The 120288-nt window shown below is 37.9% G+C and overlaps 2 protein-coding genes across 2 annotated transcripts; both read left to right on the plus strand.

Annotated features, from left to right (window-relative positions):
• Positions 1-15650: 15650 nt before the first annotated feature.
• tlcd3a (TLC domain containing 3A) lies at positions 15651-64557 on the plus strand. The gene is made up of 5 exons (XM_061962790.2): positions 15651-16007; positions 33249-33335; positions 48228-48447; positions 59341-59436; positions 62044-64557. Exons 1-5 carry the CDS (start codon positions 15886-15888, stop codon positions 62320-62322), a joined length of 804 nt encoding a protein of 267 aa, XP_061818774.1. The 5' UTR covers positions 15651-15885; the 3' UTR covers positions 62323-64557.
• Positions 64558-67677: 3120 nt separating this feature from the next.
• On the plus strand, positions 67678-118650 carry smtnl (smoothelin, like). Its single transcript, XM_061962786.2, has 12 exons — positions 67678-71394; positions 96101-96143; positions 96201-96353; positions 107840-107968; positions 108054-108197; positions 108272-108403; positions 108486-108548; positions 112833-112881; positions 112953-113075; positions 113153-113267; positions 115311-115462; positions 118359-118650. The coding sequence occupies exons 1-12, from the start codon at positions 70960-70962 to the stop codon at positions 118483-118485; spliced, it is 1665 nt and encodes a 554-aa protein (XP_061818770.2). The 5' UTR covers positions 67678-70959; the 3' UTR covers positions 118486-118650.
• The last annotated feature ends 1638 nt before the right edge of the window (positions 118651-120288 follow it).

Here is a 120288-nt window from a genome sequence, read left to right on the forward strand (position 1 = left end):
TGATTCCCGGGCGTGGCACCTCTGCTGCTCACTGCTCCCCTCACCTCCCAGGGGGTGAACAAGGGGATGGGTCAAATGCAGAGGACAAATTTCACCACACCTAGTGTGTGTGTGACAATCATTGGTACTTTAACTTAACTTGTTTTTCTTACGTTGGGGGCGCCAATGACTTAATTCCAGATGTGTCTCGTTAACACTTATTTTTTTACGATACCGATATTGGCTGATACCAATTTCATCCAATACGATACGATATCGACTTGTCCAGGGTGTACCCCGCCTTCCGTCCGAATGCAGCTGAGATAGACTCCAGCACCCCTCGCGACCCCAAAAGGGACAAGCGGTAGAAAATGGATGGACGGACGATACGATATCAGCGCGAGTCGTAGTACATACTTTTATCATTTAGTGTGGAAGGTCAAGAAAAGGTTTGATCAAGTGAAGTGACTCAAAAAAACAAAGGTAGGTATGAAAAACACTAACTTTACGACAGAGTTGTGATTTTGAAGTGTAGCGTTTATTTGTTTTCTGGCGACACCGGTAATTCATTAAGTTTAGCTCATGACGCTTAAAGTTGAATGATGCGGACACTTTTGTTACTGAATGCTTTCTGATACGCTTCTGTCTTGGAGACTTTTAACATGTAAGTCATTTGCAACTATACATATTGACAAATGTGCTGTTTTGAACTGCAATATAGGACACTTCTTACGTATGTTTAGCTTGTGTGGTATTGTGTGCTCAACTGTTGTGTAGCCGCTAGCTCCTAGTAGCCTAAAATACAAGAAAAGACCAATCATGTGTGTTTATTAGAGCACACGTTAAGTAAAAATCTGAGTTTATATCGTAGATATCATCCAATACTTGTTTTTTTTGCTGATATCAGACCAATATCCGATATCAGTATTGGTTCAAGACACCCCTATGCAATATGTTGTGATCAAATTGTTCAGTGATTACCTTAACATGTTTGTATTTATGGCCATTTATCTAAAAAAAAAAAAAAGCTAAAATATATTCTGGGGTGCTGCAAGTTTCCATTCTTGAACTCCTTCTGTTTTTAATTTTTTATAAATGATTTTGCTTTAATATCTGAGTCCTTTCTCACTTTTTTTTTTTTTGCTGATGCAGACATTGTCATGTCTCACTCTAACCTTGGAAATGTCAATACCACACATGAATGTGCCTCAAGATGGTTAAAGATTAAACAAAATGTCTCTCTCGGCTTCTGTCTGCTCCAACGTCTTACTCTTCCTTCGTGCTGGCTTGTACAGTATAAGCAGCAGTTTATCCTCAGTATATTCAGCTTCAAAAATATAAGGGAATCCTCATATCCATCAATCAAAGCTGACTTATATAGCTGAAAAAACCACAACGAAATCCTCGGCTCAGATCCCACATCAGGACAAGACAAAACTGAACCCAATGGGTACAACGAGAATCCCTGGGAGGGACCTCGGATGTGGGGACCCCCCCACCCCCCTCGCCCCCTTTGGGTGACCGGTGCAATTGATGCCGAGTGGGTATGGTTAATAATGTGAGAGCCCAGTCCATAGTGGGGCTAGCAGGTGATACTCTTGAATGTAGACACGTTAGGGCCCCGAAACGTCACCGACTATGTCACGGCCTGAGCGCAATCCAGTGCGCATACATGTGTGCACTGCGCTGGGCGCACCTCCAAGAGCGCGCCAGCGCGCCACACTCCGGCTGCAGCAAGCGGCTGCATTCAATCACCAATCAATCAGACTCTACACACCTGTCGCTGATTAGCTCTCCTGTCTTCTTAAGCCAGCGCAACCTGCTATCCCGTGCCAGAACGTAGCGACCTGTCCTGTACAGTAAGCCGAACCTATCTATGCACTCTTTCTCCCCCTCCAAGTTCATTTCTCTCTTATTCCTCCTTGTCGCCTTCCAGCAGCCTACCTTCGTTCCCACGTCACGAGCTGTTTGTCTCGTCTCCCCGTGTTCCCTCTGGTTCCCTGGCTGCATCTTGGAACTCGACCTCCCGCCTGGACATGGACTTTGACGCCTCGCTATTGCCCCCGACTTCCTGCCTGTCTCACGGACTTTCGAGCTTGTCTTACCCCCCCTTGGACTTCCGCACCTCGCTCAACACTTCCGGGTAACACTCTTTGGTTAATCTCCACACATAGTCACACATTCGGATTAGTTTCACACTCCATACTTTTGTAAATATATATATAAATAATAAATAGAGCTAAAACGACGTCCCTCCTGTCTGTGCCGTCTTCTTTCCCTGTACACACGTAACAGACTGATGCATAAGGAGTGGTCACCCCGGGTCCCGCTTTCATGTGAGAGTCCAGTCCATTGGGAGACCAGCAGGGGATCATCTTGAATGAAGACAAGTCAGCAGCCCAGAGGAGTGGTCCACTCCGGGTCCCGACTTGGAACAGCTTGTACCTCCTCCGTGGAGGCTGTTTGTGGCCATCTGATAACCTCTCTACGCAGGAGAGGGGAGCAGAGCAGAAAAGAGAGACGGCAGATCAACTGGTCTAAAATGGGTCTATTTAGAGGCTAAAGTACACAAATGAGTTTTAGGATTGCTTCTACTGAGGTAGCATCTCTAACTGTTACTGGTAGGGCATTCCAGAGTACTGGAGCCTGAATAGAAAACGCTCTAAAGCCGGCAAAAAAATGTTTTTGGGCTTTGGGAATCACTAATGGATTGTTCGGTTCATTGTGGCTTGTAGGCCGAGTCGAGTTCTTGCTGTTTTTCGCAGCAATAGGCGAAGAGTAGCAGCAGCGTGAGGTCGATTCTGCCATGATTAAAAAACACACAAATTTGTTGCCAGAAGTCGGAAGTGCTATGGAAATGGTAATCAATGTGCTGAAGAAATCGATCAAAAACGATCAAAATACGCTAAAAATTGAACATATTGCATATTGTCATAGACGTGTCTGTTACTACATTATGTATAGACTTGCAGTGTCTATATAAAATGTTGATGGAGGGTTTTGAGGTTGTTTTAGAGCAGTGGTTCTTAACCTTGTTGGAAGTACCGAACCCTACCAGTTTCATATGCGCATTCACCGAACCCTTCTTTAGTGAAAAATAAAATGTTTTTTTTTTTTCAAATTCAAGACAAAGTTATATGTTTTTGGTAACACTTTAGTATGGGGAACATAGTCTAAGTAACAAATACTTAATTTAGAGTTATTTGGTTAGGGTTAGGGTTAGGGTTAGGGTTAGAGCAGTGGTTCTTAACCTTGTTGGAGGTACCGAACCCCACCAGTTTCATATGCGCATTCACCGAACCCTTCTTTAGTGAAAAACAAAATGTTTTTTTTTTTCAAATTCAAGACAAAGTAATATGTTTTTGGTAACACTTTAGTATGGGGAACATAGTCTAAGTAACAAACACTTAATTTAGAGTTATTTGGTTAGGGTTAGGGTTTGAGCAGTGGTTCTTAACCTTGTTGGAGGTACCGAACCCCACCAGTTTCATATGCGCATTCACCAAACCCTTCTTTAGTGAAAAATAAAATGTTTTTTTTATTTCAAATTCAAGAAAAAGTTACGGTATATGTTTTTTTAGTGGTGCACAAAATGAACCGTGCATGAACAGCACCTTGTTCAAAGAACAAAACCAACACAGTGCATGAACTCGCAACAAATTACACACCTTACACACATTACCATGAATTGATTAACGTGGACCCCGACTTAAACAAGTTGAAAAACTTATTCGGGTGTTACCATTTAGTGGTCAATTGTACGGAATGTGTACTGTACTGTGTAAACTGTACTGTTTCATATAATGTATTCTCTTCCTTTGCAATCTGCTAGTAAAAGTTTCAATTGATCAATCAAACAACCTGCAAATCCGATGGAAAATTAGAGGGAACATTGTTTGGGGGTATCCATAATACGCCGATAGGGAGAAGTTTTTATTTACACGATAAGTCGGATGTGTTTTTACCTCCGTGGCGGAGGCTCTGCCGAACCCCTGAGGCCAACTCTCCGAATCGAACCCCAGGTTAAGAACCACTGGGTTAGAGGGTTAGTGTTATAATAAGGCCATGCCGAATAAGGCATTAATAAGTACTTAATAATGACTAGTTAAGAGCCAATATGTTACTAATTTGCATGTTAATAAGCAACTAATTAATGGTGAACATGTTCCCCATACAAAAGTGTTACCATGTTTTTTTACTGGTGCACAAAATGAACCGTGCATGAACATCACCTTGTTCAAAGAACAAAACCAACACAGTGCATAAACTCACAACAAATGACACACCTGCAAATCAGTGTGACTTCTGCTGTTGCCGTATCCGTAAAAGTTTTTATTCACACGATGAGTCGGGTGTGTCTTGACCTCCGCCGAACCCCTGAGCCTGACTCACCGAACCCCTAGGGTTCGATCGAACCCAGGTTAAGAACCACTGCTTTAGAGGCTTTGAAGACGAAAACGGTGACTCAGCCACATCTTTCAAGCGTTTTGTTTTTATCATTAAAATCCTAAAAAAATCAGTCAGTCAATCAGAGTTTATTTATATATCCCTGAATCACAAGTGTCTCAAAGGGCTGCACAAGCCACAACGACATCCTGGGCTCAGATCCCACATCAGGGCAGAGAAAAAACTCAACCGAATTGGAGGGGACCACAGATGTGGGGACCCCCCCGTGGGCGACCGATGCAATGGATTTTGAGTGGATCTAGTTAATAGTGTGAGAGTCCAGTCCATAGTGGGGCCAGAAGGGGATCATCTTGAGTGGAGACAAGTCAGCAGCGCAGAGACGTCCCCAACTGATGCACAGATGAGTGGTCCACCCCGGGTCCCGACTTTGAACAGCTAGCGAATCATCTGTGGTCACTTAATAACCGGGGGGCAGAGCAGAAAAGAGACGGCAGATCAACTGGTCTATTTAAATGCTAGCGTATACAAATGAGTTTTAAGATGGGACTTAAATGCTTCTACTGAATAAAAGACATATGAGTTCCTCATAATGATTGTGAACGATAGGCAAAATAAAAATAAAAAAATGCAGTTCCCTTATAAGCAGAAAATAGTCTTGAGAATGATTTCAAACACCACTAATTAAAGTGGCTCTTTTAATATACTTCAACCATGTTTATGTTTAAGTGCATACATAATCAACCAGAGATTCCGGGCACTTTTCAAAAGTAATTTCAGTTATCATCAGATAGCTACTCCTATCATTGTGCATTTAAATAAATATATCACCTAATAACTACATGGTGTAAGGCAGCAATGGAAAGATATTTTGTTTTCTGGGGCGCCAAAGACCTACCTCACGGTCACTGATATTAATATTTTTCAAATCGTAAGCTGATAAGAGAGTATATTTGCTGCCAAATTGAAAATTTAGGCCAGGAGGAGAAGAATGCAGATTTACCTCACACACAAACGGAGGCTTATGGAGTATTTTATTGAGAAAGATGTAAAATAAAATAAAATAAAATAAATGTAATATAGTGCCCCAATGAGATCCAATAGGATTTTAAGGAAGCCCTCAAATGAGCAGCAAATGGCTCCTTTTAGGGCAGGCAGGTCAGATCATAAAGATGTTGTAAAAAAAAAACACATTTACGATGAAATGAAAGAGGACACTTCTTCAGATACGTAGCGCTCCGGCAATGATGGCAATAAGGAAACTTTTTGAATATGATTCAGGTATCAAACTCCACCCGCAATAGAGTAGATAGCAGAGGTGGGACCAAGTCATTGTTTTGCAAGTCACAAGTAAGTCTCAAGTCTTTGCCCTCAAGTCCGAGTCAAGTCCCGAGTCAAGACAGGCAAGCCCCGAGTCAAGTCCAAAGTCAAGACTGGAAAGTCTCAAGTCAAGTCCTAAGTCCTGCATTTTGAGTTTCGAGTCCTTTCAAGTCCTTTTAACCACAGACTAATATATTAACACAGATTGTGTATGCTTTTCAAACGCTGTATTTATTTATTAAAACAAGTGCATTTTAAATTGCAGGAAAGAAAATTGTGCTGACATTGCACTTCATAATAGCACTATTAACCAGTCATTTTAAACATTAACTCATTCCTTTACAGAACAAACACATTGAAAAATAAAGTGCAAATGTACTTATTTGTACAAAAGTGTTAACATTGAAAAAACATGACATATACGTGAACATAACAAAAAAGTTGTACTTTTTATATGTCAGGGCCCTATGCTGCATTGCATCTGCAAAAGACCAAATTAGCCAAGAGTCTGTCAGTCATTTGTGCACGATGGGGGCGTAGTATGATGCCACCATGGCTGAAAACTCGCTCCACTGGAGCACTGGAGGCAGGCACTGCCAAGACTCTCATGGCCACTCGGAACAGTGAAGGAAGAGTCTTCATGTTCAATGCCCAGAACAAAAGGGGGAGAGAGTTGTTTTGTGTTGGTGCACTACTTGTAAGTGTATCTTGTGTTTTTTATGTTGATTTAATTAAAAAAAGAAAAAAAAAAATTATTTCTTGTGCGGCCCGATACCAATCGATCCACGGACCAGTACCGGGCCGCGGCCCGGTGGTTGGGGACCACTGAGGTAAACAACCAACAGTATGTCAGAAAGCTAGCTAAAACGGTACACATATTCATAATATAGTATACATTTTAACTGACCTTTATTTGACTATTTTTGTCTTTTTTTAGGTGGCTAAAATACGCGGTGCTGCTGACCGCCGTCTAACGTTACGTGTGATATATTGACTAACGTAACCCTGCTTAAAAAAAAATCACTGAACAAAAAGTATGAATAAGGTAGTGAACTGCAACAGATTCCCGTGTTTGCAATAACGTTATAACGTTAGCAGTGAGTTTACAGCCTCACTGATTTAACTACACAGCAAATAAAAGTCACGTTACTTAGCCAATAAACGTTATCTTACATTCAAAACTTACCGTTCTTTGTGCAACTTCAAATGCCGGACGAAGTTGGAAGTTGTTGCCTCTCCATCAGTAATTTTCGAACCGCATGTGTTGCATACTGCAAACCGTTTTGTGTTGACCACCTCGTAATTTTTATACCCAAACGAACTTATTTTAGGTATCATTTTTTGTTCACTGGCGTGTGGTTTGGACATGTCTTCTTCGTTGGTTGTCCTGCAATTTGATTGGATGAATGCTTTGTGATGAAAACAAAGTAGATCTAATTTGATTGGCTGTTGTACTGAGACCACACCAGCTGACACACGCAACGCTGATAGACAAGTACACAATGAAAAATACGGAGCGCTCCCGAATAACTTTTTCATCTTTGGGTTTTGGGGAAAGTAGCAAGTCATGTCAAGTCATGTCAATTCAAAAGGCTCAAGTCCAAGTGAAGTCACAAGTCATTGATGTTAAAGTCTAAGTCGAGTTGCAAGTCTTTTTACATTTTGTCAAGTCGAGTCTAAAGTCATCAAATTCATGACTCGAGTCTGACTCGAGTCCAAGTCATGTGACTCGAGTCCACACCTCTGGTAGATAGCGATCATCTTTTAATATGTAGGTGGAGAAATATGGAAGTTTTTTCATTGGACTGACGATAGTTAGTTTAGTTAGTTTGTTTCAGTGTTTTTCAAACATGCATACAGGTAATGCATCACATATTTCCAGTTGTTTCATTACAGCACAATGACATTTCAGATGCGCCATTTTACATACAACAACAAAGGTAAAACACAATGGAAAAAAACAAAAATGAACAACAAATAATACATATTGTGCACATATATTGCACGATGTATAGACCAGTGGTTCTTAACCTGGGTTCGATGGAACCCTAGGGGTTCGGTGAGTCGGGCTCAGGGGTTAGGTGGAGGTCAAGACACACCCGACTCATCGTGTAAATAAAAACGTCTCCCCTATCGGCGTATTACGGATACGGCAACAGCAGAAGTCACACTGATTTGCAGGTGTGTCATTTGTTGTGAGTGTTGCTTTTGTTCTTTGATCAAGGTGATGTTCATGCACGGTTCATTTTGCGCACCAGTATAAAAACATGGTAACACTTTAGTATGGGGAACATATTCACCATGAATTAGTTGCTTATTAACATGCAAATTAGTAACATATTGGCTCTTAACTAGTCATTATTAAGTACTTATTAATGCCTTATTCTGCATGGTCTTATTATAACCCTAACCCTGGCCCTAACCCTCTAACCCTAACCAAATAACTCTAAATTAAGTCTTTGTTACTTAGAATATGTTCCCCATACTAAAGTGTTACCAAAAACATATAACTTTGTCTTGAATTTGAAGAAAAACAACATTTTATTTTTCACTAAAGAAGGGTTCGGTGAATGCGCGTATGAAACTGGTGGGGTTCGGTACCTCCAACAAGGTTAAGAACCACTGGTATAGACAAACAAAAAAAACATTTCAACACCCACATACACTGCGCTGGCCTCTACAGAGTGCACGCCATCGTCTGCTGGGGTGGAGGGCAGTACTGGAACAGACCCAACAAAGCAACCAAGAGAGCCGATGTCGTCCCAGGCTGCCCACTAGCTCTCGGCCAATGTCCAATCAATGTTGATAATCGATTATAATCCGTCCAGGAAGACCTGGACCTGGATTATAATAGATAACATATTCATAATAATAATAATACTGTAATAAACAATACATATGCACAATCTGTTACCCAAGAATATACAACAACTCTTCTCAACAAAAGAGGAAAAATATAATCGTAGAGAAAAATGTAATTTAAAACATTTGTACGCACGTACAACACTTAAGACCTTCAGTATATCAGTATGTGGAATTAAATTATGGAATGGATTAAGCAAATAAATCAAACAATGCACTAATATGATCCACTTCAAGAAACTCTCCAAACTTAAAGTGTTTACAAAGTACAAAGAAGAAGAACCATGATAAACATTCTGAATTTACCTCATCCATCCATTCATTTTCTAGATAATCTTACTCATCTTGTCAGGTTTGTCACTGACAGTTTAGTTCTGTTTTGAGTTTTTCCTCTGTTTGTCTTTATTTCCTGTCGGCGCTCTTATTTTGGTTATTTCCTACTTGTCTCCCTGAGTGCTGTGTCCCCTCAGCTGTGGCTGATTGGCACCTGGCCACACCTGGTGTCAATCAGCCAGCTGCTATTTAAACCCGCCTTCTCCTCCAGTCAGTGCTGGATTATTGTCATTCCTACTTGTCGATGCCAGTGTAGCTGTAAGCGCTAGCGGTAAGCTATTTATTGTAGATGTTTGTAGCTTGCTGTCTTTTTGTTCCTCGTCTTCCAGTTCCTGTTTTCCTGGCATCCTGTTTCCTGTTCCTAGTTCCTGGTTTGTGTTTTTTCCTTTATTTTATGAACATTAAATCATGTTTTCCCGCACAATGCCTTCCGCCTTTTCTGCATCTTGGGGTTCGTATTCAACAAACTCTGACACATCTCACCATATGAAATATAACTTACTTCACTAATTATTATTAATTTATTTGTATTGTGATTACTTATGGAGTATATTGTGAATAAATTGAGAACAGGAAGTGAACAAAGGTTTTAGCAACTGCTACGTAAAAAAGAAAAGGGGTAGGATTAAATAAGCTCTGCTTCTTCCTACTCCTTTTCGAACATGTTAAATAGAGAAACTGGAAATTGTGACATATCATGTTGTATGCATGCATGTTCCAAATAAGCACAAACGCAACTCAACATATATGCAAAACAATAACTAAAACAATAAAACAACAGAAAACTAATTTGTATACTCTAGCCTTTAAATAGATCCCCCCCTTTTAGACCAGTTGATCTGCCGTCTCTTTTCTGCTCTGCCCCGCTCTCCTTCGTGGAGAGAGGGGGGAGGGGGCACAGATTAGGTGACCACAGATGAAGCGCTAGCTGTTCAAAGTCGGGACCCGGGGTGGACCACTCATTTGTACATCAGTTGGGGACGTCTCTGCGCTGCTGACTTGTCTCCACTCAAGATGATCTCCTGCTGGCCCCACTATGAACTGGACTCTCACACTATTAACTAGATCCACTCGACGTCCATTGCACCGGTCGCCCACGTGGGGGTCCCCACATCTGCGGTCCCCTCCGAGGTTTCTCATTGTAGCCCATTGGGTTGAGTTTTTCCTTGCCCTGATGTGGGATCTGAGCCCAGGATGTCGTTGTGGCTTGTGCAGCCCTTTGAGACACTCGTGATTTAGGGCTATATAAATAAACTTTGGATTGATTGATAGAACAATCATTTTGATAAGAAAGAAATATGGAAAATGTCATAAAAATATGTGGTGATTATAAAATCCCTCAGGCCTTGTACACGATGTGTCCTGGGCATGACGTTTAAGTGCATCCGGCAGTGGAGGCTCCTCTATGGGGTCCTGGGGCAATAGGAGGTTAACCCCTTTACTACTGTTACCCCAGGTGACCCTTGGCAAAGACCTAGTACCTGACTGCCCCCTAGCCAGGGATACGGTGAAGACCTCAACGGCGGAGCAGGCGGAAGACGGTAGATGTAAGAACTACCACAACGGCTGCGATGGCGGAAGAAGGCACCCCCACATCCATGTGGGCCCAGTTATGGGGAAATAACAACCCAAGACCTCAACGGTGGAACAGGCGGAGGATGATTGCTAACCCTATGGAGCGTCACAACGGCTGGGATGCAGATGAAGGCTGCAGCAGAAAAGGGTCCCGAGTCGTCTTGGACTCCATACCACTGGACCCTGACCCGGATCTGTCAAGGATCGTGTGGTGACTGTCTGTGCACCAGTCTCCCCACGTTAAACAAAGTCAAGTGCACGCATCCTCCATAAAGGGATACCCCCCTACCAGGAGGATTGTCATACTCGCTTCGAGTGACCGCCGATGATGACACGCTGCAGTTGGGAAATATACAATAAATACAATAGTTGGGCATTTTGTGAAGTATGCGGATGACACGACAGTAGTGGTCCTCATCCGTGACAACAACGACATGGACTACAGGGAGGAGGTGAAACATCTGGTTGACTGATGCAGAACCAACAACCTGGTCCTGAATGTCAACAAGGAGATCATCGTTGACTTCAGGAAGCACCAGTCCAGCCACGCTCCACTCTACATCAATGGCACAGCAGTGGAGATAGTAAGCAGCACCAAGTTCCTGGGGTTGCAGATAACTGACAATATAACCTGGTCCCTATACACACCGGCAGCGCATGCACTTTTTGCGTCGGATGAAAAGAACACAGCTCCCTCCCCCCATTCTCACCACTATAGAGAGCCTGCTGACCAACTGCATCTCTGTCTGGACTGGAGCCTGCAATGCCTCAGACTGGAAGTCTCTCCAGAGAGTGGTGAGGACGGCGGAAAAGATCATCAGGACTCCTCTTCCTCCTATCCAGGAGATCGCAAAGGGCCGCTGCCTGACCAGGGCTCGGAAAATCTGCAAAGACTCCTCCCACCTCCACCAAGGACTGTTTTCACTGCTGGACTCTAGAAAGAGGTTCCGCAGCCTCCGAAGCAGAACCTCCAGGTTCTGTAACAGTTTCTTCCCTCAGGCCGTAAGACTCTTGAACGCATCATAATTAAATTATCCCCTCTACTCCTTCCCAAAATGGATTAACTCGCTGGAATAAAAAAGACAATATAACATACATCCATAAAGGTGGACGCATGTGGACAAGTGCAATATGTTTATCTGTACAGTAACCTAGGGGCGCCGCTAGGGATTTTGGGCCCCATGAAAAGAATCTTTACAGGGCCCCCAACACAGAGTCATTATTTTTTCTGTATTATAATTTCATCATCATTAGGGGCCTCTCTGGGCCCCCCTCCATCATGGGCCCCTAGAATCCGTCTCCTTTACCCCCCTTTTCGGCGCCCCTGCAGTAACCTATTTATTTATTTATATATGCACCTTATTGCTTTTTTTTATCCTGCACTACCATGAGCTTATGAAACGAAATGTCGTTCTTATCTGTGCTGTAACGTTCAAATTTGAATGACAATAAAAAGGAAGTCTAAGTCTAATTTTAGTAAATGTATGTACTACAAGTGCCCTCTAGTGGATGTCAATAAGAATGCCTATTCAGACACAAATTGTCCATCCATCCATCCATTTTCTACCGCTTATTCCCTTTGGGGTCGCGGGGGGCGCTGGAGCCTATCTCAGCTACAATCGGGCGGAAGGCGGGGTACACCCTGGACAAGTCGCCACCTCATCGCAGGGCCAACACAGATAGACAGACATCATTCACACTCACATTCACACACTAGGGCCAATTTAGTGTTGCCAATCAACCTATCCCCAGGTGCATGTCTTTGGAGGTGGGAGGAAGCCGGAGTACCCGGAGGGAACCCACGCAGTCACGGGGAGAACATGCAAACTCCACACAGAAAGATCCCGAGCCCGGGATTGAACCCAAGACTACTCAGGCCCTTCGTATTGTGAGGCAGATGCACTAACCCCTCTGCCACCGTGAAGCCCCCTGCAGTAACCTATTTATTTATTTATATATGCACCTTATTGCTTTTTTATCCTGCACTACCATGAGCTTATGAAACGAAATTTCGTTCTTATCTGTGCTGTAACGTTCAAATTTGAATGACAATAAAAAGGAAGTTTTAGTCTAAGTCTAAGTCTAATTTTAGTAAATGTATGTACTACAAGTGCCCTCTAGTGGATGTCAATAAGAATGCCTATTCAGACACAAATTGTAATTTATGTCCATCCATCCATCCATCCATCTTCCTCCGCTTATCCGAGGTCGGGTCGCGGGGGCAGCAGCTTAAGCAGGGAAGCCCAGACTTCCCTCTCCCCAGCCACTTCGTCCAGCTCTTCCTGTGGGACCCCGAGGCGTTCCCAGGCCAGCCGGGAGACATAGTCTTCCCAACGTGTCCTGGGTCTTCCCCGCGGCCTCCTACCGGTGGGACGTGCCCTAAACACCTCCCTAGGGAGGCGTTCGGGTGGCATCCTGACCAGATGCCCGAACCACCTCATCTGGCTCCTCTCGATGTGGAGGAGCAGCGGCTTTACTTTGAGCTCCTCCCGGATGGCAGAGCTTCTCACCCTATCTCTAAGGGAGAGCCCCGCAAACATGGTGTTTGTTATTGACAATCTGTGACGAGCACAAAAGTCCAATAACAAAACACCACTCGGATTCAGATCCGGGCGGCCATTCTTCCCAATCACGCCTCTCCAGGTTTCACTGTCGCTGCCAACATGAGCATTGAAGTCTCCCAGTAGAACGAGGGAATCACCCGGGGGCGCACTCTCAAGTACTCCCTCGAGTGAATCCAAAAAGGGTGGGTACTCTGAACTGCGGTTTGGCGCATAAGCGCAAACCACAGTCAGGACCCGTCCCCCCACCCGAAGGCGGAGGGAAGCTACCCTCTCGTCCACCGGGTGGAACTCCAATGTGCAGGCTCTGAGCCGGGGGGAAACAAGAATTGCCACCCCAGCCCGTCGCCTCTCACTGCCGGCAACGCCAGAGTGGAAGAGAGTCCAGCCCCTCTCGAGAGAACTGGTTCCAGAGCCCTTGCTGTGCGTCGAAGTGAGTCCGACTATATCTAGCCGGAACTTCTCCACCTCGCGCACTAGCTCAGGCTCCTTCCCCCCCAGCGAGGTGACGTTCCACGTCCCAAGAGCTAGCTTCTGTAGCTGAGGATCGGACCGCCAAGTGCCCTGCCTTCGGCTGCCGCCCAGCTCACATCGCACCCGACCTCTATGACCCCTGCTATGGGTGGTGAGCCCATTGGAGGGGGGACCCACGTTGCCTCTTCGGGCTGTGCCCGGCCGGGCCCCATGGGGGCAGGCCCGGCCACCAGGCGCTCGCCATCGTGCCCCACCTCCGGGCCTGGCTCCAGAGGGGGGCCCCGGTGACCCGCGTCCGGGCGAGGGAAATCTGGGTTCCTTGTCAGTGTTCCTCATAGAGATCTTCGAGCTGCTCTTTGTCTGATCCCTCACCTAGGACCAGTTTGCCTTGGGAGACCCTACCAGGGGGCATAAAGCCCCCGGACAACATAGCTCCTAGGATCATTGGGACACGCAAACTCCTCTACCACGTTAAGGTGGCAGCTCAGAGAGGAGGTAATTTATGTCAAACCAAAAAAAATGCACTTACCGTATTTTCCGCACTATAAGGCGCACCTAAAAACCACACATTTTCTCAAAAGCTGACAGTGCGCCTTATAACCCGGTGCGCTTTATTACGATTCATTTTCATAAAGTTTCGATCTCGCAACTTCGGTAAACAGCCGCCATCTTTTTTCCCGGTAGAACAGGAAGCGCTTCTTCTTCTACGCAAGCAACCGCCAAGGAAAGCACCCGCCCCCATAGAACAGGAAGCGCTTCTTCTTCTACTGTAAGCAACCACCCGCCCCCGGAAGAAGAAGAAAAAACGCGCGGATATCACCGTACGTTTCATTTCCTGTTTACATCTGTAAAGACCACAAAATGGCTCCTACTAAGCGACAAGGATCCGGTTCATAAAAAGACGCAATCTCTCCATCCGCACACGGATTACTACCGTATTTCACAGCAACTGATATTCCTGTGAACCGCACTGTGGAACGGGAGCACGTACGGTGAATATTCGCACCACAGGGAATGAGAAGTCATCCTTCACTGTGGTTCTAGCTTGCCATGCTAACTTCCACCCATGGTGATATTCAAAAGGAAGACCTTGCCAAAAGAGACCTTTCCAGCCGGCGTCATCATAAAAGCTAACTCGAAGGGATGGATGGATGAAGAAAAGATGAGCGAGTGGTTAGGAAGTTTACGCGAAGAGGCCGGGTGGCTTTTTTCACACAGCTCCGAAGGCGAACACACCTTCACTAAGACGGGCAGACAGCGCCGGACGACATATGCCAACATTTGCCAGTGGATCGTAAATGCCTGGGCAGATATTTCGGTCACAACTGTGGTCCGAGCTTTCCGGAAGGCAGGATTCACAGAACAACAGCGACACTGACTCCGATGACTTCGACGAGACGGAACCGGCCATTTTGGATACCACGCTTGCGCAACTTTTCAATTCGGACACCGAAGACGAAGAATTCGAAGGATTTACGAATGAAGAATAACTTCAGAAGGTGAGCGCTATGTTTATTTTGTGTGTTGTGACATTAACGTTCGAGCAACATTATGTTGCTATTGCTCTACACCATTTTGAATTTTACTATGTTTGTGATTGCACATTTGCGTACATTTTGGGACAGAGTTGTTAGAACGCTGGTTTTCAATATATTATTAAAGTTTGACTGAACTATCTGACTGTTTTTTTGACATTCCCTTTAGCGCAGCGTAGGCGCGGCTTATAATCCGGGGCGGCTTATTGGTGGACAAAGTTATGAAATATGTAATTCATTGAAGGTGCGGCTAATAATCCGGTGCGCCTTATAGTGCGGAAAATACGGTATGTATTTTAATATTAAATTTGCAAAAATGTATATATTTGTATTTATTTATTTATATTTGTATTAATTATTTTCCAAAAATAACATCAGCCAAAACACACAAGACAAAGCAAATGAAACCAAACAAAACCAAACAATCCCCTCCCCACTCATACACACATTCACGCATCCATTGAGAAAAGCTTACATGAAAAATTTATATTTTTAAGAACATTAAAAAAATAATAACAGGAAATTGTTACTTTTATTTTGAAACCAAACTTTTATTCTGACAGCCTTAACCGGAAGCCTGATGCGTTTCCGTCAGTCGGCTTGTCACTGGTGCTGCTGCTGCTGCTGCTGCTGCTACCTCTGCCGCCGATAGCTCGCTCCTCCTGATGGTGCACCGATCCCGGCCAGAACTCCACCTCCCCGGCCCCGCGCGAGATATGCCCCTGCGGCGTGTGTGAACCGGCGAAGCTCGCGTCGAGGAAGCGGAGCGGAGCGGCGAGGCGAGGCGAGGCGAGTCTCCGGGCAAAACGGCTTTGACTAGCGGCCAGACGAAAGCGGTCAGGATGTTGCAAGTGTTAGCTTGTGGCGCCGTAGTTTTCCCCGGTTTGTTCTTCGCCTTCAAGAAGATCCTGCCCAGAGTGTTCACACGTTGGAGCGATGCCGACGTGGTGCTGGTTAGCGAAAGGTAAAAAACCAACCGTTCATTGTCGACAAAAACGTCCATTTTTTTTTCTACCCCCCGGCTTTCTTGTGTTATTAACCGCCATTCATTGTGATGCTTACGAACGACTCTTTTTCTGTGCGGAGTCGCTTTATTACGTCACATAAGCCTTCTTCGCGGTTACAATTAAATACCGTTAGAATGCGGACTACCTGGAAACATAACCATTTCCACGTAAACGCCAGGCTTCTTTCTTTCTTTAGTTTATTTCGAACATGAACACACTTACAGCACAATACATCACACAATTTTAATATCATTTCTCTACACATCATGTCCGAAAAGGAGTAGGAAGAAGCAAAGCTTATTTAATCCTACCTCTTTCCCACTTCAGAGTGTTTACAAATATATACACTACCGTTCAAAAGTTTGGGGTCACATTGAAATGTCCTTATTTTAGAAGGAAAAGCACTGTACTTTTCAATGAAGATAACTTTAAACTAGTCTTAACTTTAAAGAAATACACTCTATACATTGCTAATGTGGTAAATGACTATTCTAGCTGCAAATGTCTGGTTTTTGGTGCAATATCTACATAGGTGTATAGAGGCCCATTTCCAGCAACTATCACTCCAATGTTCTAATGGTACAATGTGTTTGCTCATGGGCTCAGAAGGCTAATTGATGATTAGAAAACCCTTGTGCAATCATGTTCACACATCTGAAAACAGTTTAGTTTGTTACAGAAGCTACAAAACTGACCTTCCTTTGAGCAGATTGAGTTTCTGGAGCATTACATTTGTGGGGTCAATTAAACGCTCAAAATGGCCAGAAAAAGAGAACTTTCATCTGAAACTCGACAGTCTATTCTTGTTCTTGGAAATGAAGGCTATTCCATGCGAGAAATTGCTAAGAAATTGAAGATTTCCTACAACGGTGTGACGCTCAAAATGGCCAGAAAAAGAGAACTTTCATCTGAAACTCGACAGTCTATTCTTGTTCTTGGAAATGAAGGCTATTCCATGCGAGAAATTGCTAAGAAATTGAAGATTTCCTACAACGGTGTGTACTACTCCCTTCAGAGGACAGCACAAACAGGCTCTAACCAGAGTAGAAAAAGAAGTGGGAGGCGGCGTTGCACAACTGAGCAAGAAGATAAGTACATTAGAGTCTCTAGTTTGAGAAACAAACGCCTCACAGGTGCCCAACTGGCATCTTCATTAAATAGTACCCGCAAAACACCAGTGTCAACATCTACAGTGAAGAGGCGGCTGTGGGATTCTGGGCTTCATGGCAGAGTGGCAAAGAAAAAGCCATATCTGAGACTGGCCAATGAAAGAAAAAGATTAAGATGGGCAAAAGAACACAGACATTGGACAGAGGAAGACTGGAAATAAGTGTTGTGGACGGATGAATCTAAGTTTGAGGTGTTTGGATCACAAAGAAGAACGTTTGTGAGACGCAGAACAACTGAAAAGATGCTGGAAGAACGCCTGACGCCATCTGTTAAGCAAGGTGGAGGTCATGTGATGGTCTGGGGTTGCTTTGGTGCTGGTAAGGTGGGAGGTAAAAGGGATTCTGAATAAGGAAGGCTATCACTCCATTTTGCAACGCCATGCCATACCCAGTGGACAGCGCTTGATTGGAGCCAATTTCATCCTACAACAGGACAATGACCCAAAACACACCTCCAAATTGTGCAAGAACTATTTAGAGAAGAAACAGGCAGCTGGTATTCTATCGGTAATGGAGTGGCCAGCGCAGTCACCAGATCTGAACCCCATTGAGCTGTTGTGGGAGCAGCTTGACCGTATGGTACGCAAGAAGTGCCCATCCAACCAATCCAACTTGTGGGAGCTGCTTCTAGAAGCGTGGGGTGCAATTTCTCCAGATTATCTCAACAAATTAACAGCTAGAATGCCAAAGGTCTGCATTGCTGTAATTGCTGCAAATGGAGGATTCTTTGACGAAAGCAAAGTTTGATGTAAAAAAAATCTTATTTCAAATACAAATCATTATTTCTAACCTTGTCAATGTCTTGACTCTATTTTCTATTCATTTCACACGGTATGGTGGTGAATAAGTGTGACTTTTCATGAAAAACACAAAATTCTTTGGGTGACCCCAAACTTTTGAACGGTAGTGTACATTAATTTACTGACTTCTTTTTCTAACACAGACATCCGTGAATGATTAATACAGCAGTTTTTGTAATAGATAATTAAGTCAGTCATGGTAAACATACTGAATATCTTATTTTTAATAAGGTCGAAAGTGTTTCTCATAATTATTCTTCTTTGTACTTTGTAATTTGAGCAACCTCTTTATCACTGGATCATATCAGTACCGTATTTTTCGGAGTATAAGTCGCACCGGCCGAAAATGCATAATAAAGAAGGGGAAAAAACATATATAAGTCGCATTTTGGGGGGAAATTTATTTGATTAAACCCAACACCAAGAATAGACATTTGAAAGGCAATTTAAAATAAATCAAGAATAGTGAACAACAGGCTGAATAAGTGTACGTTATATGAGGCATAAATAACCAACTGAGAAGGTGCCTGGTATGTTAACGTAACATATTATGGTAAGAGTCATTCAAATAACTATAACATATAGAACATGCTATACGTTTACCAAACAATCTGTCACTCCATCCATCCATCCATCCATCTTCTTCCGCTTATCCGAGGTCGGGTCGCGGGGGCAGCAGCTTAAGCAGGGAAGCCCAGACTTCCCTCTCCCCAGCCACTTCGTCCAGCTCCTCCCGGGGGATCCCATGACCCAAAGCTCATGACCATAGGTGAGGATGGGAACGTAGATCGACCGGTAAATCGAGAGCTTTGCCTTCCGGCTCAGCTCCTTCTTCACCACAACGGATCGATACAGCGTCCGCATTACTGAAGACGCCGCACCGATCCGCCTGTCGATCTCACGATCCACTCTTCCCTCACTCGTGAACAAGACTCCGAGGTACTTGAACTCCTCCACTTGGGGCAAGATCTCCTCCCCAACCCGGAGATGGCACTCCACCCTTTTCCGGGAGAGAACCATGGACTCGGACTTGGAGGTGCTGATTCCCATCCCAGTCGCTTCACACTCGGCTATCTGTCACTCCTCATCGCTAAATCCCATGAAATCTTATACGTCTAGTCTCTTACGTGAATGAGCTAAATAATAACGTGGACGCATGTGAAAAAGTGCAATATATTTATCTGTACAGTAATGTATTTATTTATTTATATATATTTATTTACTTTATATATATATTATTTATATATATTTATTTATTTATATATGCACCGTATTGCTTTTTTATCCTGCACTACCATGAGCTTATGTAACGAAATGTCGTTCTTATCTGTGCTGTAAAGTTCAAATTTGAATGACAATAAAAAAGAAGTCAAGTCTAGTCTAATATTATTTGATATTTTACGGTAATGTGTTAATAATTTCACACATAAGTCGCTCCTGAGTATAAGTCGCACCAAACTATGAAAAAATCTGCGACTTATAGTCCGAAAAATACGGTACATTGTTTAACTACTTTACTTAATTCATTCCATAATTTGATTCCACATATACTGATATGCTAAAGGTTCAAAGTGTCAAATCAACGTCGCAACCTGACGGTGAATAAACGCAGTCAAAGCATGTTGGTTTCAAGATTGTTTTTGTGTCGTATAATATTTGAATTTGAGTGTGAATGTTGTCTGTCTATCCGTGTTGGCCCTGCGATGAGGTGGCGACTTGTCCGGGGTGTACCCCGCCTTCCGCCCGATTGTAGCTGAGATAGGCTCCAGCGACCCCGAAGGGAATATTCGATAGAAAATGGATAGATGTTAATTTACTGACTTCTTTTTCTAGCACAATGACATCCATGAATGATTAATACAGCAATTTTTGTAATATATAATTAAGTCAGTCATGACAAACATACTGAATGTCTTATTTTCAATAAGGTTGAAAGTGTTTCTCATAATTATTCTTCTTTGTACTTTGTAAGCACTATTAATTTGAGCAACCTCTTAAAGTAGATCAGTGGTTCTTAACCTTGTTGGAGGTACCGAACTCCACCAGTTTCATATGCGCATTCACCGAACCCTTCTTTAGTGAAACATTTGTTTTTTTTGTTTTTTTCAAATTCAAGACAAAGATATATGTTTTTGGTAACACTTTAGTATGGGGAAAAAATTCTAAGTAACAAAGACTTAATTTAGAGTTATTTGGTTGGGGTTAGAGGGTTAGGGTTATAATAAGGCCATGCCGAATAAGGCATTAATAAGTACTTAATAATGACTAGTTAAGAGCCAATATGTTACTAATTTGCATGTTAATAAGCAACTAATTAATGGTGAATATGTTCCCCATACTAAAGTGTTACCATGTTTTTTTTACTGGTGCACAAAATGAACCGTGCATTTTGTTCAAAGAACAAAACCAACACAGTGCATAAACTCACAACAAATTACACACCTGCAAATCAGTCTGATTTCTGCTGTTTTGATTGATTGATTGATTGAAATTTGTATTAGTAGATTGCACAGTACAGTACATATTCCGTACAATTGACCACTAAATGGTAACACCCGAATACGTTTTTCAACTTGTTTAAGTCGGGGTCCACGATGTTGCCGTATCCGTAAGACGCCGATAGGGAGAACTTTTTATTTACACGATGAGTCGGGTGTGTCTTGACCTCCGCCGAACCCCTGAGCCTGACTCACCGAACCCAGGTTAAGAACCACTGAACTAGATCATATCAGTACATTGTTTAACTTCTTTACTTAACTCATTCCATAATTGGATTCCACATATACTGATATGCTAAAGGTTCTAAGTGTCAAATCAACGTCGCAACCTGACGGTGAATAAACGCCGTCAAAGCATGTGGTTTCAAGATTGTATTTGTGTCGTATAATATTGGAATGTGAGTGTGAATGTTGTCTGTCTATCTGTGTTGGCCCTGCGATGAGGTGGCGACTTGTCCAGGGTGTACCCCGCCTTCCGCCCGATTGTAACTGAGATAGGCTCCAGCGACCCCCGCCACCCCGAAGGGAATAAGCGGTAGAAAATGAATGGATGGATAGATGGATGGATGTTAGTTTACTGACTTCTTTTTCTAGCACAATGACATCCGTGAATGATTAATACAGCAATTTCTGTAATATATAATTAAGTCAGTCATGACAAACATACTGAATGTCTTATTTTCAATAAGGTTGAAAGTGTTTCTCATAATTATTCTTCTTTGTACTTTGTAAGCACTATTAATTTGAGCAACCTCTTAAACTAGATCAGTGGTTCTTAACCTTGTTGGAGGTATCGAACTCCACCAGTTTCATATGCGCATTCACCGAACCCTTCTTTAGTGAAAAATAAAATGTAGGTTTTTTTCAAATTCAAGACAAAGTTATATGTTTTTGGTAACACTTTAGTATGGGGAACATATTCTAAGTAACAAAGACTTAATTTAGAGTTATTTGGACACTAGGGGAACATATTCTAAGTAATAAAGACTTAATTTAGAGTTATTTGAGTCAGGGTTAGAGGGTTAGTGTTATAATAAGGCCATGCCAAATAAGGCATTGATCAGTACTTAATAATGACTAGTTACTAATTTGCATGTTAATAAGCAACTAATTAATGGTGAACATGTTCCCCATACTAAAGTGTTACCGTGTTTTTTTACTGGTGCATAAAATGAACCGCGCATGAACATCACCTTGTTCAAAGAACAAAACCAACACAGTGCATAAACTCACAACAAATTACACACCTGCAAACCAGTCGGCTGTTGCCGTATCTGTAATACGCCGGTAGGGAGAAGTTTTTATTTACACGAAGAGTCGGGTGTGTATTGACCTCCGCCGAACCCCTGAGTCCGACTCACAGAACCCCTAGGGTTCGATCGAACCCAGGTTAAGAACCACTGTGATAAACGTACTGAATATCTTATTTTAATAAGGTTGAAGGTGTTTCTCATAATTCTTCTTTGTACTTTGTAAGCACTATTAGCTTGAACAACCTCTTAAACTGGATCATATCTGTACATTGTTTAACTTCTTAACTCATTCCATAATTTTAATTCCACATACTGATATGCTAAAGGTTCTAAGTGTCAAATCAAAGTTCGCAACCTGATGGTGAATAAACGCCGTCAAAGCATGTGGTTTCAAGATTGTATTTGTGTCGTATACTATTGGTTGGGAAATGACCAAAATGCAATGGGCAAAACAAAGTCAGTTTAGTTTGTTTATTTCGAACATGCATGTGATAGAATGTAATGCATCACATATTTCCAGTAGTTTCATTACAGCACGTCCGAAAAGGAGTAGGAAGAAGCAGAGCTTATTTAATCCTACCCCTTTTCATACCATAGCAATTTTATACCATTTACTTGTTTTGTGTAACAGGACAGTGAATAAATAAATAATAAATGAATAATATACCATAGTAAGTAAACAAATATTAAATACATAACTAATCTTTATCTCAAAAGAATAAGAAAAAAGGGTTCAAGATGTTCATCATAATTATTGTTCTGTGTACTTTGTGAACACTTGTATTTTGAACAGTCTGTTAAACTGAATCATATTGGTGCTTTGTTTGATTTCTTTGGTTAATCTGTTCCGTAATTTAATTCCACATACTGATATGCTAAAGGTTCTAAGTGTTGTACGAGCATACAAATGTGTTAAATTTGATTTTCCTCTAAGGTTATATTTCTCCTCTTTTGTTGAGAATAATTGTTGTACATTCATGGGTAGCAGGTTATAGTTTGCTTTCTACATCATTTTAGCTGTTTGCAAATTCACCAAATCGTTGAATGTCAGTATTTTTGATTCAATAAATAAAGGGTTTGTTTGTATGTTCTCTATATCCAACATTATGTATTATTCTAATTGATCTTTTTTGTAACACCGTTAATGAATGAAGAGCACATTTGTAATTGTTTCCCCATATTTCTGCGCAATAACTCAGATATGGTAACACTAGCGAGGCGAGCAGTAGAGAATATGAAGTGATTTTTGCTCTAGAACACGGGTGTCAAATTTGGCCCGCCGTGTAATTTCACTTGGCCCTTGATGCGATATCAAATTAACACTAGGGCTGGCCCACCGATTACATTCGTCACTTCCGCTTTTCATCCAGTCCAACAAGTGCTGGCCCACTCATATAATTTGTGCGGCTGTGGCACGCACACACAAGCGAATGCAACGCATACTTGATCTTGGCGGTGCCAGTATAAAAAACTTTAATACTGTTAGAAATATACGCCACGATGTGAATCCACACCAAACAAAAATGACAAACACATTTTGGGAGAACATCCGCACAGTAACACAACATAAACACAATAAAACAAATACCCAGAACCCTTTGCAGCACTAACTCTTCCGGGACGCTACAAGGTGTGTGTGTGTGTGTGTGTGTGTGTGTGTGGGGGGGGGGGGGGTATTTTGTAGCGTCACGGAAGAGTTAGTGCTGCAAAGGGTTCTGGGTATTTGTTCTGTTGTGTTTATAATAATAATAACTGGGATTTATATAGCGCTTTTCTAAGTACCCAAAGTCGCTTTACATGTAGAACCCATTTATGTTGTGTTAAGGTGCGGATGTTCTCCCAAAATGTGTTTGTCATTCTTGTTTGGTGTGGATTCACAGTGTGGCGTATATTTCTAACAATGTTAAAGTACAGAAGCCGCTCATATCTTGTGACTGGGCGGGCACGTTGTTAGAAGGGATGAAAAGCGGACGTGACGTCAGCTCGTAGAGGACGTTAAAGCAGTGCCTGTAAGGCACGCGCGTCCTCAAGACTGTGGAATACGAGATATAATGACTGAGGAACACCTTCGTTCGATATTGAATGTTGCCTCAGCTCAAAGCCTGAGCCCCGACATTAATGAACTATCATCCAAGAAAAGATGTCAGGTATCTGGCTTGGGCACATCAGAATAGATCAGTGTGTTGCAAACGGAGCAGTTTAAAGTCCTGAATGGTTGGTTTATTCATTGTTATTTTATTTCCAAATGTATTAGCCTGTGGAAAAAGTTAATGTTGATATTTACCTCAGAAAGCTGCAAATAGAAATGAGGCATTCAATGTTTTATTTAAATTGTATTTGATATGCCATTTATATTTTTTAATTATTATTATTATTATTAACTCGATTTTGCATGTCACTATGAAGTTATATAAGCCTTGCTTGTTCAATATTTAATGCAAAACTTGTTTGTGTCCCTATCAAAAAGGTTAATTTGTTCAACCTTGGCCCGCGGCTTTGTTCAGTTTTAAATTTTGGCCCACACTGTATTTGAGTTTGACACCCCTGCTCTAGAACATGTTTTGCTTTATTCATCATTGACTTATGTTGTATATTTTTTACCTGAGATTTCCAGTTCATTTTATTATCTATTGTCAGAACCCAACATTGATTAAATGTCGTCCAAAAGCATGCTTGTTCAAAGGTTAAGTTTGAGTTACTCAATGTCAGGACCCGTTTCGACAAGTTCTTAAAGTTGTTTTAATGTCTTGTGCCTGCTGGGGAAAACTAACTGCCAAAAAAAGACTTGTTTTTTTCCCCACTTTTTTACATATAAAAATCGGCTTGTTCTAAGTGGCTAGCAATGCAGCTAATGGGAGCAATCAATCCTACCTCTAAATCCCTTTGAAAATGCATTCAAAAACCATCAACAATAGTTAATTTACCTTCCGTAACTTGTATAATAACCAAACTTTAGCAACATTGATGTAGTAAGAGCGAACACTGAGGAACTATTTTTCTATCGTAGTGAGTAGAGGTGGGAATCTTTGGGCACCTCACAATTTCGATTACGATTCAGGAGCTACGATTTGATTAAAAATTGATTATTGATACATCTATAATTTGTGTTTATTGACGCAGTTTTACATTTCTTTTCACTAAATAAGCGTTTATCACTTGGAACTTTAAAAAAACGATTCATTTGGAATAAGAAACAGTTAAATTACTTCCCACATTTATTAAATTAATACAAATGTGTGCAAAACTGGAATATAAGTGCCCTGAAATAAAAGAGCTGGTCAGATCTCTCGGTGAAGTGGCGAAATTTCAGAACTGTCTGCATTACTTAATTTACAATAAATAAATCGATTATTGACGTTTACTAATTGATTCTATAATCGTCCATGTCCGAATTGCGATGCATCTGAAAATCGATGATTTCCCCCAACTCTATTAATGACACATCGGCGTGCTTCGGTATTAGCCCTAAAAGCTAACTACGGCAAGAGATAATCTAGCTTCTACGTCAACACGAAACACGTTTGAATTTGTAATGCACATCACTGTGATATGACACCAATTTTTACTGACTGAAAAACATGAACAATCATATTACAGTATCTGTAAAGTATTAGCCCACATTTCATGTTTTGTTTGTACACAACACACAGACAGCGTATGTACTGTAGTTGTAATAACACGCATGGCGCACTGCGTGTATCAGATATTAAAGTGACTCACTCGATGGACAGTTGTTCGTCTGGTCCAGCTGGCGGGGGATGTTTCCTGTTGATTTTGGGTAAGCAATCCATTTATGTCGAAATAGCTTGTCTCCAAGTTCCATATTTATAGGGTCAAAATTGCCTTCATCTCCTTCTCCCGGCTTCCGTCTGCTTCACTGCTTACTCTTCTTTCGTGCTTGCTTCTATAATCAGTAGTATATTTAGCTTCAAAAGTCTCTAATAATGATTGTGAACAATAGGCAAAATAAAAAAATAGTGCAGTTCCCCTATAAAGGTTATTTAAATCACAAGTTTTTACCCCAGTATCCTATGGTTGCTATGAAGATTAAAATGCCAGTGCAATGATCTGCTAATGTTTTTACATAGGTCCAAATTCCTCTATACAACAGCAGCACTGTGGTGTTTTAGGAACTTGCTGCAAAAATGTTGTCTCTGAAGTTTTGACCTGAACTAGCAGGCCACCAGTTGAATAGCCCAAAATGATGAAAAACTGAAGACGTAAAATGGAACCTTGAGGAACACCACTAGTATAACTAAATAAGTTAAACAAATGGTGGCTGACTGCATCTGAAGAAGCTACAGCAACACCTTAGTTACAAAAATCCCATTACAAAAAATAACTGACAAATAAGAGGGTACTTAAAGTGTTCTATGGTTGGTAGGTTAAAATGTCAATGCAAGGATCTGCCAATGTGTTCACAGTAGTCCAAGATCCTCTATACAACAGCAGCACTCTGTTGTGTTTTTAGAATTTTTTTGCAAAAAAATGTTGTCTCCCAAATTTTGAACTGAAATAGGGGGCCAGATTTTTTAAACTGACAATCAAGACTTGATGGGATGACAGGTTGCGATCAAAACTTGTTGTACTTAATGGGAATTTCTGAAGAAATAATCCTGTTCCAACATGCTCCCCTGTTCAATGATCACTGGTATACTGTCACAGTGCTTAATCCTCTTCAGAGCTGTGGGGCCAGCCTGACTTGCTGTGTTAGCGATGCCCTCCTGAATAATGCCTCTACATTTCCACTTAATGCTCATCTGATGGGAATCTCAGATCTCACCGAGCGTCCACGCCGCGGGCTGTGTCACGCCGGATTGGAAGAAACACGCATTTTAACCCTCCCAACCCTGCAGCCTTTGCTAATCAGAGTAGTTACAGTAGTCAGGAAGACAAGAGAGACACACCAAGGACTAAAAGGCCTTATCTGGCAGCCGAGTATAAACCAAATCCTGCACATCTATGCCCCTTTCTCTCAGATATAACAATTTAATCCAGATCCACACCAGAATTTAACGGATTCCTACTCAAACCCCGTCCACCAAGTTTTGTAGCAATCAACCAAGTAGTTTTTCCTCACTGTCCTCCTAACAAACATACACATTGGTGTTAAAAACACACATTGACACAGGTGACAAACACAACCTTGAGACAGTCAGCACATTGTAGCTTTTTTTGTATCTGTTTACTTATCTGCTCTTGTTGAAATTACTTTTTATAGGTCCAAGGTCTCTGTCTCAGGGCTGCGACGGACTGTGTAATTTGGTGTTTATAAGGCAATAAGACTGAATGAAACACCCAAATTATGTTGATGAAATAACTCTCATACTTTTATATATTCACCAAATTTTTCTCAGCAAACTTAAGGATAGATCTAATAATGCTGTTTGTTTGGTCAAATGCAAGTGCTATCATCTAAGTCATAGGTGTCAAAGTCAAGGCCCTCGGGCCAGATCCGGCCCACGGATGAATTATCTATGGCTATGATATTTGAGTAGTTTTAGAACCATCCCGCAGGCCACAGCAGCCTGCTGCTCTTTTGCACACACCAATACTCCATTCCCCACAATGCAACGGTAGCCCGCAAACTCACTACAGCGCCACAAGTGGGCTTGAAAACCCCCTCCCCAGTAATGGCTAAACGGAAGGTGGACGGTGAGAACAGGGGGTTTCAAGCCAAGTGGGAGGCAGAGTACATGTTCATGGTGGTAAAAGGCAAACCTGTGTGGAGAAAGTGTGGCTGTAATGAAAGAATATAATCTAAGAAGGCACTATGAAACATCTAAGAAACACAAAGATTAGAATATAGATGCGGAACAAAGGCTACAGAAGGTGGAAGAACTAAAACGAGGTCTTAAGTCCCGGCAGGCTCTGTTCACTAAAGCTATGTCACAAAGCTATGGTGGTGTTTTGATAACTGACACCATCTTTAATTATAATTGTAATATTTGAATGATGATAAATGAATGTGTTGTGGCAGTATGCAGATTTCACCAATGCGGCGATTTGTAGAAACAATCGGTTGCTTTTCCAAACATTTTTAATAAACTGCCAGCGTTAGAACGCTAAACAGGAAGTGCTTAAAGTTCAATGTTTTTGTAAAAACACAGAGACAAAGTCTTAAGGTCATTGTGTTCTTCATGGTGTTTTTGAAACTGCACCATTTTTTTCCTCAAGAGTTTTCAACTTACGTCAAGTGTGTTGCCTAGAAGAATATTTGTAGTCTGTACATTTTCAAAATGTACTTGTTCTATTTTTGCCCAAAGTAAGACAAGGAAAATAATCTGAAGTTGTCTTTATTTTTAAGTTATTATGCCATGATTTTACCAGTCCGGCCCGCGTGGGAATAGATTTTCCTTCATGCGGCCCTTGAGCTAAAATGAGTTTGACACCCCTCATCTAAATCATGGTGCGCACTGGACAAAAGGACCAAGACCCCTATAGAGGTGGCACATTTCCTCCTTGTTCAGGTTTAACTGCGCTCACTATGGAACTGCTCGGAGCCGTAAACCGGAGCTACAAATAGCATGACATCATCGAAACAAAGTATTGCAAAGGAGGCAAGCTTTGTTTTAAGAAAATGTGCTCTGTCGTGCAGAATGGATAAGCTACTTTGGTTCCCTTAGACATTTTCCTACCAAATTAAAGCCACCTAAAAGCTTTGTCTAGCTATGGGAGTTTGCATGTCTTCATATCACACATTTGTTTCTTGTTCATTCCGCATTAAAGTGGCGCCTTTCAAACATCGGACTAAAAGTTGGCCAGTAAAAACGACCGATAGGATTAAAGGCAGAGCCCAATTTAATGTTAGTACTGCACTGCCCACAAAAGCTCAAACTTTCACAACAAAACACTATCTGCTGAGTTATATACACATACACTACCGGTATATTGCCAAAAGTATTTGGCCACCTTCCTTGACTCACATATGAACTTGAAGTGCCATCCCATTCCTAACCCATAGGGTTCAATATGATGTCGGCCCAGTTTTTGCAGCTATTACAACTCTTCTCGGAAGGCTGTCCACAAGGTTGCGGAGTGTGTTTATAGGAATTTTCGACCATTCCTCCAAAAGCGCATTGGTGAGGTCACACACTGATGCTGGTCGAGAAGGCCTGGCTCTCAGTCTCCTTTCTAATTCATCCCAAAGGTGTTCTTTCGGGTTCCGGTCAGGAATCTGTGCATGTCAAGTTAAGTTCATCCACACCAGACTCTGTCATCCATGTCTTTATGGACCTTGCTTTGTGCACTGGTGCACAGTCATGTTGGAAGAGGAAGGGGCCTGCTCCAAACTGTTCCCACAAGGTTGGGAGCATGGAATTGTCCAAAATCTTTTGGCATCCTGGAGCATTCAAAGTTCCTTTCACTGGAACTAAGGGGCCAAGCCCAACTCCTGGAAAAACAACCCCACACCATAATTCCTCCTCCACCAAATTTCACACTCGGCACAATGCAGTCCGAAATGTACCGTTCTCCTAGCAACCTCTAAACCTATACTCGTCCATCAAATTGCCAGATGGAAAAGCGTGATTCATCACTCCAGAGAACGCGTCTCCACTGCTCTAGAGTCCAGTGGTGACGTGCTTTACACCACTGCATCCGACGCTTTGCATTGGACTTGGTCGTGTATGGCTTAGATGCAGCTGCTCGGCCATGGAAACCCATTCCATGAAGCTCTCTGCGTACTGTACGTGGGCTAATTGGAAGCTCACATGAAGATTGGAGTTCTGTAGCAACTGACTGTGCAGAAAGTCTTTGCACTATGCGCTTCAGCATCCGCTGACATCTCTCTGTCAGTTTACTTGGCCTACCACTTCGTGGCTGAGTTGCTGTTGTTCCCAAACTCTTCACTTTTCTTATAATAAAGCCGACAGTTGACTTTAGAAGATTTAGGAGCGAGGAAATTTCACAACTGGATTTGTTGCACAGGTGACATCCTATGACAGTTCCATGCTTGAAATCACTGGGGGGGCGGTATAGCGCGGTTAATAGAGGGGCCGTGCCAGCAACTTGAGGGTTCCAGGTTCGATCCCCGTTTCCACCATCCTAGTCACTGCCGTTGTGTCCTTAGGCAAAACACTTTACCCACCTGCTCCCAGTGCCACCCACACTTGTTTAAATATAATTTAGATATTGGGTTTCACTATGTAAAAGCGCTTTGAGTCACTAGAGAAAAGCGCTATATAAATATAATTCACTTCACTTCACTTCACTGGGTTCCTGAGAGCGGCCCATTCTTTCACAAATGTTTGTAGAAACAGTCTCCATGCTTAAGTGCTTAATTTTATACACCTGTGGCATCATTTGGATGAGTGGCCAAATACCTTTGGCAATATAGTGTATTTTTCTGGTTTGTCTTTGTTTTTTGCCCCACAACAATTTGCTCACTTGATTTTGCTCTGCTGCATCTCCAGACGCAAACGGCGGTGACGTAGTTCGCGACTGTCACACGCGGTGAGTGTGACAGCACGTGAAAGAGCGAGCAAGCGGCCCGTCATGCGTAACGAAAGTAGGGCCGCGAGTCAACGGCGAGGTTGTACCACCAAAAGCCACCGCAGCAGGAAAGCGCAGACCAGGCAGCGAGGAATTCTTTCCCCCTTTTCCTGCTCCCCTCCACACTCTCTCTCTCTCGTTCTCGGCACGCCGGCAGCCTTTCAGTCAGCGAGAGGGAGAGGGGGTGGCGGGGGGTTATTGGCGGACACACAATGAACGGGCTGTGTAAAAATTTGGGTCTTGTGACAACCCAGGAAACGAATGTGGCTTTTTAGGGTTGGAGGTTAAAGGTATAGAAATGTGTGTTAGGTTAAGGTGAGTTACTTTGTGAAGAGCAAAGTTACTTGTCTGCCTCCTTTGGATCAGACATGAGTATTCCGTCGGCTTCAAGTCCCTGATCAATGGCTTCGATCCAATGCAGATTGGCGTGAGCCGTGAGGTGACGGGAGGTTCAAGCGCAGACAAATGTACCCCCTGTTTTGCAGTCTTTCCTTTTTTGTGTCAAGCTGTAAATTGCTTGGTATTACAGTAGACTAGTCTAAATGCGGGACGGCTCGGTTGGTAGAGCGGCCGGGCCAGCAACTTGAGGGTTCCTGGTTCAATCCCCAGCTTCTCGGGCAGTGGTTCTTAACCTGGGCTTGATCGAACCCTAGGGGTTCGGTGAGTCGGCCTCGGGGGTTTTGCAGAGCCTCCGCCGCGGATGTCAAGACACACCCGACTCATCGTGTAAATACCTTATTTTTAGGACTATAAGTCGCAGTTTTTTTCATAGTTTGGCCGGGGGTGCGACTTATACTCAGAAGCGACTTATGTGTGCAATTATTAACACATTACCGTAAAATATCAAATAATATTATTTAGCTCATTCACGTAAGAGACTAGACATATAAGATTTCATGGGATTTAGCGATTAGGAGTGACAGATTGTTTGGTAAACGTATAGCATGTTCTATATGTTATAGTTATTTGAATGACTCTTACCATAATATGTTACGTTAACATACCAGGCACGTTCTCAGTTGGTTATGTATGTGTCATATAACGTACACTTATTCAGCCTGTTGTTCACTATTCTTTATTTATTTTAAATTGCCTTTCAAATGTCTATTCTTGGTGTTGGGTTTTATCAAATAAATTTCCCCCAAAAATGCGACTTATACTCCAGTGCGACTTATATATGTTTTTTCCCTTCTTTATTATGCATTTTCGGCCGGTGCGCCTTATACTCCGGAGCGACTTATACTCCGAAAAATACGGTAAAAACTTCTCCCTATCGGCATATTATGGATACCCCCAAACAATGTTCCTTCTGATTTTCCATCCGATTTGCAGGTGTGTCATTTGTTGTGAGTTTATGCACTGTGTTGGTTTTGTTATTTGAACAAGGTGATGTTCATGCACGGTTCATTTTGTGCACCAGTAAAAAAAACATATAACTTTGTCTTGAATTTGAAAAAAATATATATATATATTTTTCACTAAACAAGGGTTTGGTTATTGCGCATATGAAACTGGTGGGATTCGGTACCTCCAACAAGGTTAAGAACCACTGTTCTTGGGCCTTACACATCAGTCTGTGAATGTGTAGGTGAATGGGCGAATGTGGAAATAGTGTCAAAGCGCGTTGAGTACTTTGAAGTAGGGCTGGGCGATATGGACGATAAAGTATATCTCGATATATTTTTACTTAAACTCGATATTCGATATATATCGATATATTTTCCGGTGAAAGTATACATATAAAGATATTAATTTTTGAGCGAGATTCACTGAAATTGAAGTGACTGACAACTCTACTGTAAACAGTCAGTGGCACTTTTATTAACCCAGTTAGTCAAGATGGGTATTAACAGCACAGAAAATAAACTGTTTAAGTAGCACAGAATTACATCACATAAATAAAATGGAAAAATATTCTTTCTACGTAAAATAAATATCATAGCTGTGCAAATAATACAAAATGTATAAAATTCAGATAAAAATACATTTGCAGGCAGGCACTTTTTAATTAACAGTCAACGATGTAATGGACTGTCGTCACACACATACGGTTATGGTCAGCGCCAAGTAAGTGACTTGACTTAATTGTGCTGCTATGATCTTCCTCACTTCGGCATACATTTTTGGCAGCATTTCTCGTGCGAAATATGCCCGGCTTGGCAACTGGAGAACAGTTTTGATTTGTGCTTACACGGTAAACAACTCAAATTAATGTTTTATCCAGACACAAATGTGGCCAAGTAAATGCATTGTGGGTTTCCTGGGCATCGTCTACATCGCTAAAAGTAAAATCTAAAGAAGAGAAAATCCCTCTGCCATCTTTCACTAGTTTTTTTAATATATAAATCGCCCTCTTGAATATTCCCTCTTCTCTTCTACGACTCTCTCCTCGTCATTTGAGATGTCTGTTGTGATTTCCCTTCCTGGTTCCATGACCCGCCTTATCTTGCCTCTGATTGGCCTGTCTGTAATGTTTTGCTCTAATCTCAACCAATCGTGACCCATCATAGTAAACAACCAACCAATCATGGATGTTCTTATACGTGCAAGCAAGTCTTGGAAGGAGGAAGGGGAGGGGTTTAGTAGCCCATGGAGTGTTTTTGAGGGAGTTGGAAGCAGGGTAGAACAAGAAACAACAAATAAGTGGCGTTTGGTCATTTTAACGTGAAATAAGTAATATATCGATACAACGATATTTTCTTGATTCATATCTTGTTTAAAAATATATGTCGATATATCTTACAAACTCGATATATCGCCCAGCCCTACTTTGAAGGTAGAAAAGTGCTTTACAAGTATAACCCATTTACCATTTAAATGTTAATAAATCCAAACTTTGGGGTCTGTAGTTGAGATGGGAAGAACGTTTAAAATGATCAGTCACAAATGTAATTTCATGTCAATCAAAGTGTTTACGCATCTTGGTATCACTGCTAAAACCCTAACTACCTTATCGTGTTTTCTGTGATTATCTCTGTTTCTCAGGCTGGTGTCCTCCATCCATGCTGTCATGGCAACCACAGCGGGAATCATCATTGTTACCTCTTGCCGGGGCAATGTCATCGAGAGCAGGTTAGATTTTTCCTTCCATCAAACTACTGCTAACTCAAAATTACAATTGATATATATATATACATATATATATATATATAGCACAGGTCCTTACAGCAAAGTCGAGAGCGGTCTAGGGGTGTCCCGATACAGTACCGATATTGGAGCCCCTGCGTATTGGTCGATTGCGGAATTGATCTGGTACAATATCAGTATGAATCATATGGTACATACTTTTATTATTTTGTTGTATGGAATGTCAGAAAATGGTTCATCAAGTGAAATTACTAAAACAGAACAATGCCGAGCGCCCCCTACAGGGCCGACAAAAAATATTTGTTTCTCAGCTGTGGTCCGTTGAAATACACGTTTCCACCACTTGTGGCAGTAATGACAATATCAAAAAAACAAGTCAAGAGCTAAAGTCATAAAGAACTTAAGCGCAAAATAATGACTAAAGTGGTGAAGCTGTATTTTCATTTGCACTATTGACAGGTTATTTAAGAAACACATTAATTCACTTAGAATGTATTTATTTTAGCCATTGTAAGGTATGTACATTTTATTTTTTATCAGTTTTTATGAGTATTTTTTTTGCAGTATATTTCATTGGTAGTTATTTTTGTAATGAGCCTGACCTAAGCCTTGATAATATTCTTTGTTGTTTTATATAATTTGACAAGGTTGCAAACTGTAAGTAAGTTAGATTTCAGTATTGAATTTGAATAAAATCAAGAGTAAGATTACTAATTTAAAATTAACATTTGAGTGGTACCCGGCCCCTCTGAAATGGAAAAGTTGGTGTCAGGACTAGGACTTTGACGTGGTTTGTTTCCCCATGGTGCAAATGATTTGGACCGGACATGGCGTGAAGGTAAATACATATTTAATATTAACACTAAAAAAAAGAACAAACAAAAGGCGCTCACAGTGGAGGCACAAAACTTAACGCAGGGAACAAAAACTTGGACTATGCATAACTATGAACATGGCAAAACAAAAGACACTAACTGTGGCGTAAATAAACAAAACTTATTGCGGAAGCAAAGAGCAGCATGAACGATGGTATCAGGAGTGTCAGGGGTTTATTGAGAGTGTGAGCATGAATGTGATGTCGCCAGGCCGACCAACAGAAAATGAAAAGCTTAAATAACACAGACATGATTAACAACCGGTGCGTGAGTGCAAATGTGAAAATGTGAGACAGGTGCGTGACATGACGATGTGAACCAGGTGAAACTAATGGTTACTATGGTGACAAAGGGAGTGAAGACAAGAACTAAAAAGTGTCCAAAAACCAAGCAAAACAGAACTAAACAAAACATGATCACAGACATGACAGTTGGGCCCCGAGGTCAAAAAGGTTAAGAACCCCTACACTAACCTATTTATAATTAACCATCTTGAATGGACTTATGCTGTCTTTAAAGAGGATGTTTGACATTTTTTAAACCAAAAAATATAACAAGTTTGCCACCGGCTTGCTTATGTTCCAAATAGTGGTTTAACAGAACATGCATATTTTTGAAGTGTCTTTTATTTTTTACAATGACTAATTAAATTGAATAGAAATTGCTTGTTGGTCCGAGGAATTTGTCGGCAATTCAGGCTTGTCGCTCACTGCTGCCTTGTGCACACACTAAACCAGTCCAAGAGACGTAGCTAACAATTTTCAGTCATGTTACGACAGAATATACATTCAGTGATAGCTAACGTTTGCAGCTAAACGTTGCTAAATCGCTATCATTAACCGACCACACACACAGCTAATGCACATGAGTGTGTGTGTTCCAGCCTAGTTTATGTCACAACGTACTAAAAACCGGAAGAGGGCGGGGTATGATGCTTACAACACTGCAGAAAGTTGACGCCCTCTAGGCCGGTAGTAAAGTTCGTAAATAAGAAATTGTATGATGCTGACATGTTTGTTACTTTCTAGTGTACTTTTGTAAACTGCAGTACTGTTAAATAAAGGACACTTATGTACTGTTTGTCGAGCTTGTGTGCTATTGTGAGCTTAGGTATTGTGTAGCTGCTAGCTATTAGTAACCTTTAACCTATACCATGTTTACATTTTGTCAATGACTTGACTAAACATACAAGAAAAGACCAACCATGTGTTCTTTTTAGAGAACATTTAGATGTTCAAAGGGCTGTCAAGCTTTACACAAGTAAACACGCTGCAGGACTACTTGTATTGGAGTATTTAGATCCAAGCCGATAATTGTTTTTGCTGATATCGATCCGATATCAATTATCTGGACACTCATAGTGTAGTCCTGAGATATTTGTCTAAAGTGTAGCATGCATGTAGTTGATCCTTGTTTTGTATTAATACTGGCCCGTGCCACCATCGCTGCATTCGAAAAACAGCACAACAGTGTTGTGATTAGAGATGTCCGATAATATCGGACTGCTGATATAATCGGCCGATAAATGCTTTAAAATGTAATATCGGAAATTATCGGTATCGGCTTCAAAAAGTAAAATGTATGACTTTTTAAAACGCTGCTGTACGGAGTGGTACACGGACGTAGGGAGAAGTATAGAGCACCTTAAAGGCACTGCCTTTGCGTGCCGGCCCAATCACACAATATCTACAGCTTTTCACACACACAAGTGAATCCACACATACTTGGTCAACAGCCATACAGGTCACAGTAAGGGTGGCCGTATAAATAACTTTAACACTGTTACAAATATGCGCCACACTGTGAACCCACACCAAACAAGAATGACAAACACATTTCGGGAGAACATCCGCACCGTAACACAACATAAACGCAACAGAACAAATGCCCAGAACCCCTTGCAGCACTATCTCTTCCGGGACGCTACAATATACAACCCCCGCTACCCCTAGAAACCCCGCCCACTTCAACCTCCTCATACTCTCTCAGGGAAAGCATGTCCCAAATTCCAAGCTGCTGTTTTGAGGCATGTTAAAAAAAATAATGCACTTTGTGACTTCAATAATAAATATGGCAGTGCCATGTTGGCATATTTTTTTCCATAACTTGAGTTGATTTATTTTGGAAAACCTTGTTACATTGTTTAATGCATCCAGCGGGGCATCACAACAAAATTAGGCATAATAATGTGTTAATTCCCCGACTGTATATATCGGTATCGGTTGATATCGGAATCGGTAATTAATAGTTGGACAATATCGGATATCGGCAAAAAAGCCATTATCGGACATCTCTAGTTATTTCACCTCATCTCTAGTTGTGATCGTTGTACGGATCAAATTGCTGAGCCAGCATGAAAAGTTCGGCAACTGTGAAACGCGTGAGTTGTTTCACACCAACAACAGAGGTGAAACCGACATTTTTGTAATTTGTTTCGTGCAATCAACATTTGAAACGCATGCAGCGGTAGATAAAGCTGCAGAGTAAAACAAGTACATCAGCAGGTTGCCGACAGCCACGGCTGGTAACATTTGAAGAAGCACTAAGTTACTTTCCACCTTCATAAAATATTTTCATAACTTTTGGGCTGATACATCGACTTACAACTAGTTGAATGACACCTTTGTCACGGCCTGAGGGGGTCCGTATCGCTTTCACTGGCACTAAGCAACTTTGAGGAGCATGGCAGGAACCTTGCACACAAAAAAACTACAAATGTGCAGACTGCTTTACAACATACGTCAGATCCTTGTAGTTCGCTGAGCTCCACACAAGGATCTGGGATCGATGGCAATGCAAACTCCTTCAAGAGAGCAAAAAATAATGAACCAATCAGGATCGCCGGGCGGAATTTCATAGATGTAACGTAGCACCGAAGCAACTGTTTGATTCAAACAACAATGCCGGCACGCAGCGAGGAGTCGTGTGCTTACATTGATTCTGCTATTGCAACTGTTTTGTCGAATCGATCGAATATTAATTCTTTAAAAGATGAACAGAGAACGGTTTTGAAGGCATTTATTAACTTTTCGCTCTGTCGTTATGCAATATGTCGGCTGTTCTGTTTTGGATTTCCCAGCGTCGCTCTCATCAGCGTCACGGGTTGATTTCGATGTGAGCGGTTGAAGTAGCACGTCATTCAAGATAACGGGCAGGTGGTTTATCCAATCACATACAATGATTTTTTTTTACAAGGCCCAGCCTTCTGAAATTATCTTGTAGAAGTCGCGTGCTCGCGGTCCCACTGATGCATATGACAGGTGTGCAGAGTTGACAAAGGTTTAATAGTTTTTTCCACAAGCTCATCAGGCATTTCAGTCTCTCCCATACTCCTTTTCCTCCTGCACTCGGCCGCTCACTGTTAAAGACAACAGATGATTAGATTAACACGTACCACCTGTGAAATCTAATCACCTGCCAGCTTTGTCTCGCCGTCAGCACATGCCCCCGCCCCTATCCGGTGGTGCTCGTCCTCAGCACCATAGACAGCGGCGGTGACCTTTGCTCCTGCAAGCGCGCTGGCCACACCTCCCTCCACACATCTCCTATTGAGAAGTCCCAGAGTCAGGTTACGTCACTACCCCCTTTCCCTAATCATTACAAAAACAGAAGTCGATGCAAACGCCTATTGATTGATTGATTGATTGAAACTTTTATCAGTAGATTGCACAGTACAGTACATATTCCGTACAATTGACCACTAAATGGTAACACCCAAATAAGTTTTTCAACTTGTTTAAGTCGGGGTCCACGTTAATCAATTCATGGTACAAATATATACTATCAGCATAATACAGTCAAATATATACTATCAGCATAATACAGTCATCACACAAGTTAATCATCAGAGTATATACATTGAATTATTTACAATCCGGGGGGTGGGGGGTGGAGGGGGTTGGGGCGGGGAGGTTAGGTTAGGTTGGGTTGCTATCAGCATACTTCAGTCATCAACAATTAAATAATCTGAGAAATGGACATTGAAACAGTGTAGGTCTCACTTCGTAGGATATGTACAGCGAGCGGTGAACATAGTGAGCTCCAAAAGCATAAGAACAAGTATATACATTTGATTATTTACATTTGATTATTTACAATCCGGGGGAGGTGGGATGTGGTGGCTACGCGCAATTACTGCTATCATGGCCGAAGCTGCAAAACAAACAAAAAAAACTCAACGTTTTGTCTGAGGAGACAAGGAAAAGAAAAAGGGAGACAACCCGGATAAAAAGACAGTCAAGGATCAAAATTAGACTGGCTTTCACTCACTGGCATGAGCGCAAAGACGAGAAGGGATTTTCGACCGACGTTCCTGCTGGACTAGTACCGTGTTTTTCGGAGTATAAGTCGTTCCGGAGTATAAGTCGCACCGGCCGAAAATGCATAATAAAGAAGGAAAAAAACATATATAAGTCGCACTGGAGTATAAGTCACATTTTTGGGGGACATTTATTTCATAAAACCCAACACCAAGAATAGACATTTGAAAGGCAATTTAAAATAAATAAAGAATAGTGAACAACAGGCTGAATAAGTGTACGTTATATGAGGCATAAATAACCAACTGAGAACATGCCTGGTATGTTAACGTAACATATTATGGTAAGAGTCATTCAAATAACTATAACATATAGAACATGCTATACGTTTACCAAACAATCTGTCACTCCTAATCGCTAAATCCCATGAAATCTTATACGTCTAGTCTCTTACGTGAATGAGCTAAATAAAATGATTTGATATTTTACGGTAATGTGTTAATAATTTCACACATAAGTCGCTCCCGAGTATAAGTCGCACCCCCGGCCAAACTATGAAAAAAACTGCGACTTATAGTTCGAAAAATACGGTAAGTACCTTTCGATGCTCAACGCAAAATGATAATGCTAATATTGTTTGGCCCGGCCCATCGTGATCATTATTATGGTCACAATAACCGTGACATGAAACTATCATATCGTTGCACCCCAAGTGGCGCCATTGTTGTGTTACTACTGCAGCTTTGTCGGTGTAACAGGACTTCAAGTTCTTCAACAAATCTACGACATCCCGTTTGCCAGCATGCATAATGTAGTGCTCATATTTACATGCACAAAGTTGAATGTTAATCAAATGACTTCCTGCTACTCTTTCCATCAAAGCCTGGAAGCTATTCAGCATTAGCATCACGCTAGCTTCCCAATGTGTGTGTTTTTTTTTGGTTTTTTTGAAGGAAAGTGTGAATGTAAGCTAATGCTATGCTGGTAATCCTACTGAGTCAGCGGCCAGACCCGGGCAGTCCCAGTTTCAGGCTTCTAATCTCCACCGGCACCCCCCCGCCCCTCCTGTCCTCCCCTTTAGCCAACATGGCTTAATTCCTCCACAACGCTGCTCAGTTGGGCTGTCCTGTGACGTGCACAAGGCCCGGGGGGGCTTATCAAACACATGCTCTACAGCCAGACCCCATGAATACTCTAATGCCCTATCCCAATCTGTCGCTGCCTTCGGCCTTCGTCGTGACACTTTACCCACTACACCAGGGCGGCCTTAGAGAAGGGGGAAAAAAAACAAAAAAACTGTGACTTGAAACATGAATGAACAGACCAGAAGGAAAATTTTAAAAGGAGCTAAATTTAGCTCGATCAGATTAGTTAGCAGGCGGCGAAACAGCGTAGAAGCACAAGGTAAACTGAGACACGCTTTGTTGGGATGATTGTCTTGTGACGATTCTTCTGGAATTTTCTCTTGACCCGACAAATAATACTACTAAGAAGTGTTGCAGAACGGTCGGGCTGCTTTGCCTCTCTTTGCCTACCGCATTAAACCAATTTGTCTAAGGAAGTCGGCTTGTCTTTGCTTTTGCATGTTCTCGCTCGAAGGCATCGCTAACTGAATAAACAGCTTGTTATTTGTGCAACATCTGCGCGTGAGGTTCTCTTTAACCTCGAATGTGATCACTTAGAAAGCACAGAACCGAAGGAGTCCGCCGTGATATGGCCGTTTATTTGTGTTGGCGCCTGACTCTGCTCTTCTTAATCTCTGTGTAGCGACCTTAAAGAGCTAAAGGACCCTAGTAGAGGTCAGAGTGCAGCAGCCCTGCAGCTTTACTCCGTTCTGTCCACATAATTAACCATCGCCATAATCAGCGCTCATTAGGGCGGCTGCAGCCAGTTCGCTAGCCGGCCTAGCTGTTTGTTATGCTGCGCTTACATAAGGTTGCCTTTAAAGCCTCTGCAAGGGCACCGGAGCGCACACTCGAACTCCTGACTAAATGTCAACCTATTGGATATTAAATTGACCATTGGCCTACTTGGTTTATTAACACATAACTCATGAAAATGTGTACCTACAGATTGTTACTGTCAAAGGGAATTTGTTGTTCTGGGAATTTATGGTAAAACAAAATTGGTGTGTTGATCGTTGTTAGCCCGAGTGAGCTCAATGTTTCAGGGTTTTTTGCCCCCCGGTTTCCAATATACCGTATTTTTCGGACTATAAGTGACAGTCGCAGTTTTTTTCATAGTTTGGCCGGGGGTGCGACTTATAATCAGGAGCGACTTATGTGTGAAATTATTAACACATTACCGTAAAATATCAAATAATATTATTTAGCTCATTCACGTAAGAGACTAGACCAGGGGTCGGCAACCCAAAATGTTGAAAGAGCCATATTGGACCAAAAATACAAAAAAAAATCTGCCTGGAGCCGCAAAAAATTTAAAGCCATATTACATACAGATAGTGTGTCATGAGATATAAATTGAATTAAGAGGACTTAAAGGAAACTAAATGACCTCAAATATACCTACAAATGAGGCATTATGATGCAATATGTACATATAGCTAGCCTAAATAGCATGTTAGCATCGATTAGCTTGCAGTCATGCAGTGACCAAATATGTCTGATTAGCACTCCAACAAGTCAATAACATCAACAAAACTCACCTTTCATGCACAACCTTCAGAGTTTGGTGGACAAAATGAGACAGAAAAAGAAGTGGCATAAAACACGTCCTAGAAAGTTATACATGTAAACAAACTACGGTGAGTTCAAGGACCGCCAAAATTAGTAGGACAAAACGGCGCTCGCCAAATACTCGAATCAGTGAAGCATGTTTAATATAAACAATGTGCTTTATAACAATTAGGGAGGTTTGTGTCATGTTTGTCCGCCTACAGAAACCATATTAAAACAAAAAATAGATTTTTTTCCCCTCATCTTTTTCCATTTTTCATACATTTCTGAAAAAGCTCCAGAGAGCCACTAGGGCGGCGCTAAAGAGCCGCATGCGGCTCTAGAGCCGCGGGTTGCCGACCCCTGGACTAGACGTATAAGATTTCATTGGATTTAGCGATTAGGAGTGACAGATTGTTTGGTAAACGTATAGCATGTTCTATATGTTATAGTTATTTGAATGACTCTTACCATAATATGTTACGTTAACATACCAAGCACGTTCTCAGTTGGTTATTTATGCGTCATATAACGTACACTTATTCAGCCTGTTGTTCACTATTTTTTATTTATTTTAATATTATTTAGTTCATTCACGTAAGAGACTAGACGTATAAGATTTCATGGGATTTAGCGATTAGGAGTGACAGATTGTTTGGTAAACGTGTAGCATGTTCTATATGTTATAGTTATTTGAATGACTCTTACCATAATATGTTACGTTAACATACCAGGCACGTTCTCAGTTGGTTATTTATGCGTCATATAACGTACAATTCAGCCTGTTGTTCACTATTCTTTATTTATTTTAAATTGCCTTTCAAATGTCTATTCTTGGTGTTGGGTTTTATCAAATAAATTTCCCCAAAAAATGCGACTTATGTTTTTGTCCTTCTTTATTATGCATTTTCGGCAGGTGCGACTTATACTCCGGTGCGACTTATACTACGAAAAATGCGGTACCTGTGGCGGTGGGGGGTGTGGTCAATATGATTGAATCATAATTTGTATAATCTGCGATGATGCATATTTTTCTTTAAAACACTTTAAAAAAGTTACAAATCTCTGTCACTATTAATTATTATAGACATATTTTTTCTTATTTTATCAATTGTTGCCTATTGTACGATGTACTTTGTTGAGAACTTTCGAAGTTTCTAGAGACCACTCCAATCCTTTCAGTGACTTTTTCTTTATTATAAACGACTGGCAACAAATCTAGTATCTTTTTCTGGTGTTATTGTAGACTGTACTTATGTTTAGAGACTCTTTATTTCTGTTGCTCCATGTCCGCCACCAACAGTGCGCTCCTTCTCACTGCAAAAAGTCAGTGTTCAAAAACAAGAAAAAAATACAAAAATTAGGGGTATTTTATTTTAACTAAGCAAAATTATCTGCCAATAGAACAAGAAAATTTGGCTTGTCAAGACTTTCCAAAATAAGTAAAATGAGCTAACCTCAATGAACCCCAAAATACCTTAAAATAAGTATATTCTCACTGATAACTGTACTACTATATGAGTAACTATTTTCTATTGTTTCATTGAAAATAAAACAGCAAAGTCCATTTGGCTGTCATCTGTTTTTATGTGAGACACAATTGTGTCACAGTCATGATTTTTTTTTTTCATGCTTGAAATAAGAAATTATTACTTTAAAAAAGTAGTTTTATACTTGTGAGTGTTGATGACACAGCTTTGCAACAGTTGATATTCTAGTTTCAAGCATGTTTTACTCAATATAGGTCATAAAATCTCAGCAACAAGCTGTAATATCTTACTGAGATCATTTAGGACCAAAACCCTTAAAACAAGTAAAACACTCTAACATAAAATCTGCTTAGTGAGAAGAATTATCTTATCAGACAGAAAATAAGCAAATATCACCCTTATTTGAGATATTTAATCTTACTTGGATTTCAGTTTTTGCAGTGCTCCAACTAAATGTTGTATTTTTTATTTATACACATTAATACCATAATAATACAATTCCAATTCCAAAACCAAATCCAGCAACATAGCAATCAACAGAGCAATTGAGAGGACACACAAACATGACACAAAACAATCCAAAAGTAGTCAAACAAAAATGAATAATATTAATAACAGTATCAATATTAATAACAATTCCAACATAGCAGTGATTACAAATCCCTCATTGACATTATCATTACAGCCATTTATAAAAAAAAATAGTAGTGTCACAGTGGCTTACACTTGCATCGCATCTCATAAGCTTGACAACACATTGTGTCCAATATTTTCCACAAAGATAAGAAAAAAAGTCATATTTTAGGTTCATTTAATAGTTAAAACAAATTTAAATAATGGATCCCATATTCCAATATATGACTCATTATTATCTAAACTAAATGCAGTTTTCTCTCTTTGAAAGAGCACAGCTGTCCTCTTAATATTTGCACATTGTACATTTTGTAGATTGCTGACCGCAGGTATACCCTGGCTATATTAAAGTACGAGTACGTCGCAGACAATTGTATGCATCCATGTTGTTTCGGTGGCTCATCACCAGTCAATAGTGTGCAAATAATAGGTTATAAATAACTATTCATACAATATGTGACTTTAATTTGTTTTCACGTAAAAAAATACTATTTATTTTGCTGTGGTGGGGCGCCACAATCAATTACATGTAGGGAAAACCCTGCCCTGTGTTTTGACTTTGAACTATTTTGAATGTGTAAGTCCTTGATTTTGTACATTTATTTACCTACGCCAGGAGGTTTATTTAATTTAGTCAGTGCTGGCAGACCTGGCGCTGCCTCCACCCACACAGACGGATTCATTCCGTTTCTTTCAGCAACATAGCTCAGAAAGTTGGTAGTGTGGCGTGATATGGACAAAAATATCCAGATATAGGAACTTTTATAGCCCGATAACAATATATAGCATGATACACCATATTATTTTTTCTTATCGTTATATATACACACAAAATGAATGCCAAAATCTCTTACTTCCTCCTTTTATTTATAAAACATATTTTGTAAATAAACAGGACTTGACGATTAAAAAACAAAATACAAGATATGGTTAGAATCAGCTCTTTTGGACACTGTATGATAGAGCTATAACAAAATAGAAATTTAGAGATGGCTCTGTAATTTCTCGATGTCTGCGTTACTGCTTGTCAGGTTCTTTTGGTCAACCTGATTAGGCTTGTTTGGTGTGTTTTTTTTCATCACATTGCAGTTTTTAGGTAACGTTAGCATTTTGTAATTAAAAGTTGTTTGTGTCGGTTCTTCAAGTGATAAAAGAAGAATAGGTGTGTGCAAGTTGCAAGCAAAGACCTGCTGGCAACATGTTTTGTAGATTACTGTTTGGTTGGTGTCTGACTTTTTAAGTCCAAACAAAAGAGCTCTTCTTTCGTCCTTTTGGCACCAATTCCCCTCTGGGATTTGTTGGTTTAGCTTTCATTGTGCATGGCATCTCGGCAACGTTGTTGACATCCATGCTCCCGCCGGCTCTCATGCGCACGGATGTATTAGTGCCGTACAATCTTTTCAAGTATTGTAAAATTGCTACTTAAGCAGCAGCCGGGCTGCAGTTTCATTAGTCGGAGGCCTGACACGAAAATTACGAAAGAAACAACAGTACTATATACTTTATGTCGCGCAGCACTACTTTCAAGAAATGTCCAAAATGGGATAAGGGACAAGTGATAGTAGATTTTGGAGGTGATCACTGTCTGGATTCAGGATTCTGGCAAAGCTCTGCGCTCTGTGGGGGCTTTCCTAGTTATAAGCAGGATTTAAGTCATAGAAGTGTGGGAAAACTGGCCATTTTTGGAAAGTAGAAAGTACATCGGCTACTCGATCTATGAATAATTGGTTGTTGAACAGGGTTTGTAAATTAAAAAGTTTGTGTGAAGCATTATTCTCCCTAAGAAACAATGTAAACTTGAATGATTGATTCTAATCCTGACAAAAGTCCCTGTTTTAGTAGAACAATGCACACTGTGCGTGCGTACATATACATACATATATGTGTATGCATATATAGGTTTATAGGTGTGTATATATACAGATATGTTTGTGTGTATATATGTACATACTGTTTATGTATATATAGATGTGTGTGTATGTATATATATATATATATATATGTGTATATATATATAGATTTGTGTGTGTATATATAAATGTTTGTGTGTATATATATATGTATATATAAATACATATATTTATGTATATATATATATATATACATTATGCATATATATATATATATATATATATATATATACATACATATGTGTATGTATATATACAGTATGTATATATATGTTTATGTATATAAAAATATATACATACACATATATGTATAAATGATAAATGGGTTATACTTGTATAGCGCTTTTCTACCTTCAAGGTACTCAAAGCGCTTTGACAGTATTTCCACATTCACCCATTCACACACACATTCACACACTGATGGCGGGAGCTGCCATGCAAGGCGCTAACCAGCACCCATCAGGAGCAAGGGTGAAGTGTGTTGCCCAAGGACACAACGGACTTGACTAGGATGGTAGAAGGTGGGGATTGAACCCCAGTAACCAGCAACCCTCCGATTGCTGGCACGGCCACTCTACCAACTTCCCCACGCCGCCCCATGCATGTATGTATGTATGTATATATATATATATATATATATATATATATATATATATATATATATACATACATATATATGTATGTATGTATGTATGTATGTGTGTATGTGTGTGTGTGTTTCGGGGTCGCGGGGGGTGCTGGAGCCTATCTCGGCTGCATTCAGGCGGAAAGCGGGGTACACCCTGGACAAGTCGCCACCTCATCACAGGGTCAACACAGATAGACAGACAACATTCACACTCACATTCCCACACGAGGGCCAATTTAGTGTTGCCAATCAACCTATCCCCAGGTGCATGTGTTTGGAGATGGGAGGAAGCCGGAGTACCCAGAGGGAACCCACGCAGTCACAGGGAGATCATATATATATATATATATATATATATATATATATATATATATATATATATATACAGGTAAAAGCCAGTAAATTAGAATATTTTGAAAAACTTGATTTATTTCAGTAATTGCATTCAAAAGGTGTAACTTGTACATTATATTTATTCATTGCACACAGACTGATGCATTCAAATGTTTATTTCATTTAATTTTGATGATTTGAAGTGGCAACAAATGAAAATCCAAAATTCCGTGTGTCACAAAATTAGAATATTGTGTAAGGCTAATACAAAAAAGGGATTTTTAGAAATGTTGGCCAACTGAAAAGTATGAAAATTAAAAATATGAGCATGTACAATACTCAATACTTCGTTGGAGCTCCTTTTGCCTCAATTACTGCGTTAATGCGGCGTGGCATGGAGTCGATGAGTTTCTGGCACTGCTCAGGTGTTATGAGAGCCCAGGTTGCTCTGATAGTGGCCTTCAACTCTTCTGCGTTTTTGGGTCTGGCATTCTGCATCTTCCTTTTCACAATACCCCACAGATTTTCTATGGGGCTAAGGTCAGGGGAGTTGGCGGGCCAATTTAGAACAGAAATACCATGGTCCGTAAACCAGGCACGGGTAGATTTTGCGCTGTGTGCAGGCGCCAAGTCCTGTTAGAACTTGAAATCTCCATCTCCATAGAGCAGGTCAGCAGCAGGAAGCATGAAGTGCTCTAAAACTTGCTGGTAGACGGCTGCGTTGACCCTGGATCTCAGGAAACAGAGTGGACCGACACCAGCAGATGACATGGCACCCCAAACCATCACCCAACCATGCAAATTTTGCATTTCCTTTGGAAATCGAGGTCCCAGAGTCTGGAGGAAGACAGGAGAGGCACAGGATCCACGTTGCCTGAAGTCTAGTGTAAAGTTTCCACCATCAGTGATGGTTTGGGGTGCCATGTCATCTGCTGGTGTCGGTCCACTCTGTTTCCTGAGATCCAGGGTCAACGCAGCCGTCTACCAGCAAGTTTTAGAGCACTTCATGCTTCCTGCTGCTGACCTGCTCTATGGAGATGGAGATTTCAAGTTCCAACAGGACTTGGCGCCTGCACACAGCGCAAAATCTACCCGTGCCTGGTTTACGGACCATGGTATTTCTGTTCTAAATTGGCCCGCCAACTCCCCTGACCTTAGCCCCATAGAAAATCTGTGGGGTATTGTGAAAAGGAAGATGCAGAATGCCAGACCCAAAAACGCAGAAGAGTTGAAGGCCACTATCAGAGCAACCTGGGCTCTCATAACACCTGAGCAGTGCCAGAAACTCATCGACTCCATGCCACGCCGCATTAACGCAGTAATTGAGGCAAAAGGAGCTCCAACCAAGTATTGAGTATTGTACATGCTCATATTTTTCATACTTTTCAGTTGGCCAACATTTCTAAAAATCCCTTTTTTGTATTAGCCTTAAGTAATATTCTAATTTTGTGACACACGGAATTTTGGATTTTCATTTGTTGCCACTTCAAATCATCAAAATTAAATGAAATAAACATTTGAATGCATCAGTCTGTGTGCAATGAATAAATATAATGTACAAGTTACACCTTTTGAATGCAATTACTGAAATAAATCAAGTTTTTCAAAATATTCTAATTTACTGGCTTTTACCTGTATATATATATAACCTACTAAGGTTAGAGTGTCCGCCCTGAGATCGGTAGGTTTTGAGTTCAAACCCCGGCCGAGTCATACCAAAGACTATAAAAATGAGATCCATTACCTCCCTGCTTGGCACTCAGCATCAAGGGTTGGAATTGGGGGTTAAATCACCAAAAATGATTCCCGGGCGCGACACCGCTGCTGCCCACTGCTCCCCTCACCTCCCAGGGGGTGAACAAGGGGATGGGTCAAATGCAGAGGGCAAATTTCACCACATCTAGTGTGTGTGTGACAATCATTGGTACTTTAACTTTTAACTTAACACACACACACACACACACACACACACACACACACACACACACACACACACACACACACACACACACACACACTACTATGTTGAGCCAGATTTTAATTTGTCAGTAACACTCAAAAATGTCCCCTTCAGGCATTGGCTGGCCACGTACTTTGTCATCTGGTACGGCGTGCCCTACATGGCCTATGACCTCCTCGCCATGTACCTCAGCCACTACCACCGCTTCCGAGTCAACGGGCATAAGGAGTACATGCAGCACTCCCTGAAGACGGTGAGCTCGTTCGTGCGCCGCGAGGTGTTGCTGGTGCTGCATCACATCGCCCTCCTCACCGTGCTGCTGCCTGTCACGCTGGTAAGGACGCCGTATTTAAAATATTACCCTAAAAGTGCATACAGGACGTGGGGGGGTTGTAGATCTCGTTGCACGGAATGGTACAATCCAAACTTGCTCAAAAGATCATTTGTTCCTCAAGTGGCGGAAAAACAGGAAGTGGAGTAGAATAGTCCAGTCGTAATTATTGATGGTGTTCTTTCAAATAACCCGAAAAACATACAATTGGAGCGATAAGCAATCGTTGAGAACACAGGAATAAACAAAACATGCTGAGTGAGGTCAAACAACTCAGGATCTAATCCCAAAATGGGTCACGAGTCAATTTTTAGGGGGTCAAACTCACATCACATTCTTGATGCTTGCTTGATGAAGTAAATGAATGCCCATTATTAGTTTATGAACAGTATACATGGGTTTCATGGCAGCACAGGATGTTATAACTATAATTTACTTACGGTATATGCTTGGGTTCCGGTAGGAACCATTTTTCTAATTAAGCGCATTAACCAACTGCATAAAGCGAACCATCAGGGATGTTGGTTTGCATCGGGACTGTAACAATACCAGATCACATTACGCTTACATTATTTAGTTGCAGCTGCGGTCTGGTACTGTCTCTTAACTCATCATCCTGCCTGCCTGTTATTTAGCCACTTAAATATGGTAAACAACATGTACTTTTTGATATAATGCCATTAGGTTTTTATCTTAGACATCCAACCATCCATCCATCCATTTTCTACCGCTTGTCCCTATCAGGGTTGCGGGGGGGTGCTGGAGTCTATGAAAATGTCCGGTAATTTGGTTGGGCCCACTCTGAATAACAAAAGATGACACAAAATATCTTAGCCTCTACTTGCTTTAAGAACCTTATTAAGGCCAGACAAAATGTTGAGGGTGTCCAATCACTAGTGATGTCTTTACCTAAAAATGTTCACAGTCAAATACATTTTTTAGATAACGTGCAAAACTTTTTTGTATGCTAGCAAAAGCACAGCTAATGGGGATCTGCAACAATTAATCAGATCTCATTTGTGACTTTTTCCAACTTAAAAGGCTAAAACATTCCGATAAACACGTCCAGGAGTGGTACGTTTAGTGGGGTCCTCGGATCGGCCCCACCGGGCTTGGTTGGCTTTGGCTCTGCAGAAAGCAGAGAAGACGGTACAAACTACCTCTGGTTTGTACGATGTAAATTGGCGACATGAACGACATCTTGCACCACTTGGTCTTCACAGATGTTAAGTGTCCTACATGCGGTGGTTGTCCATTTCAAAGAGGCATTGTTTAATTTATCTGTGGTAAACGCAGATAAACACAGCCAGCATAGTTTATTGTTCTCTGTTTGCTGTCCATGTCATGCTCATTATGTTTCGCTTTAAGATGCTATTTTAAACTTGATGTGTGCGGATGATAAGAAAGTTTGTCGCTGCAATACTAACTGATTACCTCGGTTTTACCTAAAGTTCCGCTGGAGTTTGTTTTGAAGGGCGCAGAGCACATCGCTCTTAACTATCATCACACGTGTGTGTTTCATAATCACTGCTTGTTTAATGCGTGCTGCTAGGGATGGGAATTGATGCGATTTTTGTGGTTCCGATTCCACTTTCGACTCTGCTTAACCTTAACGGTTCTCTTATACCGTATTTTTCGGAGTATAAGTCGCTCCGGAGTATAAGTCACACCGGCCGAAAATGCATAATAAGGAAGGAAAAAAACATATAAGTTACACTGGAGTATAAGTCGCATTTTTGGGGGAAATTTATTTGATAAAACCCAACACCAAGAATAGACATTTGAAAGGCAATTTAAAATAAATAAAGAATAGTGGGCAACTGGCTGAATAAGTGTACGTTATATGAGGCATAAATAACCAACTGAGAACGTGCCTGGTATGTTAACGTAACATATTATGGTAAGAGTCATTCAAAGAACTATAACATATAGGACATGCTATACGTTTACCAAACAATCTGTCACTCTTAATCGCTAAATCCCATGAAATCTTATACATCTAGTCTCTTACGTGAATGAGCTAAATAATATTATTTGATATTTTACGGTAATGTGTTAATAATTTCACACATAAGTCGCTACTGAGTATAAGTCGCACCCCCGGCCAAACTATGAAAAAAAACGCGACTTATAGTCCGAAAAATACAGTAGATTCTTTTTTGGGGAAAAATGGTGGATTAGCCTCAATTTTGTTAAGTTTAGAGGTAACGTGACCTTACAAAGCCTACAGTGAGGTCACATACGCAGCACAGAATAAAAACTAAAAATAAAAAGTGTAATAAATAAATATTCTTCTGTAGATTTCAACAAAATAAATCATGTGGAAATTACACAAGAATGTATACCATTTAGTGACATGTGATATTAACATGTTACATTCAAAGTGAGATATGCCAAGCCTTTATTGATTATCATTTTGATGATTGTGATTTACAGTTTATGAAAACTTGGGAGTTGTAAATCTCAGAAAATGTGGGGTTTCAAAAGTATAAGCCAAAATCATCAAAATAATAATAAAGGCTTGACACACCTCACTTTGCATGTGATGAGTTAATATCACAGATTAGTTTCACATTTGTAGGTAATTGCAGACATGAATGGACTTTTACACCATATTCTATTTTTCGGAGTTTCACCTATATAATATAATGACTGAGAGAAAATCCGGTTGCAGGAAAACATGCAACTTTTCTCTAACTACAATTGAATGTTCACCTACCGAAAATTAGGAGTGTTACCGTAGCAAATGGGTGCAAGCTTTTGACCACAAACATAGTATAGTCCCTGCTTGGTGACATTCGGCTGGATGGTACTGCCCGCCTCGCAGCCAATCAGAATCTATCGTCATGTTCATCTAAATGAGAATGCATTCATTTCAATTTAACGAACAATAGTGCTAACATGATAAACGGTGAGTTAGTACCTGCTGTATTCACATGCGTGCTGGCGTTAGCGCTGCTGGGATGAGATCGGAGCGATTGAAAAACGCAACTTTCATTCATGATTGTTGCTTATTGTGTCTTCAAATGTTTCAGCAGAGGTATCCCACACTTCCCTTTTGTAAAGTAAATCTGTACAGCAAATATGGGCATCTACATCAACATAATGATTTGCCTGAGTAGCTGGACAGGACCATATTGCTCATATGTCCTGCTCTTGATGATGAATAATTATGACAAGTACCGTATTTTTCGGACTATAAGTCGCAGTTTTTTTCATAGTTTGGCAGTGCGACTTATATATGTTTTTTTCCTTCTTTATTATGCATTTTCGGCAGGTGCGACTCATACTCCGAAAAATACGGTACTGCTGTTGCAATCTTTTTTTGTAAAATGTTAATGTTTGTTCAGACACCGATATTTTGCGATCATCCGGAAAAACCGTCAATATAATTGCTTGACACAATAGCAAGCGATTCCAAAGAATTGATACACTGGGAACCTGTTCTGAACATGAACTGGTTTTTGATTCCCATCCCTATGCGCTGCCTTTCCAGCGGTCAAAACAAACAGTGATTTATCTTCATTCATTTATGGTAACACAATATATATTTTTTTATTAATCACATGCGTTAACGCGTTAACGTTGATAGCCCTAGGAAAAACTAAAAATTATAGTATAACCATTGTACCGTATTTTTCGGACTATAAGTCGCAGTTTTTTTCATAGTTTGGTCGGCTCCAGTGCGACTTATATATGTTTTTTCCCTTTGTTATTATGCATTTTCGGCAGGTGCGACTTATACTCCGGTGCGACTTATACTCCGAAAAATACGGTACTCAGGTGAAAGATTTCTTAAATGCGTAATTACATGTCTGCATTTTGTGGATTCATACACATGCACAAATGCAGGTGGTGCCTGAATTCCAATGGGGAGCCCACCTCGCCAGAACATCGGCACTAGTTAGAGACCGGAGCAGTTATTTTCGTTTGCAGACCACACACACAACACCTATCTGAAACTCTGTGGTTAATTGAGCAGAGGCATTATTTGGAGCATATTCATTATGATGTATCGTATTTTTCGGACTATAAGTCGCAGTTTTTTTCATAGTTTGGCCGGGCTCCAGTGCGACTTACATACCGTATTTTCCGCACTATAAGGCGCACCGGATTATTAGCCGCACCTTCAATGAATGGCATATTTCATAACTTTGTCCACCAATAAGCCGCCCCGGACTATAAGCCGCGCCTACGCTGCGCTAAAGGGAATGTCAAAAAAACAGTCAGATAGGTCAGTCAAACTTTAATAATATATTAAAAACCAGCGTTCTAACAACTCTGTTCACTCCCAAAATGTACGCAAATGTGCAATCACAAACATAGTAAAATTCAAAATAGTGCAGAGCAATAGCAACATAATGTTGCTCGAACGTTAATGTCACAACACACAAAATAAACATAGCGCTCACTTTCTGAAGTTATTCTTCATTCGTAAATCCTTCGTCTTCGGTGTCCGAAGTGAAAAGTTGGGCAAATTTACGATCCACTGGCAGATGTTGGCGTCGTCTGGCGCTGCCTCCTCGTCTGAGTGAAGGTGTGTTCGCCTTCTGTCTTCCATTGTTCCCACGCAGTTAGCAGTCTAGCTTCGAATGCCCTGTTGACACCAATATCTAGCGGCTGGAGGTCTTTTGTCAATCCACCCGGAATGACGGCGAGTATTGAATTAAGCGCGTAAGCGTGTCTCTCAATGTGCTGTTATGAGCTAGCAAATATAACAACTACACTACCCAGCATGCAACGATAGTTACGAGCATGCGCGGTAGCCCTGAGAAGCGATGTTGTATGCTGGGAGTTAGCACGCTGTGAGTAAACGTTGAGAACTCAGTTAACACGCCTCGTCTGCATTATTTATAATTAGACAGACAACACACTTAATAGGAGCCATTTTGGGGTCTTTACATAAACACACAAATGGAAATGAAACGTCACATATCCCAGCATGCACCGCGCGCTTCTTCTACGGGGAAAAAAGATGGCGGCTGTTTACCGTAGTTGCGAGACCTAAACTTTATGAAAATGAATCTTAATATTTATCCATATATAAAGCGCACCGGGTTATAAGGCGCACTGTCAGCTTTTGAGAAAATTTGTGGTTTTTAGGTGCGCCTTATAGTGCGGAAAATACGGTATGTTTTTTTTCCTTTTTTGTTATGCATTTTCGGCAGGTGCGACTTATACTCCGGTGCGACTTATACTCCGAAAAATACGGTATATGCTTCTTTTTTTTCTTTTTTTTTCTATTCCGCCATTGTTATGAGTAGGTAAGCTTAAGGGTTGGTTTAACTTTTAAGGAAGAACTACTGCCACTGAGGGATCTGACCTGCAAACCCCTTGCATTCCCTTAAAAGGAAAATAATATAAAAAGCAAGAGCAAGAGGATTATTATCATGTCACGTTTGAAGAACCTTCAAAAGGAAAATGTTCAGGGTGTCCGATCAGTACAACCTGCTGGGGTAAGGTCTGTTACTGTTCAAGGAGGAACCGGTCCAACTGAGAGATTCGTCCTGGAAAAAAGCCTGTGTTCCATTTTAAGGACACGATGCGATACAAAAATAGGTGTTTTATTCTCTGTTAGCGAGAGGATTAGCTTGTCACGCGTCTTACTGGCACTCTGGTTAACAAGCCGGGTGGGTAACTGAATATAAAAATGAACAGATGGCAAGCGTCATATCCCAAATATCCCTTTCTTCTCAGCGGCTACAATTAGGATGGACAGTCTGGTTTGGACTGTTTGTAGTCGGATGGGCAGGGAGTGTGATCAGGGCTTGCCTGTCCAGGTACTTGCGGTGTTAAGTTCTCGTCAGGCTTTTTCACAGGCAGATGGCAGAGCTGCTCATCCTTTATTTATCACCGGCAAAGCAACCGGCTAGCTAGTTTTACCAACCAAACAGAGCTTTTTGTCCACAGGAGTCTCTGTGTGTCCAGCTCGTCTATTGTCAGGACGGCGTCTCTAACCGCGCCGGTCAATATTTGAAAGCCTCATTCATTACTAATGCTTTCTACATCACTGGAGCTGTAGCCAGTGTTTTATCGAATTTCGCTGCTTCATCGAAAAACGCTACCAGTAGCGGTAAAAAAAGGTGATTAAAACGAAAATGTAAGCTTCAATGTCAACTTACTCTAACTGTATTTGTCAACATGCTTACTGTCCGTTAATACACAATGTGAACTTTCCCGCGCAGTATTTTCAATGAGTATTTTGTTCAAGGCAAGTATTTGAAATATTTGCGGTTGTGCGCATGCCTGAACACTTAAGTAGCGCTAGTTAGCACAGTGTTTTTCAGCCACTGTACCCTGGCACACTAGTGTGCCGTGAGATATTGTCTGGCGTGCCGTGGGAAATTATGTAACTTCCCATAATTGGTCCAAAAAATATTATTTGCAAATCAATAATTATAATCTGCAAACAATGTGCCGTTTTCCAGTGTCTGTGCTGTATAGAGCTCGGCAGGGTAACCATGTAATACTCCATATCAGTAGGTGGCAGCAGGTAGTTCATTGCTTTGTAGAAGTCGGAACGTGTCGAGGATGGTTTGTCGTGATCCCTATATGCAGAGCACAGCGGGAGACAGCGTGCAGGTAAAAGGTATGTTACGCTTAAACCAAAAATGAACAAAAGGCAAGTCCCGCTAGAAAAAGGCACTGAAGCATAGAGATGCAAAACGAAAGTAAAACTGAACTGGCTATAAAGTTAACAAAAACAGAATGCTGGACGACAGCAAAGACTTACAGTGTGTGTCCGTACTAAGGCTGCAGCTAACGATTATTTTTCTATCGATTAATCTATAGATTATTTTTTTCGATTAATCGGTTAATCTATAGATTTTTTTTTTTTTCGATTAATCTATAGATTATTTTTCCTTTTACCGATTTTTTTATTTTATTTAAAATGAAGATGAAAAAATAAATGTAGGCCAGTTTTTTCAAAAGGCATGGCTTTTATTTACAAAAAAAAAAAAGTATGGCCACTCAGTCAACATTGACAAGATGACAAAATATTCTGTAACAATGTAAACATTTAAAACTTTTAACATTTAACAAAATTAAAAGTAGCTTATTTGCTTTTTAATGTGCAAATATAAAAGTAAACATCCAGTGCAAATCTTAATATTCTGCAATAGTATAAGCATTTCAAAAGTAAAAGTATTGCTTATTTTGCTTTAAAATGTGCAAAAATAAAGATAAACATCCAATACAAAAAAGTGCAAAACGAAAATAATCTGTAACAATGTAAACATTTCAACAAAAGTAAAAGTATTGCTTATTTGCTAAAATGTGCAAAAATAAAGATAAACATCCAATACAAAGTAGTGCAAAACTAAATATTCTGTAACAACAGTGTAAACATTTCAACAAAAGTAAAAGTATTGCTTATTTTGCTTAATAACACAACAATGATAGTATGATTAAAGGGAAAGTTAATTGTTCGTTTGTACATAGTATATGTAACCGTTAATGTTGTAAAAGGTATTTGCACAACTAATTAACGTTAGCGTTTGTGACACGTCTTGTGCCGTGGGGTTCTTTCAGGACCGACAGACTGAAAGCCAGATGGCTTTGCCAGGTTTACAATCTTTTAATTTTCCACAAAGTCTTTTCTCTTCCAACTCTTTTCTCTTTCTTTCCTCGCTTTTCAGCTCCTCTTCCTCGCTCGCTCGTCGTCCTCTGTCTCTGTCTCTCCTCCTCTCTCGCTCCACGTCAGCTTCACTCTGGCTCCTTCCCTTTCTCTCTGCTGTTCCCCTTTTCTTTAGCGAAAGGAGATTGCGGCGTCGCTCCCGGCGCGCTCCACCTCGCGTCGCTCGCCGGTCCCGCCTCTCCACAGCGTTAAAGAGGAGCGCGTCTTTGTAAACACTGAACAGGCACGCCAAACCCACCTCTCAGCGAAACGGTGCTTTAGTTTATGAATTTACAACGCAGATACAAATGACACATTCATGTTTTTGTGTAATGATGACAACGTATACTCACGCGGACGATTGACTAGTTGATGGTGATGGCAAGAACGCTGTCGGTTTTCTTTTCAAATGTTCATTCATAGCCGTTGTGCTGCTATGATAGGCCATTTCCGCTCGACACAGTGTGCATACAACAACATTATTATGCCGTTTATTGAAATACTCCCACACTTTTGATGACTTTTGGCGTGCTTTTTTCCCCTCGCTCGCACCGTCTGCTTTGCGATCCGCCATGACAGTAGTGTGACGTAAATATGCGACGCATCGACGCACAAAAATGGCGTCGACGTATTTACGTAACCGATGACGTCGACTATGTCGACGCGTCGTTTCAGCCTTAGTCCGTACATGACATGACAATCAACAATGTCCCCACAAAGAAGGATAGCGTCCGCACAACTGAAATAGTCTTGTTTGCCAATACAAAGCAGGTCAGGCAATAGCACTCAAAGGAAGGCGTGAAGCTGCTACAGGAAAACACCAACAAAACAAGAAGAACTATAGCGCTACAAACAGAAAAACAACAACAAACTAAAAAAATTAAAAAAAATTTAAAAAGATTATAATTTTTTAACGTTTCTGCTGGTGGTGTGCCTCCGTATTTTTTCAATGGAAAAAAAATGTGCCTTCGCTCAAAAAAGGTTGAAAAACAATGAGGTAGCAGACATCAATGAGCAGAACAACGGGTCTTATAGTTGCACCAATTTTTTAATATATCTTTTTAGTTCATTCACATCAAGTCTCTTGAAGTCTCGGCAGCCTTTCTTCAATGTGTCCATTTACTTCGCTAATTACTTACAAGCCGTCTGTGTAAAAGCAGATTGGGCAATATTTCCTGGTATGACATCTTGGATCGCGTCCTAATGTTGCGAGAAAATGTCATAAAACAAGGAGGTACTTCCGTCAATAAAAGTGGAACAATCCTTACTGACAGAAGATTTACTTGCAGTGAAGTCACAGCACAGAAAAAATATATACCGTATTTTTCGGACTATAAGTCAGTTTTTTTCATAGTTTGCGACTTATACTCAGGAGCGATTTATGTGTGAAATTATTAACATATTACCGTAAAATATCAAATAATATTATTTAGCTCATTCACCTAAGAGACTAGACGTATAAGATTTCATGGGATTTAGTGATTAGGAGTGACAGATTGTTTAGTAAACGTATAGCATGTTCTATATGTTGTAGTTATTTGAATGACTCTTACCATAATATTTTACGTTAACATACCAGGCACGTTCTCAGTTGGTTATTTATGCCTCATATAACGTACACTTATTCAGCCTGTTGTTCACTATTCTTTATTTTAAATTGCCTTTCAAATAAATTTCCCCCAAAAATGCGACTTATACTCCAGTGCGACTTATATATGTTTTTTTCCTTCTTTATTATGCATTTTCGGCCGGTGTGATTTATACTCTGGAGCGACTTATACTCCGAAAAATACGGTACATTTACAAAGTAATAAATAAATATTCTTCTGTAGAATTCAACAAAATAAATAATTTGGAAATTACACAAGAATGTACCATTTAGTAACATGTGATATTAACCTATTACATGCAAACTGAGACATGTCAAGCCTCTATTGGTTATCATTTTGACGATTGTGGTTTACAGTTTATGAAAACTTGGAGTTGTAAATCTCAGAAAATGTGAGGTTTCAAAAGTGTAAGCCTAGAGCAGTGGTTCTCAACCTTTTTTCAGTGATGTACCCCCTGTGAACATTTTTTTAATTCAAGTACCCCCTAATCAGAGCAAAGCATTTTTGGTTGAAAAAAAGAGATAAAGACGCACTATGTCATCAGTTTCTGATTTATTAAATTGTATAACAGTGCAAAATATTGCTCATTTGTAGTGGTCTTTCTTGAACTATTTGTAAAAAAAAAGATATAAAAATAACTAAAAACTTGTTGAAAAATAAACAAGTGATTCAATTAAAAATAAAGATTTCTTCACATAAAAGTAATCATCAACTTAAAGTACCCTCTTTGGGGATTGTAATAGAGATCCATCTGGATTCATGAACTTAATTCTAAAAATTTCTTCACAAAAAAACAAATCTTTAACATCAATATTTATGGAACATGTCCACAAAAAATCTAGCTGTCAACACTGAATATTGCATTTCTTTTCACAGTTCTTTTTGACAGACATTTTAGTGACAAACCTGAGCTTGTGCTTCACTGAGTTTATGAACTTACATTCATATTTTGTTGAAGTATTAATCAATAAATATATTTATAAAGGATTTTTGAATTGTTGCTATTTTTAGAATATTTAAAAAAAATCTCACGTACCCCTTGGCATACCTTCAAGTACCCCCATTTGAGAACCACTGGCCTATAGCATCAAAATAATAATAAAGGCTTGACATACCTCACTTTGCATGTAATGAGTTAATATCACAGATTAGCTTCACATTTGTACTTAATTGGAATTGTACTTCATACATGAATGGACTTGTACACCATGTTCTATTTTTGTTTTGTTTCACCTATATAATATAATGACTGAGAGAAAATCTAGTTGCAGGAAAACATGCAACTTTTCTCTGACCACAATTGAATGTTCACCTACTGAAAATTAGGAGTGTCACTGTAGCAAATGGGTGCAAGCTTTTGACCACAAACATAGTATAGTGTATTTCCCGGTATGACATCTTGGATCGCGTCCTAATGGGTGTGAGAAAATGTCATAAAACAAGGAGGTACTTCCGTCAATTAAAGTGGAACAATCCTAATGGACAGAAGATTTACTTGCAGGTTGTGTTATACTTATTTAGTCAATGGCCTCCTCACACTTCAATACACTCCCCTTTTCTGAGATTTTGTCCTTGGATGCCAGCTGTGTTTTGTTTTCCATGCTTATGTTTGTTTTCCCTTTCTCTCGCTCGCTCGCTCTCCCTCTCTCTTTTTTTTCCGCTCTTTAGTTCTTCCGCGAGGACCAGGGAGATTTCTTCATCGGCTGCTTGTTTCTCACCGAGCTCAGCACTCCTTTTGTTTCTCTGGGGAAGATACTGATTCAGGTGAGGTGACACTCAAGACACACCCCTGACATCCATTGTGTTGTTGTCTCTCAAAGACAACAGCCCCCACCTACTTGGGAAAGTACCACCTGTCAAACTAGCTGATTTCAAGTTTTAATACAATACCAACGTGTAAAATGTAACGATTCTACACCTGAATCCATGCACACAGAAGAATGAAAACATGCATCCTTACTGTGTTGCCTGCCTGTGCAATTTGCTGTGTCACATCTTGCAGATCATATCAATAACTGCCTCATTAGCTTTTTTGTAACTGTTTTGTTAATAGCCATAAGAGCCATGGTGATAAATTATGCGGCCTGCAGGAAGTGGTAGCTTAACAACCTGCTGTCAGTGCAACTTTACCTAAGGAGCTTCCTGGTCTATGCTGACATCTACTGTCCATTTCCGTTTACTGCTTCCTTTTAAAGAAGCTGCCCAATGTGTCTTCATAAAACAGGGGTGTCAAATTCATTTTAGCTCAGAGGCCACGTGGAGAAAAATCTGTGCACACGCGGGCAGGACTATTAAAATCATGGCATTGAAACTAAAAAATAAAGACAACTTCAGATTGTTTTCTTTGTCTCACTTTGGCCAAAAATAGAACAAACGCATTCTGAAAATATTACAATAAAAATATAGGAAAAAAACACCGGCCGCTGTAATGTTTAGATCCATGTAGGAAAGAAGAAAGTGAATGAATGTTTATAACTGAATAAATTTACATGTGCGTAAAAATTGTTCTTTTGTATTTTTTTTTTTTTTATGAATTAAGTAACGTTTATGACAACCTTTTTCCAAAACACAATATAGAATGTGAGATATAACAGGATAATGCATACATTTGTCATTTGTTTTCAGAATAGTTACAAAAAAAATAGTTACAAAAAAAGTGGGCCCCATTTTTATGACTTGATGAGTATAAGTCGCACCCCTGGCCAAACTATGAAAAAAACTGCGACTTATAGTCCGAAAAATACGGTAGCTTTTTCCTCCATGTGGCCCCCGACCTAAAATGAGTTTACGTGTAACAAAACCCCAACAACATTATGATTTTTTACATTTTCAGAATGAGCTTGTCCTATTTCTAAACAAAGAAAAGGATCTGAAGTTGTCTCTATTTTTAAGTTATCGTGCCGTGATTATACCAGTCCGGTCCAGTTTGGAGTAGATTTTTCTCCATGTGGCCTCTGATGTAAAATGAGTTTACGTGTAACAAAACCCCAACAACATTATGATTTGTACATGTTCAGAATGTGCTTGTTCTATTTCTAAACAAAGAAAACGATCTGAAGTTGTCTCTATTTTTAAGTTATTGTGTCGTGATTTTGCCAGTCCGGCCCACTTGGGAGTAGATTTTTCCCCATGTGGCCCCCGAAATAAAATGAGTTTAAGTGAAACAAAACCCCAACAACAATATGATTTATACATTTTCAGAATGTGCTTGTTCTATTTCTAAACAAAGAAAACAATCTGAAGTTGTCTTTATTTTTAAGTTATCATGCCGTGATTTTACCCGTCCGACCCACTTGGGAGTAGATTTTTCTCCATGTGGCCCCCCATTCTAAAATGAGTTTACATGTAACAAAACCCCAACAACATTATGATTTGTACATTTTCAGAATGAGCTTGTTCTATTTCTAAACAAAGAAAACTGTGAAGTCGTCTTTATTTTGAAGTTATCGTGGTGTGATTTTACCTGTCCGGCCCACTTGGGAGTAGATTTTTCCCCATTTGGCCCCCAAGGTAAGATGAGTTTACGTGTAACAAAACCCCAACAACATTATGATTTGTACATTTTCAGAATGTGCTTGTTCTATTTCTAAACAAAGAAAACGATCTGAAGTTGTCTCTATTTTTAAGTTACTGTGTCGTGATTTTACCTGTCTGGCCCACTTGGAAGTAGATTTTTCCCCATGTGGCCCCCAATCTAAGATGAGTTTACGTGTAACAAAACCCCAACAAATTATGATTTGTACAGTTTCAGAATGAGCTTTTTCTATTTCTAAACCAGTGGTTCTTAACCTTGTTGGAGGTACCAAACCCCACCAGTTTCATACGCGCCTTCACCGAACCCTTCTTTAGTGAAAAATAAAATGTTTTTTTTTCTTCAAATTCAAGACAAAGTTATGTTTTTTTTACTGGTGCACAAAATGAACCGTGCATGAACATCACCTTGTTCAAAGAACAACACAAACACAGTGCATGAACTCACAACAAATTACACACCTGCAAACCAGATTGGAAATTAGAGGGAAAATTGTTTGGGGGTATCCATAATATGCCGATAGGGAGAAGTTTTTATTTACACGATGAGTTGGGTGTGTCTTGACCTCAGGGGCGGAGGCTCCGCCGAACCCCTGAGGCCGACTCACCGAACCCCTAGGGTTCGATCGAACCCAGGTTAAGAACCACTGATCCAAACAAAGAACACAATCTGAAGTTGTCTCTATTTTTAAGTTATCGTGCTATGATTTTACCAGTCCCGGCCCACTTGGGAGTAGATTTTTCTCCATGTGGCCCCTGATCTAAAATGAGTTTGACACCCCTGATCTACCCAGACCTAGCGTTAAAAGTCCATTTTGAACTCTCTTGTCTCCTCGCCAGCTGGGCCTCCATGAATCCTGGCTGCACAAGTTGAACGGCGGCATGGTCCTGCTCACATTCTTCATATGCCGCATCGCCCTTTTCCCCTACATGTACTGGATGTACGGCAGCCACTACGGCATCCCGCTGTACGCCGTGCCCTCCCGCCTGCCGCTCTCCGCCAACCTGGGCAACTGCTGCATCCTGGGGCCGCAGGTCTACTGGTTCGTGCTGCTGTGCCGAAAGGGCTACCGGCTGTACCAGCGCAGTCGGCGGCCCGACTCCTCTAAGGACGAGTGATCTCCAGTCGCCGTTGTCGCACACTAACACAACTACTCCCTCGCATCCAACCCCACACTATTGTACTGTAGGCCGGAATGGGACTGCCGGCGTATTTCGCACAATTTTCACCCTCCTGTTTGGAATCTGCTGCTAACAGTGGACCTCTCCCGTACCTTACAATCGACTACTGAAGTTTCTGGCGATGTCCTTTTTTGGGGATTCTACCAAAGCCTCCTCCTCGTTTACACGGCGTCGAAGGCTTGAGGGCCGACTCAATCATCTCCGTCGCCGTGATGGTCCGTTAAGAGTGTGCGGGTGGCTGCTACGAAAGGTATTTATTTGTATTGCTTTTGTTGTGCGAATGGCGGCTCTTTGGTCTTGTTTCCGCTCCTACGGCAAGAAGGATTCTCTCCACAGTGACGCAGATTCAGGCAGTATTAACCGAAGAAATGTAGCCGATTGGTTGTGTGTGTTTTTGGAGTTGTGTTACCGAAGTTGGACAACGAGTCCATTTTAACGTTTTGGAGAATTCACTGGAAGGCTAACACTTTTTTCACTCCACGGTCAGCCGGTGCCTCAGAGACGAGCAATAAAGACGAGGGTGGACCACATCTGGTCGGCTTCCATAGACGAGGGCTTTAAACACTTCAGGTTTTTATCATCGTGTTGTTTCGTCACAAAAATATCTTAACCTTTAAACTACTTCATCGTTATCGAGAGCGACCATATCAGCAGTTGATTTTACAGTTCAATAGAAGCTTTTGTTTTCTTTGAGGGGGGGAAATACTGCGCTGTTGGTTTTTTACGCCATAAGACAACACTAAGAATATATCGTACACTGTAAAGCTTTATAGACGACTAACTGGTTTCCCTGCGAAGAGGATCTATGCAACAACAACAAAAAAGGACATCCGCGCTGTATGTTTACAAGACCTAATTTGATTTCCGTCTTGTTGCATTATGTTGCGTTTGGATAGTTTGAGATTACGTCCATCAAAAAAAAAAAAAAAACCTGCAATCATTCCAGGTGAAAAGTTACTTTAGTCGCAATCTCTTGGTTTTGTAGGTTTTTTTCCTTCATTTGCTTGGTCGCTATTTCAGTTTCGCAAAAACCTTGCCAGCATTGTTGGGCTTGGTGCTAATAGACAACCTTCAGTTTAAAATCGACAAAATATGACTGTTTGGCCAAGTTATGTTCACACATTATGGGATAATATTTCCATCCATATTTCCTTTGAACCCAGTTTAGGGATTTACTGACTTATTTACTTTTGAAAGTGACATTTGTGAGAATGACTTACTAAACACAAACCTACAGTTGGAAGGGGATTCACATGGCCCCATGTTGCGGTTTACCTGACACATGAAACGTGACGAATTAGGGGGGTGCACTATCCACTTTAGCCGCCAGATGGCGGTAGAGTGTTGAATATCTTAACGTGTTTTGTGACATTTTCAACTTTCAGGCATGTGAAATGTCCGCGAAAACGCGGGAATCTGCTTTTTTAAACATTATTTTTAGCGACAAAATAACACTTAAGCGTTTTTTTAATGCAATATCAAAAAGTAGGATCGAGACTAAATTTGTTGGAACGCTCGCCACAGCCGCATGCACTCGCTGTTCCTAAACGCCGCACTCAACTGCAAGACAGGGTGACGATCAGTGGCGCCAAAACGAGCTCGCTACTTAGCACAGTTAGCATCATCTAGCTAGCTTACCTGTCATCGCCTGTGTTCGCTGTCCGAGCCACAACATTGACGTTTTTCTACTTTGCTGCTCCAAAATGCTTCAAATCTGATCTTTTCACATCAGGAGGCAGTCCGAATCCGATTGGAATCTGATCTTTTCAAATGTGACTTCAGTCGAAACGCAATGCGACCCGTATGGGACTTTTTTTGTCATCTTTGGGCGAGCTACGTCATTCGTGTGCGCAGGGGAAAACGCAGCCCGCCAGCGGAAGTGGATACTTCATCACAACATCTGGTTTTAGTGAGCAAAGTCTATTTTCAACGGCCGAATTTTCGGTACATCACTAGTCAGTAGTGCGCAAATACTAGGCTAAATGTATTATATGAATATATATTTTGAGTCCGAAGAATATCGATTGTTGAAGGACTGGAATTGACCCTGTGCCGTATTTGCTTACAAAAATAAAGCTAACATTGAGCCACGCTGATGTCCGTGTCTCCTCTACTTAACAGCCATAAAAAGATTAGAACCTTCCAAATATATTACACTATATATATATATATATATATATATATATATATATATATATATGTATGTACTGTATATATCTATATGTGTGTGTATATATATATTATATATATATATATATATGTGTATATATATGTACTGTATATATCTATATGTGTGTGTATATATATATATATGTGTGTATATGTGTATATATATATATATATATATGTGTGTGTGTATACAGTATGTATATACATATAGATATGTGTGTGTATATTTATATACATATAGATATGTGTATATATATATATATATACATATTTGTGTATATATATATATTTGTGTATATGTATATACATATAGATATGTATATATATGTGTATGTATGTATATATACACATATGTATGTATATATGTATGTATGTATATATATTATATATATATATATATAAATGTATCCATTTATATATCCATTTATACATTATATTACTTTATTTTCATTTTTTAAAAAACACTAATTTTAAGGTGTGGTGACCATATTAAAGGGGAACTGCACTTTTGTTGGAATTTTGCCTATCGTTTACAATCATAAGAGAAAAGAACACATCTTTTTTTTTTCCGGCTTTTATAGATGATAAACGCTTGGAAGTTGCGGCTAATTGGTGTCACCGTTGCAGCCTTTAAAGCCCTCTAAATATAACTTCAAAACACTTTATATACACACAGCAAGTCTACATATAATGTAGTAACAGACATTACAATGTGTAATATGTACAATATTTACCGTATTTTGTTAATTTTAGTCCTTGCCAGAACTAGTTCTTTGCCGCATTTACTTCCGTTTCCATAGCAGCGCAACAAATGTGTTCCCTACTTTCGTAAACAAGGCGTATGTGTGTTCTAATCATGGCAAACACGGTAACAAACAACAAAGATGACTATTTTTGGACAAATGAGGATTCACAACCTTTTTGAATCTGAATCATTGAAGGATGATCTACTGCTTCTGGAAGCCAGTGCAAAGGAAGAGTTAAGACGTTGGAGCCGACGGAAGCCGATAGTGTGAGGTGAAAGCCACTCGAAACTGCAACTTGTGGAATTTGAAGCCAAGCTGTTTTGACATAAATGGATTGCTTACCCAAAAGCAACAGGAAACGTCCCCGGCCAGCTGGACCAGACGAACAACTGTCCATCCAGTGAGTCACTTTACTATCAATCATGATACACACAGCACGTCACGCGTGTTATTACAACTACAGTACATACACTGTCTGGCTAGTAAACAAAACATGAAATGTGGGCTAATACTTTACAGATACTGTAATATGATTGTTCATGTTTTTCAGTCAGTGCAGATTGGTGTCATATCACAAGAGTTGTGCATGACAAACTCAAAACGTGTTTGGCGCTGTCGTAGAAGCTAGCTTATCTCTTTCTGTAACTAGCTTTTACGGCTAATTCCGTAGCACGCCAATGTGTTACTACGATAGAAAAAGTGTTCCTCAGTGTTTACTCTTACAATAACAATGTCTCTACAGCTTGGTTATTATACAGGTTACAGAATGTAAATGAAGTATTGTTGACACTTTTTGAATGCATTTTGAAAGTGATTTAGTGGTAGAATTGATTGCTCCTTTTAGCTGCATTGCCAGCCACCAAGAACGAGACCATTTTTACATGTTAGAAATCGGGGGGAAAAAACTAACATTTTGTCTTCTTGTCTCTTATAAGGATTGTGAACGATAGGCAAAATTTTAAAAAAACAAAACATTTTTACATGTTAGAAATCGGGGGAAAAAAACTAACATTTTGTCTTCTTGTCTCTTATAAGGATTGTGAATGATAGGCAAAATTAAAAAAAAAAAAAAGTGCAGTTCCCCTTTAATAGTAGTGACTTTTATTTAATTTTATATTAGTTAATTATATATCATTTACAGCAGGGGTTCCCAAACTTTTTGACTTGGGGGCCGCATTGGGTTAAAACAATTTGGCCGGGGGCCGGACTGTATAAATATATGTATGTAAATATATATATATATATATATATATATATATATATATATATATATATATATATATATATATATATATATATATATATATATATATATATATATATAATGTATGTATGTATGTGTATATAAAAAATATATATGTATATAAATATATGTATATGCATGTGTATATATATATATATAATGTGTGTATGTATATATGTATGTATGTATATATGTATATGTATGTGTGTATATATGTATATATATATATATATATATATATATATATATATATATATATATATATATATGTTAGGGCTGCAACAACTAATCGATTAAATCGATTAAAATCGATTATTAAAATAGTTGGCGATTAATTTAGTCATCGATTCTTTGGATCTATGCTATGCGCATGCGCAGGGGCTCTTTTTTTTATATATATAAACCTTTATTTATAATCTGCAACTTTTACAAACAGCTGAGAAACAATAATCAAAATAAGTATGGTGCCAGTATGCTGGTTTTTTTTCAATAAAATACTGGAAAGGACAGAAATGTAGTTTGTCTCTTTTATACAATTATTAATCGATTAATCGAAGTAATAATCGACAGATTAATCAATTATCAAATTAGTTGTTAGTTGCAGCCCTAATAAATATATATATATATATATATATGTATGTGTGGGAAAAAAATCACAAGACTATTATTTTCCCACACATACATATATTGCGCTCTACTACGGTATCGAGCACTATTTTTTGGATAACCTTATTAAGACATATATATATATTTACTGCGATGAGGTGGCGACTTGTCCAGGGTGTACCCCGCCTTCCGCCCGAATGCACCTGAGATATGCTCCAGCACCCCCCACTACCCCAAAAGGGACAAGCAGTAGAAAATGGATGGATGGATATATATATATATATATATATATATATATATGTATATGCATGTCACATTACCGATAGAAAAAAGCTTTTTTGGACCATATGATTTGCCTGAGCGGCTAGGAGACACCAAGAGTAACAAGCGGTAGAAAATGGATTAAAAAGAACAGATTTGTAAAAAATAAAAATAAAATAGGTTTTTGTTTTTTCAACCTTGGGGCTTCCCGCGGTCCTGATTTAGGAAGCTGGCGGGCTGAATCTGGTCAACTTTTTTCAACCTTGGGGCTTCCCGCGGTCCTGATTTAGGAAGCTGGCGGGCTGAATCTGGTCAACTTCTTTTGTTTATAATTCATCAAAGTGCGCATGCAAGTGACGTCGGGGCCACATTTGGGCCTGTGCGCGTTTACACTGGAGTCTCCTAAAGATCACATTTTACTTGCAGTCTAAACAGCAAGCTGGAAATAATCTGATTTCGAAAAGACCCAATTTGGCACAGTGTAAATGTAGACAAAAAGACAGCCAAAAGAGGTTGGTAGATCAGAATAAATCTAAAGGTAAACTATAGTGTAGAAACGCACCCAATCGCAGGAAATGTCGTCTTAACTTTCAAAAATGTTCCTCTCTTTTTGTCAGTTTTCCTCCTTTTTTTAATGCTCACATGCCTGAACTTTGAACAACAGTATCAGTTGCTATGTAGAATAGCACTTTTCATCATTTTCAACAGACCGCATTGCACAGCGATTAACCCCACCCCCTTCCCCTCAAGTGAGATCCACCCAGGAATGGGACCACATGAATCCCTTCCCTTCTCTGAAATTAAAAGATTGGCGCCGTTTTGCAATTAACGCTACGCAGAGCGTCTTAAGTTGATCCTATATATCCTCAGGGTTTGATGTCGATAAATAACTTGATGACGGACGATTTTGACACTGTGACGACTCGGCTCATTCTCAATTTTAGCACAGATCTGTCTTGTTTCGTCACTTCTCCTGTAGATTCGTCCTAACGTAGACCGACATGCTTAGCGGGGCTTAATTTTTTGTACTGGTTGGCAAACCAAAGACTGTCAGGCACTTTAGTCCGTCATAGCAACTTGAGTAATGTGAAGAAAATGCATTTCATCCTCATATTTAGTTATTTTTTTCTATGTCTTAATACATTAGATAAATATTTCCTTAAATTGTCCATTCATACACTGCATTATTTCGCACATGTCTAATGAACATAAAAATAGATTTTAAATACGGGAGGGCTTCGCTACACGTTAAATCTTAATATTTAACGGTGACAGCAGAGTAAGCTTACTCTTTACTGTTTTTGTAGATTAGATGTGAATGCTTAACACTATTTCCAGGGGTCGCCTCGCTGCCGTGCTAAAAATATTAGCATCGGGTTAAAATGTCATCTCTTTTGAGTTAGCTTCTGTTGTCCAAAAAAAATAAATGGTTTCTGGTAGCAACACTAATGTAAACAGCTGGAAGGTTTTCTTTTGGAGGTTTAACCGCTACCTGGCCTACAGTATGCAAGTGACAGAAGTGGAGCACTTTTTTAGTAGTTTTAGGAATATTTAGCTGATACAGAGGATGTTGCTAAATGCTAAAGCTCGAAACTAACTTTTCAAAGCTTTAAAAAAAAAAAAAAACACAAAAAAAAAAGTGGAAATTTCCATTATGATGCTGTAGCAATTGATTTCAGGCTGTATTTCGAATTGAGTGGTATTTAAATAATTTAACCAATGTAGCGTCATTACTTTCCTCTTTTTTTTTTCCCCCTTCCTTCCGCGATGATATGAATGCAGCACTGTTCTGCTAAAAATGCACAAATATTTGAGCTGTGATGTGATACTGGCGGAAGGATTTGGATCTGCGGACAACGAGCCAGATTTGGTTCCCGGTGCCTTGTGGGAAAAAAATATTTCTTTGTGTGACAAATCCCGGTGTGAAAGGAAAAAGTCAGCAGGCGGTGTTTACAGGTTGTGACTCCAACTCTACGGTTATCATCACCAGCATATACTTGTATATCATTAACTAAACAACCGCGTATTCAATTTGCGTTGCTTAGAATTGATTAAATTGATTCTGGTTCATTTATTAGCATGGGTCTTACATTCGTGTTTTTAATCCACCGTTTTTTTTGACGTAATTCATGGTTAGGCCATCGCAGAATGAATATAATAATGTCTTAAATTCGTTTGCTATGCGCTTTTTCTTTGTTTTAGTCGATTTTGTAGCTTTCGGAATTTTTTTATTTTTAACACATGAGGTCTTTGAACGCACCACGGGCACAATCTTTTTACACTTCTTGCCCCCTCGCCCCTCTCCCCTTTTTTTTTTTTTTTTTTTTTTTAAGCATTAAAAAAAAAATTCCCCCACCAGTAAAATAATAGCAAAGAAATTGGACGGCATGGACCTTGTTTTGGAGTTAATTTTTTTTGACTGGTTTTATGAGAAATCTGGAAATATCTTATGTGAAGCTGAACTTTCATCTTCTACTTGTAAACTTGGAGCACCCCTTTAAAAGAAATCAATAAACTTGATTTGATAGTCTTTTGAATTTAAGCCTCAGCCTCCTCAATTCATAGAAAGTAGTAGTAGTAATTGAACATCTTGTCCCAAAATGAAATACTGATTATAGTAGCATCCTTTTTCTTCATCTTTAGCATCAAGCGTTGGAATTGGGGGTTAAATCACCAAAATGATTCCCGAGCGCGACCACCGCTGCTGCTCACTGCTCCCCTCACCTCCCAGGGGGTGGAACAAGGCGATGGGTCAAATGCAGAGAGTCATTTCACCACACCTAGTGTGTGTGTGACTATCAGTGATACTTTAACTTTAACTTTCAGCTGTTATTCCACATCTCTTCCACTTTGAGGCACTGTTGAGTCAATCTGAAGCTGAGCTACTGGAGTGACAACAGTTGCATAATTATTTCTTCTTGGCATCACAATTTGGACAATTGAATGGGTCCAACCTTGTTGGCACACTTCGATGGTTTTGGTGTGGCAGAAGAAGGCCATCAAAGACGTTTGGGATAAACTAGAATTTTGCAGCAGTGGCAAAGAGTCCCAACATAAATAATCCTGGCCCCGCCTACTCATCTTCTTTGCCTACGCCCCCTTTAAGTCCCAAAATACATAGACAAACCTGTTGCTCTCAAACACAAATGAGCCACTGAGCTGGGGCAAAGACCGGGATGGGACAGAAGCCAGTTCCTTGCGGATGGTCGGTCTGAGCATGCATCCTTCCGTTTCATTTAAGGAACCTGATCCGATTGTGTGATGTTGCCCTCCGTGATGACTTGATGTGGAGGTTTTTTTTCCATTATTTATAAATACCTTCTAAATAGAAGATAGAACCGAAAGAAGAGTCAAGTTGAAAGAAGTCCAAGATCTTTGATTAGACTTTAATAAGTAGCTGGCAAGGACTTGTGATCCTTTTAATAGTTCAACCTGCTGGATTCTAAGTATGGACCAAGTAGGTATCTGTTGAAAGAGAAAGAACAAGAGAGTCCTAAATCGACAACACTTGCATCTGGATTCATCCCGGTGAGACTTCCCAATAAAGCCATGGACGAATGTGCCAAAGGTCCCACGGAGAAGATGATGAACGAGGCTATGGCCCGTTTCAACACCACCTTGCAGGCGGCCGTGAAGGAAGTCCACGTGGACGTGAGCGCCTTCAAGCAGCGCATCGAGCAGCGTGTCGATGAAATGAGCAGCTCCAACCGGCCCCTGGTGGAAGCCGTTAACATGCTTCAGGAGGAGAACCTGCAGCTGCGCTCCAAGCTGGAGGCCCTGAGTCGCCTGGTGGAGAGTCTGGCCGGGGTGCAGATCGACAGGAGTTCCCCCGGTGGGTCGAAGGGGGCTAATAGTGCGGAGAACGGACTTAAGGAGATGCAGTCCAGGAACCGGGAAGGCCAGAGGGGCCTGGTAGTTCTGGCTACATCCTCTGAAGAGTCAATCGGATCTGCATGGAGAGCGAAAAAACTGATGGCAATGAATGTGAGTATTCAAATTTTCCTGTTACTTGGTCTTAAAAGAACCTAAAACTCTAATCAGAGACTTGAACCTGCAATCAGGTGCAAGTCCTGAATGTTTGCATGAAGCAACAGTCTCTAGTTTTTAACTTATAGGCGTTACTAAAACACTGTTTTCCCAAAGTATGTGGGCTGCCCACCGGGTTTAATAAAAAAACATTTCAGAGTGTTGTAAAACTGGTTGTTAGGCATTCCTAAAACAAACCTGGACTTTTTAGGTAGTTATTTGCTGTACCGTTCAACGAACTGATACCAGGTACTTGGTCCTAATGGTTATGCAAAAAAACAACTCCGAAAACAATTGCGCAAATACCTGATATGCCACTACAGATCCCTGCCAATCATCCAAGCAGGAACCACATCGAAACCCGAAACTTTCTGTAGGGTACTTAGACTTAGACTTCCTCTATTGTCATTCAAATTTGAACTTTACAGTAACAGATAAGAATGAAATTCCGTTGCACTAGCTTGTGGTAGTGCAGGATAAAAGAGTAAAAGGGTATTCACAAATTGTTGCGAATACCCAGTTGTGCGATTGCGCGAATGCCTGGTACGACACTACAGATTACTGCCAGTGATCAAAGAAGCAACCATAGGGAAAATTTGAAATTTTCTAAATAGTTACTTGCCTTCCATGGCAGGGACCTGGAATTTTTCAAATGATCCAATCAGGTAGCACAGTGAAACCTGTGACTTGTGAGATACGTTATTTGATTGATTGATTGATTGAAGCTTTTATTAGTAGATTGCGCAGTACAGTACATATTCCGTACAATTAACCACTAAAAGGTAACACCCGAATAAGTTTTTCAACTTGTTTAAGTCGGGGTCCACATTAATCAAATCATGGTAAATTTGATGGACCATTACTAAATCTGAATTTCCACAAGGTATGCAGATATAATTGTGAATATCCAGTCAACGATTGCACGAATGCCAGGTATGACACTACAGATTACTGCCAGTTATCAAAGTAGCAACAATGAAATCGGAACCTTTCTTAAAAAATAGTTCCAGCTCCCCGCCAATCATCCAAGCAGAGTCACAGTGAGAACTTAAAAAGGGTTTTAACCAAAATGACAGATTGATAGAGGTTTAGTGTGGATTGCCTAGAAGTATTGACAGCTCTTCACTTTTTCCGCATTTTGTAATGTTACAACCTTATTCCAAAATGAAATGAATTAATTTTTGTCCTTAAAATTCTACAGACAATACCCCATAATGACAATGTGAAAAGATTTTTCTGAAAAATTGTTGCAAATGTATTCAAACTAAAACATCACATGTACATACGTATTCACAGTCTTTGCTCAATACTTTGTTTGTCACGACTTGGACTGTGGTTTGGTTTACGGCGTGGATTGTTTTCCCGGAATGCAAGTGAACTGGACCGGACATGGCGTGAAGGTAAAGACATGTTTTGATTCTACTAAAAAAGTGCAAACAAAAGGCTCGCACAAGGCGGAGAACAAACTTGGCTAAGAAAACAAAAACTAGCACAAAGGCAGAACTATGGACATAAAACGAAAACACTTACTGTGACATGAAAATAGCAGCATGAACTATGACATGGCATGAAACAGTAAACATGGCATGAAGTAGAGTGCAGAGTACGCATAGACGGAGTGAACAGAGTGATGACGCCAGGTCGACTACCTGGCAACTATGGCTTAAATAATAGTGACATGATTGACAACAGGTGCGTTAGTACCAACACATGACAGGTGAAAACTAATGGGTCGGCATGCTAACTGAAACAATGGAGCGTAAACAGAAACTAAGAGAGTCCAAAAACCAAACAGAACATAGCCAAACAAAACATGATCAAAAGACATGACAGAGCCCCCCCTTTAAGGACAGATCCCAGATGTCCAAACAAAACATGATCAAAAGACATGACATCGTTGATGCACCTTTAGCAGCAATTACAGTCTCAAGCCTTTTTGAATATGATGCCACAAACTTGGCACGCCTATCTTTTGGGCAGTTTCTCCCATTCCTCTTTGCAGTACCTCTCAAGCTCCATCAGGTTGGATCTTAAGCGTTGGTTTTCATCCAGAATGTCTCTGTACATTGCTGCATTCATCTTAGTCTAGTCAGGGAGGTGACGAAGAAGCCGATGGTCACTCTATTAGAGCTACAGCACTCCTCTGTGGAGAGAGGAGAACCTTCCAGAAGGACAACCATCTCTGCCGCAATCCACCAATCAGACCTGTATGTTAATGTAGCCAGACGGAAGCCATTTATTTGGAAAAAGTTTGCCAAAATGTACCTGAATGACTCTCAGACCATGAGAAGAAAAATTCTCTGGTCTGATGAGACAAAGATTGAATTCTTTGGCAAGAATGTCAGACATCATGTTTGGAGGAAACCAGGCCAAAACCATCCCTACTGTGAAGCATGGTGGCGGTGGCATCATGATGTGGGGATGGTTTTTTCATCGGCAAGAACTAGGAGACTAGTCAGGATAGAGGGAAAGATGAATGTACAGAGACATCCTGGATGAAAACCAACACTTCCCATCCAACCTGATGGAGCTTGAGAGGTGCTGCTGAGCGGAATGGGAGAAACTGCCCAAAGATAGGTGTGCCAAGCTTGTGGCATTGTATTCAAAAAGAATTGAGGCTGTAATTGCTGCCAAAGGTCCATCAACAAAGTATTGAGCAAAGGCTGTTTTTTAATGTATTTATAATAAATTTGCAAAAATTAAAAAAAAAATAAACTTTTCACATTGTCATTATGTGTAGAATTTTGAGGACAAAAATTAATTTATTCCACTTTGGAATAACATTACTAAATGTGGGGAAAGTAAAGCCCTGTGAATGCTTTCCCGGGTGCACTGTAGGTTATTTAGTCACATGTTTGGTATGACACTACAGATTACTTCCAGTCCTCAAAGAAGCAAAAATCTGGAAATAAAAAATATTTAAAAAAGTTATTTGCCTTATTCAAAAAGACTTCAGGCTGTAATTGCTGCACAAGGTGCATCAAAAATCTGGAAATTAAATAAAATGTTTAAAAAAAAAAAAAGGTTATTGATCGTATTCAAAAAGACTTCAGGCTGTAATTGCTGCCAAAGGTGCATCAAAAATCTGGAAATTAAATAAAATTAAAAAAAAAAAAAGGTTATTGATCGTATTCAAACAGACTTCAGGCTGTAATTGCTGCCAAAGGTGCATCAACAAAGTATTGAGCAAAGGCTGTTTTTTTTTTAAATTTATTTTTAATAAATTTGCACAAAAAAAAAACTTTTCACATTGTCATTATGTGTAGAATTTTGAGGACAAAAATGAATTTATTCCATTTTGGAATAACATTACAAAATGTGGGGAGAGTGAAGCCCTGTGAATACTTTCCCGGATGCACTGTAGGTTATTTAGTCACATGCTTGGCATGACGCTACAGATTACTTCCAGTCCTCAAAGAAGCAAAAATCTGGAAATAAAAAATATAAAAAAAGGTTATTTGCCTTATTCAAAAAGACTTCAGGCTGTAATTGCTGCCAAAGGTGCATCAAAAATCTGGAAATTAAATAAAATAAAAAATAAAAAAAGGTTATTGATCGTATTCAAAAAGACTTCAGGCTGTAATTGCTGCCAAAGGTGCATCAACAGAGTATTGAGCAAAGGCTGTTTTTTTTTCTAATGTATTTTTAATAAATTTGCCCCAAAAAAAAAAAACAATGCTTTTCACATTGTCATTATGTGTAGAATTTTGAGGACAAAAATGAATTTATTCCACTTTGGAATAACATTACATAATGTGGGGAAAGTGAAGCGCTGTGAATACTTTCCCGGATGCACTGTAGGTTATTTAGTCACATGTTTGGTATGACGCTACAGATTACTTCCAGTCCTCAAAGAAGCAAAAATCTGGAAATAAAAAATATAAAAAAAGGTGCCTTATTCAAAAAGACTTCAGGCTGTAATTGCTGCCAAAGGTGCATCAAAAATCTGGAAATTAAATAAAATTTAAAATTTAAAAAGGTTATTGATCGTATTCAAAAAGACTTCAGGCTGTAATTGCTGCCAAAGGTGCATCAACAAAGTATTGAGCAAAGGCTGTTTTTTTTTTAAATTTATTTTTAATAAATTTGCACAAAAAAAAAAAAAAAAAAAAACTTTTCACATTGTCATTATGTGTAGAATTTTGAGGACAAAAATGAATTTATTCCATTTTGGAATAACATTACAAAATGTGGGGAGAGTGAAGCGCTGTGAATACTTTCCTGGATGCACTGTAGGTTATTTAGTCACATGCTTGGCATGACTCTACAGATTACTTCCAGTCCTCAAAGAAGCAAAAATCTGGAAATAAAAAATATAAAAAAAGGTTATTTACCTTATTCAAAAAGACTTCAGGCTGTAATTGCTGCCAAAGGTGCATCAAAAATTTGGAAATTAAATAAAATGTTTAAAAAAAAAAAGGTTATTGATCGTATTCAAAAAGCCTTCAGGCTGTAATTGCTGCCAAAGGTGCATCAACAAAGTATTGAGCAAAGGCTGTTTTTTAATGTATCTTTAATAAAATTGCAAAAATTTAAAAAACAATGCTTTTCACATTGTCATTATGTGTAGAATTTTGAGGAGAAAAATGAATGAATTCCGTTTTGTAATAACATTATAAAATGTGGGGAAAGTGAAGCGCTGTGAATACTTTCCCGGATGCACTGTAGGTTATTTAGTCACATGTTTGGTATGACACTACAGATTACTTCCAGTCCTCAAAGAAGCAAAAATCGGGAAAACATAAAAATAAGAAAAGGTTATTTGCCTTATTGATCGTATTCAAAAAGACTTGAGGCTTTAATTACTGCCAAAGGTGCATCAACAGAGTATTAAGCGAAGGCTGTTTGTTTTTTTAATGTATTTTTAATAAATTTGCAAAAATAAAAACTTTTCACATTGTCATTATGTGTAGAATTTTGAGGACAAAAATTTATGTATTCCATTTTGGAATAACATTACAAAATGTGGGGAAAGTGAAGCGCTGTGAATACTTTCCCGGATGCACTGTAGGTTATTTAGTCACATGTTTGGTATGACGCTACAGATTACTTCCAGTCCTCAAAGAAGCAAAAATCGGGAAATTAAATTGAAAAAAAAGGTTATTTGCCTTATTGATTGTATTCAAAAAGACTTCAGGCTTTAATTACTGCCAAAGGTGCATCAACAGAGTATTAAGCGAAGGCTGTTTTTTAATGTATTTTTAATAAAATTGCAAAAATAAAAAAAATAAAAACTTTTCACATTGTCATTATGTGTAGAATTTTGAGGACAAAAATGAATTTATTCAATTTTGGAATAACATTTTCAACCAAAATGAGGTTCAGTGGGCACCACCCACTCTGCTTCCTTCTTTATTGAGTCTTGTGTTTCACCATCCATCATCCGTAATATCGTGATTATATCTTCTCTCGTGTGATCGTGTTTCACCGGCACACCACCGGTAGTACAATCTATCATCCGTAATATCGTGATTATATCTTCACTCGTATGAGTTCACACACTCAAGCCCCTTCATCGCGTGTCTTGCTTGCTATTATTACCGCAGCAGCCAAAAGGCCACGGCTATTTTTAGGGCCCACGCTTTGCAGCAGTGGAGTGTGGGGGGGTCTTCATCCGCTTTCCCCTGCGGCTGCGTCACATCCCTTTTTTTTTTAAATGATTTTTTTTTTTTAAAGGCATACCGTCTATGCACATGAATGCGGCGTAGATCAGACTCCATACCTGGTCGGCGAGTAACTCAAAAAGGGCGCCTCAAATAGAACATCCAGTCCCCGTGTTGTGTTATGCATATCAGGACGTCGTGGGCCCCCCAACGCAAAAATAAACCTCTTGTCACCTGATGGCCGAGGAATCTCACCGCTCTCTGCCAGCCCGACTCAAATCTCTTAATGGAAAGTTGAATTACGTTGATCGCCCTGTCAACAACAAATACCCTGGCTGAAAGCGGAACCAGCTGTTCTTTACTTGAAACCTTTCCCGACTTTACATTTCTCTTTGAAACTATTGTGTCCACACATCTTCCTAAGACACAGGTGTCAAACTCAAGGCCCGGGGGCCAGATGTGGCCCGCCACTTCATTTTATTTGGCCCTGGAAATAATATGTATCTATAAAGTACGGTAACTTTTCTTACTTAAATGTATTCTTTCTTACATGTACTCCATGTAATCGCAAATGATGTTAAATTAAATATTGTCTAATTATGGAAAAATATATTATCAAACATTCAGACCATTTTTTGAGTAGAAATAAATACTAACAATAATGATTTGATCATCAAATTGTGCAATATAAAAGTAGCAATAGATTTCATGGTAAAATTGTGAAATTTACTATGCTTTTTACATCATTTCTTCTCTAAAGGAAAAAATACAGTACTTTTTTACTGTTAAACTGTGGTGCCGTTTTGGCATTTACAGTATAACACCGAAAAATCTATAGTTGTTGATTTACGGTTTAAAAAAAAAACAATAAAAAAACTGGCAGCTCAGGTGCCAAAATTTACTGTAAAATTGTAGTTTTTTTTATTTACAGTAAAAAAAACAAATGTAAATATTACTGTAAAATGCTGGCAACTGAGATGCTTTTTTTAACCATAAAAACAGCAGTACTGCTTTTCTATTTACAGTAATATACTCTACATTTTGAGGTGAAATATATGTACTCCATGTAATCGCAAATTATGTTAACTTAAATATTGTCTAATTATGCAAAAATATATTATCAAACTTTCAAACCGTTTTTTAAATAGAAATAAATACTAATAATGATTTCAAAGCAAGTTATCCATCAAATTGTGCAATGTAAAAGTAGAAATAGATTTCATTGTAAAATTCTGTACTTTATTGTGGTTTTTACAGCATTTTTCTCTAAATGAAAAAAAAAACAGTACTTTTTTTTACTTTGGTGCTGTTTTGGCATTTACAGTAATACACCGAAAAATCTACAGTTGTTGATTTGCGGTAAAACAAACAAACAAACAAAAACTGGCAGCTCAGGTGCCAGAATTTTACTATAAAATTTCAGTTTTTTTTATTTACAGTAAAAAAACAAATGTAAATTTTACAGTAAAATTCTTACAACTGAGCTGCCTTTTTCTTACCATAAAAACAGCAGTACTGCTTTTCTATTTACAGTAATATTCACTACATTTTTAGGTGAAAAATGTACTCTATATAATCGCAAATTATGTTAACTTAAATATTGTCTAATTATGCAAAAATATATTAAACAGTCAAACCATTTTTTTAATAGAAATAAATACTAATAATAATGATTTGATTATCAAATTGTGCAATATAAAAGTAGCAATAGATTTCATGGTAAAATTGTGAAATTGACTGTGCTTTTTACATAATTTCTTTTCTAAAGGGAAAAAAAACTGTACTTTTTTACTGTTAAACTGTGGTGCCGTTTTGGCATTTACAGTATAACACCGAAAAATCTACAGTTGTTGATTTACGGTTTAAAAAAAACAATAAAAAAACTGGCAGCTCAGGTGCCAAAATTTACTGTAAAATTGCAGTTTTTTTTATTTACAGTAAAAAAAACAAATGTAAATATTACTGTAAAATGCTGGCAACTGAGCTGCCTTTTTTAACCATAAAAACAGCAGTACTGCTTTTCCATTTACAGTAATATACACTACATTTTGAGGTGAAATATATGTACTCCATGTAATCGCAAATTATGTTAACTTAAATATTGTCTAATTATGCAAAAATATATTATCAAACTTTCAAACCGTTTTTTAAATAGAAATAAATACTAATAATGATTTCAAAGCAAGTTATCCATCAAATTGTGCAATGTAAAAGTAGAAATAGATTTCATTGTAAAATTCTGTACTTTATTGTGGTTTTTACAACATTTTTCTCTAAATGAAAAAAAAAAACAGTACTTTTTTTTACTTTGGTGCTGTTTTGGCATTTACAGTAATACACCGAAAAATCTACAGTTGTTGATTTGCGGTAAAACAAACAAACAAACAAAAACTGGCAGCTCAGGTGCCAGAATTTTACTATAAAATTTCAGTTTTTTTTATTTACAGTAAAAAAACAAATGTAAATTTTACAGTAAAATTCTTACAACTGAGCTGCCTTTTTCTTACCATAAAAACAGCAGTACTGCTTTTCTATTTACAGTAATATTCACTACATTTTTAGGTGAAAAATGTACTCTATATAATCGCAAATTATGTTAACTTAAATATTGTCTAATTATGCAAAAATATATTAAACAGTCAAACCATTTTTTGAATAGAAATAAATACTAATAATAATGATTTGATTATCAAATTGTGCAATATAAAAGTAGCAATAGATTTCATGGTAAAATTGTGAAATTGACTGTGCTTTTTACATCATTTCTTTTCTAAAGGAAAAAAAACTGTACTTTTTTACTGTTAAACTGTGGTGCCGTTTTGGCATTTACAGTATAACACCGAAAAATCTACAGTTGTTGATTTACGGTTTAAAAAAAACAATAAAAAAAACTGGCAGCTCAGGTGCCAAAATTTACTGTAAAATTGCAGTTTTTTTTATTTACAGTAAAAAAAACAAATGTAAATATTACTGTAAAATGCTGGCAACTGAGCTGCCTTTTTTAACCATAAAAACAGCAGTACTGCTTTTCCATTTACAGTAATATACACTACATTTTGAGGTGAAATATATGTACTCCATGTAATCGCAAATTATGTTAACTTAAATATTGTCTAATTATGCAAAAATATATTATCAAACTTTCAAACCGTTTTTTAAATAGAAATAAATACTAATAATGATTTCAAAGCAAGTTATCCATCAAATTGTGCAATATAAAAGTAGAAATAGATTTCATTGTAAAATTCTGTACTTTATTGTGGTTTTTACAGCATTTTTCTCTAAATGGAAAAAAAAACAGTACTTTTTTTTACTTTGGTGCTGTTTTGGCATTTACAGTAATACACCGAAAAATCTACAGTTGTTGATTTGCGGTAAAACAAACAAACAAACAAAAACTGGCAGCTCAGGTGCCAGAATTTTACTATAAAATTTCAGTTTTTTTTATTTACAGTAAAAAAACAAATGTAAATTTTACAGTAAAATTCTTACAACTGAGCTGCCTTTTTCTTACCATAAAAACAGCAGTACTGCTTTTCTATTTACAGTAATATTCACTACATTTTTAGGTGAAAAATGTACTCTATATAATCGCAAATTATGTTAACTTAAATATTGTCTAATTATGCAAAAATATATTAAACAGTCAAACCATTTTTTGAATAGAAATAAATACTAATAATAATGATTTGATTATCAAATTGTGCAATATAAAAGTAGCAATAGATTTCATGGTAAAATTGTGAAATTGACTGTGCTTTTTACATCATTTCTTTTCTAAAGGAAAAAAAACTGTACTTTTTTACTGTTAAACTGTGATGCCGTTTTGGCATTTACAGTATAACACCGAAAAATCTACAGTTGTTGATTTACGGTTTAAAAAAAACAATAAAAAAAACTGGCAGCTCAGGTGCCAAAATTTACTGTAAAATTGCAGTTTTTTTTATTTACAGTAAAAAAAACAAATGTAAATATTACTGTAAAATGCTGGCAACTGAGCTGCCTTTTTTAACCATAAAAACAGCAGTACTGCTTTTCTATTTACAGTAATATACTCTACATTTTGAGGTGAAATATATGTACTCCATGTAATCGCAAATTATGTTAACTTAAAATATTGTCTAATTATGCAAAAATATATTATCAAACTTTCAAACCGTTTTTTAAATAGAAATAAATACTAATAATGATTTCAAAGCAAGTTATCCATCAAATTGTGCAATGTAAAAGTAGAAATAGATTTCATTGTAAAATTCTGTACTTTATTGTGGTTTTTACAGCATTTTTCTCTAAATGAAAAAAAAAACAGTACTTTTTTTTTACTTTGGTGCTGTTTTGGCATTTACAGTAATACACCGAAAAATCTACAGTTGTTGATTTGCGGTAAAACAAACAAACAAACAAAAACTGGCAGCTCAGGTGCCAGAATTTTACTATAAAATTTCAGTTTTTTTTATTTACAGTAAAAAAACAAATGTAAATTTTACAGTAAAATTCTTACAACTGAGCTGCCTATTTCTTACCATAAAAACAGCAGTACTGCTTTTCTATTTACAGTAATATTCACTACATTTTTAGGTGAAAAATGTACTCTATATAATCGCAAATTATGTTAACTTAAATATTGTTTAATTATGCAAAAATATATTAAACAGTCAAACCATTTTTTGAATAGAAATAAATACTAATAATAATGATTTGATTATCAAATTGTGCAATATAAAAGTAGCAATAGATTTCATGGTAAAATTGTGAAATTGACTGTGCTTTTTACATCATTTCTTTTCTAAAGGAAAAAAAACTGTACTTTTTTACTGTTAAACTGTGGTGCCGTTTTGGCATTTACAGTATAACACCGAAAAATCTACAGTTGTTGATTTACGGTTTAAAAAAAACAATAAAAAAACTGGCAGCTCAGGTGCCAAAATTTACTGTAAAATTGCAGTTTTTTTTATTTACAGTAAAAAAAACAAATGTAAATATTACTGTAAAATGCTGGCAACTGAGCTGCCTTTTTTAACCATAAAAACAGCAGTACTGCTTTTCCATTTACAGTAATATACACTACATTTTGAGGTGAAATATATGTACTCCATGTAATCGCAAATTATGTTAACTTAAATATTGTCTAATTATGCAAAAATATATTATCAAACTTTCAAACCGTTTTTTAAATAGAAATAAATACTAATAATGATTTCAAAGCAAGTTATCCATCAAATTGTGCAATGTAAAAGTAGAAATAGATTTCATTGTAAAATTCTGTACTTTATTGTGGTTTTTACAGCATTTTTCTCTAAATGAAAAAAAAAAACAGTACTTTTTTTTACTTTGGTGCTGTTTTGGCATTTACAGTAATACACCGAAAAATCTACAGTTGTTGATTTGCGGTAAAACAAACAAACAAACAAAAACTGGCAGCTCAGGTGCCAGAATTTTACTATAAAATTTCAGTTTTTTTTATTTACAGTAAAAAAACAAATGTAAATTTTACAGTAAAATTCTTACAACTGAGCTGCCTTTTTCTTACCATAAAAACAGCAGTACTGCTTTTCTATTTACAGTAATATTCACTACATTTTTAGGTGAAAAATGTACTCTATATAATCGCAAATTATGTTAACTTAAATATTGTCTAATTATGCAAAAATATATTAAACAGTCAAACCATTTTTTGAATAGAAATAAATACTAATAATAATGATTTGATTATCAAATTGTGCAATATAAAAGTAGCAATAGATTTCATGGTAAAATTGTGAAATTTACTATGCTTTTTACATAATTTCTTTTCTAAAGGAAAAAAAACTGTACTTTTTTACTGTTAAACTGTGGTGCCGTTTTGGCATTTACAGTATAACACCGAAAAATCTATAGTTGTTGATTTACGGTTTAAAAAAAAAACAATAAAAAAACTGGCAGCTCAGGTGCCAAAATTTACTGTAAAATTGCAGTTTTTTTTATTTACAGTAAAAAAAACAAATGTAAATATTACTGTAAAATGCTGGCAACTGAGATGCTTTTTTTAACCATAAAAACAGCAGTACTGCTTTTCTATTTACAGTAATATACTCTACATTTTGAGGTGAAATATATGTACTCCATGTAATCGCAAATTATGTTAACTTAAATATTGTCTAATTATGCAAAAATATATTATCAAACTTTCAAACCGTTTTTTAAATAGAAATAAATACTAATAATGATTTCAAAGCAAGTTATCAATCAAATTGTGCAATGTAAAAGTAGAAATAGATTTCATTGTAAAATTCTGTACTTTATTGTGGTTTTTACAGCATTTTTCTCTAAATGAAAAAAAAAACAGTACTTTTTTTTACTTTGGTGCTGTTTTGGCATTTACAGTAATACACCGAAAAATCTACAGTTGTTGATTTGCGGTAAAACAAACAAACAAACAAAAACTGGCAGCTCAGGTGCCAGAATTTTACTATAAAATTTCAGTTTTTTTTATTTACAGTAAAAAAACAAATGTAAATTTTACAGTAAAATTCTTACAACTGAGCTGCCTTTTTCTTACCATAAAAACAGCAGTACTGCTTTTCTATTTACAGTAATATTCACTACATTTTTAGGTGAAAAATGTACTCTATATAATCGCAAATTATGTTAACTTAAATATTGTCTAATTATGCAAAAATATATTAAACAGTCAAACCATTTTTTGAATAGAAATAAATACTAATAATAATGATTTGATTATCAAATTGTGCAATATAAAAGTAGCAATAGATTTCATGGTAAAATTGTGAAATTTACTATGCTTTTTACATAATTTCTTTTCTAAAGGAAAAAAAACTGTACTTTTTTACTGTTAAACTGTGGTGCCGTTTTGGCATTTACAGTATAACACCGAAAAATCTACAGTTGTTGATTTACGGTTTAAAAAAAACAAAAAAAAAACTGGCAGCTCAGGTGCCAAAATTTACTGTAAAATTGCAGTTTTTTTTATTTGCAGTAAAAAAAACAAATGTAAATATTACTGTAAAATGCTGGCAACTGAGCTGCCTTTTTTAACCATAAAAACAGCAGTACTGCTTTTCCATTTACAGTAATATACACTACATTTTGAGGTGAAATATATGTACTCCTTGTAATCGCAAATTATGTTAACTTAAATATTGTCTAATTATGCAAAAAATATATTATCAAACTTTCAAACCGTTTTTTAAATAGAAATAAATACTAATAATAATGATTTCAAAGCAAGTTATTCATCAAATTGTGCAATATAAAAGTAGCAATAGATTTCATGGTAAAATTTTGAAATTTACTGTGGGTTTTACAGCATTTTTCTCATTTGGCATTTACAGTAATACACTGAAAAATCTACAATTGTTGATTTGCGGTAAAAAAAAAAATAGTAATAAAAAAACTGGCAGCTCAGGTGCCAAAATTCTACTGTAAAATAGCTTCTTTTTTTTTATTTACAGTAAAAATGTTTTAAATTTTACAGTAAAATTCTGGCAACTGAGCTGCCTTTTTTAACCATAAAAACAGTAGTGCTCGGGTGCCAAAAAATTTTTACAGTAAAAAAAAACAAAGGTAAAGTTTACAGTAAAATTCTGGCAACTGAGCTGCCTTTTTTTAACCATAAAAACAGCAGTACTGTTTTTCCATTTACAGTAATACACACCACATTTTGAGGTGAAATTATCAATCATATTGTTGATGTAGATATCTGCTGTACATATTTATTTTAGAAAAGAGGAGTGTTGGATACTCCTCTTGTTGCCTTATTTGTATTTAACTTTATTAAATGTTTGGGAAGCATTTTAATAAAAAAAAACAGTTTTCTTTTAAGTCATATAGAAATTGATCAGAACTGTTTATCTGATGGAGGACTGTAGTTAATTATAGAACTGGCATCAAATGTTATCAAAAAAGTATGGATTTTGAATCATTACCCCCAAGAATCGAATCGTGTGGTGCCCAAAGATTCACAGCCCAAGTGATCGGCCATTGCCGAATAATGCCTTTCAATTCCGATCACAAACGTCGATCCCCTCTGGCTCATTTTTGGTCCCCCGGCTGACAGGCGGCTAGCAGCTAACTGTGTGTGTCCGTACACAATGTGGCGCTACTAAAAAAAAAACAGCATTTCTTCGTATCGAGTAAGAGCAAGCCAGCAGCAGGCATGCTAATCGCTAAGCTAGTGATGTGAATTTCATATATCAGAGGGGCGACACGGCAGTGCGGCTGGATCAAAAGAGACGTCGGAGACGCTTTGCTAAACAAAAAGTTGCTTTATTACAAGTGAGCATCATTATACAGGACTGCAGTACCTGGAGGAGATCAAGTCAAAAAAAATGAGGCACTCCTAACTTGGAGAAGCCAAAACATCAGTTGTTGTATTCCTCCTTTCTGTCTCTGGGTGTGTGCTAAGTCAGGACAGCACATCCTGACCCTAAAAGGAGAAGTTCATCTGTAAGTGTCTGAAAAACAATGCTCGTAATCATAACTTAAATGTTGGCATTGGGCTGAACATGTAGTCTCTTCTCAAGGCTAGGGCTATCACTTTTGCATTCCAAAGTCCCAAGTAGGGCCTCTTTCCTACGAGAAGTGATCCAATCCACCTGCGAATATCAAACTAAGGGGCCTTGTCTTACTATGTGCTCAAACTGAAATACCACTATTTAATTAAACTCTGTGGTTTGCTTTCTCCAAAATGAATATGAACATTCACCATATGCAAAACATAATATGAGTTAATTAATTCACTTAATTAGCTCACAAAATCATCTCCAAAGCCCCACTTGAGAACTTTTAGTTTTGGTTGATTTTGGCGGCGCCAGTGGACCAAAGTGGTAGTATTTTGCCAGAAGAAGACCACATTTCCCACCATCAAACTGCCATAATGTCTGCTGTAATATTGGCACAAATATTAGGTCTCTAATGGCAATGCAGATGTTAAATAGCAGACACGATCAAGAAATGATCTTGGATTGCGCTACAAACACGATGCTACTACCAAGAATGTATCGGGGGCGGATGCAGGTCCGAAGCAAAGAAAGGCTGGCGGGAGAGTTATTTCGAAGGAAGTAGTGTGGAACTGCGAACTATCAAGCTGGTGACTATTTATTTCCGATAGCTAACATTAGCATTAGCATTTTGATTTGAGCGTCGATAGTCGCTTGCTAGTTTAGCAGGAACAGAATCAAGGCCTCGGCATATTTGAACTCACGGCAGCGAGTGAAAGCCGAGGGCAGTGTTGATCCTGACTGTCCGACCAAAGAAACTTTTCGTTTCTTTGGTCGTTTTGGAGCTTCGGCCGTGATAGCAGTAATCGCACGTAGACGTTCGCGTGGACTTTTGTCTTTTTAACGAATGGAAGAAAGGTCGACGTTGCTAAGTGCCAGTAAGCGCGATACAGACCCCTTCAGACCATGACACAGGTCTCATTCAACTAGTTCTAAGTCCATGTATTGTCCGAAAAGTTCTGAAATACTTTATTAAGGTTGAAAAGTTACTTAGTGTTGCTTTAGGAAGTCAGCTTCCCCTTTATTTATCTTACATGTCACCGTGGTTGTCAAGCTTTATACCAAGTACCACCAGTTTTGCTACTTTCCTGGCTTGTACTCAACAGGAATGAACTTAAATCGGTGCCGCGGTTTGACAATCCCTGATCCATGCGATTGTTTTGACCGGTCAAACTGTTGACATGCTTCCAAGAAGTCCGTGGTGCTGAAACCGGGCATGGGTTTAAAGGGATTACGGCTTCAGACAGAACCTGACAGTGTGATATCCTACAGAGGCTACCGTTGGAGCCCGCAGATCAACATGGTGCTAACCTCCAAGGGGGTGGGGTGAGGGTGGGAGTTGACAGATTGGCTACAATCGCTGGAAAAGCAAAAAGCATGAGGTGTTTCGGAGGAGCGCGTAAAGGCCACGCTCCAGGGCGATATACTTAGGAGATGCTCGGTTTAACTACCCCCTGATTTGGGTCTATATCGGGACGTAAAAGCAGAAAGGAAACACTCGCAAAGGGGGCCGATTGCGACATCTAAAATAGCCCCGCAGCGTGAACATGAGTTTGCTGGCCGCAGCTGTCACTGCAGGAGAAACCGTTCAGCTGCTTGAGACGTTAGCGCTTTTTTCAGAGAGATAAAGGCCCAATCATTTGGATTCAATAGTCCTCTACCACTAGAGAGGTTTTGAACTATATTTACATCCTGTGTGTTCATAACGAGGGCTGCAGCTATCAAATATTTTAGTAATCTTATCGATTTGTAAGTTTGAGTAATCGAGTACCATATTTTTCGGACTATAAGTCGCAGTTTTTTTCATAGTTTGGCCGGGGGTGCGACTTATACTCAGGCGCGACTTATGTGTGAAATTATTAACACATTACCGTAAAATATCAAATAATATTATTGATCTCATTCACGTAAGAGACTAGACGTATAAGATTTCATGGGATTTAGCGATTAGGAGTGACAGATTGTTTGGTAAACGTATAGCATGTTCTATATGTTATAGTTATTTGAATGACTCTTACCATAATATGTTACGTTAACATACCAGGCACGTTCTCAGTTGGTTATTTATGCATCATGTAACATATCAAATCAAATCAAATCAACTTTATTTATAGAGCACATTTAAAATTTACCACAGGGGTAGCCAAAGTGCTGTACAATGAGCAGGTTAAAAGATAAAACGAGTACCGAGCAAACACAACACAACACAAACAGAACACGATAAAAAATAAATAATTAAAATAGAATTCATAAAAACATAAAAACATAAAAACAGGATCACAGCAGGTGTATTATGGGGCGCCATTGCAGGATGGATATCACTCAGTGTTAAAAGCCATGGAATAAAAGTATGTTTTTAAGAGAGATTTAAAAACAGGAAGAGAGGAGGCTTGTCTAACACTCAGGGGTAGGTCGTTCCAGAGCTTGGGAGCAGCAACGGCGAAAGCTCTGTCACCTCTAAGCTTCAGCCTTGTGTCAGGGACCGTCAACAGCAGCTGATCGGCTGATCTTAAGGATCGGGTGGGGCAGTAAGGCTGAAGGAGGTCGGAGAGATAGGTTGGCGCGAGGTTGTTTAGACATTTAAAAACAAATAAAAGGAGTTTAAAATGTATTCGGTAACGCACAGGGAGCCAGTGAAGGGACGCTAAAATAGGGGTGATGTGCTCACGTCTGCGGGTCTGTGTTAGCAGACGAGCAGCAGAGTTCTGCACGAGCTGCAGGCGGGCGAGGGAGGCCTGGCTAATGCCAACATACAGGGCATTACAATAATCAAGACGAGTCGAGATAAAAGCGTGGATTAATTTCTCAAGATCATGTCTTGATAGAAGCGGTTTCACTTTCGCTATTTGGCGTAATTGATAAAAGCTTTTTTGAACGACGCTGCTGATTTGTTTTTTCGAATTTAAAATCTGAGTCAAACATAACATACACTTATTCAGCCTGTTGTTCACTATTCTGTATTTATTTTAAATTGCCTTTCAAATGTCTATTCTTGGTGTTGGGTTTTATCAAATAAATTTCCCCAAAAAATGCTACTCATACTCCAGTGCGACTTATATATGTTTTTTTCCTTATTTATTATGCATTTTCGGCCGGTGCGACTTATACTCCGGAGCGACTTATACTCCGAAAGATACGGCAATCAGATAAAACACGATTTATAGCAGGCGTGTCAAACTAGTTTTCATTGAGGGCCACATCGCAGTTATGGTTGCCCTCAGAGGGCCGCTTTTAACAGTGAATAATATACATTATGAATATAAATGTGTGTATATAAAACATGTGTATAATTGTCTGTCTTTTTTTATGTACGCTGTACAAAAACAAATATTTAGATTGTACTAGGGTTGTACGGTATACCGGTATTAGTATAGTACCGCGATACTAATGAATCATATACTAATGTATCACATTCGGTACGATACCTCCTCTGAAAAGTACCGCCATCCACTGTGATGATACCCAGTACAAGAGCGTATCTAGTCGATACTACAATGATTACGTCGATATTGTAACGACTTGGTCGCATAGTGATGCGGGTGTGGTTCTCCCAAGGATGCAGACGGCTTCGGACACAGCTTACAGGTACGAATATGATTTATTTAAAATATAAATCATACGGTGGATAAACAAAAAGACATGCACGTAGCACAAAAGGCAAGAAACAAAAGGACTAGCGTGGGAGCTAGCAGGCAAAATGGCATAGCGTGAAAACTAGCAGCTAAGGAACATGAAATAATCGTCGTCATCAGTTGTATGGGAACAAACTAGGAAGCCAGACCGAGTGAGGCCAGAGCAAAGACTAAATAGCCCTCTGATTAGCGCCCGGGCAACAGGTGCGGGTCCCGAACACTAACCAGAGGCAGGTGCGTACAATCTGCTGTCATGGCAACAGAAACAAACTAAACTCAAGGTGCTGAAAACACGTGACACAAACATAAACAAACTCTGATCCGGGCAGCGGATCGTAACAGATATTTTTTTTTTAAATGTATGTTATGTTTATAAACTCAGGAAATATGTCCCTGGACACATGAGGACTTTGAATATGACCAATGTATGATCCTGTAACTACTTGGTATCGGATTGATACCCAAATTTGCGGTATCATCCAAAACTAATGTAAAGCATCCAAACAAGAGAAGAATAAGTGATTATCACATTTTAGCAGAAGTGTAGATAGAACATGTTAAAAGAGAAAGTAAGCAGATATTAACAGTAAATGAACAAGTAGATTAATAATGAATTTTCTACCACTTGTCCTTAATAATTTTGACAAAATAATAGAATGGAAAATGACACAATGTTACTGCATATGTCAGCAGCTAAATTAGGAGCCTTTGTTTGCTTACTTTGTACTAAAAGACAAGTTGTCTTGTATGTTCACTATTTTATTTAAGGACTTAACTGCAATAAGAAACATATGTTTAATGTACCGTAAGATTATTTTTTTAAATAAAGCCAATAATGCAATTTTTTTGTGGTCCCCTTTATTTAGAAAAGTATCGAAATAATTTTGGTACCGGTAACGGTACCAAAATTGCCAGTCGCCACAATTTTACCATAATATTTGCATGATTTTTTTTTGTTTGTTTTTTACAGCATATAAAATAAAAAAATACATGAAATTAAATTAAATGGAATGGAAAAACGGTACCACTGTTTTTTTTTTAACGTAACAATTCATGCAAGTTTTTTATACTGTAAAATCTACGGTTGTTGTGTTTTATAGTGTATTATTACTCTATATTGAAAGTGGATTTAACTGTAAAAAAAATGTTACTGTAAACATTTTTTGTTGGATTACTTGCTTTGAAATTATAAATCAAGCAGCTATTTAAGTATTTTTCTTTATTTGAACAATAACATTGTTTTGAAATGTATGATGATGTAATATTTTGTTTTATTATTAGAGATGATTAAAGTGTAAATATATGTAATTGTACAAAGTACATTTATTTTTGTAATACATTTATTAAGAAAAGATAAGGTCCTTTATTTACACATATTATTTCCTCGCTTTCGGGGGCCAGATTTGGCCTCCGGGCCTTGAGTTTGACACCTGAGCTTTAAAGGCTCAATGCATATTTTAGGGGAAATTGTTGAGACAAAACAGTTGTTCTGCTTGCCATAACCGTTATTCTTTTTTCTAATAAACACATTGAATTTACACTTTTATCATGTGTGCATTAATACAAAAAAAAATTAAAAAGAATCCCTGCTGTTCACCGCCACACAGAACACGGCTCTCACACACCACCGCTCTCATGAACTCTCTATTGCAGCGGCCATACGGAAACTATGTCCACATATTCAAAGTTCTGGGCACTCAATGCGGTCTTGATTTCATCAATTTTTATCAGTTGCGCTCATTTAACGATTAACTGAAGCAACAGAATTTAAATGGAAGCTTTTTTTTACGAGAAATCAGTTTCAGCGTTATTTATAACATCACTTGACATCTCAATGTGGGCCAAAAATGGCAACTCTATATAAAGCAGAGCAAAATATATTTAGTATAATCATATTTGTTTAAAAAATATATTATTTAAGAATAAGAAGAACTGAAAAAACATTAATATACAGGTAAAAGCCAGTAAATTAGAATATTTTGAAAAACTTGATTTATTTCAGTAATTGCATTCAAAAGGTGTAACTTGTACATTATATTTATTCATTGCACACAGACTGATGCATTCAAATGTTTATTTCATTTAATTTTGATGATTTGAAGTGGCAACAAATGAAAATCCAAAATTCCGTGTGTCACAAAATTAGAATATTACTTAAGGCTAATACAAAAAAGGGATTTTTAGAAATGTTGGCCAACTGAAAAGTATGAAAATGAAAAATATGAGCATGTACAATACTCAATACTTGGTTGGAGCTCCTTTTGCCTCAATTACTGCGTTAATGCGGCGTGGCATGGAGTCGAGAGTTTCTGGCACTGCTCAGGTGTTATGAGAGCCCAGGTTGCTCTGATAGTGGCCTTCAACTCTTCTGCGTTTTTGGGTCTGGCATTCTGCATCTTCCTTTTCACAATACCCCACAGATTTTCTATGGGGCTAAGGTCAGGGGAGTTGGCGGGCCAATTTAGAACAGAAATACCATGGTCCGTAAACCAGGCACGGGTAGATTTTGCGCTGTGTGCAGGCGCCAAGTCCAGTTGGAACTTGAAATCTCCATCTCCATAGAGCAGGTCAGCAGCAGGAAGCATGAAGTGTTTTAAAACTTGCTGTTGGACTGCTGCGTTGACCCTGGATCTCAGGAAACAGAGTGGACCGACACCAGCAGATGACATGGCACCCCAAACCATCACTGATGGTGGAAACTTTACACTAGACTTCAGGCAACGTGGATCCTGTGCCTCTCCTGTCTTCCTCCAGACTCTGGGACCTCGATTTCCAAAGGAAATGCAAAATTTGCATGGTTGGGTGATGGTTTGGGGTGCCATGTCATCTGCTGGTGTCGGTCCACTCTGTTTCCTGAGATCCAGGGTCAACGCAGCCGTCTACCAGCAAGTTTTAGAGCACTTCATGCTTCCTGCTGCTGACCTGCTCTATGGAGATGGAGATTTCAAGTTCCAACTGGACTTGGCGCCTGCACACAGCGCAAAATCTACCCGTGCCTGGTTTACGGACCATGGTATTTCTGTTCTAAATTGGCCCGCCAACTCCCCTGACCTTAGCCCCATAGAAAATCTGTGGGGTATTGTGAAAAGGAAGATGCAGAATGCCAGACCCAAAAACGCAGAAGAGTTGAAGGCCACTATCAGAGCAACCTGGGCTCTCATAACACCTGAGCAGTGCCAGAAACTCTCGACTCCATGCCACGCCGCATTAACGCAGTAATTGAGGCAAAAGGAGCTCCAACCAAGTATTGAGTATTGTACATGCTCATATTTTTCATTTTCATACTTTTCAGTTGGCCAACATTTCTAAAAATCCCTTTTTTGTATTAGCCTTAAGTAATATTCTAATTTTGTGACACACGGAATTTTGGATTTTCATTTGTTGCCACTTCAAATCATCAAAATTAAATGAAATAAACATTTGAATGCATCAGTCTGTGTGCAATGAATAAATATAATGTACAAGTTACACCTTTTGAATGCAATTACAGAAATAAATCAAGTTTTTCAAAATATTCTAATTTACTGGCTTTTACCTGTATATATCTTGTTGGTGATAATTGTAGTAATAATAATATACTTTTAAACAGTGGTAACTGTAATAAATACAGTTCATATTTTTAATATATTCAAATAATAGTACAGCTATTTTTTGGTGAAAGGGGACATTGCATGAGGTATGCAAAAATACAAGCATACAGTATATTTTTTTATGATTAAAGATACATTTTTACTATATTAAAAAAAAGAAAAAAGATGAGTGGAAAAATGTATTAAATTAACATTAAAATTAGAGTTTTCCAAAATAACAAGTTAAGTCATGTGATTAATCAAAGACAATTTTCACATTAATCATGCATATACACAGATTAATCACAAATCTTTTTTACCGCACATGCCGCAAATTTCACCTTCAAAATACACCCAGACGGGACTTTAGATCCAAATAATTCCAAGCTTTGAACAAATAAATAAAGTGCATTCAAGTAAAACGTTTAAGAAAAGCTCCTGTAGGAAATTTTGCCAATAAAGTTGGATTTGTCTCCAAATATTGGGCTCTTTTTTCTGGGTCATTAAATTATGCAAGCTAATATTAATCTCTGATTAGTAACTGTTCATCCAAATTCAAAAGTATGATTAACCATGATTAATCCAAAGTAAAAGTTTGATTAATCACGATTAATCCAAATTTCGAAGTGTGATTGATCATGATTAATCTATATTAAAAAGTGTGGTTATCACGATTAATCCAAATTATAAAGGGTGATTAATCCAAATTCAAAAGTGTGCTCAATGATGATTAATCCAAATTCAAAAGTGTGACTAATCAGGATCAAATTAAGAAGTGTGATTAATCACGATTAATCCAAATTCAAAAGTGTGATTATTCTGATTAAAATATTTAGTAATTCTAAATTATGCTAGCTAATATCAACCTCTGATTAGTAATTGTTAATCCCAATTCAAAAGTGTGATTAACCATGATTAATCCAAAGTAAAAGTTTGATTAATCATGATTAATCCAAATTTCGAAGTGTGATTGATCATGATTAATCCAAATTAAAAAGTGTGTTAATCAAGATTAATCCAAATTCAAAAGTGTGCTCAATCATGATTAAACCCATATCAAAAGTGTGATTAGTCATGATCCAAATTCAGAAGTGTGATTAATCATCATTAATCCAAATTCAGAAGTGTGATTAATCATCATTAATCGAAATCCAGAAGTGTGCTAAATAATGATTAAACCAAATTCAAAAGTGTGATTAATCATGATGCAAATTCAGAAGTGTGATTAATCATCATTAATCCAAATTCAAAAGTGTGATTAACCATGATTAATTCAAAATACAAGTTTGATTAATCATGATTAAACCAAATTCAGAAGTGTGCTAAATCATGATTCATCCGAATTCAAAAGTGTGATTAATCAAGATCAAATTCAGAAGTTTGATTAATAATGATTATTCCAAATTAAAAAGGGTGATTAATTCAAATTCAAAAGTGTGCTCAATCATGATTAAACCAAATTCAAGTGTGATTAATCATGATCCAAATTCAGAAGTGTGCTAAATCATGATCAATCCTAATTCAGAAGTGTGATTAATCATGATCAAATTCAGAAGTGTGATTAATCATCATTAATCCAAATTCAAAAGTGTGATTAACCATGATTAATCCAAAATACAAGTTTGATTAATCATGATTAAACCAAATTCAGAAGTGTGCTAAATCATGATTCATCCGAATTCAAAAGTGTGATTAATCAAGATCAAATTCAGAAGTTTGATTAATAATGATTATTCCAAATTAAAAAGTCTGATTATCATGATTAATCCAAATTAAAAAGGGTGATTAATTCAAATTCAAAAGTGTGCTCAATCATGATTAAACCAAATTCAAGTGTGATTAATCATGATCCAAATTCAGAAGTGTGCTAAATCATGATCAATCCTAATTCAGAAGTGTGATTAATCATGATCAAATTCAGAAGTGTGATTAATAACGACTAATCCAAATTCAAAAGTGTGATCATCACGATTAATCCAAATTAAAAAGGGTGATTAATCCAAATTCAAAGTGTGCTCAATCAAGATTAATCCAAATTTAAAAGTGTGATTAATCATGATCCAAATTCATAAGTGTGCTCAATCATGATTAATCCAAATTCAAGTGTTATTAATCATGATCAAACTCAGAAGTGTGTTTAATAATGATTAATCCAAATTCAAAAGTGAGATTATCATGATTAATCCAATTTAAAAAGGGTGATTAATCCAAATTCAAAAGTGTGCTCAATCAAGATTAATCCAAATTTAAAAGTGTGATTAATCATGATCCAAATTCATAGGTGTGCTCAATCATGATTAATCCAATTTCAAAAGTGTGATTAATCGGGATCAAATTCAGAAGTGGGATTAATCATGATTAATTCAAATTCAAAAGTGTTATTAATCATGATCAAATTCAAAAGTGTGATTAATAATGATTAATCCAAATTCAAAAGAGTGATTAATCATGTTCCAAATTCAGAACTGTGATTAATAATGATTAATCCAAATTCAAAAGAGTGATTAATCATGATCCAAATTCAGAAGTGTGCTCAATCATGATAATCCAAATTCAAAAGTGTGATTATCCTGATTAGAATATTTAGTCATTTGACAGCATTCATCAAAATACATTACAAATATTTCACAGGTTAGGGAGAATAATAATAAAACATTTGTTTGTTTTTTTCCCTTGGTCCATGCAAATGACTTAAAATAATTTTGTGGACCCATGTAAAGAAGAAGGCATCACACAAATTCAAGCCAGGAATTTTGGAAAAAAATATATACAGAACCCATAAGTATCATGCGTGGAAATAGTTAAAAACTATACTGAACATTTCATTTGAATGTTCTTTTATTTAACCAGGTCAAAACTCATTGAGATCAAAATGAGCTTGGCGGCGAAAACAGTTTTCATTAATACAACGAAAACAATTAAAAGTACGGATTACTTCCAACATAAACATAAAAACACACAATAGGAAAAATATCAAATGTTTCAGTAAAAGCAATTTATTTCAATGTTTTTGCAACATTTAAAGTGTAGGTAAAACACCATGGTCATTTCCAGGATGGATACTTTGTGCTCTTCTCCCAGCGTATATTTAGCATCCTGGGCTTGAAATACTAGCGTGGAATAATGCTATTCCGCCATGAGAGGATAGACCCCGGAGCGCCAACAGTCAACAAGAGTTGTGGCGTTGCTACGGCCCGCACGCAAATAAACAGACGGCAGCTGCTGCGTGTTACATCACGCGTGTCTTCTCAAGCATCTTTTCTGCCATGACCCCTAACCCTCCTTTCGGACGCCGGATTATAGAAATGTATTTCAAACATCTTAATTATGAATGTTTAATACTGTTGTTTTGTTCCCACCAGGGGGTGGAGACCAAGGTAACGGAACAGCGGAACGGAACGCAAGGTGAGCTCCAGTTAACCAGTTAAGTTAATCCTAAATGAATCCCCATACACACTTCAGCCCAGGGGCAGCTTGGTGGTCTCTTCGAACCTCACCTTCCCATCACCGCCGTGACAAAATTCAGCTCGGAAGCTCCGGCCGTCGCCCACTCTCCTGTTTCCGTGTCGAAAACCACGACGGAAACCACAGTCAAATCATTCATACATAAAACTGGTAAGTAGGAATCGTTTAAAAGTATGAAAAGTGATTAAAAAAAATGTAATATGAAAAGTAGGGATGTCCGATAATGGCTTTTTGCCGATATCCGATATTCCGATATTGTCCAACTCTTTAATTACCGATACCGATATCAACCGATATATACAGTCGTGGAATTAACACATTATTATGCCTAATTTGGACAACCAGGTATGGTGAAGATAAGGTACTTTTTTTAAAAATTAATAAAATAAGATAAATAAATTAAAAAAAATGTTTTGAATTAAAAAATTAAGTAAAACAATATAAAAACAGTTGCATAGAAACTAGTAATGAATGAAAATGAGTCAAATTAACTGTTAAAGGTTAGTACTATTAGTGGACCAGCAGCACGCACAATCATGTGTGCTTACGGACTGTATCCCTTGCAGACTGTATTGATATATATTGATATATAATGTAGGAACCACAATATTAATAACAGAAAGAAACAACCCTTTTTTGTGAATGAGTGTAAATGGGGGAGGGAGGTTTTTTGGGTTGGTGCACTAATTGGAAGTGTATCTTGTGTTTTTTATGTTGATTTATTAAAAAAAAATAAAACACTTTTTTTTTAAACGATACTGATAATAAAAAACCCGATACCGATAATTTCCGATATTACATTTTAACGCATTTATCGGACATCCCAGATTTTTTTTAATCACTTTTCATTGAAAAGTGATTTAAAAAAACCTGCTTAGTTATTAATACAATTAACCAAATAACTAGGGATGTCCGATAATGGCTTGTTGCCGATATCTGATATTCCGATATTGACCAAACCCTTAATTACCGATACCGATATCAACCAATACCGATATCAACCGATACTAATATATATGCAGTCGTGGAATTAACACATTATTATGCCTAATTTGGACAACCAGGTATGGATAAAGATAAGGTCCTTTTAAAAAAATTAAAATAAAATAAAATAAGATAAATTAAAAACATTTTCTTGACTAAAAAGGAAAGTAAAACAATATAAAAACAGTTACATAGAAACTAGTAATTAATGAAAATGAGTAAAACTAACTGTTGAAGGTTAGTACTATTAGTGGACCAGCAGCACGCACAATCATGTGTGCTTACGGACTGTATCCCTTGCAGACTGTATTGATATATATTGATATATAATGTAGGAACCAGAATATTAATAACAGAAAGAAACAACCCTTTTGTGTGAATGAGTGTAAATGGGGGAGGGAGGTTTTTTGGGTTGGTGCACTAATTGTAAGTGTATCTTGTGGTTTTTTTATGTTGATTTAATAAAAAAAAATTTTTTAAAAACAACCGATACCGATAATTTAAGAAAAAACGATACCGATAATTTCCGATATTACATTGTAACGCATTTATCGACATCCCAGATTTTTTTTAAATCACTTTTCATTGAAAAGTGATTAAAAAAAAAATCTGCTTAATTAATACAATTAACCAAATAACTAGGGATGTCCGATAATGGCTTTTTGCCGATATCCGATATTCCGATATTGACCAAACCCTTAATTACCGATACTGATATCAACCAATACTGATATCAACCGATACCAATATATACAGTCGTGGAATCAACACATTATTATGCCTAATTTGGACAACCGGGTATGGATAAAGATAAGGTCCATATCAGCGCTGCTGACCCGTCTCCGCTCGGGATGGTTTCCTGCTGACCCCACCATGGACTGGACTCCTACTATTATGTTGGATCCACTATGGACTGGACTCTCACAATATTATGTCAGACCCACTCGACATCCATTGCATTCGGTCTCCCCTAGAGGGGGGGGGGGATTACCCACATATGCGCTCCTCTCCAAGGTTTCTCATAGTCATTCACATCGACGTCCCACTGGGGTGAGTTTTTCCTTGCCCTTATGTGGGCTTTGTACCGAGGATGTCGTTGTGGCTTGTGCAGCCCTTTGAGACACTTGTGATTTAGGGCTATATAAATAAACATTGATTGATTGATTGATTGATTGATCTTGTGTTTTTTATATTGCTTTAATAAAAAAAATTAAAAAACGATTCCGATAATAAAAAAAAACGATACCGATAATTTCCGATGTTACATTTTAACGCATTTATCGGCCGATAATATCGGCAGGCCGATATTATCAGACATCCCTAATGATAAGTGATTAAAAAAAACTGCTTAATTAATACAATTAACCAAATAACTAGGGATGTCCAATAATGGCTTTTTGCCGATATCCGATATTCCGATATTGACCAAACCCTTAATTACCGATACAGATATCAACCGATACCGATATCAACCGATACCAATATATACAGTCGTGGAATCAACACATTATTATGCCTAATTTGGACAACCAGGTATGGTGAGGAAAAAGTCCTTTTTTAAAAAAAAAATAATAATAAATAAGATAAATTAAAAACATTTTCTTGAATAAAAAAGAAAGTAAAACAATATAAAAACAAACTAGTAATTAATAAAAATGAGTCAAATTAACTGTTGAAGGTTAGTACTATTAGTGGACCAGCAGCACGCACAATCATGTGTGCTTACGGACTGTATCCCTTGCAGACTGTATTGATATATATTGATATATAATGTAGGAACCACAATATTAATAACAGAAAGAAACAACCCTTTTTTGTGAATGGGGGAGGAAGGTTTTTTGGGTTGGTGCACTAATTGTAAGTGTATCTTGTGGTTTTTTTATGTTGATTTAATAAAAAAAAAATTTTTTAAAACAACCGATACCGATAATTTAAAAAAAAACGATACCGATAATTTCCGATATTACATTGTAACGCATTTATCGGCCGATAATATCGGCAGGCCGATATTATCGGACATCCCAGATTTTTTTTAAATCACTTTTCATTGAAAAGTGATTAAAAAAAAATCTGCTTAATTAATACAATTAACCAAATAACTAGGGATGTCCGATAATGGCTTTTTGCCGATATCCGATATTCCGATATTGACCAAACCCTTAATTACCGATACCGATATCAACCAATACTGATATCAACCGATACCAATACATACAGTCGTGGAATTAACACATAATTATGCCTAATTTGGACAACCAGGTATGGATAAAGATAAAGGTCCTTTAAAAAATAAAAATAAAAATAAAATAAGATAAATTAAAAACATTTTCTTGAATAAGAAAGAAAGTAAAACAATATAAAAACAGTTACATAGAAACTAGTAATTAATGAAAATGAGTAAAATGAAGTGTTAAAGGTTAGTACTATTAGTGGAGCAGCAGCACGCACAATCATGTGTGCTTACGGACTGTATCCCTTGCAGACTGTATTGATATATATTGATATATAATGTAGGAACCACAATATTAATAACAGAAAGAAACAACCCTTTTGTGTGAATGAGTGTAAATGGGGGAGGGAGGTTTTTTGGGTTGGTGCACTAATTGTAAGTGTATCTTGTGGTTTTTTTATGTTGATTTAATAAAAAAAATTTTTTTAAAAACAACCGATACCGATAATTTAAGAAAAAACGATACCGATAATTTCCGATATTACATTGTAACGCATTTATCGGCCGATAATATCGGCAGGCCGATATTATCGGACATCCCAGATTTTTTTTAAATCACTTTTCATTGAAAAGTGATTTAAAAAAAAATCTGCTTAATTAATACAATTAACCAAATAACTAGGGATGTCCGATAATGGCTTTTTGCCGATATCCGATATTCCGATATTGACCAAACCCTTAATTACCGATACTGATATCAACCAATACTGATATCAACCGATACCAATATATACAGTCGTGGAATCAGCACATTATTATGCCTAATTTGGACAACCAGGTATGGATAAAGATAAGGTCCATATCAGCGCTGCTGACCCGTCTCCGCTCGGGATGGTTTCCTGCTGACCCCACTATGGACTGGACTCCTACTATTATGTTGGATCCACTATGGACTGGACTCTCACAATATTATGTCGGACCCACTCGACATCCATTGCATTCGGTCTCCCCTAGAGGGGGGGGGTTACCCACATATGCGCTCCTCTCCAAGGTTTCTCATAGTCATTCACATCGACGTCCCACTGGGGTGAGTTTTTCCTTGCCCTTATGTGGGCTCTGTACCGAGGATGTCGTTGTGGCTTGTGCAGCCCTTTGAGACACTTGTGATTTAGGGCTATATAAATAAACATTGATTGATTGATTGATTGATCTTGTGTTTTTTATGTTGCTTTAATAAAAAAAATAAAAAAAACGATTCCGATAATTAAAAAAAAAGATACCGATAATTTCCGATGTTACATTTTAACGCATTTATCGGCCGATAATATCGGCAGGCCGATATTATCAGACATCCCTAATGATAAGTGATTAAAAAAAACTGCTTAATTAATACAATTAACCAAATAACTAGGGATGTCCGATAATGGCTTTTTGCCGATATCCCGATATTGACCAAACCCTTAATTACCGATACAGATATCAACCGATACCGATATCAACCGATACCAATATATACAGTCGTGGAATTAACACATTATTATGCCTAATTTGGACAACCAGGTATGGTGAGGAAAAAGTCCTTTTTAAAAAAAAATAAATAAATAAATAAGATAAATTAAAAACATTTTCTTGAATAAAAAAGAAAGTAAAACAATATAAAAACAAACTAGTAATTAATAAAAAATGAGTCAAATTAACTGTTAAAGGTTAGTACTATTAGTGGAGCAGCAGCACGCACAATCATGTGTGCTTACGGACTGTATCCCTTGCAGACTGTATTGATATATATTGATATATAATGTAGGAACCACAATATTAATAACAGAAAGAAACAACCCTTTTGTGTGAATGGGGGAGGAAGGTTTTTTGGGTTGGTGCACTAATTGTAAGTGTATCTTGTGTTTTTTATGTTGAATTAATAAAAAAAAAAATTAAATATTAAAAAAACAAAACGATACCGATAATAAAAAAAACCGATACCAATAATTTCCGATATTACATTTTAACGCATTTATCGGCCGATAATATCGGCAGGCCGATATGATCGGACATCCCAGATTTTTTTTTATCACTTTTCATTGAAAAGTGATTTAAAAAAATCTGCTTAATTAATACAATTAACCAAATAACTAGGGATGTCCGATAATGGCTTTTTGCTGATATTCCGATATTGACCAAACCCTTAATTACCGATACCGATATCAACCAATACCGATATCAACCGATACCAATACATACAGTCGTGGAATTAACACATTATTATGCCAAATTTGGACAACCAGGTATGGATAAAGATAAGGTCCTTTTTAAAAAATAAAAATAAAATAAAATAAGATAAATTAAAAACATTTTCTTGACTAAAAAGGAAAGTAAAACAATATAAAAACAGTTACATAGAAACTAGTAATTAATGAAAATTAGTAAAATTAACTGTTGAAGGTTAGTACTATTAGTGGACCAGCAGCACGCACAATCATGTGTGCTTACGGACTGTATCCCTTGCAGACTGTATTGATATATATTGATATATAATGTAGGAACCACAATATTAATAACAGAAAGAAACAACCCTTTTGTGTGAATGAGTGTAAATGGGGGAGGGAGGTTTTTTGGGTTGGTGCACTAATTGTAAGTGTATCTTGTGTTTTTTTTATGTTGATTTAATAAAAAAAAAAATTTTTAAAACAACCGATACCGATAATTTAAGAAAAAACGATACCGATAATTTCCGATATTACATTGTAACGCATTTATCGGCCGATAATATCGGCAGGCCGATATTATCGGACATCCCAGATTTTTTTTAAATCACTTTTCATTGAAAAGTGATTAAAAAAAAAATCTGCTTAATTAATACAATTAACCAAATAACTAGGGATGTCCGATAATGGCTTTTTGCCGATATCCGATATTCCGATATTGACCAAACCCTTAATTACCGATACTGATATCAACCAATACTGATATCAACCGATACCAATATATACAGTCGTGGAATCAACACATTATTATGCCTAATTTGGACAACCAGGTATGGATAAAGATAAGGTCCATATCAGCGCTGCTGACCCGTCTCCGCTCGGGATGGTGTCCTGCTGACCCCACTATGGACTGGACTCCTACTATTATGTTGGATCCACTATGGACTGGACTCTCACAATATTATGTCAGACCCACTCGACATCCATTGCATTCGGTCTCCCCTAGAGGGGGGTGGGTTACCCACATATGCGGTCCTCTCCAAGGTTTCTCATAGTCATTCACATCAACGTCCCACTGGGGTGAGTTTTTCCTTGCCCTTATGTGGGCTCTGTACCGAGGATGTCGTTGTGGCTTGTGCAGCCCTTTGAGACACTTGTGATTTAGGGCTATATAAATAAACATTGATTGATTGATCTTGTGTTTTTTATATTGCTTTAATAAAAAAAAATAAAAAAACGATTCCGATAATAAAAAAAAACGATACCGATAATTTCCGATGTTACATTTTAACGCATTTATCGGCCGATAATATCGGCAGGCCAATATTATCAGACATCCCTAATGATAAGTGATTTAAAAAAAACTGCTTAATTAATACAATTAACCAAATAACTAGGAATGTCCGATAATGGCTTTTTGCCGATATCCGATATTCCGATATTGACCAAACCCTTAATTACCGATACAGATATCAACCGATACCGATATCAACCGATACCAATATATACAGTCGTGGAATTAACACATTATTATGCCTAATTTGGACAACCAGGTATGGTGAGGAAAAAGTCCTTTTAAAAAAAATAAAAAATAAAATAAATAAGATAAATTAAAAACATTTTCTTGAATAAAAAAGAAAGTAAAACAATATAAAAACAAACTAGTAATTAATAAAAATCAAACTAACTGTTGAAGGTTAGTACTATTAGTGGACCAGCAGCATGCACAATCATGTGTGCTTACGGACTGTATCCCTTGCAGACTGTATTGATATATATTGATATATAATGTAGGAACCACAATATTAATAACAGAAAGAAACAACCCTTTTTTGTGAATGGGGGAGGAAGGTTTTTTGGGTTGGTGCACTAATTGTAAGTGTATCTTGTGTTTTTTATGTTGATTTAATAAAAAAAATTTTTAAAAAAACAACCGATACCGATCATTTAAAAAAAAACGATACCGATAATTTCCGATATTACATTGTAACGCATTTATCGGCCGATAATATCGGCAGGCCGATATTATCGGACATCCCAGATTTTTTTTAAATCACTTTTCATTGAAAAGTGATTAAAAAAAAAATCTGCTTAATTAATACAATTAACCAAATAACTAGGGATGTCCGATAATGGCTTTTTGCCGATATCCGATATTCCGATATTGACCAAACCCTTAATTACCGATACCGATATCAACCAATACCGATATCAACCGATACCAATACATACAGTCGTGGAATTAACACATTATTATGCCTAATTTGGACAACCAGGTATGGATAAAGATAAAGGTCCTTTAAAAAATAAAAATAAAATAAGATAAATTAAAAACATTTTCTTGAATAAGAAAGAAAGTAAAACAATATAAAAACAGTTACATAGAAACTAGTAATTAATGAAAATTAGTAAAACTAACTGTTAAAGGTTAGTACTATTAGTGGACCAGCAGCACGCACAATCATGTGTGCTTACGGACTGTATCCCTTGCAGACTGTATTGATATATATTGATATATAATGTAGGAACCACAATATTAATAACAGAAAGAAACAACCCTTTTGTGTGAATGAGGGGGGGGGGATTTTTTGGGTTGGTTCACTAATTGGAAGTGTATCTTGTGTTTTTTATGTTGATTTATTAAAAAAAACAAAACCTTTATTAAAAAAAAAAACAACCTTTTTTTAAAAAAAACGATACTGATAATAAAAAAAAACGATACCGATCATTTCCGATATTACATTTTAACGCATTTATCGGACATCCCAGATTTTTTTTAATCACTTTTCATTGAAAAGTGATTAAAAAAAATCTGCTTAATTAATACAATTAACCAAATAACTAGGGATGTCCGATAATGGCTTTTTGCCGATATCCGATATTCCCATATTGACCAAACCCTTAATTACCGATACCAATATCAACCAATACCGATATCAACCGATGCCAATACATACAGTCGTGGAATTAACACATTATTATGCCTAATTTGGACAACCAGGTATGTTGAAGAAAAGGTCCTTTTTAAAAAAATACATACAAATAAAATAAGATAAATTAAAAACATTTTCTTGAATAAAAAATAAAGTAAAACAATATAAAAACAGTTACATAGAAACTAGTAATTAATGAAAATTAGTACAACTAACTGTTGAAGGTTAGTACTATTAGTGGACCAGCAGCACGCACAATCATGTGTGCTTACGGACTGTATCCCTTGCAGACTGTATTGATATATATTGATATATAATGTAGGAACCACAATATTAATAACAGAAAGAAACAACCCTTTTGTGTGAATGAGGGGGGGGGGGATTTTTTTGGGTTGGTTCACTAATTGGAAGTGTATCTTGTGTTTTTTATGTTGATATATTAAAAAAAAAAAAAACTTTTTAAAAAAAAAACGATACTGATAATAAAAAAAAAACGATACCGATCATTTCCGATATTACATTTTAACGCATTTATCGGACATCCCAGATTTTTTTTAATCACTTTTCATTGAAAAGTGATAAAAAAAAATCTGCTTAATTAATACAATTAACCAAATAACTAGGGATGTCCGATAATGGCTTTTTGCCGATATCCGATATTCCGATATTGACCAAACCCTTAATTACCGATACCGATATCAACCAATACCGATATCAACCGATGCCAATACATACAGTCGTGGAATTAACACATTATTATGCCTAATTTGGACAACCAGGTATGTTGAAGAAAAGGTCCTTTTTAAAAAAATACATACAAATAAAATAAGATAAATTAAAAACATTTTCTTGAATAAAAAATAAAGTAAAACAATATAAAAACAGTTACATAGAAAGTAGTAATTAATGAAAATTAGTACAACTAACTGTTGAAGGTTAGTACTATTAGTGGACCAGCAGCACGCACAATCATGTGTGCTTACGGACTGTATCCCTTGCAGACTGTATTGATATATATTGATATATAATGTAGGAACCACAATATTAATAACAGAAAGAAACAACCCTTTTGTGTGAATGAGTGTAAATGGGGAAGGGAGGTTTTTTGGGTTGGTGCACTAATTGTAAGTGTATCTTGTGGTTTTTTTATGTTGATTTAATAAAAAAAAAATTTAAAAAAACAACCGATACCGATAATTTTAAAAAAAACGATACCGATAATTTCCGATATTACATTGTAACGCATTTATCGGCCGATAATATCGGCAGGCCGATATTATCGGACATCCCAGATTTTTTTTAAATCACTTTTCATTGAAAAGTGATTAAAAAAAAATCTGCTTAATTAATACAATTAACCAAATAACTAGGGATGTCCGATAATGGCTTTTTGCCGATATCCGATATTCCGATATTGACCAAACCCTTAATTACCGATACCGATATCAACCAATACCGATATCAACCGATACCAATACATACAGTCGTAGAATTAACACATTATTATGCCTAATTTGGACAACCAGGTATGGATAAAGATAAGGTCCTTTTTAAAAAATAAAAATAAAATGAGATAAATTAAAAACATTTTCTTGAATAAGAAAGAAAGTAAAACAATATAAAAACAGTTACATAGAAACTAGTAATTAATGAAAATTAGTACAACTAACTGTTGAAGGTTAGTACTATTAGTGGACCAGCAGCACGCACAATCATGTGTGCTTACGGACTGTATCCCTTGCAGACTGTATTGATATATATTGATATATAATGTAGGAACCAGAATATTAACAACAGACAGAAACAACCCTTTTGTGTGAATGTACTCCATTTATATTTTGTGACTTGAATATTAACCAAATGTTAGTGATATTGTTATTATAAGCGCTAACGCAGACAAACTATTTATAGCAGCGACATGATCACTTCCGTGTCTCCCTATATTTACATCCTCGAGTGATCTGCTGCTTCCTTGCTCCCTGTAAGTTTATTGTACAAAACCAGTGAAGTTGGCACGTTGTGTAAATGGTAAATAAAAACAGAATACAATGATTTGCAAATCCTTTTCAGCCTATATTCAATTGAATATACAATGCAAAGACACGATATTTAATGTTCGAAATGAGAAACTGTTATTTTTTGCAAATATTAGCTCATTTGGAATTTGATGCCTGCAACATGTTTCAAAAAAGCTGGCACAAGTGGCAAAAAAGACTGAGAAAGTTGAGGAATGCTCATCAAACACTTATTTGGAACATCCCACAGGTGAATGGGCTAATTGGGATCAGGTGGGTACCATGATTGGGTATAAAAGTAGCTTCCATGAAATGCTCAGTCAATCACAAACAAGGATGGGGCGAGGGTCACCACTTTGTGAACAAATGCCTGAGGAAATAGTTGAACAGTTTAAGAACAGCATTTCTCAACCAGCTATTGCAAGGAAATTAGGGATTTCACCATCTACGGTCCGTAATATCATCAAAAGGTTCAGAGAATCTGGAGAAATCACTGCTCGATCCCTCAAGCGGTAGTGCATCAACCTGCGACATCAGTGCATAAAGGATATCACCACAGGGGCTCAGGAACACTTTTCAGAAAACCGCTGTCAGCAAGTGTGTGTGTGTGTGTGTGCGTGCGTGCGTGCGTGCGTGCGTGCGTGCGTGCGTGCGTGCGTGCGTGCGTGCGTATATATATAATAAGTAGCTTGCCTGCTGAAAGTGTGGGCACCCCTGCTGTATTCTATGTAAAATACTCCACAAAAAGGAAGGCAGTGTCATCTCTGTCAGGTTCAAACACTGATGACATCTATTAAACAAGACAAGAAGCAAAGAATCAAACAGAGACAGAATTCAATTTGTCTCAGTGAGGATAAACGTGTACATCTGTATCCGCGTACAGTGTCATTACGCTCTGGCGAAAAATTGTATGCCTCCTCTTTTATTTGGACTTTCCCTGATTACATGGCAACAGCTGTTTCTAAGGGACGGGGGTCGTAAACAGCCATCGTCTTTGATTACAACAGTTCAAAGAAAAGGTTGTAAAACAGCTCACAGAAAAGGTCCCCGGAGGGGAGTCGGGTCCTGCTTCCTCTTCGCTTTGTAGTTCTCGGGTCAAGACAATATCTTTCTGTTGATTACAATACATGAAAGAAACAGAACACCTTCATGTTGCTTCCCATCCTACATAGTGGAGTTTTACAAGCCTTCCGCTTGGTAGGATTAAAGACAGCTTTTGTCTGCTCGCCGGGAACTCATTGAAACTCATTGAAACACAAAGTTTTGTGATAACTTAGATACAATTATTCTGACAATCTCATCACATGATTGCCATGTTTTTGTGCTTTTCTAGATGTAGAAGAACCCCAGCCTCATTTTCCAATCACTGCCTTGGCCCCAAAACTGTATCAGGAAGTAGGTGCAGCCGTCAAAACCGCCTACAAAACAGAGGATCCAGCTGGAAATGTATCTCTGAAAAAGGGTAAGTTCATGGAAACTATGAAGACTACCAGGTCCTATTTGGTAGTACCACCATTTTTGTCGTTTTCTATCGTCCTCCCAAGCAGGAGTGCTCGGAGTATCCCAGGATCAATCATCCTTCATATCCCAAACTACTTCAGCCCATCACGCCGTCACTGTGGCGTCAAAATCCGATCCATCTTTACCGGAATCCCAGACGGTCAAACCGAGAGAGTATCCGTTTCGCCGCGGTGAGTATTAAACAAGCATCAATTCTTGTGTTTTCTCACATAAAACATGAATCTTTGCTTTTTTTCCCGATTAGACGTCAGCAGTGATCTCAAGCCAGACTCGCGTCTCTCGGCCTCGGTGAGGGCCAACACGGATTCGCCGCCAGCTGCTACTCCGACATTGCAGGAACCGTCGGTTAAACCTGGGGAGTACCCCTTTAAGAGAGGTGGGTCTTGGCGAAAATGGTATTTGTTAAAGAATTTCTGCTATCATTTTTGGATGTTTTTTTGTCCCCAAATTGATTGCAGCTCCACTTCTGAAGACATCGAGTCCAACTCTAAAGAGAAGTGTGAGCTTCCCTCAGCCAGCAGGTAGAAAACTACAAACCCCGTTTCCATATGAGTTGGGAAATTGTGTTAGATGTAAATATAAACGGAATACAATGATTTGCAAATCCTTTTCAACCCATATTCAGTTGAATATGCTACAAAGACAACATATTTGATGTTCAAACTCATAAACATTTTTTTTGTTGCAAATAATCATTAACTTTAGAATTTGATGCCAGCAACACGTGACAAAGAAGTTGGGAAAGGTGGCAATAAATACTGATAAAGTTGAGGAATGCTCATCAAACACTTATTTGGAACATCCCACAGGTGAACAGGCAAATTGGGAACAGGTGGGTGCCATGATTGGGTATAAAAGTAGATTCCATGAAAGGCTCAGTCATTCACAAACAAGGATGCGGCGAGGGTCACCACTTTGTCAACAAATGCGTGAGCAAATTGTTGAACAGTTTAAGAAAAACCTTTCTCAACCAGCTATTGCAAGGAATTTAGGGATTTCACCATCTACGGTCCGTAATATCGTCAAAGGGTTCAGAGAATCTGGAGAAATCCCTGCACGTAAGCAGCTAAGCCCGTGACCTTCGATCCCTCATGCTGTACTGCATCAACAAGCGACATCGGTGTGTAAAGGATATCACCACATGGGCTCAGGAACACTTCAGAAACCCACTGTCAGTAACTACAGTTGGTCGCTACATCTGTAAGTGCAAGTTAAAACTCTCCTATGCAAGGCGAAAACCGTTTATCAACAACACCCAGAAACGCCGTCGGCTTCGCTGGGCCTGAGCTCATCTAAGATGGACTGATACAAAGTGGAAAAGTGTTCTGTGGTCTGACGAGTCCACATTTCAAACTGTTTTTGGAAACTGTGGACGTCGTGTCCTCCGGACCAAAGAGGAAAAGAACCATTCGGATTGTTATAGGCGCAAAGTTGAAAAGCCAGCATGTGTGATGGTATGGGGGTGTATTAGTGCCCAAGACATGGGTAACTTACACATCTGTGAAGGCGCCATTAATGCTGAAAGGTACATACAGGTTTTGGAGCAACATATGTTGCCATTCAAGCAACGTTACCATGGACGCCCCTGCTTATTTCAGCAAGACAATGCCAAGCCACGTGTTACATCAACGTGGCTTTATAGTAAAAGAGTGCGGGTACTAGACTGGCCTGCCTGTAGTCCAGACCTGTCTCCCATTGAAAATGTGTGGCGCATTATGAAGCCTAAAATACCACAACGGAGACCCCCGGACTGTTGAACAACTTAAGCTGTACATCAAGCAAGAATGGGAAAGAATTCCACCTGAGAAGCTTCAAAAATGTGTCTCCTCAGTTCCCAAACGTTTACTGAGTGTTGTTAAAAGGAAAGGCCATGTAACACAGTGGTGAACATGCCCTTTCCCAACTACTTTGGCACGTGTTGCAGCCATGAAATTCTAAGTTGATTATTATTTGCAAAAAAAAAAAAAAAAAAGTTTATGAGTTTGAACATCAAATATCTTGTCTTTGTAGTGCATTCAATTGAATATGGGTTGAAAAGGATTTGCAAATCATTGTATTCCGTTTATATTTACATCTAACACAATTTCCCAACTCATATGGAAACGGGGTTTGTATTCAACCCAAACTCACCATTGTGATACAAGCTAAAATTATTCTAAAACGAGAAGACCACTGAAGGGATACAAGCTACGTCTCGGCTAATAGTTACTAGCAAAAATTCGGGTTACGAGCTAATTGTCTTGGCGAATGTTACATTCATATTATTAGTTTATAAAGATTTAAGATCATTTTTGTCTACAGTAATCATACTTGCCAACCCTCCCGGATTTTCCGGGAGACTCACGAAATTCAGCGCCTCTCCCGAAAACCTCCCGGGACAAATTTTCTCCCGAAATTCAGGCGGAGCTGGAGGCCACGCCCCCTCCAGCTCCATGCGGACCTGAGTCCGCTTTCCCACAATATAAAGAACGTCTACAGTAAAGCAGTCCGTCTGCCGTAAACAGCAATGTTGTGACACTCTTAAACAGGACAATACTGCCATCTAGTGCATTTGATGAAAGCACTTTTGTGCGTGCCACACAGCAATGCATCATCAGAGAGGGTGTTCAGCATGGTTAGAAAGATAGTGACAGAGAATAGAACAAGGATGGACAATTCAACCCTTAACTCAACAATGAGTAGATGAGTGTTATGTGTGTGTATATGTGTAAATAAATGAACACTGAAATTCAAGTGTTTCTTTTATTTATATATATATATATATATATATATATATATATATATATATATATATATATATATATATATATATCCATCCATCCATCCATTTTCTACCGCTTATTCCCTTCGGGGTCGCGGGGATATATATATATATATATATATACAGGTAAAAGCCAGTAAATGAGAATATTTTGAAAAACTTGATTTATTTCAGTAATTGCATTCAAAAGGTGTAACTTGTACATTATATTTATTCATTGCACACAGACTGATGCATTCAAATGTTTATTTCATTTAATTTTGATGATTTGAAGTGGCAACAAATGAAAATCCAAAATTCCGTGTGTCACAAAATTAGAATATTACTTAAGGCTAATACAAAAAAGGGATTTTTAGAAATGTTGGCCAACTGAAAAGTATGAAAATGAAAAATATGAGCATGTACAATACTCAATACTTGGTTGGAGCTCCTTTTGCCTCAATTACTGCGTTAATGCGGCGTGGCATGGAGTCGATGAGTTTCTGGCACTGCTCAGGTGTTATGAGAGCCCAGGTTGCTCTGATAGTGGCCTTCAACTCTTCTGCGTTTTTGGGTCTGGCATTCTGCATCTTCCTTTTCACAATACCCCACAGATTTTCTATGGGGCTAAGGTCAGGGGAGTTGGCGGGCCAATTTAGAACAGAAATACCATGGTCCGTAAACCAGGCACGGGTAGATTTTGCGCTGTGTGCAGGCGCCAAGTCCTGTTGGAACTTGAAATCTCCATCTCCATAGAGCAGGTCAGCAGCAGGAAGCATGAAGTGCTCTAAAACTTGCTGGTAGACGGCTGCGTTGACCCTGGATCTCAGGAAACAGAGTGGACCGACACCAGCAGATGACATGGCACCCCAAACCATCACCCAACCATGCAAATTTTGCATTTCCTTTGGAAATCGAGGTCCCAGAGTCTGGAGGAAGACAGGAGAGGCACAGGATCCACGTTGCCTGAAGTCTAGTGTAAAGTTTCCACCATCAGTGATGGTTTGGGGTGCCATGTCATCTGCTGGTGTCGGTCCACTCTGTTTCCTGAGATCCAGGGTCAACGCAGCCGTCTACCAGCAAGTTTTAGAGCACTTCATGCTTCCTGCTGCTGACCTGCTCTATGGAGATGGAGATTTCAAGTTCCAACAGGACTTGGCGCCTGCACACAGCGCAAAATCTACCCGTGCCTGGTTTACGGACCATGGTATTTCTGTTCTAAATTGGCCCGCCAACTCCCCTGACCTTAGCCCCATAGAAAATCTGTGGGGTATTGTGAAAAGGAAGATGCAGAATGCCAGACCCAAAAACGCAGAAGAGTTGAAGGCCACTATCAGAGCAACCTGGGCTCTCATAACACCTGAGCAGTGCCAGAAACTCATCGACTCCATGCCACGCCGCATTAACGCAGTAATTGAGGCAAAAGGAGCTCCAACCAAGTATTGAGTATTGTACATGCTCATATTTTTCATTTTCATACTTTTCAGTTGGCCAACATTTCTAAAAATCCCTTTTTTGTATTAGCCTTAAGTAATATTCTAATTTTGTGACACATGGAATTTTGGATTTTCATTTGTTGCCACTTCAAATCATCAAAATTAAATGAAATAAACATTTGAATGCATCAGTCTGTGTGCAATGAATAAATATAATGTACAAGTTACACCTTTTGAATGCAATTACTGAAATAAATCAAGTTTTTCAAAATATTCTAATTTACTGACTTTTACCTGTATATATATCTATATATATATATATATATATATATATATATATATATGAAATACTTGACTTGGTGAACTCTAGCTGTAAATATACTCCTCCCCTCTTAACCACGCCCCCAACCACACCCCCTCCCCCTGCACCCACCCCCCACCTCCCGAAATTGGAGGTCTCAAGGTTGGCAAGTATGACAGTAATGGTGTTAGCATGCTAGCAAATACAGCTAAAACAAACACTACTCTATTTTTTGCTTGGGAATTTTTTTTTTTTTTTGATGATTTGCTTATTATTTGTCACTTTTTATACATTTTCAACTGTAAAATGTATGCTTATGTCTTCACAGAAAAACTTCTTCCCTCTAAATTAATCATCAAAACAGGTTTCGACAACAAGTAAGTTGACCGCGACCCCCGTGTTTACGTCCTTTTCGCATCGCAGTCAATATCCGTGTCTCCGTTTTCAGGAAAGCTAACCCGCCCAGCGTTGACTTCAAACCAGACCCGGTGAAGTCTCACACGCTTCCTCGCCCCAGCGGGGCTCAGGCCAAGCGCGCCCTCTTCGAGAGGATGAACTCGGAGCCGACAAAGTTCGTACATTTGAAGTGTTTCCAGAAACAACTTATCACTCAGACGCTTGAAGTAAGTTGCATTTTTATTTTTATAGGCCTAAGGATTCCAAACCCAAACTGAAGCGATCCCAGAGTTTTGGAGTTTCCAGTGCTAGTGGTATAAAGCAGATCCTGCTGGAGTGGTGCCGCTCAAAAACCATTGGATATAAGGTACAAAACAATTAGCTGAAATAGATAACAGTGATCTGTCTCATTGAGGTTTTTACAAGCAGAGATAAGAAATCTGCCACTATGGGGGCTGTACTGTACCAGGTATTTACAATTATCTTTATTAGTATTATTATTATTATTATTATTACTACAAAACCCAAAACCAGTGAAGTAAACCGTACATAAAAACAGAATACAATGATTTGCTAATTATTTTCAACCCATATTCAATTGAATAGACTGCAAAGACAATATACTTAATGTTGGAACTGGAAAACATTGTTATTTTTTTGTAAATATTAGCTCATTTGGAATTTGATCCCTGCAACATGTTTCAAAAAAGCTGGCGCAAGTTGGCAAAAAAGACTGAGAAAGTTGAGGAATGTGCGGCAAACACTACGGGCTAATTGGGAACAGGTGGGTGCCATGATGGGGTATAAAAGCAGCTTCCATGAAATGCTCAGTCATTCACAAACAAGGATGGGTTGAGGGTCACCACTTTGTGAACAAATGCGTGAGCAAATTGTTAAAGAACAGCATTTCTCAACCAGCTATTGCAAGGAATTTAGGGATTTCACCATATACGGTCTGTAATATCATCAAAAGGTTCAGAGAATCTGGAGAAATCACTGCACGTAAGCAGCAAGGCTGAAAACCAACATTGAATGCCCGTGACGTTCGATCCCTCAGGCGGTACTGCATAAAAAAACAACATCAGTGTGTAAAGGATATCACCACATGGGCTCAGGAACACTTCAGAAAACCACTGTCAGTAACTACAGTTGGTCGCTACATCTGTAAGTGCAAGTTAAAACTCTACTATGCAAAGCGAAAGCCATTTATCAACAACACCCAGAAACGCCGCTGGCTTCGCTGGGCCTGAGCTCATCTAAGAGGGACTGATGCAAAATAAAAAGGTGTTCTGTGGTCTGACGAGTCCACATTTCAAACTGTTTTTGGAAACTGTGGACGTCGTGTCCTCCGGACCAAAGAGGAAAAGAACCATCCAGATTGATATAGGCGCAAAGTTTAAAAGCCAGCATGTGTGATGGTATGGGGGTGTATTAGTACCCACGACATGGGTAATTTACACATCTGTGAAGGCACCATTAATGCTGAAAGGTACATACAGGTTTTGGAGCAACATATGTTGCCATCCAAGCAACGTTACCAAGGACGCCCCTGCTTATTTCAGCAAGACAATGCCAAGCCACGTGTTAGAACAACATGGCTTCATTGTAAAAGAGTGCGGGTACTAGACTGGCCTGCCTGTAGTCCAGACCTGTCTCCCATTGAAAATGTGTGGCGCATTATGAAGCCTAAAATAGCACAACGGAGACCCCCGGACTGTTGAACAACTTAAGCTGTACATCAAGCAAGAATGGGAAAGAATTCCACCTGAAAAGCTTCAAAAATTGGTTTCCTCAGTTCCCAAACGTTTACTGAGTGTTGTTAAAAGGAAAGGCCATGTAACACAGTGGTAGAAATGCACCTGTGCCAACTTTTTTGCAAAGTGTTGCTGCCATTATATTCGTAGTTATTGATTATTTGCAAAAAAAAAAAAAAAAAAGTTTCTCAGTTCAAACATTAAATATCTTGTCTTTGCAGTCTATTCAATTGAATATAAGTTGAAAAGGATTTTTAAATCATTGTATTCTGTTTTCATTTACGAATTACACAACGTGCCAACTTCACTGGTTTTGGGTTTTGTACCATTATCACTATAATTATTATTCCGTCAGAATGTGTCTGAACTTTTGACCGATACTTTTTACATGCAAAAAGTATTTTTTTTATTGGATTTTTTATTTATTTTTAATATATATACCACAAATATGAATCATGATTATTAAAATAGCTTACTAGACTTCAGGGGAAATGCAGCAGCCTGAGAAAAATAAAGAAAAACATATATTTTTTTAAGCCAGTAGGGCTAGCTTCAGTTACATTAAAGGTTTAGCACTGACAACAAGAGTAAACAGAGTCTATGGTTGGGAGAAAAGTCAATAAAAAAAAGTGATGCACTCAAATATTCCTCTGCAGAACATCGACATCCAGAATTTCTCCTCCAGCTGGAGCGACGGAATGGCTTTCTGTGCTCTGGTCCACTCCTTCTTCCCTCTGGAGTTTGACTACAACACGTTACAGCCCGCCAACCGCAAGCAGAACTTGCAAACGGCCTTCACCATAGCGGAGTAAGTGGAATCAAACCCTGTAAAAATACATTTCATTTTATAACCTCAGGTCCTAAAATGGTCTCTCTCATTAAAGTATCATTTATATTATTATATTATATATTATTATTTATATTATTATATTATATATTTTTTTATGTCAATTTCACCACAGACTTTGAAACAAACTAACCATTGGTATGAAATTGCAATATATTTCAATGTTATGATCATTACTATTTTTTGTTTAGAATGAAAAATAATTTGATATTATATTCTTCATTATTGTTTGTTTTTGTGTCCATTTTGTCATAAAAACTAATCATTATATGAATAGGAAAAATATGCAAAACTTTAAAATGTACTTGAAGGTACTGTTAATACTTATTTATTTAAATGTTATGATAATTACTATTATTATGCTAAATGTTTTAAAGTAAGATAATAGGTGGTTTAATATTATATTATTTATTTATTTTTTTTGTTCCCATCTTGTCATGAAAACTACTGATTTTATTAATAGAAAAAAAACAAAAAATATCCAACATTTTCCAAAGATTAAGGTGTAAAGTGGAATATTTGGAAGGATTACTGTTTACTTTTTACCCTCAGTTGCTAAACTTTCCCTCTCATAAGCATATGATTTAAAAAAAAAAAATAAAAAAAAAAAAATAAAATAAAAAAAATAAAAAAAATATATATATATATATATATATATATAAAGAAATCATATCAAATCTTTAATCAAATCAAACAAACTATTGATATAATAATGTATTATATCTAAAATGTATGATCATTACTATTATCATTATTGTTACTATCATTATTATTGCCCTTATAAGTATTATTGTTTGAATTATTATATTGTTTATGATTATTTGTTTTTATGCCCATTTTGTCGTGAAAGTTTCTGATTGTATTAATAGGAAAACACAAAATATGCAATATTTTCCAAAGATTAAGGTGCAAAGTGGAACCTTTGCGAGGATTACTTTTTACCCTCAGGTCCTAAAATGTTCCGTCTCATTAACGTATCATTTAAAAAGTATACTAAAAACAATGTCACTATATCAAATCTTTACAAAAACAAACTTGAACAAACTATTGATGTAATAACTTGTATTTAATTGTTATCATCCTTACTTGTACTATTATTAATAATATAGTTACTATTATTATTGTCATAACTATTGTTTAAATTAAGGTAATAAATAATTAGATATTATATTGTTTATTATTATTTGTTTTTATGCCCATTTTGTCATGAAAACTACTGATTTTATTAATAGAAAAAACAAAAAATATGCAACATTTTCCAAAGATTAAGGTGCAAAGTGGAACCTTTGCGAGGATTACTTTTTACCCTCAGGTCCTAAAATGTTCCCTCTCATTAACGTATCATTTAAAAAGTATATTAAAAACAATTTCACTATATCAAATCTTTAAAAAAACAAACTTGAACAAACTATTGATGTAATAACTTGTATTTAATTGTTATCATCCTTACTTTTACTATTATTAATAATATAGTTACTATTATTATTGTCATAACTATTGTTTAAATTAAGGTAATAAATAATTAGATATTATATTGTTTATTATTATTTGTTTTTATGCCCATTTTGTCATGAAAACTACTGATTTTATTAATAGAAAAAACAAAAAATATGCAACATTTTCCAAAGATTAAGGTGTAAAGTGGAATATTTGGGAGGATTGCCGTTTACTTTTTACCCTCAGGTGCTAAACTGTCCCTCTCATAAGCGTTTGATTTAAAATATATATATATTATATATATATTTTAAATCATACGCTTATGACAAGTTGCATATATGTATGTATATATATATATATATATATATATATATATATATATATATATATATATATATATATATATATATATATATATATATATATGCAACTTGTCCAGGGTGTACCTTGCCTTCCGCCCGAATGCAGCTGAGATAGGCTCCAGCACCCCCCGCGACCCAGAACGGGACAAGCGGTAGAAAATGGATGGATGTATATATAAAATCATATCACATCTTTAAACAAATAAAATCAAACAAACTATTGATACAATAATTTATTATATCCAAATTTTATGATCATTACTATTATTATTATTATTGTTACTATCCTTGCTATTGTCCTAATAAGTATTATAGGTTGAATTATTATATTGTTTATGATTATTTGTTTTTATGCCCATTTTATCTTTTATTAATAGGAAAGTACAAAATATGCAATATTTTCCAAAGATTAAGGTGCAAAGTGGAACAGTTTTTCAGGTCGTAAAATGGTCCCTCTCATTAATGTATAATTGAAAAAGTATATTAAAAACAATTTTACTATATCAAATCTTTAAAAATACAATCTTAAACAAACTATTGATGTAATAACTTATATTAAATTTGTATTATCCTTACTTTTACTATTATTAATAATAAAGTTACTATTATTATTGTCATAACTATTGCTTAAATTAAGATAACAAATAATTAGATATTGAATTGTTTATTATTACGTGTTTGTATGCCTATTTTGTCATTAAAACTGATCATTTTGCAATATTTTCAATAGATTAGGTGCAAAGTGGAATAATTTGTAGGACTATTCTGGCAACACTGATTTTGAAAAACAAAAATCAAATCTAATACATCATATTTTTTCCACTACTTCAAATATTTGAACAACATCAGACCTAACCTTAGCAATGAGTTTATTCCAAAAATGTGATTACAATGAGAGTCAATGGGACCAAATGGGTCCTGAAGGTCAATAGTGAAATAACAAATGCACTTTTAATGAAAAAACAACAAATCCTGGCCATTTTTCCTCCAATTAGCCTTAAAATGTAGCCGATGGTTAAAGCACATTGTATCCTTAAATATCTCATCCCTCCTGTCAGGAAACAAGCTGACTGTCTCCGTCTGATCGAGGTGGACGACATGCTGGAAATGGGGGACAAGCCGGACCCAATGTGTGTGTTTACATATGTCCAGTCCCTGTACAACCACTTGAAGACGTTTGAGTAACTCTGTATCAGAGATCTTCATCACAAAGATGCATATTGTTGTTTTGCTACAATATATAACCATCACCAAAGAATAAGCAATCTCCTATTTTGATTTGAGTTCTGTGTGTGTCTCTTTTAAATTTGCAGTGTTTGCACTATTGAAAGTAATTACACGTATGTATATATATATATATATATATATATATATATATATATATATATATATATATATATATATATATATAATAGTATAAGTCAGTGCACATTGCCACCGACTGGCCAAGTCGAGGCAGTACTGCCCTTAAGGTTGACTAGTTTTACCTCATGGGACATTTTATTAGGTACACCTGCACACTAATATAAATTCTCAATTTTTTAGTTAGTTTTTTAGGCTACATTAAAAGGGGGGGGGGAATGAAAAGCCTAAAATATAAAGATATAGACCAATATATGAATTTATTAGATCGACACGGAGGCCCCCGTACTAAAAAATTTTAAAAAGAAAGGACAAATATCAAATGAAACCACTTAACATAAAAACACATAACATTGATAGGAACTCAAGAGTAGATAGTAATAGTATGCTTTGACCTCCATTTTTGTTTTTAGTCTTGTTTTGGAAGCGGCCGGTGTCAAAACTAGTACATTGGCATGTCAGGAAGCGACAAAATCCTATTTTAATTATATATGTATGTATATATACATGATATATATGTATACACACACACACACACACACACACACATATATATATATGTGTGTGTGTATGTATATATGTGTGTGTATGTATGTATGTGTGTGTATGTATATATATATATATGTATATGTATGTATATATATATATATATATATATATATGTATATATATATATGTGTGTGTATATATATATATGTGTGTGTGTGTGTGTATATATATATATGTATATTTATATATACATATATATGTATACATATTTATATATATATGTACGTATATTTATATATATATATATGTATATAGATGTATATATATGTATATATATATATATATATATGTGTATGTATATATATATATATATGTATATATATATATATATATATATATATATATATACATATACATATATATATATATATATATATATATATATCTTTTTTTTCTTTCTTTTTTTTAACCTGCGGAATCTTAGCTTTTTTTCTCCTAGCTTGTTATTCTCATTCCTGAAGCATAATTCAGGCTTCAGTGGTTTACAAAATGGATGGTAATTATTTCCAAACAGGATACACATTTACATGTATTACGACATAGCTATTTACAAATAAATACTTTGAAAAATGTATTCAAAAACAGGTGTGTGACTTTGATTTTTTTGGGGGGAGTGGAGGGGTCTGAAAAACTTTTTGACGCCAGCTTCGGCCTCGCCCACGGACGGGCCCCAGTCTGCGGCCCTGTGGTTGGTGACCCCCTACTTATACTGCACTTCACTGATTTTATGATCATTAAATACACTCACCAACTCTGAACAGTAAACACTTGAAAAGGCTGATTATCGATGTTAATTTGTGTATTACAAAAGCTTATTTTGTGACACTGAATTTATATAACTGAATATTTTTTAGTTTAATTTTTTTTTTTTTTACATCAAATTATGCTGACAATTTCAAGAAATAAAAAAATTAATGCATAATATAATGTTAAGATTTAGTGTGGAAAAATTATTGTATAAAAAAATCCAGAATAAAAAAAAACTGAATTGAGTGCAGAAATATTCATTGCCTCAAAACTCAAGACTCACTTCCGGTAAATTAGGACTGAAACAACCGGTCCGTTCTTCGAACCATC

This window comes from Nerophis lumbriciformis, linkage group LG09 (assembly GCF_033978685.3).
Source record: "Nerophis lumbriciformis linkage group LG09, RoL_Nlum_v2.1, whole genome shotgun sequence".
In the NCBI taxonomy this organism is placed as follows: domain Eukaryota; kingdom Metazoa; phylum Chordata; class Actinopteri; order Syngnathiformes; family Syngnathidae; genus Nerophis; species Nerophis lumbriciformis.

Coding starts and splice junctions, on each gene's coding strand:
- tlcd3a (XM_061962790.2), top strand. CDS start 15,886: ATGTTGCAAGTGTTAGCTTGTGGCGCCGTAGTTTTCCCCGGTTTGTTC. Junction 33,336..48,227: donor GGCAATGTCATCGAGAGCAG/GTTAGATTTTTC, acceptor TGTCCCCTTCAG/GCATTGGCTGGCCACGTACT. Junction 59,437..62,043: donor TGGGGAAGATACTGATTCAG/GTGAGGTGACAC, acceptor TCTCCTCGCCAG/CTGGGCCTCCATGAATCCTG.
- smtnl (XM_061962786.2), top strand. CDS start 70,960: ATGGACGAATGTGCCAAAGGTCCCACGGAGAAGATGATGAACGAGGCT. Junction 107,969..108,053: donor AAATGTATCTCTGAAAAAGG/GTAAGTTCATGG, acceptor CCTCCCAAGCAG/GAGTGCTCGGAGTATCCCAG. Junction 108,404..108,485: donor GGAGTACCCCTTTAAGAGAG/GTGGGTCTTGGC, acceptor AATTGATTGCAG/CTCCACTTCTGAAGACATCG.